The sequence below is a fragment of the Drosophila mauritiana genome, chromosome 3L, assembly GCF_004382145.1.
Source record: "Drosophila mauritiana strain mau12 chromosome 3L, ASM438214v1, whole genome shotgun sequence".
Taxonomy (NCBI): domain Eukaryota; kingdom Metazoa; phylum Arthropoda; class Insecta; order Diptera; family Drosophilidae; genus Drosophila; species Drosophila mauritiana.
The window spans coordinates 7088339-7206420 of record NC_046669.1 but is presented as its reverse complement, the minus strand read 5'-3'; the positions used below and the strand labels follow the sequence as shown (position 1 = coordinate 7206420).

General features: G+C 44.4%; 28 protein-coding genes across 40 annotated transcripts; 14 read left to right on the top strand and 14 right to left on the bottom strand.

Moving 5' to 3' along the window:
• Positions 1-10942: 10942 nt before the first annotated feature.
• Positions 10943-12697, top strand: LOC117139048 (carboxypeptidase B). The gene is made up of 3 exons (XM_033301151.1): positions 10943-11165; positions 11408-12298; positions 12366-12697. Exons 1-3 carry the CDS (start codon positions 11098-11100, stop codon positions 12661-12663), a joined length of 1257 nt encoding a protein of 418 aa, XP_033157042.1. The 5' UTR covers positions 10943-11097; the 3' UTR covers positions 12664-12697.
• A 353-nt stretch (positions 12698-13050) lies between these two features.
• On the bottom strand, positions 13051-14721 carry LOC117139047 (probable G-protein coupled receptor Mth-like 6). Its single transcript, XM_033301150.1, has 6 exons — positions 14299-14721; positions 14128-14239; positions 13906-14064; positions 13457-13835; positions 13193-13387; positions 13051-13137 (listed from the first exon to the last, which is right to left on the bottom strand). The coding sequence occupies exons 1-6, from the start codon at positions 14698-14700 to the stop codon at positions 13098-13100; spliced, it is 1287 nt and encodes a 428-aa protein (XP_033157041.1). The 5' UTR covers positions 14701-14721; the 3' UTR covers positions 13051-13097.
• A 350-nt stretch (positions 14722-15071) lies between these two features.
• Positions 15072-16598, bottom strand: LOC117140295 (carboxypeptidase B). The gene is made up of 3 exons (XM_033303132.1): positions 16517-16598; positions 15560-16456; positions 15072-15493 (listed from the first exon to the last, which is right to left on the bottom strand). The coding sequence occupies exons 1-3, from the start codon at positions 16594-16596 to the stop codon at positions 15187-15189; spliced, it is 1284 nt and encodes a 427-aa protein (XP_033159023.1). The 5' UTR covers positions 16597-16598; the 3' UTR covers positions 15072-15186.
• Positions 16599-16922: 324 nt separating this feature from the next.
• On the bottom strand, positions 16923-18418 carry LOC117141556 (carboxypeptidase B). The gene is made up of 3 exons (XM_033305063.1): positions 18317-18418; positions 17331-18233; positions 16923-17273 (listed from the first exon to the last, which is right to left on the bottom strand). The coding sequence occupies exons 1-3, from the start codon at positions 18388-18390 to the stop codon at positions 16976-16978; spliced, it is 1275 nt and encodes a 424-aa protein (XP_033160954.1). The 5' UTR covers positions 18391-18418; the 3' UTR covers positions 16923-16975.
• Positions 18419-18462: 44 nt separating this feature from the next.
• LOC117141555 (carboxypeptidase B) lies at positions 18463-20491 on the bottom strand. The gene is made up of 2 exons (XM_033305061.1): positions 19514-20491; positions 18463-18895 (listed from the first exon to the last, which is right to left on the bottom strand). The coding sequence occupies exons 1-2, from the start codon at positions 20482-20484 to the stop codon at positions 18589-18591; spliced, it is 1278 nt and encodes a 425-aa protein (XP_033160952.1). The 5' UTR covers positions 20485-20491; the 3' UTR covers positions 18463-18588.
• Positions 20492-20931: 440 nt separating this feature from the next.
• Positions 20932-25799, bottom strand: LOC117141468 (carboxypeptidase B). Its single transcript, XM_033304930.1, has 5 exons — positions 25254-25799; positions 22612-23287; positions 22036-22146; positions 21802-21956; positions 20932-21334 (listed from the first exon to the last, which is right to left on the bottom strand). The coding sequence occupies exons 1-5, from the start codon at positions 25340-25342 to the stop codon at positions 21043-21045; spliced, it is 1323 nt and encodes a 440-aa protein (XP_033160821.1). The 5' UTR covers positions 25343-25799; the 3' UTR covers positions 20932-21042.
• Positions 25800-29310: 3511 nt separating this feature from the next.
• Positions 29311-31073, top strand: LOC117139889 (carboxypeptidase B). The gene is made up of 2 exons (XM_033302568.1): positions 29311-29941; positions 30006-31073. The coding sequence occupies exons 1-2, from the start codon at positions 29402-29404 to the stop codon at positions 30975-30977; spliced, it is 1512 nt and encodes a 503-aa protein (XP_033158459.1). The 5' UTR covers positions 29311-29401; the 3' UTR covers positions 30978-31073.
• LOC117139888 (nuclear valosin-containing protein-like) lies at positions 31049-34859 on the bottom strand. 2 transcript variants are annotated; one of them, XM_033302567.1, is made up of 9 exons: positions 34630-34859; positions 34313-34436; positions 33918-34259; positions 33814-33861; positions 33417-33757; positions 32059-33351; positions 31665-31997; positions 31375-31599; positions 31049-31312 (listed from the first exon to the last, which is right to left on the bottom strand). In XM_033302567.1, the coding sequence occupies exons 1-9, from the start codon at positions 34684-34686 to the stop codon at positions 31241-31243; spliced, it is 2835 nt and encodes a 944-aa protein (XP_033158458.1). In that variant the 5' UTR covers positions 34687-34859; the 3' UTR covers positions 31049-31240. The 2 variants fall into 2 exon arrangements, with proteins under 2 accessions (XP_033158458.1, XP_033158457.1); XM_033302566.1 differs by having other exon boundaries at positions 33814-33864; positions 34630-34857.
• A 248-nt stretch (positions 34860-35107) lies between these two features.
• LOC117140350 (sphingomyelin synthase-related 1) lies at positions 35108-39823 on the top strand. Its single transcript, XM_033303201.1, has 4 exons — positions 35108-36003; positions 37495-37998; positions 38057-38223; positions 38289-39823. Exons 1-4 carry the CDS (start codon positions 35394-35396, stop codon positions 38811-38813), a joined length of 1806 nt encoding a protein of 601 aa, XP_033159092.1. The 5' UTR covers positions 35108-35393; the 3' UTR covers positions 38814-39823.
• Positions 39824-40220: 397 nt separating this feature from the next.
• Positions 40221-43601, bottom strand: LOC117140353 (akirin). Of its 3 annotated transcripts, none has more exons than XM_033303205.1 (4): positions 43254-43601; positions 41333-41698; positions 40887-41243; positions 40221-40825 (listed from the first exon to the last, which is right to left on the bottom strand). In XM_033303205.1, exons 2-4 carry the CDS (start codon positions 41568-41570, stop codon positions 40815-40817), a joined length of 606 nt encoding a protein of 201 aa, XP_033159096.1. In that variant the 5' UTR covers positions 41571-41698; positions 43254-43601; the 3' UTR covers positions 40221-40814. The 3 variants fall into 3 exon arrangements, with proteins under 3 accessions (XP_033159096.1, XP_033159097.1, XP_033159098.1); XM_033303206.1 differs by having other exon boundaries at positions 43370-43601; XM_033303207.1 differs by having other exon boundaries at positions 41333-41673; positions 43370-43601.
• Positions 43602-43843: 242 nt separating this feature from the next.
• On the top strand, positions 43844-48644 carry LOC117140351 (SH3 domain-binding glutamic acid-rich protein homolog). 3 transcript variants are annotated; one of them, XM_033303203.1, is made up of 6 exons: positions 43844-43904; positions 44001-44241; positions 45169-45594; positions 46637-46717; positions 46938-46986; positions 47040-48089. In XM_033303203.1, the coding sequence occupies exons 2-6, from the start codon at positions 44197-44199 to the stop codon at positions 47810-47812; spliced, it is 1374 nt and encodes a 457-aa protein (XP_033159094.1). In that variant the 5' UTR covers positions 43844-43904; positions 44001-44196; the 3' UTR covers positions 47813-48089. The 3 variants fall into 3 exon arrangements, with proteins under 3 accessions (XP_033159094.1, XP_033159093.1, XP_033159095.1); XM_033303202.1 differs by having other exon boundaries at positions 43872-44241; XM_033303204.1 differs by lacking the exons at positions 46938-46986; positions 47040-48089 and adding an exon at positions 48096-48644 and having other exon boundaries at positions 43879-44241.
• Positions 48582-52407, bottom strand: LOC117140348 (translocation protein SEC63 homolog). The gene is made up of 4 exons (XM_033303198.1): positions 51925-52407; positions 50508-51217; positions 49192-50440; positions 48582-49112 (listed from the first exon to the last, which is right to left on the bottom strand). The coding sequence occupies exons 1-4, from the start codon at positions 52046-52048 to the stop codon at positions 48934-48936; spliced, it is 2262 nt and encodes a 753-aa protein (XP_033159089.1). The 5' UTR covers positions 52049-52407; the 3' UTR covers positions 48582-48933.
• A 350-nt stretch (positions 52408-52757) lies between these two features.
• On the top strand, positions 52758-55582 carry LOC117140349. Of its 2 annotated transcripts, XM_033303200.1 has the most exons (7): positions 52767-53016; positions 53087-53259; positions 53335-53469; positions 53542-54080; positions 54145-54234; positions 54305-54474; positions 54552-55582. In XM_033303200.1, the coding sequence occupies exons 1-7, from the start codon at positions 52913-52915 to the stop codon at positions 55387-55389; spliced, it is 2049 nt and encodes a 682-aa protein (XP_033159091.1). In that variant the 5' UTR covers positions 52767-52912; the 3' UTR covers positions 55390-55582. The 2 variants fall into 2 exon arrangements, with proteins under 2 accessions (XP_033159090.1, XP_033159091.1); XM_033303199.1 differs by having other exon boundaries at positions 52758-53016; positions 53087-53469.
• A 296-nt stretch (positions 55583-55878) lies between these two features.
• LOC117141668 (transcriptional repressor CTCF) lies at positions 55879-59007 on the top strand. The gene is made up of 4 exons (XM_033305262.1): positions 55879-56003; positions 56125-56517; positions 56578-58538; positions 58602-59007. Exons 2-4 carry the CDS (start codon positions 56127-56129, stop codon positions 58701-58703), a joined length of 2454 nt encoding a protein of 817 aa, XP_033161153.1. The 5' UTR covers positions 55879-56003; positions 56125-56126; the 3' UTR covers positions 58704-59007.
• Positions 59008-59188: 181 nt separating this feature from the next.
• LOC117141674 (geranylgeranyl pyrophosphate synthase) lies at positions 59189-64312 on the bottom strand. 3 transcript variants are annotated; one of them, XR_004459496.1, is made up of 8 exons: positions 63942-64311; positions 63599-63753; positions 61157-61301; positions 60827-61087; positions 60658-60760; positions 60457-60584; positions 59832-60335; positions 59189-59240 (listed from the first exon to the last, which is right to left on the bottom strand). XR_004459496.1 is itself a non-coding variant. In XM_033305269.1 (7 exons), the coding sequence occupies exons 1-7, from the start codon at positions 64005-64007 to the stop codon at positions 60177-60179; spliced, it is 981 nt and encodes a 326-aa protein (XP_033161160.1). In that variant the 5' UTR covers positions 64008-64312; the 3' UTR covers positions 59189-60176. The 3 variants fall into 3 exon arrangements, 2 of the variants coding, with proteins under 2 accessions (XP_033161160.1, XP_033161159.1); XM_033305269.1 differs by having other exon boundaries at positions 59189-60335; positions 61157-61265; positions 63942-64312; XM_033305268.1 differs by having other exon boundaries at positions 59189-60335.
• A 263-nt stretch (positions 64313-64575) lies between these two features.
• On the top strand, positions 64576-65304 carry LOC117141675 (signal recognition particle 19 kDa protein). Its single transcript, XM_033305271.1, has 2 exons — positions 64576-64759; positions 64829-65304. The coding sequence occupies exons 1-2, from the start codon at positions 64695-64697 to the stop codon at positions 65244-65246; spliced, it is 483 nt and encodes a 160-aa protein (XP_033161162.1). The 5' UTR covers positions 64576-64694; the 3' UTR covers positions 65247-65304.
• A 69-nt stretch (positions 65305-65373) lies between these two features.
• On the top strand, positions 65374-66924 carry LOC117141670. Its single transcript, XM_033305265.1, has one exon. The coding sequence runs from the start codon at positions 65577-65579 to the stop codon at positions 66792-66794; it is 1218 nt and encodes a 405-aa protein (XP_033161156.1). The 5' UTR covers positions 65374-65576; the 3' UTR covers positions 66795-66924.
• A 506-nt stretch (positions 66925-67430) lies between these two features.
• On the top strand, positions 67431-70972 carry LOC117141669 (major facilitator superfamily domain-containing protein 8). Of its 2 annotated transcripts, none has more exons than XM_033305263.1 (6): positions 67431-67530; positions 68907-69182; positions 69240-69746; positions 69807-69958; positions 70022-70618; positions 70685-70972. In XM_033305263.1, exons 2-6 carry the CDS (start codon positions 68991-68993, stop codon positions 70875-70877), a joined length of 1641 nt encoding a protein of 546 aa, XP_033161154.1. In that variant the 5' UTR covers positions 67431-67530; positions 68907-68990; the 3' UTR covers positions 70878-70972. The 2 variants fall into 2 exon arrangements, with proteins under 2 accessions (XP_033161154.1, XP_033161155.1); XM_033305264.1 differs by having other exon boundaries at positions 67474-67562.
• Positions 70959-73395, bottom strand: LOC117141673 (RNA-binding protein lark). Of its 2 annotated transcripts, none has more exons than XM_033305266.1 (4): positions 73253-73395; positions 72077-72988; positions 71733-71971; positions 70959-71494 (listed from the first exon to the last, which is right to left on the bottom strand). In XM_033305266.1, exons 2-4 carry the CDS (start codon positions 72776-72778, stop codon positions 71377-71379), a joined length of 1059 nt encoding a protein of 352 aa, XP_033161157.1. In that variant the 5' UTR covers positions 72779-72988; positions 73253-73395; the 3' UTR covers positions 70959-71376. The 2 variants fall into 2 exon arrangements, with proteins under 2 accessions (XP_033161157.1, XP_033161158.1); XM_033305267.1 differs by having other exon boundaries at positions 72077-72882.
• Positions 73396-73854: 459 nt separating this feature from the next.
• On the top strand, positions 73855-77248 carry LOC117141075 (N-acetyltransferase eco). The gene is made up of 2 exons (XM_033304373.1): positions 73855-76878; positions 76941-77248. Exons 1-2 carry the CDS (start codon positions 73958-73960, stop codon positions 77143-77145), a joined length of 3126 nt encoding a protein of 1041 aa, XP_033160264.1. The 5' UTR covers positions 73855-73957; the 3' UTR covers positions 77146-77248.
• Positions 77249-77492: 244 nt separating this feature from the next.
• LOC117141079 lies at positions 77493-78478 on the top strand. The gene is made up of 3 exons (XM_033304377.1): positions 77493-77643; positions 77834-78190; positions 78263-78478. Exons 2-3 carry the CDS (start codon positions 77897-77899, stop codon positions 78452-78454), a joined length of 486 nt encoding a protein of 161 aa, XP_033160268.1. The 5' UTR covers positions 77493-77643; positions 77834-77896; the 3' UTR covers positions 78455-78478.
• Positions 78436-79201, top strand: LOC117141081. Its single transcript, XM_033304379.1, has one exon. The coding sequence runs from the start codon at positions 78461-78463 to the stop codon at positions 78632-78634; it is 174 nt and encodes a 57-aa protein (XP_033160270.1). The 5' UTR covers positions 78436-78460; the 3' UTR covers positions 78635-79201.
• LOC117141073 (structure-specific endonuclease subunit SLX4) lies at positions 79195-83189 on the bottom strand. 3 transcript variants are annotated; one of them, XM_033304370.1, is made up of 5 exons: positions 83104-83189; positions 82502-83025; positions 81511-82443; positions 81406-81450; positions 79195-81349 (listed from the first exon to the last, which is right to left on the bottom strand). In XM_033304370.1, exons 1-5 carry the CDS (start codon positions 83148-83150, stop codon positions 79449-79451), a joined length of 3450 nt encoding a protein of 1149 aa, XP_033160261.1. In that variant the 5' UTR covers positions 83151-83189; the 3' UTR covers positions 79195-79448. The 3 variants fall into 3 exon arrangements, with proteins under 3 accessions (XP_033160261.1, XP_033160262.1, XP_033160263.1); XM_033304372.1 differs by having other exon boundaries at positions 81257-81349; positions 81406-81445; XM_033304371.1 differs by lacking the exons at positions 82502-83025; positions 83104-83189 and having other exon boundaries at positions 81406-81445; positions 81511-81630.
• Positions 83056-83604, bottom strand: LOC117141080. Its single transcript, XM_033304378.1, has 2 exons — positions 83378-83604; positions 83056-83312 (listed from the first exon to the last, which is right to left on the bottom strand). The coding sequence occupies exons 1-2, from the start codon at positions 83500-83502 to the stop codon at positions 83150-83152; spliced, it is 288 nt and encodes a 95-aa protein (XP_033160269.1). The 5' UTR covers positions 83503-83604; the 3' UTR covers positions 83056-83149.
• Positions 83605-83880: 276 nt separating this feature from the next.
• LOC117141077 (major facilitator superfamily domain-containing protein 1) lies at positions 83881-86200 on the top strand. The gene has a single exon (XM_033304375.1). The coding sequence runs from the start codon at positions 84394-84396 to the stop codon at positions 85828-85830; it is 1437 nt and encodes a 478-aa protein (XP_033160266.1). The 5' UTR covers positions 83881-84393; the 3' UTR covers positions 85831-86200.
• A 255-nt stretch (positions 86201-86455) lies between these two features.
• On the bottom strand, positions 86456-89078 carry LOC117141076 (RINT1-like protein). Its single transcript, XM_033304374.1, has 5 exons — positions 88852-89078; positions 87969-88796; positions 87685-87910; positions 86838-87630; positions 86456-86761 (listed from the first exon to the last, which is right to left on the bottom strand). The coding sequence occupies exons 1-5, from the start codon at positions 88990-88992 to the stop codon at positions 86575-86577; spliced, it is 2175 nt and encodes a 724-aa protein (XP_033160265.1). The 5' UTR covers positions 88993-89078; the 3' UTR covers positions 86456-86574.
• Positions 89079-89313: 235 nt separating this feature from the next.
• Positions 89314-91590, top strand: LOC117140598 (guanine nucleotide exchange factor DBS). Its single transcript, XM_033303608.1, has 4 exons — positions 89314-89525; positions 89591-90148; positions 90206-90759; positions 90819-91590. The coding sequence occupies exons 1-4, from the start codon at positions 89393-89395 to the stop codon at positions 91503-91505; spliced, it is 1932 nt and encodes a 643-aa protein (XP_033159499.1). The 5' UTR covers positions 89314-89392; the 3' UTR covers positions 91506-91590.
• LOC117140599 (uncharacterized protein F13E9.13, mitochondrial) lies at positions 91539-92626 on the bottom strand. The gene is made up of 3 exons (XM_033303609.1): positions 92479-92626; positions 92323-92405; positions 91539-92259 (listed from the first exon to the last, which is right to left on the bottom strand). The coding sequence occupies exons 1-3, from the start codon at positions 92552-92554 to the stop codon at positions 91591-91593; spliced, it is 828 nt and encodes a 275-aa protein (XP_033159500.1). The 5' UTR covers positions 92555-92626; the 3' UTR covers positions 91539-91590.
• Positions 92627-118082: the final 25456 nt, after the last annotated feature.

Genomic DNA, 118082 nt, shown 5'->3' with positions numbered 1-118082 from the left:
GTTAAACACTTTGGCAACATTTGCTTAAAACTTTTGCCAGTCCCTGACATTTGGGTAGGATTTTTCCAGGAGGGAAAGGGATTCGCATGGCAAGCGTGTGCTTTCTAGTTGCGGTTGCTGCACACAAAAAGTCAACCGGCACACTGCAGTTGAACCAACAGCAGCGCCAGTAGCAGTTGGTATGCACTGAAAGAAATTAGTATGTATAGAAAACATAAGCAACAATACCTTGTCCGTACAACAGATTTCACAGCTTACTAAAAAGGATAAGATTAACCTAGGTAAAGAATCCATTTCGGCAAAATTCTGAACTATTTATATTATATATATTTTTTTCTCTGTGCAGCAGCAACAACAAAGGGCCAAAAGGTAAACGTGGCAAACAAAAGGCACGCCCGGAAATGGCAAAGCTGCTCGACTACAAAAACAACAGCAATGCGATCCTGGCGCAGGAGCAGGAGCAGGAGGAGGATTGAGGAGCCTTATTCAGGAGCTGGAACAGCAGACGCCACTTGGCCACTCATTGTCGGTCGCCATGGTGAATCCTCAGGTGTTTTGCGCACAGTTTACTACGTTTTTCATTTAACCAACGTTGGGTTCAGGTCGTTTGTCCTGCTTTTTCCTGGATGATGTTGCTCCTGCCGCTTGTTGTGTGCTGCTGGTTGGTGTTTGGTTTGCGGTTGCCTGTGGACGGCAAAACGACACCTCTTGCTGTCCGAGCATAATTAAAAATTCACATAAATTTAGCTTAGCGTTGACGCACACACACACACGCATTCTAATTGGGTTAATTATGTGTCGCCTGGACCTTAAAAATGTCAGCCAGTCTGTGTGTGTGTGTTGCACCTGTATTATGGCAAAGTTGTCAGCTTCAGGTGGACAGGACAGCACAGGATCTGAGTTCCAAGTACATTAACACCAAATTATGTTGTCGCATATGGGGTGAACGAAAGGGAGTTCAAAGGAGTCGGTTGTCCATGATGTGCAGGGAAAGTAAAATGGTTTAAATGTAATCCCCTGATGTTTTGCTCTTTCATGCTGACAAATTATTGGCTACTTATTCAAGCCTGACCCCTTTAAATACAAATAAGAGGGTTAATGCTGTGGCTGCTGTTCTTTTTAAGTTACTTTCACTGCATATTTAGACCATATATTTATAAAGCGTGCTTACCTATTCCTATACCATTTAAAATAACATATTCCTAGTTTTTTACAGGTGCACATGAAATTGCAAGCTTTCTCAAAATTTAATAAAACTTCTGTAGTGGGCTTACTTCTATATTTAAACCCTCTTTCGTATATTTCTTACCCCTAATGCTGATCCACTGTTTCAAGCTAAATTACACATACGCCCCGTTTGACATGCCCCGGACGGTTGTCCGTTTTTATGGCCACCTTGTTGCATAATTTAGACCACAATTTGGGCCCGGCAACGGCTTAAGTAGCCAGAAAAGTTTTTATGTGACCCCGTCTACGTGTGCGTTCCCCTAAGACCAAACGTGAACTTGGCAATAAAACAGATTTAAGTCGGGAAAATGGCATGAAAAGTGTGACAAGATGGCCCATAAAATAATGAAACATAATCATAATAGTAATAATAGGGCGAGGTCTGCTTTTAATCCCGAAGAAAGGCTCTCGACACTCGAAGAAAGCAAAAAGGCACACAAAAGTATGCAACCTATAATGGCAAATGTCAACAGCATGAGCGCTGGGGGGAAAATCGGGAAATCCGGGTGGGAAAACGAAGGGGAAGCCAGCCAAGGCAAGACAAAATTAATTACTCGACGTGGAAATGTAATTACGAAAATATTTAGCCCAAGCTCAGCGGCATGCCAAGGCAACAAAATGCCATTTGTCAAGCGGTGTCCCACCGAGCGGATTTCTTCGGGTCAGGCTCAGGGGAAATCCTTGATATCCTTGTTGTGTGAGTGTGTGTGCGCGTGTATTTGGAAGCAATACTATGCCGCATACTAAATTTAATGATTTATGAGCCGAGGCAATTAATCAAATCGAATTAATCAAAACCTCATTAAACTGTGGCGCACTGCAGCAACGCCCATTTTTAAATGCCTCAAGTATGGATTCCCATTCTATATATCACTAATTTTTGTATATTTCCCCATCCGTTTCTTCTTTGACATTTGTGCGTGCCATATGCACATTAATTCCGCACAAAGAGAACTTTTCCCGGGACGGCGTGTGGAAAAAAGTTCACTTTATGGCCCACTTATTTCAGAACGATGCGGTTTTCCTATAGCGCCAGTTCCGCGGTAATTATCCACTCACCATCCGTCCTACCAACTGGCACAATTGCCTTTCTATGTAAATCCGTTCGGACGGGAAATCAGAAATGGTAGTACTAGTACAATTGCCTTGTAAATGCCATCCAATGGCCTAGATGAGTTTTCTCTTGGGAGAAAGAATAACCATGTCTTTATAAATAATTTTAAATTGTCTTTAAAGTTAGAAACCTATATATCAGATACATTTAATAAGTGTTACTTAAAAAAAATACGCCTTGAACTAAGATCGAAAATCCGAGATCTTTTAAGGACCTTATGCTCAAAGTATGTCAACAAGCCGAGTAAATTGAATCCAAGCTACGGAAGGGATGACGATGGCGATGATGACTGCGATGGTTATGGCCATGTCTCGCTTTCAGTGTTGACAGCTCCGCTGACAAGCTGGCCATAAACACGGCCAATGCCAGAAGGGAAATCATGGCAGGAAGATTGGCGGCAAAGGACCTGCATCGAAAGGGCTTCGGTTTGGGTTGTGTGTGCTGCCGCCAGCGTAAAACCGCAAAATTTAATTCCCTTATCAGAAAGTGACAAGCGTGCGTAGTTAATGCAATTTTGCAGCGCATTTAACATGACATAGCTGCCATAAAGGATGAAGGAAACCTTTGTTATGATGCAAAACGTTGGAGCAGCATAACTGCAAACAAATATGCATCAAGCACCATATGATAAAAAATATGGTTAAAAATAATTCAGAGTTTTACGAATTTGAATTCTAAGCATACTTATAGATACATACATCTTACATACTTTTTCTAAAATCAGTTAAAATGTATACAATTTGATAACTTCTTTCTTTGTGTAATCTTAATAAAACGCACCGATCCGCATGGCATTTTCCATTATCCAGCGGAAGTTGTTTGCGTCCAGGATTCCCCTTATTCCATGCCCGCATTTCTTCCTTTTGTCTTCGGAGTGGAAAAACCGCAAATGGCGCAGCTGGAACTTGCCCACTTTTGGGCCAAATTACAATTCCGCTGATTGCATTGCCCACTCTGGCCAGGATTTTCTTTGGGCCGCGAGTGAAAAGCGCCTTCGGCTCATTCACATTTTCCACGCGTTATTCACACTTTACGCCTAGATTTTGAACGCCATGAATCCTCCAACTGTTTTGCATATTTGCGTGCCTGATCCTTGCTCCGGACTCCAAAGTCCGGACTCCATAGTCCGTAGTCCGTAGTCCGCAGTCCGTGGCTTCTGCGTCCTTAGTTTGCCGTTTTGTTGCTGTTTTTGTTTCGTTTGGTAGTTTTGCATTCATTGCGAAAGAGATAAAAATAATGAACATACCAAAGGCAAACTCGAATGGCGAAAAAAAAAATGGGGAAATGCCAACAAGCAACTCAGCACAACTGCAGATATAGCTCCTTCTGATCCGCCAACGCTAACTTCTAAGCCCCATTCCCATTTTTTTTTGTATGTGCGTGTGCAACGGAGCTGCGATTCAGCCAAGTTTTTGTTGGCTTAGATTTATGTGCACCGAATGCATAGACGTACAGTAGATACTGCGTTAAAGGAACACCAAATATAGATAAACTCCATTATTGATATCTATTATAATTTTATATTATAGTATACCTTTTAGTTATACTTTTTTCTCTTTGTTTTAGGCTTAATGATTTTTTATTTATTTATGTTTACTTTCGAAAGGTACCATTCCTGTATTTCTATACTTAAAATCGCCTTCAGTTTGAGTGAGAAATGGGCGTTTCCCTGCATTTTCCTGGGCGCCGTGCATAAGGCAAATTGCTTGTAAGTTCAACTCGTATTTTGCATTCTGCCTCACTTCCGACAGTTAAATTAAAGCCATTGTCTGAGTTGTTGTGGCCGTTAGTTAGTTAGTTTTGTGCGCCTAACGTAACAATTGCCCGGCATTTTTATCTGCAACAAACCGCTGCAGCAACAAAAACAACATTAGCCGGGAAAAACAGAAACAGGATTAGAAGCCAAAACAGTTGAAATACGACAGCGAAAACAATTTGTTAGGCCAGAAGTGTTCTGCAAGTTTTGTTCTTGACCAAGTACCTTACCACCCACCATTCCCATTTCGTAATTTGGTTTGAATTCCGGCTTTTGCGGTTTTAATTAGTCAAGCAACACGTCGAAAGAAAAAGCTGCAATCAAATGCGGAAAATCTTGTTTTAGACTCTGCATTGCGCGGAAATTACCTAGCTTAATTAAAGAAAAGCATTAAGGATTTACATATGTTCTTATATGTCAAAAAGCTATATAATAAACAAATACCTATTTTTGCTGATGCAGAAGCCATGAAGTTTTGGTTTTTTCAAACAGTTTTTTTATAATAAAAATATTTAAATTCTATAATTTCACGTAAAAAACATCTGATTTTAATTGCTACATTTGGACCTCACCGACACCCAACTGGCAGCCCACTCGATGTGGAAAAACAACAGCTGGAAAACGCATTAATTATGTGACTACGGAAAGAAGGTTAGTGCCTGGGGCCAAAGGCACCCATAGACCCACCACCACAGGCACCACCAATGGCACCACCCACCGCAGACAACCAGCAGGATGACACAGAAAGTGTGTTGAGCTGCAAATGAGGCAACAATGCGACCAAAAGCGGGGCAGGGCAAAAAAAAAAAAACAAATAGGGGAAAAAGTGGGGAAAATGCAAAGTGGAAATGCTTCGAGTGCAGGCCATGCGTGGCGCAAACAAACTCGGAAAATGCAAAACGGATGTGTAAATAATTTAGACGAGTTGCCAGCACAACCGGCGATATCAGTGTGTGTATCTTTTTAGTTTATGTATCATTAAAAAATACTTACAGCCAAACAAAGCGCGAAGAAGCAGAGCATAATGAAAGGCAGTGGGAAAAGCGGAAAATGTGCCATTTGCGAACTGCAAAGCAAACAGAATGGAGGTTCCGTCCTATAGTATATACATATATATACATACATATATAGTGGCTTCGTACTTTTCCGGAACGTGCGAGAAGTGCGATAATTATATGCATACAAAGGCACAAACATTTGTGTAGTTACTTTTTTGACATGCTGCAAATTAAACAAGAGCAAAAAAATGTAAAATAAAGAGATGGAAAGACGCTTGCCGAAGTAAATTACTTTTTGCAACAACTGCACACAATCAAATGCAAGGGGATTAAAAACCAACAAGTAACACGTAACAGCGATATCACCTTTGGATTATGCACCAAAAGACACTCAGGATTAAGATCAATTCAGTTCAGCAAGTTGGAAAACTGCAAATTTCAGTTAAAACCAAACCGATTTTCAGACAAAATCCAAAGGGATGCTGAACTATGAAGCCATGTTATTTAAATTTCCCAATCTTAATTGAATTTTTGATTTTATATCATCATTTTTACTCTCAGTGCACAAAACACTCCGTTGCGACCTGTCAGTTTGGATAAAGGATGGGGTAAGTACGCCAAAAAGAATGGAACTGGGTGCAACCTGGCAAACCTCCGGCGGCATTTGCATACCTGATGCTAAAAAACTATGTTAATGTGTGAGCTATCCGGGATTGAGGTGAGCTGGCAAGCAAGTTCCTCGCCCGAGATGGAGTACCAGCTGTGAGTCCGCCGGCGGGACAAACCGCAGACATTGAAAGTGTCGCCCGCTCCGTTCGTTTCCTTTCGTCCTGTCTGCCTGTCTATCTCTATAAATCTCTACGGATGTGTTGTTAACTGCCGTCGGGCTTCTGAATTACTCCCCCTTGCATTTTTCCGCCTCCCAGACACAAAGGGGGGCGTGGCAGGGAGGTGGCGCCTCAATTTGCACGCTTCGTTATTCAATTAGACACTTGGCACACAAACACAGCGAGTGGAGAGAAGGAGGAGAAAGGGCAAATTGGGAGGAGCAGCGACTACAAGGGACGCATAATTTTGATTGATGGCCCAATAATGGCGGTGATTTATCATATTTGCATGCTAACATTTAAGCCAACGAACGGCTGGTCTGCTCTTCTGCTCTTGAAGCCAGTTAGCGAATGTGTCTGCGAATTAGCTGCATATCATAATTAAATTTAACCCTTTCAATCTGGGAATTCAGTGCATGGAATTTAGAGAAACCCAAAGAAATTACTTTAAAAACTGTAAAAATTACGTTAATAATAATTTTCAAAAAAAAATATTAAAATCTATATACTATGTATATACATATCTTATATATCTTATAGTGCCCAAGCTAGCTATAAACTTATTTTCTTGCTGGCCACCGAAAAGTATGCTATGCATCTGAGCAGTTGACACCAATACAACTGCAGCTGTGTGCGTGTGAGTTGCACATATATACGCATGTATTCCGCTAATTGGTCTTTTGCTCTCTGCAAATGAAAGCGTTGCTCTGGCAACAGCCACGTGCTGCTGTGGCTCCTGGGCGTATACGCAATATTTGTAGTTTTTTATTGCACTTTCTCCATGTACGTGTTTGTATGTCTGTGTGTGTGAGCTTCCCCAGAGCGGCTGTATGTCTATAAAATCCGGCTTAAGCCGCTTGCTACCTGCGAAATGTATGAAATTTTTGCAGCCACTCAGCAGCCTTCACACACACACTCATATGTGTATATAGGTGTATATGTGGGGATAAAGCCAGCGACAATGCAACTTCGCACACGCAAAAGTGCACAAAGGAAAATATATATATCTTAAATAATGATTTTTATTATATTAGAGTATATATTAGAGTACAATAACAACGATGAACATAAAATTAAAATAAACTTTGAAACTACATTTTTAAACATGTTTAAAATACAGCCTAATTATATAGATTTAATATCATAGGAAGTTAATGAATTGTTTAAGCTTAATATATTTTCTAAAATAATAAAAATAATTTCACATTTATACATTACATAATACATTTTTTTTAAATTTTTTCAATCACGGTTATTTTTTGTAATGCACAAATACAAAAAAGCAAAAGTGGAACGCATTTTTGCCAGCAGGCTTAGCTGCCGTACCCGCTGCCTGTGGCTTTGCCGTCGGCTTGGAACGCTGGTAAACACTCAAATCCAATTAAATTTAATACGACTTACTTGGCTTTGTTGCAGGTGGATGTGTGGACAAAGGGACCGGGGGGAAAAACAGAACAGAACGGAACGACGTGTGCCGTTTGTTTGGCATTTGGTTGTTCTCGTTCTGGTTTTTCTTGTCGCTTTATTTCCACTCGCAGGTTGTTTTCTTTTCAGTTTTTATTTTGTGTTTCATTACTTTACTTTTTGTTGTTTTTTACCAGGTACCTGTAGAGTATATAGCTTTCAGACAGACATATTCTTCACCTGGCTTAAGGACTTAAATTAAATCCCGCAGCTGATCACTTGCCTCATACATCTAAATTATTCCAACTTTAACATAGTTATTTATTTATTGTTGTAAATAAACTACATATTTTTCATTTATGTGTTGATAGTAAAAATTGAGTAAATCTTTAGAATATATTTTCATTTATTTACATTTAATTCAAGGTAACGAGCAAGGTATAGTCGCAATACTTTCAAACCTTCTTTCCAGTTTTGTAATGATTTTGCGGAGTCTGCTTTCGTTTGGTTTACCCGAGTGCTTTTGGCTTAATTAAAGCAACATTTGCCAAATAAAATTGGCCCCTTCAAATGAGCTTAAGAGAGCTAATTGAGTTTTGTGCCCCCGACTCGGAGAATCTGGCTCTCCGGTAAGTTGAATTCGCCGCAAAACCGGCTAAAAAAAGCAGCAGCAACTCGAAAATGAGGCAATTAATATCGCCCCGACTGTCAAAGATCGAAACAATCCGGTCCGATTCGTTCAGTTTGAATGGGTTTATTCATTCCGCGACTTCCTTCCGGTTGTCGTAGGTCCCGCGGTGCCACTGGCGTTGTAAATATGCATAAGCTCCAGAAATCCCTTGGAATATTCATGGAGGTGTGTAAAGTGCCAGGAGCTGCAATCTATGTCATATGCAAAACAAACTCCTTGATAACGGTGGAGCACTCGAGGTGACAGTCTAGCATTTGCACAAAATCTATTTAACAAAGCTTGAAGAAACCATTTAATAGTTTAAATTACATCAATCGCAAAAATATGGAAAAAGTCCATATAAGCTGCAGTGTTTTGTCATAAATCTAAACTTTATTTTAGGTTATATTTAGAATTAATTTCATTTATTTAATAATTTATCCAAGACCCTTCAGACTTTCCAGGGTTCGTGATCCCACCCTTGCCGCACTTGGAGGCGCCACCTTTGGCGCTTTTTCTCGATTAAGTGACGGAAAATTAACTGGTGGATTTTCGGCCATGAAAAGTGGCAGCAGCAAGATCAGGCAGAGCAGAGCCAAAAGTCGTTTCATCTTGAGTCAAATCGAACTGGCAAGTAACTGGCAATTGAATGTCGAATCGGTCTTTTATACGAGCGATTACACTTTGCGAATACACTCGAACAAAGCACAGCTTCGGGGCCAGTTTGCGTTCTAAATTTAAGTGGAAATCGTATACAAGTTGGATTTCCGGCTGGCAATTAAGAAAATTGGCCAACACAACGCTGCTGGCTGGCAACGAGTACATAATGGATTGTAAATATTTGACACCTGCCACCCACTTAACCCCAGCCCCAATCCCAATCCCCAACCAACTCAACCCATTGATGTGGCCTTAATCCAAACGCAGAACAATGCCAACAATTTACTCAACTTAAACTGCCACCCAGCGCAAGTTCTTCGTCCAATTACTTTTTGCACGATTTGATTTTACATTTAACGATTTTTCGCACTTAATTAGAAGCCAGTGTCGATGTCAGTGGCAGGCGGAGGTGGATGTGGAGGTGGATGTGGAGTTGAAGGTATCCAGCCAAGGGGTTGCCATGATTTGATTAAATGTGAAGATGAATTTTAATTAAAATCCTCCCCCGAAGCTCCGCCACCATGGCTGGGCTCCTTCACCCTTTTGTGGCCAAGTTTTTGACACTCAACGCTTTTCCGACACTCCACCGAAAATCACCCCACTCCTAATAGAGCAATAAAAGCCGCAAGTTCATGCCAGACTTAGTCATCGTTATTTATGCAAAATGAAAATTAAAGATCTGCTGGGCAAAAGTTTTTAATGCAAATGGCAGTGGATTTAATTTCCAAACTACTTACAAGCAATTTGCCAGAAAATCCACACATCTCGACCATCTATTTCCATTAATGACTCTAAGGCTCTGTTTATCATCAATCCCAGGGACAAACAGTGAATTATTTGGCATAATTTCCCTTTAAATGGGAACAATGCCGCTTTGTCCAGGCGAAAAAAGCCAGCTGGAAGACTTTAGTTAAAGTTTTTTACCAAAAACAAAAAAAGTAAGCACAAAGGAAAACAAATACAGCCGAGCAATCACACACACACTCACTCGCACCGAATTTTTACGGGCAGTCACATACAGTCCACAAAAAGTACAAAATACGAACAGGAATCGCTACCAACAGGGCGAATACGTAATGCCCTTTATTTTCTTGATTCATCTCCTTTTAAATATGTGTTAAATATTATAAAATAATTAAATAATATGGCTTTCTTATTGTTAAGATATAGAATTCATATTTTAGATTAGAACTCGTTGTTTTTTAAGGGACAGATTATTTTTTAAATATGGTACTTCACCTACCTTTCAAAATTTAAAGTACTACCCATCATGAGTAAAAGTATTCAAGGATAGCCTAGTATTTCGACGATATATGCCAAATTTTCAGAACTTGGCTTAGAGGAAGGAGGGGTTTTGACTGTCGCCGCCAATGGGCCATTCAAAATTACGAGCCAACAGTTTCCGCAGTGTTTTTTGTCATTTCCATGCGCTCATTGTCAGTTTTAAGTAAGCAACTTCCTCGTTGTCTTTTTCATTTTTCGAACCAGCAGCCGAAAGTTTTGTGACCAAAACTCTGCCTACAAATGCAGACAAATATGGAAAAACTAATGAAATGCAATAAATTTTCAAATATATTTTGTGTGCGCGGCAGCCGAGTTTTTAGTTAGTCTGTTTTTGTTTGTATTTTTTGTTATCCCTTTTTTTGCGTGCAGGTTAGTTTTTCTTTTTGTTTTTATTCTGTGCGAACACTGTACGGACTTTCATTGTTTTAAACCGAAAACTTTTTTCTTGGTGCAGTGCACAGGGCAAACTGATAAAGCCACGTTTTGCAAACAAATTCAAATACCAAAAAAAAAATATAGATAGAGACTGCGACTGGCGCACTCCAAGAATTGACGGAGTCTAAGGCCGAAAAGGCCATATAAATCAAATGTTGATTGCGCAAAGTCAGATGAACAAATTTACGAGTCGCTCCAAAGCCGTCTAAAAATGGCAGATATCTTCGGTGAATGACGTACACCAAATTGACCCAAGTACATGTCCGCACTTAGTTGTTTATTTAAAACAATCAAAACGGTTTACTTTAAATGCGTTTTAATCATTGACTCACCTAATTTTCCAGGCATTAACGTCACAAAACACAATGTTTTAAAACCCCGCCGAGTAGTCATGAGTTAGTTAAGTGAAAAACTTTTACTACGAGCCAGTCTGTCATCCTCTTGTCAATGAGTATAAATTTTGAGAGATTTTTTTCAGAATTGCCCCATCGCTCGGCGAAGACACAACAACAAATCAAATCAAATGAAATCTAACATCGCCCATCATCTGCGCGCTGATAACTGCTCTTTGCCAATAGAGTTCTCCATTGATAAGAAGCCCAAGTGGGTGGTGGTGGGCTGTGAATGATCGCTGAGCTGGCAGTTGGCTATATAAGCCACAATCTGTGTGTGCGAGCCACATTAGAAGCCCTGGGCCCAAACGGAACGGAGCGTACTGAAAAATGTTGAAACTATTTGCTGCGGTGCTCCTGCTGGCCAGCGTGGCCTTGGCGGTGGACGACTACGAGGGGTGAGTGAGCCGGCGGAGGAGGAGTGGTTCCACAAGCAATTAGCCATTCAGTCAGTAACTTGCACCAAACCTTTTAGCTAGCTTAAATCAATTAAATCAGGGGTGCAAGCTGCTTTCTCAAGGATATTTAAAAAATAGCAAATTTAAGAGCCTGTAAAAAAAAAACTCTAAAAAAAAAGAAGTTTTAAACAACTTAAGACGAATTTGTTAGCTATTTTACTGATTCCACTTCTTATCTGCAGCTACAAGATCTACGACATCAATGCTCGCAACGCTTTTGAGAAGCAGCTGCTGCTGCGTTTGTCCGGAAATGAGGCATACGACTTCTTTGACCTGCCCCGCTCCCTGGACGCGTCCAGTCGCGTTATGGTGAAGCCCGAGGATCAGGAGGGATTCGAGCACCTGCTGGAGAAGTACGGCGTAAACTACTCGGTGATCAACGAGAATTTCGGCGAGTCGCTGCGTCAGGAGCGCGATGAGAACCAGAACCAGAGGTTGATGAACCTACGATCCGCTGAACGCAGCGTTAGCTTCAAGGCGTTCCATCGCCATGCCGAGATCAATGCCTACCTGGATGAACTGGCTGCCGCCTATCCCAGCCGTGTGTCCGTCCAGGTAGCCGGCAAGTCCTATGAGAACCGTGACATCAAGACGATCACTATCACCAATGGCGATGGCAAGACCGGCAAGAATGTTGTCTTCCTGGATGCCGGCATCCATGCTCGCGAATGGATCGCCCATGCTGGAGCTCTGTATGTGATCCATCAGCTGGTGGAGAACTTTGCTGCCAACTCGGATCTGCTGAAGAACTTTGACTGGGTTATCCTGCCGGTGGTGAATCCCGATGGCTACGAATACTCTCACACCACCACCCGTATGTGGCGCAAGACCAGGAAGCCAATCAGCAGTGCCTGCTATGGAACCGATGCCAATCGTAACTTCGATTTCCACTGGGGAGAGGTGGGTGCCTCCAGCTACTCCTGCTCCGATACCTTCAAGGGTGAGACGGCCTTCTCCGAGCCGGAGACCCAGTTGATTCGCGATATCCTGCTCAGTCTGACCGGACGTGGCAAGTTCTACCTGACCCTCCACTCCTATGGCAACTACCTCCTGTATCCTTGGGGCTGGACCTCGTAAGTGTCTTTGTTGAATACCCGCATCTAGTCCCTCATTGCTAACCCATCCCCAATCTTATTGCAGTGCTCTGCCCAGCAGCTGGCGCGACAACGATGAGGTGGCTCAGGCTGGAGCGGCTGCCATCAAGAGTGCCACTGGAACGAAGTACACCGTTGGCAGTTCCACCAACGTTCTGTACGCTGCTGCCGGCGGCAGTGATGACTATGCCTTCGGAGTGGCCAACTTCCCGGTGTCCATTACCATGGAACTGCCGGCCGGCGGTACTGGCTTCAATCCCAGCACCAGCCAGATCGAGGGCTTCGTTTCCGAGACCTGGGTGGGCATCAAGGCCATGGCCGAGAAGGTTGCCGAGAAGTACTAGGCGCGTACAATAAATGCCATTGATATTTTCTAATCGCGCAGTCTGCTTACTAATTGGGAATTCTATTCCCGTTCCTTTCATTTGCACGCTTGGCAAGATAGACGGGCGTCCCATCGGGCATGGCGCCCATATCACTCGAGCTTTGCCATTGACACAGTATTCTAATTGGGCGGGGCACTCGACTCGGGATACTACGGACTTATCGCGGTCTGCTAATTGGGTTCATCGAGTGGAACGGATCTCAAGTGGCGGTCTCGATTATCACCGTTACTCGGACATTAACTGACTTTCAGCTTTATAGTATTTTTGTTTTGAGCTAAGTACGAAACTCCAAAATGAGTCAAAACAAATGAGGCATTTGATTCACCAATATAATTTAAAATATAAATGAATACAAAATGATTTTCATTTGTTTAGAAAGATGTTTCACCTCCTTAGGCCTGCGGAGTTGGCGAAATTTCCTCAATCGGGTTTCTATTAGGAGAAATATCAGTTTTGTTTTTAAATACAATCCAATCTGTGGACTTACCCCTCCTTGAGCCATTGAATGGTGTTACGTTTAACGATAAATAACAAAAAAATCGAAATACCAAACGACGCATGAATATAGTCGGCTAACCACAAAAGCTGTGGAACAAAATCATAGGTCTGCATTATACAAAGAATCAAATCCAGACTCCAAGTAACTCCCAATAACGTAAGTATTCTCGGCCAAAACATGCCCCTATGATCGAAATGAAATATATATATGTATATAAGTTAAGTTCTGAATTTAATATACTCATGCACTTACCTCCCTAACGGCAGCACTGGACTGAATTTATAAATGACCCTCCCATTTCTCAAAATCGTCTTTACGTTCAGAACACTGATGAACGTGTTGAGAAGGCCTAAAATCAGCATCAGTCCATAGTAGAATACAACTGTGTATGGATAGTTCACAGCGTTCGATTCAATGGAATACGGAAAAATGTATGTTGCGTCGTTCTCCAAGAAATAACCAACTAAACAAATAACTACGGTCCAGATTGCAGCAGTTAACCAGACAAATAAACAATAGAACCGAAATCCGGGACCCATTGGATTACAATGATCGAAAGCTTTGTAAAAAACATGATTCATAGCCGAGAACCAAAGAAACGAGGCCGTCCAGAAGAAGTAGCTCATATAACCTGCAAATAAAAAAAAAAAAATAATAGTAATAATATATGGTTAATAAAAAGGACATTTCCAAGGACTTACCTGCTACAGAGGAGTTTAAGTTCGAAAACCAGAAGAGGCATTTCATAAACATGCAGATGAAGCAGGAGATAAAGCACTTGCCGTGTAAATTCCGAAGTCTCCTTAAGTACAGATAAACCGCAATAGTCAGTACATAGCATACACATGAAATCACACCAACTACAACACAAAAAACGAGTGATTAAAATAATTCGAGCATTGCTAAACGATAGATTTACTTACGTTCGCGCACACCTGGCATCAAGTTCTGGCATAGGATCAGCTTAAAGTTATAGATATTTTCATTACGTCCCATTCGGCTCCATTGGTGTAGTTTTATATCTAGAGTATTATTCTAGAAGCAAGGTTTAGATGTTATTACGATAAAACATGGCAAATCAACAACAAACAAACCTGTGCCAATGTATGCCAATTACTCTTAGGCTCTGCACAGGAATAATCTCTAACTTTGATATTATCCTCGACAGTTACATTTTTGATGGCATTCATTAAGATTAATGCAATAATGCTGCACTCTTCAGTGGGCGCAAATGTCTTAGTGGAACAACAATATAGGACGCAGTTGCTCCCTTTACAGAAACATGATCTTGTATGGTTTACACCTCTCGGATTTGTACAACTGAATTGTTCCGTTCCATTGACAGGAACTTGGAGTTTTCCGTGCATAAAATAGTCATCCACACTTTTTAAAACACCAATATCCACCGTTTGAATACAGTCAGACATTATCGCTTTCGACTCGTATAGAATAATTAGAAAAATAAATACATTAAATAATTTCACAGACTTCAGCATTTTGGAACGTGGTTCGATGAAACTAAGTCTCGACTGGCGGTTAATAAGATTTCTTCTTATATATATAGTTTCGACACCCACTGATTTAATTCCATACGGAACTTAATCTCGGTTTTTTTATTTCGCTGAATTCCATTTGGGTGACCCAACCACTTCAGATCGGAAACCGCTCTCCCATAAAATCTTTCATAAGCCTTTGAAAACATATGTATGTTTTTGAAAAGCCGTGAGTCTTGATTGTTATGCGAAACGGATTACAAAACGATTTATCACCCACTTAGCTTGAGTTATTATATATTTTTATTTTTTGTTTGACAAAACGAAAATAAAAATAACCCAGGAAAATTTCTCGCATCATTCTATTATTTCTATTTTTCAAAAATTACCAAAGACTTTATCGTTTAGATACCGGCGTTCTCCCGGTTTAGTTTACAATGGTCATGAAATCAATAAACTGAATAATCGAACAAATTTGTTGTTATAGTATTATGCAAGCGGATACTTTTGTATGACTTTCCGGGCCATGGCCGCAATGCCCACCCAGGTCTCCTTGACTATGCTATCTATATCCGATGCCGGGGGATCGAATCCTGTACCACCGAAGGGCAGTTCCATGGTGAAGGAAATGGGGAAGCCAGCATTGAAGGCATAATCATCGCTAGCTCCGGATGCAGCATAGTTAATGGTTGTGGTAGAGGGTCCAATCGTATAGATAGTGCCAGTGGCCTCCTGAATAGCACTTTGACCTGCTGCAGCAACCTCATGCAGATCCTCTTCTGTATCGGGAACAGCTCTGGTAAATAGAAAATTGCATAATATTTAAAAAAAATATATAAATTATTGCACTTAAGATACATACGCAGTCCAGCCCCAAGGATACAGAATAAGTGATCCATAGGAATGCAAAGTCAAATACATCTGTCCGCGATCCACATAGCTATGGATGAGATCCCCAACGACCAGAGCCTCTGGTTCTGAAAAAGGCTTGGCGCCAGCATATATGTTATCACATGGATCATCCGAGGCACCCTCCTCGTTCCAGTGGAAGTCAAAGTTACGGTTGGGATCGGTGCCAATGCAATCCGAACTGCTGGGCTTCCTGGTTTTGCGCCACATGCGAGTATCCTCCGATAACTGGGTGTACTCATAGCCATCGGGATTGACCACAGGAAGGATCACCCAATCGAAGTCCAGCAGAAGATCGGCATTATCTTCGAGATTATACACCAGCTGGTTGATCAGATAAGTAGCAGCTGCCGGTGAGATCCATTCTCGGGCATGGAAGCCACCATCCACGAGGATCACATTCTTATTGCGCCTGGCATCGCCATTGGTGATTGTGATGGTTTTCAGCCAGCGACCTTCGTAACTTCTACCCACGGTTTTCAGGAAAACCCTACGCGGATGCTCCCTTGCCAAATCCTCGATGAACTGGTTGATCTCCTCATGGTTGTAGTATCTCTCAGTGCCCAATCTTCCATTGTAGGGAAACCACTGGCGTAACATCCGGTTCGTTTCGAATTGACGGCTCAGAGTGAGACCCACATTCCGGTTGATAATATCATACTGCACATTATTCTCATCCATCAGCTGCACAAAGTTCACCTGTTCCTGAGGATGCACCATAATCTTGGCTGGATTATCACCATTAAATTCCGAGAACACCTCATAATATGACGCATTCTTGACCAGTTCGGAAAGAGTTTCTGCAAAGGCTACCGAACGAGCTTTACCAGAGACTTCATAGATTTTATAACTAAAAAAAAACATTACTTTAAATTACAATTTAAATTAAATTTTTTATTTTATATCCTACCCTTCGTATTTATTGGTTCTCTGCAGTCCTGCTGACAAGCTCAGGCAGCTTAGTGCCAGAAAGACCCACCCAACTGTCATCTTTCAAAGGCGATCCCTATCTGAGCACTAGCAATTCCAAGCTATCGAAGAAACTTTTGTTGGCGACATTCTTAATTCGTTATCGGTAAATCGCACTATGTATATGGATGGTGGTAAAATCAAGAGAATTTGTTTGGAGAGTAAGATTGCTAACCATAATAATAACGAGCTATTATCAATTTGGTTCCCAATTACGTTTTCTCTGAAAGTCAAGTGAATCTAATTCGATTTTAATTGAATACTGTTTTCCATAACAAAGAACTGAAAAATGTTTTGAATATTAGAAAATTTACGTCTCTATCATCACTGACATATCAGTGGGTATATATTGTGTTCTATAGATTAATGGTAATTTATTGGAAAAACTAAAAGACATCTTCTAATACATCTCGATCACTTTCTCGGCCATGGCACGGATGCCAATCCAGGTTTCGGTGACGAACTCATCGATGAGGGTGACTGGAGGATTGAATCCAATGCTGCCAGCACCGGTCAACTCCATGGTGATGGACACATTGAAGCCGGCATAGTAGCCATAGTCATCACTGGCTCCAGCAGCAATATACAGGACATTGGTGGAGGATCCATAGGTGTACACCGTACCAGTAGCGTTCTCAATGGCCTCAGCTCCAGTGCGGGCTACCGCATCCAGATCCTCCCATTTCTCGGGCAGATCGCTGTGAATTAGTTACTTGTTAAAGTATATAATTTAAAATACGATAGCCATGACTTACGACGTCCATCCCCAAGGATACAGCAGATAGTTGCCGTAGGAGTGGATGGTGAGGTACATAATTCCCCGATCGGCCAGTGAGTGCATCAGATCCCGCACGGTAATCGTCTCCGGTTCGGAGAAGGCCGTTGGTCCAGCATAGGTGTCCGCACATGGGTTCGAGGAGGCGCCCTCCTCGTTCCAGTGGAAGTCGAAATTCCGGTTGGGATCAGCTCCGTAACACGTCTGTCCAGCGTACGTGTATGGCTGACGGGTTTTGCGCCACATTCGAGCCAGAGTTCCGGTCTGGGTGTGCTCATAGCCATCGGCATTGACCAGTGGCAGGATGACCCAGTCGTAGTCCTTCAGCAGATGGGCGTTCTCCTCGAACTGCTCCACCAATTGATCGATGACGTAGAGGACAGCTGCTGGAGAAATCCATTCCCTAGCATGGAAACCACCATCCATGAAGATCACTTTCTTGTTAGCCTTGCCATCGCCATTGGTGATGGTGATGGTTTTCAGGACTCGCTGTTCGTAGGACCAGCCAACGGTCTTAACGAAGACTCGCCTGGGAAAACGCTTGGCCAGGTCATCGATATAGTTGATAATCTCCTCGTGCGTGTAGTAGCGCTCCGTGCTCAAGCGACCCTTTCCCGTGATGGGCGCCAAAAGGCGCTGCATCTGCCGCTGGGCAAACTCCTCGGCTATGGAGGCGCCCAGGTTGGAGTTAACCAGAGTATGTGTCATCTTCTCTCCCTCAACCAGCTGCTGGAAGTGCTCCAACTGACCGGGACTCACAATCACACGGGACGGATGACCCAACAGACGAGTCTCGCTGATGAAATCGTATCCCTGGACACTAAGTTGGTGCAACAGGTGAGCCTGGTCGGCAGTCGAGGGAATCACCTCATAGATGCGGTAACTGAAAGCGTATATTTTAAATATATAATTTTATATCTAAACCCTGGCGGATATCCTTGTTGGGTCAGTAGATCCAATACTTACCCCTCGTAATCCTGTTCGGCAGCCACAAGAGTGGCGCCCAAAAAGAGGACTAGCAAACCCAGAGAGAACTTCATCTTCGCACGAACTGAGCAACCGCGTGGATGTGCCGGGCCACTTAAATAGCTAGACACAGTCAACTGGCCACATATCTAATCGACAAATGGATCCATAAATAATAAACCACTCCAAAACTCCCGCACGAGTGACCCGCAAATCAGAGCAAATCAGAGCTGGCGCAACTCGACGCTAATGTCTCTTTATTTACAGCCCGATTACGCCGGATAGCGTCTTATCACCTCCGCGGCCATGGCCCGCACTCCCACCCAACTTTCCGTGACCAATCGTTCGATGTGGGAAACCCAGGGATCGAATCCCTGGAAACCTGCAGCCGGCAGCTCCATGGTCATGGCAACTGTGGCATTCACCACGCCCAATGCAAAGTCCGCCGTATCGCCGGATGTCGGATATAGGACGTAATATGTGCTTCCGTAGCTATATATTCCATTCGTTGAGTAGATGATCGCCTTGGCCCCCGCATCCGCTACGGACATCATGTCCTGGTAGGTATCCGGAAATTCGCTGTGGGAATTAAATAATAATAATTATTATTTTATTACATATAAGGAGTAAGTAAGAAGAGAAATATGGCTTCAGATACTAGCCAAGTTAAAAAACAATTGTTTAATTTCTAATACTTTTGATAGGCCTAAGAATATTTAGATGGTTTAATGTTATGTAAGCACAAAGAAAGAATTTGTTGATTGAGATAAGTTCGCATTAGATAGCAAATCTAAGCCACCAATAAATTATATTGTTATCAATTACAAGAAAAATCTAATTTACTATCAACAAAAGCTTACATAATATCTGGAAAATGTTGTTCGATAAAAAATCAAAATTAGATCAAAATGTATAATCAGTTATTTCAATAGAATTGACTACAATATCTATTTAATTTAAAATATTGGTAAGTGAAAATTTAAATCTAAAAATTAAGAACATACTGATAACCCAAAGGAGCAACTCATTCTTGCCATATCTTGCGATTTCTTTAATTTGGCAATCAAGTAGATAAATATTTTAGCTATCTTAAAAATTATCTGCGATCTCAGTGGTCACTTAAAAACTAATTACTTTTCTATTAAACAGATACCATCAATGATGGCCATTAAAAATTATAAATGATAACAAGCGTACCTGGTATAACCCCATGGTAACAGAAAATAGTTTCCATACGAGTGTAGTGAGAGATAAAAGTTGAGTCGTCCCTTATAATGGAGCATCACATCTCGCAGGACCTGCGACTCGGGTTGGTCAAATGGTCGCTCTCCTCGGTAAATAAGTTCGCACGGATCCGAGGAAGATCCCTCATCGCGGCCCCATTCGTAGCCAAAATTCCGATTGATATCCGTGCCAATGCAATCCGGATTGCTGGTGGGTCGACGCGATTTACGCCAGTAACGAGAATCCGTGTGTGTGTACTCATATCCATCCGCATTGACCACTGGCATAATCACCCAGTCGTAGTCCTGTAAGAGCTCCTGATTATCGCCGTAGTTGTCCAACAGCTGCTGGATGATATAAAGCGCCATCGATGGTGATATCCATTCCCGGGCATGGACCGTGCCATCAATTAGAATCACCGGCTTATTCCGCCTACCATCTCCATTTGTTATAGTCAAAACTTTAAGGGGGCGTCTCTCGTAACTCCAACCAAATTGCTTCACCTGAACACGTTTTGGAAATCTTTCAGGTAAACTATCCAGATAATCATTAATCTCTGAATGGGTATAAAATGCGGATAGTACATCAATGTGTGGCCATTGGATGAGCAGCTTCTTCCTAAGATTCTCAGCTCGTTGGGCATGCACTAAAGGAGCCAGATCCTCAATCAGAACCTTATACTCCAAGTGATAGTTTCTCAAAGTTGCAATAAACCTATTAGCTTCCTCAGGCGGAATCATCACGTTTAGTAGGCTTTCATTGCGTTTTGGCTCGTGAAAGTCCCATAAGGGATTTTCCTTGGACCACTTCCTTACAAGATTCTGCTCCTCAAATCCTTCGATCTTCAGTTCGTACAACTTGTAGTCCTTGTAATCCTGCCAAGCGAACAGCACCATAGGCTGCAGCAGCAATAGGGTTAGCAAACCCAAGAGAGGTAACGACATTATTGCCCAAAAGTCCGATGTTGACTGGGCTAAAAGACTGACTGGCGTGAGGGCTAATCGCATTAACCGTTTTTATCACTTTATTGGAGACGCTGCCGCCTGCTTACGATACCAAAAAGACGGATCGATTTTATGACCAAGTAGGTAGCTCCCCTCTTATATTCAGGGCTCGAGAGAACCCACTAGTTCCAGTTCATTTAAACTTAAATTTAAATTTATAAAACATAAATAAAATCGCGAAAATAGCTCTGTATTTTATTAGTCGTTGAATATAAGTAAAGAAAAATGAAATTTAGTTTCAAAATCAAGTCCGTGATAACTGTTGTCCAGTTTCATATATTTAATTAACATTCTTTTCATTTTTTGGCTACACTAATTTTAATTACCAGCAATCTGCAATTCATTCAGCAAATGCATATAAAATCAAGAAATATTTAAACGGAAATATTTATTCACTATTCATCTCTTTAATGCTTAACAACGAGGTCACTTATCATTTTAGTTTTAACAAACAATAAATTCAATTGCTTAAGGTCTTAGGAAATACAGTGGCGCCTCCTAGTAAAGGCTGACGTGCCGAATGAACTCGATGAAGCCGGCGAATGTCTCCTTGCAGACGTGGATGATGTCGTGGGCGGGCACATGGAACTCGTCACCGGGCAGCTCGAGCGTGTAGGACAGCGGGATTCCCAGATTGCCATAGGCGAAGTCGTCCAAGCTGCCGGAGGCCTCGTACAAAATGGAGGCGGAGGTGCCGGTGGTGTAGCGCGTTCCACGGTACCTGCCGATCTGGTTGGCGGCCCTCAGAGCCACCGAGCGCAGCGTTCCCACGGTGGGTGGCACGGTGTTTCTACACAGAGAGAAATTATAGATAATATAAAAAATTAAAAACATATAAGCAGCAGAATGAATATTTCTTTTAATCAAATGTAAAATATTTTTATTTGTTGAGTTCAAAAAATTTCAACTAACATTTATATAAACAATTAAGGAAAACCCTGCATATTTTTAAAGATTTTAATTATGACTTATTCCAGGCCTTAAAATGATAACAAAAATTTTTAAAAAATTATTAGTTTGCCTGTCATCAGCTTAAACTTTAGTATTTAACGAGCAGTGCAACAAAAATGAATTAAATGGTTGCATTGGCAGAAATATTCGCGTTTAATTGCTTTTAGCAAATAATTGAAAAGTAAATTGAATTTCTTTCGGGGCCACCCGCTGGTGGGGCCTTCAGCCACAGCCGAGGATTTTCGGACATGGTACATGCAACATGGAAATCAGGGTGGCTGCACTCCACTTTCCGCCCGTACTCACTTCGCATAGCCGTAGGGATAAAAAATGAATTTGCCAAATGAGTGAACATCCAGGCTGAGTTTCACACGGTTTCGATTGAATTCCAGATACCGCACCACCGCCGAGGTCTCCGGCTCCGAGTTGGGTGCAGTGCCCGAGTACACCTCCGAGCAGAGCTGTTGGATTTGGGAATGGAAATGATTTTGGCACGGATTACGTGGCGAAGGTCAATGTCGGGGTCAATGTGTGACTTACGTTCTGGCTGGCTCCCTGATAGTTCCAGTGGTTGCCAAAGTTGCGATTGATGTCCACGCCGGAGCAGGAATGACCCGCATAACGATGACGGTTCTTGCGCCAGAAACGATCCTGCAAAGGATTTAATATATTTATCAAATTCAATAAACAATAAACATAACGGCAATTGCTTATTATGTGAAATATGTATTTTTTAGGTTACTTATGCTCAAAATTCATGTCATCGTTTAGACTGGCAGTTTAAGAGCACGCAAGAACATTAAACATATATTTAAAATGTATTTTAAATCCCGTGACATGCAAGCACTTTTCAAATGACACTTTTCTCTAAAATAATTTATGTGTTTTCCCTCAGCTTTTCAATGGATATTTAAAGCGTATATTTTTACAAGATAAATGAGCAAGACTTGTTCAACACATGTTCGAATCTTTGATATTTCGTTGTTTAATTATATAGATTTAAGTTTTTCTTTTGCAAAAAAATACTTATATGTTGCCCTGCTGACTTGACAAATGTATCCAACTTATTTTGATTATATGCATTAGTAAATAAGTTAGTTACACCCCCTCACTTACCGTCGTGTGCGTGTATTCATAGCCATCGGGATTGACCAGAGGCACCAGGAAGATCTCCACATCCTGCAGGACTCTCGTAAAGGCGCGCAGATTGCTCAGCAGTTCGTAGGCCAAGTAGAGCACGGTCTGCGTGGTAATCCACTCCCTACCGTGGGTGGCTGCCTGGATATAGGCCACTCGACGAGGACGCACCCTACTGTTCAGAGAAATCGAGAGAGCAGCTATGTGCCGACCCTCGTTGGAACGACCCAAGGATTCATAGCGGCAGTACTGCGGATATCTGGCGGCCAAGCCGCTCATGAAACTGAGCACCTCGTGATACCGCGGATAGTGCGAGAAGAAGCCGCGTGCCTGACGACGAGCCCTACGACGTGGTCGCTCCGCCTCCTCGCACTCCTCCTGCTGGCACTCCTCGTACTCCGCATCGTAGTTATCTTCGGCGAAGGAACTGTTCGCTTGAAGGGCCGCCATAAGCTCCATGAGCGGCTGCATCTCGTAGCTGACTCCCAAACTGGAAAGACTCGCCTCGAACTGCGTCTTCCGCCTGGGACTCACAGTCAGTACGGAGGAGTTTCTGGTCAGCAGCCAAAAGTCCAGCTCCGCGTCGTTCGTCTGCAGGTCGACCATGTACTTGAAGGCATCCTCGTCTCCATGTTGCACCGTGTATTTTGTATAACTGAGATAAGGATTTTAAAATTTAATGAAATTAAATCACAAGTTTAATGTTTAATAATATCACAAGTATTTATCCAAAATTAAATTAGTTAATTTTGCCAGCAGTTTTAAAGCCATAATTTCCAGTGAGTATGTCAAGGTTGGGTTATAAATTGTTTTGCTAGATACGTGTTAATTAATTCATTGTTAAGATACGCGTTGTTTGGACAAATAAATATTAACAATCAGTTGGCAGGCGTTTAATTAATTTAACAGCAAAACATTTTCGAATTTTTTGCTAGTTGTCTTCAGCAAACCCATTTTTTGTTTGGAACTAAAAGTGTGATATGGTCATTAGTGGTTTCTAATTAACTGATACACCGGATTGCCAGATAATCATAATCTAGCGGCGGGAAATCCCGATGATTGCTCCACATGGCTCAAACTAATTGGACAACAAATTAATTTATGGCTCGCCCTCGCCTGGCGTCAAAATGAGTTGTTGATTCATAAATTTATGCAAAACGACTGCTGGCCGCTGTTTGTTGGCTCTTTGCCACCTCGCAGCGAATCGGTGGCCAATTTATCATCTCTCGAAATTCCACACACAAACACACACATTTATAAGAAAATACATAAAAATATGTGAATAGTGAAGCAACAAGACATATGTACATATTTATCTCGTTTGCATTATGCGATTTCGTGGGTGATTGTTGCATTATGATAAGCTATTATATGCCACACAAAAGCTAATCACGTGAGCCGGCCAACGGCATTCGATGATAATTTAACAAGACGCCCCAAACAGTTGGCCAAAATAAAATAGCCAGCGGGGCTCATTTTTCAAACTTAAAAGTTACGTTTTTTTTCGAAATTTTCCCAACGCCTATTTAATCAAATCAAAGCCTATTGTCCAACTTGGCCTTGTGAAAATGTTTATATCACTCTGCATGCATATCTTTATGTTTTTGAACTTGAAAACGGTTTGGAAACCAAACATCTGGCCAGTATTTAATCGGAAGTATGCTTTTCATTTCGATACGGTCTTCCAGTCGGAAGTTCTGCAACCACAAAGCCATCATTACTCATACGCCACATGGGCCAATGACAGGCGGGGATGTATGCGCGATGGGGGCGTGGCATGTTTGGCAAACAGTTTGCACTGCGATCGCTTGCCAATTGCAAATGTCTGGCAATTATCAACGGAATTGCTTAATGAATGTACATATGTATGTCTGTTGGTCATTGACCAAACGACAAAACGTTTAGCCCTGCTCATTATGATGACTTCTAATCACGGCCAATGACCATGGACTAGGCCAACAACAATAAGGAAAAAAAAATATTTAAAAACATACAGCTTTTGTTTATCCTATGATTAGATGCGCCTTTATGCTGTTTGCATATTTTAAGATGTTGAACAAAGTGCACTAGTAGCCAAAAAAAAATCAAGTTTTTCATTGTTCAACGAAAAGCACACAATTAAAATATTTCTAAAACAGAGCAATTTGTATTGGTTAAAAAAATTATAAATATTAATTTAGTGAGCTAACTATCTCAAAATAATAAGCATGAGAAATTAGATAAAATTTTGTATATTTTACTTAGTATTGTAAATTTTTGCAGATGCATATTTTGTAACCTAATGAAATAGTTTTTAGATTTGGCACTATTCTCTATAAATCAAGTAATCATTTGTTTCCTTAAGGCATTTGTTATTTGACCATTAATTTTTTAACTTATGTTCTTTAAAGCTGGACCAGTAGACCTGATCCCGGCAGTAAGGGATCATCAAAACCAACTGAAAAAGCCCTGATCATGAATGCGATGCGAAAACCAGTTAATCAGCTAGAAACAACACTCGACCACTGACCAACAAAAAACGTTTAAAATTGATGTATATTACATATTTCGGTTTTTTTTGCTACCTTTTGGTAACGTTGTAATTTAAAATTAATGCGAGTAGCCGCTGCTGATGATATTACCCTTCGTAGCCGGCGAGATTGTTGGCGATGCCGAGATCCGCCAATCCGACGAGGCATAAAGCCAAGCTGCACACGATTCCCTGCCACATTTTTACCAATTATATGTAAATTTTATATATATATATATGTATATATACTAGGCACATGCACCGAGATGCTTCCACGATCTTTGGCTAATTATGTATTAAAATATGCTGTTGCATGGACAGCCGCACTTATTTGTAAGATTTTTATTTTTGCACTTTTGTTTGGCTGTTTGTTTGTTTTATTGTTTGCACGCTGCACACTGTCGGCGATTGGGTAAGAGTTTCAGTTTTTCAAGAGCTCTTAGTTGAAGTGATTAGCTTGGGGAAAATACTATAATACTAAATGAAACTCTGTTCAGCGGACGCGATCCGTGCGTTCCATCTCCGGTCCGGCGGAAGACTGACGGGCGGTTTGTAAAGCGGCCGAGAAAGAAGACGAGATCTTGGCCAAAAAATGGTCTCGGATCCGAGAGTCGATTGTTTAGAAAAGTGAGTGTCAAGGTCGGGCTTTGCGACCAGTTTTTAAAGTTCCGAAATAAAGCGGCAAACGCGTCACGAGACGAGATTTTGGGCACGCGTCTTGACCATTATAAATACTCCGACTTTCGGCTAAGAACTTTTGTGATATTTTTGCATAATTTATTCACCGGTTCGATTCCCTTTAATCTGTACTTTTTCTTTTCTTTAATTGATTGGGAATTTTATTCGTATTTTTTGTTTTTTAGATCGAAAACTCGTTTGTCTCGAAATCACTTTTGATCACTTTGGGCCGCGCACTAACAATTTGTTCTGGCTTATTTTGTGGCTTTTGCATCCGCATATGTCGATTCGTGAATCGATTCTGAAGCCGCTGCTAGTTAATTTTCTGGTTTTTATAGACAAACTCGCTTCCTAATGTCATCATGATGATGAGTGTTCCTTAGCGCTTCGATTTGAAAGTTCAAGATGTGCTCGTGCTGGAGATGGTCCATACTATTGGAGCACTGAACTTTCGAATATTTTGGCCAAAAACGGACAAGGTCACTGGGCCCAAAATAGCCGGAAGCAATAGTGCGATGGGTTCAGTTCATTACAGTTACCATTTGGCGTCTAAATACGCATTTATTGAGTTCATTAATTCGTGAAGAGATCATCAGCATTGTGATCGCCGCCAGAAGCCAGGTCACTCAATGTCCAACTCATCGTCTGATATTTATATTTGCTTTCGGCACCATTCGTTTCGGACCGCTTTTGTGTGTAATTATAACACTTGGCCATAGCTTCGGGCACTTCCGCTTGCAGTTTTTTCGATAGGGAATTTGACAGATAAACAATCGATGAACCGCCACTCGCATATTTCCGGTGCTAAACCGATCCGAAAAACAACTTGTTTGGCTGAAATAATTTACATTTGAAATTTGGTGCGACTTCTGTGGCTTAATGGCACCACTTGGCTTAATGCCAGCCCGCTCTAGTCGGCTTCTAAATCATTTTAGTTTATTTATTAACCAAATCCAGACACCGCCACATCTTCACAGCAGCCCAAAGGGCATTCAACTTCCCCAGCAAATTAATTCACAATCTCCACGCGACGATCGCATTAGCTCAAAGGCTTATATACATATGTACATGATTATATGTTCGTATAAGGAGGTATCTATTTGGCTTTCGGTATTGTTCGACTCAAGGCATGGCCATTGTTTTTGTCGCGTTTTCGACCGAATTATTTGCATCTGAAAACCCACTGGTGATAATAGTTGCGTTTTGGCCTTAACCATGAACATGAAAACTTAAATCTTCGCTTGGGAACGGAACTGCGAGCTGCAAAGGCATAAATTCAAGTGATAGCAGTATAAACTAATTTACTTTTAAGATCAAATTCCAGCTTACTTATGCTTATTTAATAGAGTGTTTATTGTTTGCATAAGAGTGAGTAATCATCTTGTGCTCGCATAGCAATCAAAGTAATCAGAATATTGCCTCACAAACTATGCCAAATTGCACAAAGTTAAATTGCCCTGCCACATGACAAAAATCCAGCTCATTGGGGCAGGTCCAGGCAACACAACTTTGCCAGCAAATCCGTATTCGTTTGGGCATAATTGTTTGGAATTTCGTTAATTCGTAAACAGTTTTATGCTACATTACGTTTCGTCATCGCAACTCGAACAAAAGACAGGAGACAGCCGTCATTCCTGGCAAGAAAAAAAAAAACGGCACCGAATTCAACAAAGTTTGGCCCTTTATATTGGCCAACATGCTAATGACATAATGCATACTTGAAAAGGGGTTTCCCCTTTAACTTTAAGCCCCGCAGAAGGACGACCGACAACCGACTGACTTACTGACTGGGAAAGGCTTCACTTGCTCCATTCATCCATTTGGTTTTAGTCCTTGCGTGTTTATGCATAGTTCCACACTGAAAAAAACAGGAACATATTTTCAAAGAGTATTTTAAAGGGGCTACTTATGTAAATAGCCTTTTTCAGCTAAATTGGTATCTGGTTCCACAAAAATATCATTTTATTTCTAATGTAAAAAGATAAACATATAAATGTTATAAATAAATAGCTATTTCAATTACACAAATTTTCAATTAAATAACTAACTAAGTTCCTAAGCATCTAAGAATAATTTAATTTACTATAGTAAAAGGGTATACAACCGGAAAGGAAATAGCAACGTATTATGTAGACATAGCTAGACGTAAATATATGGCAGTCACTGTGTCAGGAAGTTGACTAAAAGACCGTTAAATGAAAATCAACACGAACATGCTTCCTGTATAAATCAACTGGTTGCGTTGCTCCCGCTATATGCCATACATATTTATACCAATTTATATGGATTCAGTTAAGGACTCCATGAATTTTTGTGGGTGGTCCTGCACCGAACTGCCGCGCACTTTTGACTTTTGCGTTGACATGACATTTGCCAGGACATAGGAAGCATATTACACTAGGCAACAAGTTGTCGGAAAAGAATGAGCACCTTGAGGTGGAATATTTGTCAAATATATGGAAAATATTATTGCTGCACAATATTATATTATATTATTAAAACAAAACCAACATTTTATGTAAATGAATAAAAAAAAAACAATTATAAACGTACATACTAAATATTCAAGCATTTCATATGGCAAATGTCTGATAGCGCTCTGAAACTAAAAGATTAATTTATGAATATAATTATTTTCATGCAGCTCAGTGTAATCAGCAAGCCCAGCTCCACAAATGAACTTCGCTGCAAAACGCTTAACCGGAGAAGGACAGCAACGGCTCCTCCTCCAAATCCTCGTGGCTCGTTTCCCAGGCTGCACGCCAGCAACTGGAGTCCCTGTTTATTTGCATTAGTAGGCGCCTCCTGCGCTTTTGGACGCCCACGTCGCTGCTCCACCAGCGCCCATTCCCAGCCAGTCAAGCCACCCCGTCCTCCTGTCTGACATTTAGCATATTTGCGTTTTGTGGCAGCTGCAGCCAGGCTGGGGGATTCCGATTCCGAGCTGGAATCCAAATCCAATTCCGCATTACATGCTACCGTGCCCAACTTATTAAACGTTGTCGCTGTCCCATTTACCCACTGCGAACCGCACACTCGAAGAAAAACATACAAAAAATGTACACACAAATGAGCCCAATTAGGTAGAAAGATTATTCATATTCATACTACTGATAAAAGTTAAATGTAAGTAATTAGTTACTTAATCTTGAGAAATTCTATAGCCAATAGGGGCTATTCCAATTTAACGATCTTACCAACAACTTGTATCGATTTTCTTGCAGTGCATCAGCAGGAGCAACTCAATGGGGGGAGGTGGACTTTCTGTGGGAGCACGAATTTCGCCAATCGGGAGTACAAAACCCAAGCGTCCGCTGCTCCAGGCCCGCACAATGGAGGACAAACCCAAGCAGGGCACACGGCTGGCTCTGCTCGTGGTCGAGCGGCTGCACCTGAACATCAAGTGCCAGGTGAGCGAGGCACCCAGCAGGCCTGGGTGATTCCACTTAGGTGTCACTGCCGATCGAAATCTCAGTTTTCATTTGTGCTTCTAGCATACGAAGGGTAAAAATACTTAAATTCTGAAGTGATAAATCTTTTTCTTGTTTGTTTCTCTGTTAAAATTCTATCGTTTGCTCTGCGATGGCCACCATAACCAAACGTAAAAATCAGACGGCGAAGGATCGGAGCCGTACAGATGCCGCTACGGCGCTCCGCAGGCTGGTCATCCCTCGACCGGACATCCTGCACACATATCTGGAGTACAAGCAGATCAATCAGTATCTGCAGTATCTGGAACAGCGGTATCCACACTTTGTACACGTCCACATCCTGGGCCACACGCACGAGAAGCGGGAGATCCGAGGTCTGGAGATCAACTGGATGAACTCGGAGAACGTGGAGCTCTCGCCGCAAATACGGGAGCACTTACCCCGGCTCTTCGAAATCGGCCCCAATGGACGATTCACCGTTCCGGTGATCCACGTGGGTGAGCATTGCCGGAAAACTGTCTTCATTGAGGCTGGCACACATGCCCGCGAATGGATAAGCATCTCCACGGCCCTCAATTGCATCTACCAGCTGACGGAGCGCTACACCAGGAACATCGAGGTGCTACGGAAGCTGCGCTTCATTATCGTTCCACTGGTCAATCCCGATGGCTACGAGTACTCCCGCACCAAGGTAAGAAAAAGATTTTACCAGATTTACCAATTACGACTCATCACATTTTCCAACTCCATGTTAGAATCCCAAGTGGCGCAAAAACCGCCGGCCACACAAGTCCACCAAATTTGTGGGCACTGATTGCAACCGAAACTACGACATCTTCTGGAACAGCGGGCCCAGCAAGATCAACCGTAACACATACAAGGGTGAAAGTCCGTTTTCCGAGCCGGAGACGCGGGCCATGAGGTGCATTCTCGACAGGATGAGTTCGAACCTCCTGTTCTTTTTGTCCCTGCACTCGTATGGCCAAAGTATCATGTACCCTTGGGGCTACTGCCGTGACAATCCGATTTACTGGCGTGAATTGAGCTCCCTGGCGAGTTCCGGCAAGAGTGCGATCAAGTCCTACAATGGCCGGGAGTACCGAACGGGTAGCATCAGCTGTCTGACCAAGCGAACCATTGCCGGATCCGTTGTGGACTACGTATATGGAGTGTTGAAAGTGCCGATGGCATTGGTAATGGAGCTGCCATCTCGAGAGCTCGGCTTTCAGCCGCCAGTGGAGATGATCAGTCAAATTGGCCACGAAAGTTGGTACGGTATCCGGGAGATGTGCAAGCGCTCCTTTGATCTGCGACATCAGATTGTCCGTGAAAAGGAGCCACCACTGCCGTGGCCGGCTCGTAACGAAAGCAGTAATGAGGGTGTGGCAATCGTGAATACGTCAACGCCCACGGAAGAGACCAATGCGGCTGGTGGCGATTTTGCCAAAACCACGACCAAGAAGAAGCGATCCAAGCGCACGTTTCGCTCGCAGCACGAGAACATTGTACGGCTGCAAAAGAGTTTAAAGGCACGTGAAGCCCAAGATCTGCCCGAGGGCATTCAAGCCCTGCAGCCCGGACTCTTCCCGCGGCAAATGGAGCCGCATTATCCACCGATAAAACGATCCGGACTCAGTCGTGATGGACAGGGCGGTGGAGATGGCGTGATTCTGACCAGCCGTGGCAAATCTACCATTTCTTCGCCAGTGTCGCTGGTGCTCCTATAAGTTTAGAACTTTTTTTTGTGATTAGTGTGGCAACGTGAAATTAAATGTGTAAGTCAAACTAAACTGCGATGAACCCAAATAGTTTAACTTTTATTTTGTAAGTTACTACAAAAAAATTAAAACGAACCAAAAACAAAATACATTTCTCTTCTACGCATTTCACATGGTAGGTTAAATTGTTTTTTCTGGGTAACATTTCGCAATTTACAATTAAATTGGTTCGCGATGGTGCTAAAACAACAAACTCATTATTGTTGATCGGTTTACTTATCATTTAGGGTGGGTACCCTAGGTGCAGCATATTTCAGGCGCAGTTTATCGTATATTTTGCGGTCCTATTTAGTAAATAAATACACGTTAAACAATTATAAGTAACAATGTATTGTGGCATTCTTACCTGTTCGTTAACTGAAGGCCTAAGCTGCTGCAAAGCTTCCTTGAAATGCTGGCTGCGTACGCACAGATCGTCGAGATTTGTGTCGCCATTGTTGAGAGATTGACGCAGGGAGAACATGGAGGCCTGCTTGACCAATCCTGCCAAATCTGCGCCAGTATAGCCCTCGGTTTGGGCAGCAATTTCATCGAGATCCACATCGTCGGCCAGAAGCGGACGTTTTCCGTTCTGCGATGGAAAAGAAAAAATTATTTAAACATAATTTATCGAATGAAATGTCAGCAAAATCGTACCTTTGTGGTGGCCTTCAAAATCTCGGTACGTTCGCTCTGCTCGGGGAAACCCACGTACAAAATGGTGTCCAGGCGACCCGGTCGCAGGATGGCCGGATCAATGATATCAGGTCTGTTGGTGGCCGCCAATATGTATACACCCTTGCGCTCCTCGACGCCATCCATTTCGGTCAGCAGTTGGTTAACGATACGAGTGCCCGAATTGTTACCATCGCCACCATCCGATCGCTTGGGGCACAAGGAGTCGAACTCGTCGAAGAAGATGACGCAGGGTGCAGAGTTACGGGCACGTTGGAAACAGGCACGGACAGCGCGTTCGCTCTCGCCGACATACTATACAATATATACACATGATGAGCAATGCAGGAAATATACAACATTTCAATTATCTTACCATGTTCATAAGCTCGGGGCCCTTCACCGATATGAAATTGATGCCAGCCTCATTGGCAATAGCCTTGGCCAAAAGAGTCTTGCCGCAACCCGGCGGACCGCATAGCAGAACGCCTGACGGAGCTGTCAGCCCAAGACGTTCCAGCATTTCTGGATACTTAACTGGTGCCAAGACAGCCAACTTGAGCTCTTCGCGAATTTTCTCTAGGGCACCAATGTCATCCCACGTGGTGTCTGGCACTGTTATAAAGCCCTCGCGCTTGGCCGAAGGCTGCATCACCTTAATGGCATCTACGAAATCGATGAGAGTTAGGCAGAAGTTTGGGTCGGCGAACTCCTCGGGGGGGTTGTCAAGAAAATTGGTCAGCTCGGCCAGTGTGGGTTCGTAGTACTCGTCGTTGGAGGAGGAGGAATCCACGTCCTGCTCAACGGCTTTTTTCGGCTCCTCGGGAGCGACTTCGTCCACATCCATGGCTGCGTCCGTTGGTTGCTCCGCTGATTTCTTCGGTGTTTTCTTCGGCGACTTCATCAATGATTTGCCGTTGGTCGCTTTCTTGGGGGTTTCAATATTGGGCGAGTCGCCTTCTGATTTATCCTTATCAGATGTTTCCTTGTCACCATCTGCTTTTTGTTCTGCCTCTGCATCTTTTGCAGTTTCTTCATTATCTTTTGAGTCAGCCACAGGTGTTGGTTCATCTGCGTCCTCGCTGGGCTCGTCGTCATCCAAAGTGACCGTTGTCATGTTCTTCTCACTGGCAGCGTGCAGTTCACGGAACTTCTTCATGGACCTACGCTTTACAGCCACAGAAGCTGCCCGGCTGACGAGAGCCATCAGATCAGCACCGACATATCCCGGTGTTAGCTCTGCAATCTTATCATAATTTAGCTTGGGATCGACGGACAAGCCTTCGCACTGGATGCGTAAGATTTCACGACGCTCCTTCCGCGACGGGATGTGTATGGCAATTTCGTGATCGAAGCGACCGATGCGACGTAGTCCAGGGTCCAGGACATCGGGACGCGTGGTGGCCGCTATGACGACAACTGATTGGCCAAACTCATTGGCCTTCAGGTTGTCCAAGCTGCTTATCAGCTGCGAAACAATGCGACGTTCCATATCCTTGGAGGCCCACTGACGATTTCCACCGATGGCGTCGATCTCATCGATGAAAAGCACACAAGGCGAGTAGCCAATGGCCTGATCAAAGACCTCGCGAATCCGCTCTTCCGACTCACCAGAGATGCCACCAATTAGCTCCGTGGCTGGAATTTCCATCAGAGGCATTTTAAGTTGCTGTGTCGTAAAGCAGAGATTATTTATATGTGAAATAACAATTCATTTTTAGTTATAAAACACACCCCGCTAATGGCGCGAGCAAGAAAGGTTTTGCCACAGCCTGGCGGTCCATGCAGCAATAAACCTCTCGAAGGCAATAGTCCCAATTGAAAGTAGAACTCCGGCGACTTAATATGGATCAGCATTTCACACAGCTCCTTAAGAGTGCTATCCATGCCACCAATGTCCCGGAAACTTTCCGTGGGGTGCTGCACCTCCAGATCCCTTTTGAACTTCCGGAGGCGATCGCGACTTGGGTTTTGGTGCAACTGCTGATATAAGCCAGGCACATTACGGTGATCTTTGGAACGCGGAACGGCGTCCTCTGAAAGATTTTTCGCCCTATTGCCCACAACTTGGTGCACTAAAAAAAAAGGTTTAGGTTTCATTGATTTCGCAAAAGTATTTCAAATAACTTACGCTTTTGAATGGTATCCGCACTGCCGGCGTGAATAGTATTCGGTTTAGCTACTAATGAAGAATGTCATTTAACCAAGTCATAGACTAATGGATTGGTAACCCACCTTTCTTTGAAGCCACTGCGATCTCCGGCACGTCCTGCATCAGGCGTTTCAAAGCGCTGCCCTGCACTGCTGGAGTAGGAGGAGGAGGAGCAGCAGCAGCTCCTCCATCTCCGTTGGTGGTGTTTGTATTGGAGTCATCTTCGTTCTCGTCTCCACTGGATATATCGATGGGCTCGCTGATTGGCTTGGGCGCCAGCGGCTTTCTCGGTTGACTGTACAGGCTGTTCATCATATTGTTCATTACACTATTCGTGGGTGGTGCCTCGGAATCCTCGCTAACACAATCTTCCTCGGAACTGCTTGCCTTGTCCAAGTTGTAGCTTTCCGAAATGATCGAGAATGCTGCAATAGAAATATTAGTTAAAAACAAAAACACCACTATGTTTCATGTTTACCTTGGTGCACCAGCTGTCTGAATGGTCCGAATTTGCGACGTGAATATTCCGGATACTTTTGCATCAACTCCCTGGTCATCTGCTTCACATCCAGGTAGGTTTCCCCGATGTGCTCCTCCAGATACTGAAATCGAAAGTAGAGCGCAATTAGCACACAATGCGGGTAGCCTGCGACCTAACCTTGTTTTCCCTTGCCCAAATTCGCCGCCCTGCGAAGGGTTTTTGTGTTTTTTTTTTTTTGGGCTGCTTTCATGGGAATTTACCGGCTATCGGGCAGCTGGCTAGTTTGTGGATATAAACTACTGATATGGACCCACCTTCTTTACTCGGATCGTTATAAGATGGTCGTGCAGCAGCGGCTTGGCTTTCTTCATATTATTCGAGGATTAATTCTGTCTAGACATTCGCACGAGGACAATTAAATCACTTTGCCGCTCGCAAAATGCTAACGAAGCGAAGCTGTGGCTTCGATATCTTCGCTTTGGAGGCCGTTTCCACTCTTCCACTTCTCCGCCTCGGATTCGTATTTATCGAACGTGATTTATAACAATCAAGCGGTAATTTTTAAATAATCTCTACACGGCAGACACCTCAAATTGTTTTATCTACAATAATAATATTAAGCTAATGATAAGACTTTTGACTTTTACGAGCGCAAATTTTGCCGTGAGAACACGCAGTAAATCCGGCAGTAACTGTTTTATCGATAACGTTGGCGTTGTCCAAGAACTATCGATGGCCGAAGTCAGCTGTTCGGCGTTGTTATCTCGCTCCCGCCCCCAGCATAGTTGCTCACTCCGCTCTGCTCTCTCGCTCGCTCTCTGAACGGAACAACTGAGTAGTCTGAATTTTACAAGTAACCAAACCAAAAATTAAATGTGCTTTTACATCAACAAACGCTGGACGCGCAATAAGTGAGGTGTTAATTATGCGCAGCAGCAGCAACAGCAGCCAGCAGTGAAAAAATGTTACACTCCATCTGAGTTCGGCCGCACAATTGTTTTGGATTTTGGATAAATCGCAAAATTGGAACGAATAAGAAACAGCCAGAAGAACATCGAACGGAAAAAAAGAAAGCGCGATGTGCGACGGTGAAATTGGCGATCCGGTGACTCAGCCACGTTCCGAGGGCGGTGGATTGGTCACAATGGATCAGGAGACCCGGACGCACTACCTCGAGGCGGCGTCAGATAAGCACCTGACCAATGGATCGCCAGATTCGGAGCCCGTGGATCCGCTACTCGTGGCCCAGTGGTCCATCGAGAATGTGACCAGTTGGGCCACCAGCATGGAGCACTTTTCGAGAACACTGCTCGACTGCCTGCGCCAGGAGGCCATCGACGGCGAGGTGCTGCTCTCCCTCACCGAGGATGATGTACGTGATATGCGCTACAAACTGGGCTACAAACTCACCTTCGGCGAGCTCAAGAAATTCTGGCTAGCCGTGCTCAAGCTGCAGCTACTGGTGAAGAACAGCTCTGCGGAATCCGTAATGCTGGGCATCGAGAGCCATGGGAACGGTAACTCGGTCTACATGCCACTAGCCAGCACCGGCTGCGGTCCACCGTCCTCATCCACGTGCCCCTGTCCGCAGGCCGAATGCCCCAGCTATGTGTCCGATTGCGATACCTATTTGCGCATGGGCGGACGCTATGTTCCGCCGGAATACTTTAAGACCGCCATGAGCTTAGGTGAGTGGTCCACAACCTGCCCCCCCTTCAATTACGAAGGTCAATTGTCCATTGATTGCTTCGGCGGGCTTATCGGTCGTGTGCCAATTCTCGAGAGCTTTTCGCTTTTCTCTATATAGCGCAGTTCAGGCATAAACTTTCCTTGCGATAGCCGAGAAGTAAGAGGTTTCCCCATGGGTATGACTAGTATATACATACATATATGTAGATAAGAAGCTCAGGCATATGAAACAATATATTGGCGATTTGCCCAGTTAACTTTAAAACGAAATAATGTATTACATAAACACTGTGCTGCATTTTATCAGACTTTTGCTATCATTTGCCTTAATAATAATACCAATAAGCTAGGAAAGATTTAATATTCAGTTCTTGTTCTTCAAATTCTGTTACCAGAAACAAACAAAATTAGTAAATCTATTTCTATACCTCAGCGATAGGCCAATAATAATGGTTTCAATGTCACGCATGTTATAAATGTTTAATCATACCATACGTCATTAAATCCCATTTATAGTTTCATGGGTTCATTTGCTATAAATTCTAGAGATACGTCACTCTAACTTTAATAATAGTTACTGGTCACTACTGGCGACGCGTTACTATTATTTATTTTGAGCACTTCGGAGGTTATTTGTGGAGACGTCGCTCGCATTTATTTGTGCACTCATATGCCGCTCATTCTGGCTAACTGGTTTTGTTATTTTTGTGTAACTTTGCGTGCGTTAAATTTCAAATTCCCACTTGTTTATGATACCCTTCAATCGGCTGGCTTACTGGGAAATTTTCAACAAATTTAGAGGCAAAGGAAAACATAAACACAGTAGCCAATCGCGTGTTGAATTTTAGCATATATTTATTTATCTTTTGACAAGTTCTAGCTTATTAATCAAAAAAGGAAGGTTCTGTAAAATTATGATTCGCTTGAGAAATATATTAAATATTTAAGCGATCAAAGTTCAAACGAAACAACGGGCTTATCTAGGCTAATTTGCTATCAGTGGCTTTTTATTTCGATAATGCATTTATCATTACAGACTATGCTTGTTTTTCTATTGTCATGGCCATTTCAATAGATAAGCCTACATTTTGGCAGATAAAGCTGCTGAATAATAATACTTTTGGTAGTAAATACTACACTTTTATCACTTTCGGAACGGGGTGAAACACACTACCAATAATAATACGAAAATAAAATGGTTTCCTTTTCTTTGTTAAAAGGTTTGCGCATTATATACTAAATTATTATACAAACAAAGATTATTATCAGACAAACGTTCATTTGCTCTGATATCTCGAGCTTAGTCATCATTGTGATTCAACTTTATAAATTCGCCATCTTGAGCTCAATTTAAAAACGTTTTTAGAAATTATATTTAGACAGTTTATAGAATTGCCGATTCCATAACTATTTTTTTCCGCCTGCTGAGCCAAATTAGTCACACTATGAATCCGCATGGTAACACCATATATTTTTTGTCCCATCAACAGGCTACTCGTTCGTTGTCACCTGGATAACATCGTTAACAATGGTCATTGTGCACGAGCGGGTTCCGGATATGAAACGCTATCCGCCGCTGCCGGACATCTTCCTGGACAACGTGCCGCATATTCCGTGGGCCTTCAATATGTGCGAAATAACCGGCTCACTACTGTTCACCATTTGGGTGGTCGTGCTAACCTTCCACAAGTACAGATTGGTCCTGCTGAGGCGATTCTTTGCTCTGGCGGGCACGGTTTTCCTGCTGCGCTGCGTCACCATGTTGATCACGTCGCTGAGCGTGCCGGGAACGCATCTGCAGTGCAGCCAGAAGGACTTTGCCATCGATGATCCCAATGTGGACATGGTGGGCGCCTTGATCATCCGCATGTCGCGAGCCTATCGCATCTGGAGCGGCCTGGGCATGTCCATTCAGGGAGTGAGGACCTGCGGCGATTATATGTTTAGTGGTCACACGGTGGCCTTGACCCTGCTCAACTTCTTTATCACAGAATGTGTGTTATTTATTTATATCTCCTGTGCTGCTTACTGACTTACACTCTGATCTTTCAGACACGCCGCGGAATCTGTATTTCCTGCACACGCTGACCTGGCTGCTCAACATGTTTGGCATATTCTTCATCCTGGCTGCCCACGAGCACTACTCCATCGATGTGTTTGTGGCCTTCTATATCACCTCACGTCTGTTTCTGTACTATCATACTCTAGCAAATAACAGGGTGAGCATTTAACAGCTTCGTTTTTGTTTAGGAAAGGGCTTTCTAATAATAACTTGTTTCCACAGGCTCTCATGCAAAGCGACTCCAAGAGGACGCGTGTTTGGTTTCCCATGTTCAGCTACTTCGAGAGCAGTGTCGATGGAATGGTGCCCAATGAATACGACACACTTGGCTCGCTCATCGATGGGATTATTGAGCAGATCTTCAAGGCCAAGGATCAATTGGCCATATCCGTGAAGCGCTGCTGGCTGGATGCCCCGCTGTCCGGCAGTTCATCGGCTCACATTTTTGGCGGCGAATCTGAACAGTGTTTGCGCAATGGCACAGCATCAGCCGCTTTCTTTAGTCCACACCAGTCGCTGATCGGAGGATTGGGTGGCCAGGGGAGCCAGACGCATTTGCATAGTGCCCAATCCGGGTCCGCCACACCCACCACACATGCTACATCGGCGCCGGCCAAGAGTGTGCCGACCCAGAAGAAGACCTTCAGGGATGCGAGTGTGGATCCCTTCTCGCGCACGACGTTCGCTGCGGTCCAGCAGGCAGAGAGCGCCAAGGATTCGCCGCTGAAGGAAAAGAAGCATCTCTGATTCTCACAGCCATTCGCTCTTCCACATTCGTATATCGATATCGATGTCGCTCTTCGAAAAGCAAACATGCAGAAACCAACCATACCGACTGATATTTTTATTTCGAAATTTCCATCGATCCCCTTCCTCTCACAGCTCTCCCCTGTATTATTGACAGCATTCTACCATTTGTAGTGCCTTCCGGGTCAGATCCCCCCAGATCATCCACCCACCATTTAGAAAATCGATGTGTCCCCCAAGAGCCTTTCCTTAGTTTACTTGTGGAATTTTATGAATATCGAAGTTTTTTTTTAGCCGGGAGACGCTCCACGTCGGCTTTGAATTGATTATGATGATAAGAGAGCCCTCCTCATTCCGTTCAATTGAGTTTTGAACTAAATGTATTTATTATTGAAGACTTTTTAATGCATTATTATGTAATTGTAAGCATGTGAATCAAGCGTATTTTTAGTTAACTAGTGTTAAGTTTGGAAAGTTTCTGTTGAACGCACAAACACATCAATAAATCAAAATGAATATTATTCTCAGAGTCTGGAGAAGCCACTTTAAAGGTTATTCATAATTTTATTCACTAAATGGAAAGTTTTGCACAAAAGGTATCTCTCTTTGCTCAGTCTTTTCCCCACCTTTGGTAGTTTTGCTAGATTCGCAAATTATATTGAAAAACCTGGTTAATCATTTAGCATTAGCTGGATTTGGAGCAACGAGAACCAATTGAATTTTATTAGGAAAGTACGGGTTGGTATGAAAAGAACATTGTGGATTACAAACGGATGAAATTAAGAGTTCGCTTCACAAACAGAATAAAAAGCTTTAAAAAGAAAAGACCAGCGGGCTTCTACAATTCATCATTTTATTTTTGTTTGTTTTAATATAAAAATGGCATTTCTTTACTAATTTTAAGTTTAAATTACTAATATAAAGTATGTATGATTGCGGTAATTGAAAAATATATATATATATATATCATATATTCTCGTATATATTCTTCAAGGTGTGAAAAAATAATTGTAATGAACATGAAACATCTACTTTCTGTCAAGCGTATTTTATAAGAAAGCGTTCACTTTAACTTAATGAATAACTTTTATACCTTTTTTGTTGTTTGCCTTTTCTTTTCGTTTCTTCTCATTACTCATTTTTGTATGGTGTAAAGCAAATCGAAACATTTCAGTTGTTTTTTGTGTTTACATTACTTTGCAATAATTCGCATCAAAGGAAGAAACAATTAACAAACGATACTCGAGAAAATAGGCAAAGTCAAGCGTTCGTTTCTCGCCTTAGTGAACAAGTAATATGCAAAAATAAACTATGAAAAGTGTTCTTCATGAGTTGTGAGTTATCTTTGTTGCTTCGCTTCGCTTCATAAATTACATTTTCAAAACACAATATATGTAGTTTGATACGTTTTACATCATACCTTATATGCTACATCATGTGCTTAACATTATATTTGCCAATTCTGTCGGTTTGAGTTATGTACGAAGCTACGTTTGAGGTTTCATTGAATCGTTCTCTCTACGGATGCACCCATATGTATATGTCTGCTGTGGCGGTGTGCTTATAGTTCATATAGTTCATATTAGATATTTGTCATTTTATTTAGAATTTGCGTTATTTGAAAAACATAAATTTAACAAGTTGGTTTGTTGGTTTCTCTCTTTTGTGGTTTATGCTTGCTTTTAAATAATTCAATCCTTTTGCTGCTAACCGATACAATATATATGTAAATCTAGGCATAAACTATAACTGTTTTCTTCGCGTGTATTTCAAAATATATTAAACACGATGTATGTTGTAGTTTGTTTTTTTTTTGTTTTTTCGTTTTTTGCTTTTTAGGTTTGTTTTTTGTTGGTTTGTTTTGCGTTTGCTTTAGTTTCCTTATTTGTTGTTTGTTTTAGTTTATGAGGGCTGTTGTTGTCGCGGCAGATCTACCGTCACATAAGATCGTAGTGCAATTATTAATTTCTTCTTTCTGAGGCTACAGCTGCGTACACAGCTTTACGACAGGTCTGAAATGAAAATATGATGTAATTAGCAATATAACCATGACGGGTGGTAACTTGAACTCACAGCTAGGCGCTGCCTCGTAGCGACGCTGTATCTGATCATATGTGAACTTCACAAAGGCATCGTACTGCTCGGCCAGCTTGGTGGTCAGCACGGACTCGTATCGCTCCCTCAGTTGATTCTCGCGCTCCTTTATCATGCTCTCGCAGATGAGCTGCACCTGCTTGAACGTGAACAGGGCCTTTTCGCCGTGGCGCATAAGGTTCTGTGGACTGTCCGGGCGGCGCGGACTCTCCGGACCCATCTCCGATCCGCTGGACTCCGAATCCTGCATGCGCTCCAAGGCCGACGATGTGATCGGCAGCTGTTTGCGCTTGTGCAGTCTCTTAATCTCATTGCACAAGCTCTCGGCCATTTTGTCTGTGATTCGAAAAAAGAAGGATTTATTTAGAAAATATGCTCAAAAGGGATACGAAATCCCTTTTCCAGCATCGACCCGATTTACTAACCTGGTGACATTTTGGCCAGCGACGACTCACTGAACGGACTGGGTTCGGTGCTGTCCTTGGCGAATCGGTTGCTGGGCGTGTGGGGCAGACCCGCCGAGGTGCTGGGACCGTCGCGGGATGGCGACGCTGGACCTGCATTGCTCCCGGCCTGTCCAAAAGGATTGCAGCGCCGGCGCTTCGGAGGCCGCTGGTTCATCGACTCCCAGTCTAGGGCTCGTTTCAGGGTTGCACAGGCCATCGCTATGATTGAGGTTCTACTACCCGGTGGTCTTTTGATGAATAGATGGCTTGCTTGATTGTCGGTAGCTGGTGATTATTGCCTCGATTCCGGATGATGGATGCTGCAGATGGAAGATCAAGCGTCGGCTGCAATGGGCAAACAAACAATGAATGAGTAAGGTGAAGTGAACACCTTGCTGGCAGAGAAAAGACGGACGCAAACTGGTTTCAAGGAAAAAACAGGATTCACAGGCGTGCACTCACGCACACGCAGCAGATAAAAGAAAATGGTGCAGCGATTTATGGCCGCCAGTGCTGGCAATTTGGCCTTTTTCTCGCCTTTATGCATCGTGGGCAAGAATTGAACGCTCTCTTATCTTATCGCTTATGGGGCGTGATTTTGGAAACATTTTAAAGGGGTATGATAACTACCAGATGCTTTAATGCTACAAAATCAAGGCCTTTGCTTTATGAGAGCCGAAAAAAAGGAAGTTACAAAAATTTGTTAGTAAATACTTTTTGCTGGCCAAATTTTAAATTAAAGCTAATTATTGTATAAAAATGTATTACCAATGCAAAAATTAAAATGATTTTTAACGCTATTATCTGATATTTTTCCCAGTAAGCTATAGAAAATATAAATGCCAGTAAAAAACTTTTAAATGCGAAGGTTCACGTAAGTTTAATGACTTTGATGACGTCCGTTTTAGATAAATATTCACGACAAAAGAGATGTGAAAAAATTCAAGCCAACAAAAAAATGCATTATTGTCCCCATTTTTAAGTTCGTCACGACTAAATTATATTGTTTAATAAAAATTATTAAGCAAAATTAATCATATTGTTATATTCTTATATAGTCAACGCTAATTTTTATAAGACTATCATAGTTTCCAGGACAATTAAAAGGATGTTGGCTTCCTTGGGGTTTCTAGCTTCTTTCGGCTATCGCCGACAGCTCCGATGCCCTGCAAGCAGCTGCTGTTGTCGCAGGAAAAGGGCGATACCGAATCGGAATACGAATCCAGAAACTCCAAAGAGAAGGAGAAACCAGGCAAGGAAAGCGATGAAGCGAAGTGGCGCTGCGCAATTAAAGGACGGCCGACAATAAAAATAAAAAAAACCACCACGACAAAGGCAAAATGCATAGCAATGCAGAGGGAAAATAAAGAAAACAGAGAAAAGTGTAAACTGTAACCCAATAGCAGAACAACCACCGATAAAAGAAAACTACGCAGGATAATAAAGCGTGTTCTCTCTCTTCCCCTTTCTTTCTTCTCTTCTTCTTCGTCGCTGCAGCGGCAGCTGTACCAGCTGTTTTCCGCACTAACACACGCACACTGCCCTCTAGATAAACCGCAACACGTGTGTATGCGTCTGCTGCTGTTGTTGCTGTTGCCCACATTTATTAAATATTTAAAGTCATATTCAAAACGCTTTTGGGTTTAACGTTATACTCTTTTACGTGACAAATGCCAGAGATTAGTTTAAAAAAAAGCAACTGAAATGGCAGCAGGCAAAGCGATCACACTGGTTGTCTCACTCTAGCCTGCACACGCACGAACACAAAGAAACGCACACGCACACCGTTGTGAGTTGGAATGTTGATTTCATGAAATTTTAAAAATGGTCGCATCGCATATCATTATCAGCTTTTCAGAGAAACAAAAAGTTAAACAGCTTATCCAGCCATCGCACTTACATTAATGCGTATTTGAATTTTTCCTTCCGACTGCCTTTTTGCTTTCTGCACCACTTCACACGCGCTTTATTTACTTTTTTATTGTGCCACTAGTCCGCTGGCACATACCAACTTACATTCACGTCCGTACTTCGGTTTGGGTGATTAATGTAGGTTTTCGGTTAGATATAGTTAATGTTATTGCTTGCTGGTTGTTTGAGCAGTATTCCAAAGGCCACTGAAATGCACTGTCAATAGTTGTTCGTCCTCGGCGACTCGCTAGATATAATTTACAAATTTCCGTCTCGCTTCTTAGCAAAAATGGACGACGATGCTTGCGTGACGGGACGTGAACAGAGTGACCGCATTTTGACCGTTAATATTGGTCGCCCTGCTAACGGGTGTACCAGAAAATACTTTATGGTTATACCAAATATATCATAAACTTCATATTACGCAAAAAGTGGGAAATCGTAAAACGATTAAAAAATTAGAACCTAACATGGGAGCATAATAAAATTTAAGTTGTCTTAAAAATAATTAATTTTGAAATATCACTTAACTAAAAAGTCTTTAGTATTTTAATCAGGCATAATATTTAGTATATTTGATAAGCCGGAAGGTTTTCTATAGCTGTCAATGGGTGGTCCCACCATTCAATTCAACGACAAAGTAGGAAATATTTTCCACTCTTGATATCAAATATTTTTGCACTTTTATAAGCGTCGCCAGGCAATTTTTTTATCCGCGTCTTTGCCGATTTTACAGCCAATAAAACCAACGACCTTGCCCAGTGCGTGTGCCTTCGTCACCAGTGGAAAAACATTACGTAGGGGCGCAGGACGGAAGAAAGCAGGAAAAGAAAAGATCTATAAATATTTTTAATCGCCGTGAAAGTAGCCAGCGGATTTTAGTCGCAAAATATTATTTCATTTGCGTTGCGAGGACACAGTAATCTGCGAAAATGGTTTTGAAAGTCTACGTCAGCGGCATGTCCGGCAATAAGGAGGTGAGTTTGTGGGCGTGGCGGGCTTAAAACCGAAATAGTGTCATGTTATTGGAATGTTTGGCCCTGGTATTAGCGACAAACAGATAAAAAGGAAAAGAACCAAACTAATGTGGTGACGAACGCATTGCAAATTCTATTTCTTCTGCTGCGTTTCGTCTTTGTATGTATGTACGTGAATTGGACAATGATGATGATGTAGTGTGTGGTATGTAAGTCTGTATATTTGTACAGTCAAAGAAAAACAAGTGGGTATTTTCGTGAGTGCGCTTGTGTGCGAGTGTTAGTGGTGGCAAGAAGCAGAACAAACATACATTTCATTGCCCATATAAGCTCATTCCACTGTAAACTGTAAATTGTTCATGGAAGAGAGGGATTTCCATTGATCGCAGTTGCGTGGGTCGTGTGCATGTGTGTGTGTTGCGTGTGCGTGCGTGAGGGGTGATTCACTTCCCCCCTCTCTCTCTCTTTCGCTGCCTTTGTTCAATTGGCAGTCTTCCTCTCCCAATAAGAACAAAAACATAACGGTCATTGTCCGGTTCACAATTAATATGTTTTTGTCCTGCCTATGTACACTTTAAAAAAACGTTGGGAAACACATATTCTTATCGTAAGATAAATGCTGGGGTGCAACAAACCATTTTAATTAGCTTTATCATATCGTGAGGTTCTGGCGTTGTTTGTACGTACATATGTTTATATCGGCGGGGAGTTGGCTTTGCGTGCGCTTGTGTGCGTTTGGGCTTGCCGGTAACATTTCATTAACGATTTGTCATCGCTGTAATTAACATTGTTGTTAAAGGTAGTTACACTGAACAAAACGATACATGTTAAAGGTATTTTATATACTTTAATTTGTAACTTTCTTTTGAAATTTAAATGTGCGATCAAATAAGTGCTTTCACTGACACTCGAAATCCATTTTTACAGGTGAAGAAGCGCCAGCAGCGCGTTCTCATGATCCTGGACAGCAAGAACATCAAGTACGACACCGTGGACATCACGGAGCCCGGCAAGGAATCCGAGAAGGAGCTAATGCAGAACAAATCGACGAGCAACGGCGGAACGGTCAGCGATCCAGAGCCCCGTCATCCGCTTCCTCCGCAGCTGTTCAACGATGACGAGTACTGCGGTGACTACGACGCCTTCGACATGGCCAACGAGATCGATACCCTGGAGGTGTTCCTCAAGCTGGCCCCAGCCGACACCACGGCGGTTAGTACCGCCCAAATCGAACTGAAACAGGAGAACGGCGATGCCAAGAAGGAGGAGGCGGAAGCGGAGGCGGAGGATAAGAAACCGGAGTCCGGCGATGGCGATGTGGATGTCAAGGAGGAGGCTGCGGAGAAGGCCGAGGTTTGAACTTGAGCTATTTTCACGTATTTTCCGTTAACTGTTACGACGCAACAAACGCAGCCAGCAATCATCTGCAGCAGAGCAATAGAATTAACAACAACAGCAATGTCTTGAAACTAAAGCCCTTACAGTTAACAGCAGATATAACACCCAATGTTACCTAACAACACAGACACTACCAACTTTCTACATATATCAATATTTTATGGAGCTCGTCTTCGATTTCTACGCCCATAGGGTTTGCAGAGTTGTATAGGTAATTGCAGAATATGAAGTGCAATCTACTTGAAAACCCTTTTAAATTATACATAAAAATTCACAAACTAACTTTTACGAGATTTATTTCGACCTTTTAGACTTTTTAGACCTTCATCGGTAGAGCATGAAATCGAAGATCTTCCAATTTTTAACGAATTCATTATGACGACTGCGGTTGTTAAGCTAAGTTTATGAGCGTATTTAAACGAGGGCGTTCGATTGTGTTGGCCCCCGGTGAAAAGACAATTTTAATCAAAATATTTATATTCATTAACTGACATCCAACAACTTGTATGTACCATTTATACACACCTGTAAGGACTCGGAATACTTACTCGAAGCACTTAAGCCTAAGTTGGAGTAGTGTAGAGAGCTGAAACTTATTGTGCAGCCGTTATGTTAATGCTAAAACATAAAAAAGCGCTGCCCCTGTAATAAAAGGAAATATATTTGTATTAACTAAAAAAACAATAACCGATCGCAAGCTTGTTTTTCTAACACTATGCAACACACCCAAACTCTAACACCAACACATCATTAACTCAACGGCTAGTTTAATAATGAGAATGTGACAACTAAATTTACTCAAGGCTTTTCTAATACCAAATATCTATAGTGAGATTTTCCAAAGTTGGTCTTTAGTTTTGACGAAAGAGCTCTTCACGAAAAGTACAGGAATATGGTGAATTTCCATATTCTTGAGCAATTTCGTTGCCTTAAAGATCAACTTTTTCGAAACAGTTTCGTAATGTAAAAACATTAACAATTGAGTGATTCTCCAAAGAACGAAGACGCTGACGACAAGGACAAGGAGAATTCAAAGGGCGAGGATGAAGACACAGATGAAGAAAATGCCGAGCAAAAGGTAATAGATCGATAGATCCTGCATGACCGAACCATAACTCTAGGCTTTTAGGGCTTGTAGGAGCTAACAAAGGCATGATCTCTTGCACTGTAGTAGCCCAGCCATTGTAGAGGTCTGATCTTGTAAATACAACTTCCACTTTCCTCCCAAAAAAAAAAAAAAACCACCCATCAACAACCCACAAAACATTCGCACGCATAATCCCACTACCCACAAAAAGACTGAAACCGAAGAATCTGGGGACAAGAAAACGGAGGAGGAAACTGCAGGTAAAGTAGGAAGATCGTCCCTAGACTCTAATCAAAATTTCTACCCCGTAAAGACGCTAAAGGTGAGACCCAAGAAAAGTCCGAGGAAGTGGATACCAAGGAAAAATCAGAGGATGAGAGTACCAATGATGATGTTGGAAAATCCGAGGATGTTAAAGATAATGAGGATGAAAAATCCGAGGATGTTAAAGATAATGAGGATGAAAAATCCGAGGATGTTAAAGATAAATTAGAGGGAAGTGAGACCGCAGAAACATCGGAGGATGCTAACACTACTGAGAAACCAGATGTTGAGGCCTCCAATGGTGATGGGAATACAAAATCAGAGAAAATTGAGACGCAAGAAAAGTCCGAGGAAGTTGCGGAGGAAAATGAGAGCACCAAAGTCAATGAGGATGATAAATCCGTGGATGTTGATGAAAAGAGCGTGGAAAATGTAAAAGAAGATTCCTCGGATGCGGATAGTGCTACAAAGCCAGAGGTTAAAAGTACCGAAGATGAGATTGTAGAATCGGAAGATGTGAAAGATGAATTGGATGAAAATGAGAGCACCAAAAAGGTCGAGGAAGTTGATAGTACTGAAATATCCGAGGTTGTAAGTACGGAAGGCGAAAAATCAGAAGATGTTAAAGAAAAACCTGATGAAAATGAGGCTCAAGAAAAGCCCGAAGAAGTTATAACTGCCGAAAAATCTGTAGAGGAAACCGAAGAACCAACCGAGGTGGAAAAACCTGCAGAAACGAAGACAGAAGACACGCCCGAAAATGAAGAAAGTAAACCGGCTGGCGAGAATTCCTCTTCCGAAGAAAGCGAAGAAGAAGAGTAAAAGAAAAGCTATCAAAATCAATTGAACGACAACAAAAATCGCACTGACATCCGCATTACCAACACCAATGCACAAAACACACACACACACGCACATAAAAAAACGCACATTTAGCCAAATAATACCAAAAATGTTTTGTAAATAGAAACAAGAACCCACTAATAACGAGTCTGGTGACGGGTAATGAACCCCAGTTTAGGCCTTTATGTGACTTATTTACAATTTTTACTCCTTTCCCAAAACAAACAAAAAAACTCGCTCCTGTCTACAACAACAATAAAAGAAGTTACCAGCGACCACAACAACAACAACAGCACCAGCTAGGAAGACTTCAGATTCCCAATCGGATCTCTTATTGGACAGCGAGCGGGCAGCGGCTGCGCAGTAGGCGTCGACGTCAACGCAGACAGGGGCAGCGCCAGCTTTGATTTAAATTATTTTATGATTTCTGCAAACTATTCGGGCTTGTTGCAATTCTCACTATTTTACATCAAAAATCAAATTCTAAAAGCTGTAAGCAATTCGTTTATTTTAATGCTTACCAAAAATGTAATAAAACAATAAACTTTAAAACCGTGGTCAATAACTTACTTGAATGGTTTAAATGAAAGTAATTGTGATGCTATTTATTTAAACGAATAAAATGTTAATATCTAGAAATCCAGCAAATTGTGCAATAAATTTATGTTGATTCAGCATTAAAATTGGCGAAAGTAGCAACAAGCCCGTGGGTTATTTTTTATCAGTTTATAACACAACAAAAGAGTAGTAATATCAATAGACTTTTGTATTTACGTGTCTCACTTTTAGTTCTTGTATCCAAATAATTAAATATACAGTACATTATAATTATGTTTAGTACAGTACACGGTAAAATGAAGTTATAGTTATTTACGCACTAGTTCGGGGACTTTTCCATTACAAAACTAGTAAAAATGCGAAGGAAGGGTCGCATTGGTGTGCCTCCGCCACGCGCCACGCGAAACTCATTTACTAAAAGGAAAACAAAGAGGCTTCTCTTCCGTCCCAGTGAATTAGAGAGGCGGTTGAGGTTGATTGGGGTTCGGGACGTCCATCCATCCATCCGTCCTTCCGTCGCACTGTCCATCTAGACAGTAGATTTAGTCGCTGTCCTCCTCATCGGACGTATCTGTGGTGTAGTCGCTCAGGTTCTCCTGCTGATCGGTGTGCTCCGGCTCCGATTCGCTCAGATCCCACTGAGGATGATCCGTCGGTGGTGCGGGCGCCTTTTGTACATCCAGCTTCAGCTCCTGCTGCTGATCCATACCCAAATACGAGTCTGAAACAGAGGGCACATTGTGTGAGAATCCCTTCCAATGACAATGTACTATTCAATGCAAACACTTTTAGAAACTCACCCGATCTCAGGCAAACGGTGAACGTGTAGACGCCCGGCCAGCGCGGCGCGGTGAACTTCAGCTGGATCTCCTCCTTCTCGACCAGATTGGTCACGTGATAGGGCGCCGTGAGCAGGGTGCGGGACTTGCGGTCGCATATGTAGGTCCACCAGTACTCCTGCTTCTCCTCGGGGAAGTAGGGGCAGTGGACGGTGTGCGACAGCCGAGACTTGCCCTCGAGACGCTCCCTCTTGTTAAGCTTAGCTTGCAGTCGCTCCCACTCCTCGTCATCGTCGTCGTCCAGCGAGGAGTTGTTCTTGCCCTTCTCCTCATCCTCGCTGCCACTGCCGGCAGCCGATTCCACATCGCTGCCCTCCGCATTTCCAGCCTCCGATTCGGCATCAGAGTTACCCGCCGCCGCTTGATCCTCGGATGCCGTGGTCGTAGCTGTGGCCGCAGCCTTGGCCGGCACCTTCTTCTGGTTCTTTTGGTTCTGGGCTGGTTTCTTACCTCCCTTTCCCTTGCCACCCTTACGTGGCTTGGCCCAGGCTGAAGCCTTCTTGACCGGCGCAGCGGCAGCAGTCTCATCCTCATCACCGGCAGCCTCCTCGTTGGTCTCATCCTTGATGCCCTGCTTCTCAGGCGCCTTTGTGTCACCGAACAGCGTCTTCATGTCCTTGCGCTCCAGCGTAACCGTGACCGTAACTATGGCCCCGGCGGTCACCACATTGGTGTTCTCATCGTCGATAACCTCGCAGCGAATGGAGAAGTCAATCAGCGGCATCTTGCCCAGCACTTTCATCGTGTTCTCGTACTCAAAGTCAGATAGGTTCTTCAGAAGCTGACGGCTCTCATCCGCCTTGAGCTGGGCGAATTGCTGCAGGTTCTTGACGTGCCTCTTCTTGTTCATGAAGTACAGATGGTCCTCGGTAAGGTGGGGCAGCTGCAGCAGTGGCGATTTGAACTCCCACAGGCCTTGGATAATCATCGGCGACATCTTCATGCAGTTCTCAATCGTTTCGATGCTGGGCAGGCGGGGCACACGTCGGGCATAGGCCATCATGACCAGCTGGTGGACGCAGGAGACCATTTCTTGAACCAAATACGGACACTTCTTCACCACAAACTGGCGATCGCGCTCCAGGGTTTCCGGATTGAGGGGCATCCGACTGAGATGGGCATGCAGGATGGCGCGAGCCTTGATGGAGTACATGCGGCACAGCGGATGCTCCTTGCACTTCTCATTCAGATTGGGCAGCTGCCTAATTAGCTGTATTCGAAATGGAGTGTTATTTGTAACCGAACAAGGTATAGAAATTCCAATAAAATGCACTCACCGCCGGCACCTCGTCATTGTCCGACTGCCGCTCCTGGACCTGCGAGTTGTGTCGCTTGTCAAACTCCAAACTGGCTGCCAGCACCATAAGTGCCCGCTTAAGCAGCATGTGCGGTGTCTTGTGGATAAAGTAGAAGTACATCTGAGTGGTATCGAGCAGCACCTTGTCGCCACTGAAGCGGATTGAGCGGTACCACCAAACACCCACTGCCGAGGGCATGGCCACCATGAAGACCAGGCCGTACAGACCCAAAACCCAAACGCTATTCTCCTTCTCCACAATCCACGAGGGCAGGGCGATGCCAAAGGACATGGCACCCGGACCATCTGGATTACCATATTTCTCGTAGTTCTCCTTGGCCACATCGTCGGTAAGCGCCTGGTACGCTTTGCTCAGCATCATAAAGGACTTCTCGTCACCCGTCTCCTTGTCGGGATGCAGCACCTTGGACAGCCGGTAGTAGGCCTTCTTGATCTCGGCCTGCGACGACGTCGGCGGCACATTCAGGATCTCGAAGGGATCGAAGCTGGCCATCTCGTAGTCGAACTGCGAGACGCGGTACGTGAGGAAGAGCAGCAGTGCCCACCCCAGCACAATGGTCAGCTTGATGGTCCATGACGTGAGAGCTCTGTACGGCTCGGCATTGGCCAAGATGGTCTTCTTTTTCTGGCAGTCGGCGCACTGACATTCCTCTTTAAGCTTGCTGTTATCTGCAAGTATGTGTAAGAAATTGGGTCAGTACGGGGATTATATAGGCTATTTGATAATAGGATTTGAAATTTATGATTTTCACTTAACATGGCTAATAAAATGATTTAAAATAAAAACTATCCTTACAGGTTAGCAGGTTATACGATTAAAATTAGTTGAGGTCTATGCACATTAATTTTTTTTATTTTTACCGGGAATGCCAGCGCTACAGAAATGGAAATCTCGCGAGAGGAAAATCGTGAGAGAGCATCCGATTGGTCAGTGAGCGTGTGTGCAAAGTGCACAAGCACAGCATGATCGCGATAAGTCAAAGGTAACTTGCTCTTGATCACACCTCCTCCACCGATCACAATGATAGGGGAGTTATCTCGATATTAGCGACGCATGAACGCTTGTGGAGCGCAGAGTGCGCTGTCCCAATTGGAAAATGAAGAGAGCTCGACTTGCGGTAATCGCAGCTTTCACCCATACGAAGACGATGAGCTGACGTTGTTAGAATAACTTATTGGAACGTGTCCATTTGGTTAGTTGCGGCGGCGGGAGGAGGGTGGGTTAGAGCAGGGGAGCGGGGTAATCACATGTATGTCTATGCCTCTGCCTTACTGGCACTCACTCACACACATACTCGCGCACAGCTGCAGGTGGAAAATTAAAAAAACAAGAGCGAAGAGAGTGCGATTAAAATCGGCTGGGAAGCGGCACTTACCTTCTTTCTTTTTACGTGGCCAATAGTAAATGGTGGTCGGTATCAATATTAGCGCCAAGAACGATAACACAAAGTAGTAGAACGTTCCGCCGCTCTCATCATACTGAAACTTTTGACCCGCCATCTCCGACAGCGACTATACGTATCTTGTATTTTTTGTATTTTGTGTTTTGTCTGGCACTGCCTTTTGGCTCCGTTCCTTTCCTTTCTCTGCCGCCGCTTTCCCCTGCACTTTTCCTCCGGCAGATCCAGCTGATGTTGCTGTCGCGTTGGAGTTATCGCTACAATCGTTGCGCCCCGTGGCTTTTCGATCGACACGCGGCGAGCTGCGGGATTCGAATGGGGCAGGAGCTGCTGTTGTTGCTGCTGCTGCTGCAAGATTTCGCGAGATTGGCACGCCGCGAACTTAAAAAACTCTGTATTTACACCGACGCATGAGACTGACACGTAGGGTTGTTTGGCTCGTGTTGGAGCCGATAGGCGTATCTGGAGCGGAGCCAGTTCGATTGCACGGCTATCGATAGTCGGGCGGCAGCATTCATAGTTTAGGGTTGCCAAAGCTGCCGGTACTAAGTTTAGAACCTGATATTTTAAGTCACCAAGTATTAAAAATGTTTTCAAGCAAAACTTTGGTCAGCAAGTTTTTAATAAATGTATATTTTTAAATGGATTTGCCTGTTTTTTTTTTATAATATTATATGTGCTCGCTAGGAATCCAAAGTAATTATCTGATTAGCATGAGCTCATCGTTTCGTTAGATTTTGGGTTTAGCAGCCTATTAAATTTTGCTCATCCAAAAAGGTGACGGTGGAAAACGGGGTATTAATATAAAGGTGTGACCCTTTGAGAGCTTTTCTCCTAGCTTGCCTTTTCGGTATTTCGAGTACGATCGTTCAATTAGTGTGTGCGTGCCCCTAAAAGCTGGTGATTTCCCAGCTAAACTCCATTAGCCACGCAACTGTGGCAACGAAAAGGTGAGAGCTTAGAGATGGCGGATAGCACTGGAAACCGTGAAGTTAACCGCACCGCACGTGAAGTGCAGCAAAACTTTGCCGAGTCGCTCGGCTACGCGGAAGAGATAATCTGGGATCTGTAAGTACTGCTACTGCGCATTAGAATTTTGCGTCCAGAGTGTTTGAGGTAATGCCGTAACCCCTCTCAGGTTGTCCCATGAACAACCAGACGTGCTGAGGGGCAAACTCAGTCAACTGATTCGTGATTCTCCGCCACCGGACCCTGCAAACGAAACTGAGAAAGACAAAAAAATCCGGCTGAAGCACAACGCGGATAATGAGCGCGCCCGTCAGATCATTTTCGATGCCGTTTGGGAGCAACGTGAGTTGGACTTACCGTATATATATAGTATAGTACACTTTTTCGCTGGCTTAACTGCATACAATTGTTTTCCAGGAAAGTATACCAACCGTCAATCGCTGACGGCGATCATTTACGTAATGGTGGTAGCTGACGAAACGGACGTAAATCGCGCCGAGGACTGCAGAATCTTCAGCGTGCACCCAGTCTTTCGGGCCCGTCGATGCATCAGTGAGTCATCCTGTGCATACGTATGCAATCTACAATATATTTCCCATCTAATCCATCCGATTTGATACTCAGCTGGCAGCAGTGGCACCAGCAGCGACAGTTCGAATTGCTGCAATCTGTTTATCGACGAGCTTGGTCGGGTCTACCAAAACTGGGATATGTATGTGACCACCAACGAGTTGCCTGCCGGAGTGATGGTGGCCCCAGAGAGGGGTATTTATCGCCTGGTCAGGGATCAAGTACGTCTGGATAAGTACACAACGCCGGCGGGCACGACCAACAGGAAGGTGCTGGGCTACCTGGATACTGGGTCGGCAATCGGAGGATTTTTTGCTGCCTGTGTGCCCATTGCTGCCCTGCTAACGCTGCCCGTATCCGCTCCGCTGATGGGCGCAGCGGGAGTAGTAGGTTTGGCCAGTGCTGGATACGCCGCAACGCGGTCTGGCAGCAAGCTAGTCGATCGCAGCCAACACGAGCAGTCTATCAATGTGACGGACCGCGACGCGCGTGGTCACTGGTTGGGCGTGGCTGGTGGCACTGTGGGATTGGCAGCGGCTGGGGCCACCACAGTCTTGACAACGGCCACAAATGCTGGACGCGAGGTGGGAGCGGTGAGTCGTTTACCCCCCCGGCATTCAACAATGCAACGAAAATGTTTAATATGTATGTACATAGATCACCCAACTGACTGTGAATAGCATGAACATATCCTCGATTGTGGTCTCGGGCACTGGAGTTGCCAACGGTGTGCTGGATCTGATTTTGGCAAGTCTCATTACGAAACTTAGATTAAACTTAACAGCATTAAACTTATGATCTTCTCTGCTAATCATAGAAAGCAAGCGACGGTGACGAAATTAGTGGGATGGATGTTCTGCAATTGTCCGCTTCGTTGGTGCTGCTCACGCACAGTGTCTACAACTTCAAATTGGCTTCGACCATAATTAATGAGACAAGCAATGCTAATATTGCCGACTATCGTAGAAACCTTTCTAACAGGCAGAGGTATTATTTACCTGAAGGCTGAAGGAGATACATTCTGTCGTAAACAAGAGTTTCTACTTATAACTTTCTTCCATTAGGCGAACCTTTGACAAGGCTGCCAAGGAGACCGTTCGGATGAAAGGCAGCACTCGCGGCAAACTGGACATTATACGCAACGTAAACGAAATTTCCCCACAAGAGTTTAATGATCTTTTTAAGATCAACAAAAACTTAAATCAGGAGGGCGTGCGATACTCATTCGCACCCGATGGCAAAGGATTTTTATTAAATGGCGAGGTGCAGACGACGGGTGCGGAATTGCGAGCTAGTGTACAACATAACCAAGGAGGGAATGTCCTAGGCAAAGTTAATCAGCCCATTCCCGGTAGCCATGCGGGTTCTGGTCGCCTTCAACTGGGCGGCGTAAATCAGGTTTCCCGCCTAATCGGACCGCTGCCCACATCCCATCCTCGACAGGAACCCAGTACCTATGCTGCCGGCGTGTTCGCCTTGGAGCTGAGCTCTGTGATTGTGGGCGGTGTTGTTTTCGTACTGGAGAAATACGGAAAAATCATCTTTGAGCACGTGATCAATGCTGAAAGTTTTGAGAGCCTAATCAACACCATGGCCAATCAGCTTGATCCAGAAGTCTTTGACTATATAATGCAATTGACCCGAACCTTCATGGACAGCATGCTGGAAGACCTCACCTCGGTGCTAAAGTTCTATATATCAACGGAATCCGTTCTTTACCGCATTTTGGTGTACATTGTACGGAACTTTGCGAACAGGCAATTTTCGGTTATTGCGGATCACACTGGTGAGATCATAGCAGCCGTAAGGGCGTACTTCATGTCCCTGAATCCAAATGCGTTCCCGGGTCTTCTTCAGAGGTGTCCAAATTGTATCGGCTACTTCAGCATTTGCCCCTTGTAAGTGTCTAACGAAATTGTTCGTTTTACATTGGAAAGGCAATCAGCGTGTGATAATTGTTGCCTTATTGTTTAACCACAAAGAACGTTAGTTAGTTGCGCAAATAATCAATGGTATAACTAACTTAATATGAGCACAAATTGACAACGATGAAATTGTTTTAACATTTAAATAAAGATAACCCTGTGGTAATAATTTTAATAAAAAGGAATTTTGAACAGGAATGTTTATGATTTCCTGTTTTCGAACACAGAATATGTGAATCATTTATTGTGTATCGGGGATTTTTAAATCTTTAAGAGTAATGCATAAATTTACAATCTGATGGTCTCTAAGCATTATATTGGCAATATTAATGTGTCAAATGTTTGATTATTTACTATCTTGCGAATGTAGTTTCTTTCTGTTATCAAGAATTAAAGATAGTTTATATAGAGATGACAAGACACGAAACCAATCGAACTATCGATAGCTGGCGGTACTGATGCTATATGTCGCCATCTTTTATTAGAAATGGGCAGCTGTTTCATGTGGACGCAAGTTAAATTGTAGATTTAACAACAATAACGACAACCGGCGTCCTTTTCAACATATTTTTTGTTGGCCACCAAGTGTCGGTAGGTGAATTGAATCAAGCGGGATTACAATTGGTCGCTGCGAGAAATCGATAAGCGCCCTCTTCGGGATCCCGGTCATCCGCTGTGCGTCGCCACCTAAACAAATCCAATTTGTCCATAGGAATGCCAAGGAGGACAAAAAAGGACGAGGACCCCGAGGATCTGCAGACCTTCCTCAACAATTTCCACAAGGAGATCGAAGGCAACAGCGATGAGAAGGTGGTGAACACGATTTTGGAGGCCATCAGCGCCGAGGCCATCGACTTGAATGAAAATGGTGAGGAGGCTGGTGGATCGAAACCGACGGAGGAGGCAGAGGAAGAGCAGTTGGCTGATGCAGAGGAAGCGGAGGAGGAGGAGGACGACGAGGACAAGTATTTCATAGATGACGAGGGCAACTGCTATATCAAGACTACGCCCAAGAAGCAAAAGGAGCTACAAAAGAAGCTCAAACAGGCAGCTGCCAAGCCGGGAAAAGCCACACGTTCCGTGGTCAGTACAGCCACCAACAAATGTGAGTACCCTTTGCCATATTTGTGCGTTTATTTTTATCACTTATTCGACTCTTTGTTAGCCATCAATTTGCGGCCAGCCAAATCGACTCCGAAAGCGACTCCTTCGAAGCCTCCCCCAGAACCCAAGGCAATTAGCGTTCGACCAGCCCGAGCAGCTGCAGCCAAGGCAAAGCAATCGGCGATGCCACCGCCACCGGCATCAGTGGTCAAAGTACCGGCACCCAGGGGCAGGCCGAGAAAGAACCCTGTCATACCGAAGCCTGAACCCATGGATTTGGAGCGGGAGCTAGAGGAGCTGGTAGATGAGCCCGACATCAGTTCAATGGTGACCGAATTGTCGGACTATGCCGTAGACGAAGCTGCCGTAGAGGCAGCCACATCTACGCTCACGCCAAACGAGGCGGAGGTCTACGAATTTGAGGACAATGCGACAGAGGATGAGAATGCCGACAAGAAGGACGTAGACTTTGTGCTAAGCAACAAGGAGGTGAAGCTGAAGCCAGCTTCTTCTACCAGCCAAAATTCGAATGCTTCGGGGCATAAGTACTCATGCCCACACTGTCCGTATACGGCGAGCAAGAAGTTTCTGATCACGCGACACTCACGGAGTCATGACGTCGAGCCATCCTTCAAGTGCTCCATCTGCGAGAGGTCCTTCCGATCGAACGTGGGCCTGCAAAACCACATAAACACGCACATGGGCAATAAGCCGCACAAGTGCAAGCTCTGCGAAAGCGCCTTCACCACCAGCGGCGAGCTGGTCCGTCACACTCGCTACAAGCACACCAAGGAAAAACCGCACAAGTGCACGGAGTGCACGTACGCCAGCGTGGAACTGACCAAACTGCGCCGCCACATGACCTGCCATACGGGCGAGAGACCATATCAATGTCCGCACTGCACCTACGCATCGCAGGACATGTTCAAGCTGAAGCGACACATGGTGATCCACACCGGCGAGAAGAAGTACCAATGCGACATCTGCAAGTCGCGATTCACGCAGTCCAACTCACTGAAGGCCCACAAGCTCATCCACAGCGTGGTCGACAAGCCCGTCTTTCAGTGCAACTACTGTCCGACGACTTGCGGTCGGAAGGCTGACCTGCGCGTTCACATTAAACACATGCATACCTCTGAGGTGCCGATCACATGCCGGCGCTGTGGCCAGCAGCTGCCGGATCGCTATCAATACAAGCTGCACGTTAAGTCACACGAGGGCGAGAAGTGCTACAGCTGCAAGCTGTGCAGCTACGCTTCGGTCACCCAACGCCATCTGGCCTCACACATGCTCATCCATCTGGACGAAAAGCCGTTCCACTGCGATCAGTGCCCGCAGGCCTTCCGGCAGCGTCAATTGCTGCGCCGCCATATGAATCTCGTGCACAACGAAGAGTATCAGCCACCAGAACCGCGCGAGAAACTGCACAAGTGCCCGAGTTGTCCGCGGGAGTTTACCCACAAAGGTAATCTAATGAGACACATGGAGACTCACGACGATTCGGCGAATGCTCGCGAAAAGCGGCGTCGCCTTAAGTTGGGCCGCAATGTGCGGCTGCAGAAGGATGGCACTGTCATCACGTTGATCAAGGATCAGTTTGTGGATATGGACCAGGACCAGGAGGAAAACGAAGAGGATGACAATCCAGAGAGCTATGACTTAGCTGAAATCGAGCCGGAGAACTCGGAAGCTGAAGACGCTGATGATGATGTGGAAACCATAGTCAGTGATCCGATCCGTCAGAGAATCAAGCCCGCACCTATCATTATCAACAAACAGGCCAGGCTTGCCGCCTCCGAAAAGCAGCCGATGATCATCAATCAACGCCTGCGAAGTCAACGGGGCACCAAGACGTTCCACATCAAGGAGGAGCCGGACAACTCTGACTTCACCGTGGAATGGCAAGGGGATGACGGCGAGGTAATGGTCGTAGAGCTGGTTAATGGCGACGAGGAGGTGTTGGTCAAGCACGAACCGAGCGCCAACTCCAAGATCAGTGCCAAAAACTGCTTTGGTTTCGAGGTAAGTTCGCAAAAACTTCAGCTGGCATTTGTTCCATTACTCAAAAATTTGGTTTTCATGCAGGACGACGATGATTATGAGGAGTATGGCGATGCGGAAAACGAGGTCGATGGCGCTTCCCAGGAGTTTCTGCAGCTGATGGATATGATTGAGCAGGATTCTTAGTCTCCTGAAAACAAAGCTAATGGATAAGTAATTATGACTAACTTATGTACATACCAAGCATACGATAACGTATTTGTACGTTAGTTACATTGTTTTCTATTTAAGTACACATTTAAAACAGTTAGGAAACCTATTTTTACAAGGTTATGAAATGGATTTTAAAAATGTATTCTTTCGAAATGAATGTATAATTCTGGATAAGCAGTTAACATGCCGACATGGCGACTATTTGTAAATGATCCCCGACACTTAAACTTTAGTTGACAACTTGGCATAAATATTTATTTAAATACGTTTACATATATTTCAATGTTTTCATTAGTAGTATATAGTATATGGGCAAAATGTTAGGTGCGTTTGCGTTTAGCTGCATCTGGGCGTGCACTGTAAATTCTCGGCTATTAGTTGTCGTTTCTACCGTAAAATGTTCGCATAGTTCATAGTTTTCCATTTCCACTTCAGCAATCTGGTTAATTTTCTTGTTATTTTCCGGTTTCTCTTGCCCGTTATATAATTTTGTTTCTTTCAAGTGTATAACTACAATAAAAATATATATATTTATATATATAATATATGTATATATTTTTTAGGTGGTGCAATGTGCAAAAACCTGCCGTGCAGTGCATCATTATCATTATTTCAATATATAGTTGCGTTCATTTGTGTTGATTTTATAGTGTCTGCATAAAACATTAACAATTTGTCGTTAATAGTATACGAATCGCATTTGTATAACAATTAAAATGGAACAACGTCGATAAAGGAAGTGCACATTGAGTTCCGAGTGAGTTAGATTTGATAAAATGACACTTAGAAATCGAAAATTGCTTGCAGAATCGAGTTAAGAATACGAAACACACTTAGAAATACAAGAGCTAAAAAATTGCATATCCTATAATTCAGTAATGCTCTGCGAGATTTGCTTGATCCCCACCCCCGCTTCCCATTCGTTGGGCGAAACTAAAACTGGTGAAACTAAACGAGCTAACTAACTACGTAACTTTAAAGCAAAACTAGATTAAAAGTATAAAGTAAAATGTAAAAGTAAAAGTAAAAAAACAAATTCTTGGAAAGCTGTACTATGGCTCTTTGCTAGCTCAACGATAAGCTTGGCTTATATCAATTTACTTTTGGCTTAACAATTTTCTGTAAGGCTGCTGTTGGTTTTGTTATCCATCCCATTTCATTCATTTCACTATCCAATCCAATCCAAATCCTATCCTCCTCCTATTTCCGTTCTCATCGCTCTGGTTTCGGTTGACAGTTAGGTAGGGGTTCTCTGTGGGCTTTTCGGTTTGGCAAAGGGTAACATAAATCTCAGAATATCTTCAGCTTCTGCAGGAAACGCAACAGGGGCGCACTGAGGCACGCAGGCTTCGGCTGGCTGCTGGCCTGCTGCTGTCCCGGATTGGCGGCAAAAGAGGCTCTGCCGTTCGCAATTCACGACTGCTCCCTCTTTTGCCTCTTTGGCTGCTAATTGCAATTGAGCGTGTTCTGGTTGGGGCTGCTGCGTGAGACGTTGTTGTGATTGATCTGGTTCGACTGCGTGATGCTGGCGCTATCGCTCGTCTTCCACGACAGCAGCTTGTTGAGCAGGCGGTCCATGTACGGATTGCTACCCAGACGAGCCACCTGTGTGGGTTGAGAGATTACTTTAATTTAGCACAAAACACGTAGCAAAGATGGGATGTGTGCGAATTTCTACATTTAACATCATCAAGACTTCCAAGCAACTTCGTCTTGAAGTACTAACCTCCGACCGCGCCTCCGCGTCGAGCGTCTCCAGAACCTTGCGTGTATACTGAAAGCTGCCCAGCTTTTCCAGCAAGGTGATGCAGTACTTCTTGACCTCAATGTCGTGCGTGCGCTGGCGTAATATGTCTGTGGATATAACCATAAGCCATCAGCTTAATGAGTGAAAAGCCTTTGGTTGAGGTCAAGACGTTGGACTTACGTAAAACCTGTTTATCCTGCTTCTGGGTGCGAACCGCATGGATTACCGGGAAGCCGAACTTGCCCTCCGTCAAGTCCTCGGCGAAGCTCTTGTTCTCCGTGTACTACGGCGGAATGTCATCACAGATTAACAATGACTTATGCTTATTGCCAACCATTCATACGCTCACCTCTTTCAGACTCAGATTGCAATAGTCGTCGCGTATCTGAAAGTACAGGCCCAATATAGCCGTCAACTTCGAATAGTCCTCCTTGTTGGAGCTGAACAGCTGCATCAGGCGAATGGCCAGCATGAAGAGGCCGCCGGTCTTGCGCACAGTCATCAGCTTGTAATCCGACTCGGAGGGACACGTGAAGCTGTCGCGCCAGTAGATCTCCATTCCCTGTCCTCGGTGCAGCTCCAGCAATTGTTCGGTGTACACCTTGGTGGCCTGCAAGAAACGCGGATTACTTTGAGCTCCATAGTAGAGGTGGATTCGCTGATCCGATTTCGTGCGTACCTCCGGATGATCCAGCTGCTGCACCTTCTCCAGCGCCAGAAAGAGCGCATAGTTGGCCGCATTTATGGTGCTGGCCACGCCGTAGATGGAATGCGCCACGGGCACACCTCTGCGAAGGATCGAATTGTCTTCAATATCATCAATGCTGTAAGTTAGTATCAAGAACACACATGTATATAATTTGCCGTGAGTTAATTGTGTACTTATATATTCAAGCTTAATATACTTTCAAGCATAAGAGACTACAATTTCACTACCTTACAATCAACTTTGCAAAGAAAAAATTCGAGCCAGTCATGTGAAATTAGAATAAATGCGAAAATATGTTCTTCGTTTTAAGATTCAATAGTTTACTTATCAGCAGATGTTTTTGTAGACCTATTAATTCAGAATTGCACGAAATCAACACGTACTGCATAGAAAAGTATGGGTTTTTAAATAGAATTTCACAATTCGAGCGAAGGGAGCCTCGGATTCCATGTGTCCACCAACCACATTCATATTTATAAACATACGTTGGCGCTCCCCCTGTCCACACACCCCCTCCACCTCCCCCCTCATTCCACCAAAATAATGGATGTGTAAATTTAAGCCTCGCTTAAAGGCCGCCATCGCTTCAATAACTACGATGCCCGGCGGGTAAAACGAGCTGGGCAGCCCAACATTTGCGTAATTAAAAAATGTTTGCGCTCCGCCAAAGCTGGCAAAGTCATTGGTAGGGAATATGGATGGTATGGGTCGCGGGACGGGATTGGATGGCTTGGCACGAAGGCGTGGGCGTTGAAGCGACAACGCACAAAGGGGCCGGGATATGGAGAAAGGATGGGATGAGGAATGGCATGGGATGGGGATTGGGTGCAAAGGAGGCTGGCTGGTGTTGGGGAAAATGAGGAAAATGGGCTGCGTGGCAAGAGTTGTGACAATGCCTGTCGACTGGCGACGGCCTGACTAACTGACAATGGGCATAAGTGCATGAATGACGAACGGACGGACGAGGGTCGTACGAGGAGGCACTATGGCCGCCACTGACTACGGCTGCAACTGCTGGCGTCGTTGTAAAACTAAGTTTTTTGCCAATATGAAAATGCATTACTAAAACGGAAAAAAGTAAGGAACAAGTAAGAACAAGCAGGCCACTTGGCGGAGGAATGAGACTGCTTGCTGTCAAGGAACAATGCTGGGGATTTTAAGCGGAATTAAGGCCATTCCTGAGTGTTTGTCTCCGAATGGTTAATGGCGACAGGTGGCCGGAGGCAGGACGGGATTAGCTTGAAAGCGACATGAATATTTCCATAGCTGCTGCCTGAAGATAGGCGAAAATCCCTGGTCACTTCGACTCACTTGACTGTCTTCAATTGAAAAGCGGCGCAGACACTTCAATTGGCTGAGTTCAAAGTTTAATTGCGACTGTTTTGTTGGCAAGCCATCATCTTGTTCATCGCTTTTCCTCCGAAGGCCGCCCTGGGGAAAAATCTAAATAATTTATGCAATTTCCGAATCCCCACATTGGATTGCAAAGAAATTCAATTGTAAACAGAGAAACCTGCGGGCTCATGATGAAATTTGGAAATTGATTTGAGGCCAGCGCACAACGCTCTATCCAAATAATCCACAAATGTGCGAGACTATATATATGGTCAAATCCAATTGGGCAAAGAGGAGTGCGAGAGTGAGTCACCGCCATCGAAATGATAAAGCAAAGTTCTATATAGCATATGCGCGTTATGGAAACGAAATGAGCTGATGATGATAAGAGTTTCTCCAACGAGCATATGGCAGCATTTTCATATTTTTGGAGCGTGGAGTCTCTACAATTTTCATCACTTGCCCAAAAGAACTTCACACTCGATTAGGCATTTAACTGGAATCCATCTGAACTAAAGCAAATAAACCAAATGTATACAAATACAGACTCTGCAAGTGTGAATTGAGATAAAACATGCAGGAGAAGTGGCCAAAACGGGGTGGGGGTCAAACGTTCGGGTGTTTTGGGTTGGGGGGCACAAACAAAGCGTAAACAAAGCCAAATAATGGGGAGCAGAAAAGCGAAGGAAGACAAAGGTCAAAACTAAAAAGTAAAGCACGCCAAGCATGATTAGTTGGCTGGCAATAAATCGACAGGTATTTAAATACATTCGTACATAAAACTAGCGCAGATTTTATATGGTTTCTGAAAGGCATATGTTTAGTGAGTATGTATGATGATACTTTAGTAAAATATTTTGTTTTAATATTGATATGCAAGTTAGTCAGTACATCGTTATGATAATATTTATCGCTTGAGTTAACTTTGCTAAACTTTTTCATAGAAAGAGGATAGTATCTATGCCAAAAACAAGGCATTGTCTGTAGTTTCATGCTGATTAATTGACGTGATATTAATTTGATATAGGGCTATTAATCGGACCGCAGCTGTATACTATAGTTAATTGATATACTCACAGCAAACTGGAATTGTGCAGCATCTGCACAATGTCTCCGATTTGCGCCAACTTTTCGCCCGGTATGAGCAACCAGTGATTGAAGGCCAAGGCCAACTCGGAGCGGAATTGCTTGCCAGGAATCTGTTGTATGTATGTGAAGGGCTGCAGCAGAATCTGGATAGCGTTTTTGCGTGCGTGGGCCACATGTAAATAAAGCCCAAAATGAAGTGGGTCGAAAAAGAAGGAGAACGGAAGGAAGGCCAAAATAGCTGGTTAGTTTGCTGTTGTGTCTCTCGTTCGGTCGCCACTTTCGAATGTCAAAGTTCACGGGGTCCGGAAGGATTAAGCCGTGGGATAAGTACCTCATCCTGCTCCTTTTGCGTTGATTTATCTTTGGTCTTCTGTAATATGATGTTCAGTTCTTCCATTGTTGTCGCTGTTGTTGTTGTTGCTGCTGCTGCTCCGCCGTGGCCTTGCGTGTGTGCTTTTGTTGTTTTGATTGCGCGCGGGGGGTGGTGGTGGTGGGGGGTCACTGCGGTGTGGGGCGTGCTTTTTGTTTACCGCTTGGCTTCGCGACACGCGTGACTAGAATTGCTGCTGGCCGCCGCTCTTCGACTCGTCGATTCCACTTGGTTTTTAGCGTTATCCGCACAACTCAAGGCAATTACACCACGGAAAGACCAAAAACAGACTGTTATTGAAGTTCTTCCGCGGCCTGCATATTGGAGATGGTCGCAAATCGATGTTTCTATCGATAGGGTTAGGAGGGCTTTTTGTTGAGGTATCATCGATATGGCAAGAGATGAGCAATCTGGCTTAATAGAAATTGGGGAAAAATAGCCAAAAATTAAAATTACCTCATTTTTTTATATAAATAAAATAATTTATTTTATGTACTCTTTTAGTTTAAATCGCTTATAAATAACCTCTTACTTGGTAGCCGGTAAAAGCTATACGGTCCATTATTGGCTTTCTCGCAAAATATCGATTACTGGACCTGCTGCACTTGCCATCGCTATTTCAATTGGGTTGCTTGCGTGGAAAATAGCTTTCTAGCTCACTTTTTGTTAATTACACACGAATTGCAATAAACAAACAAGGAATTCACTGCAAGAATGGCGACAGCAGCTCCCATGCTAAAACACTGGGACCCCAGCATGAAGCACAACGATATGGAGCGGTAGGGACCAGGCACTGGCCAGCAAAACACAAAGTTCGATCCCACATGTAACTCTTATTGTTAACACAGATGGATTTGCGTATATCCCGCCTACATCAATAGGAAAAAGACCCGCCAGGAGGGCCGCCGGCTGCCCAAGGAGAACTGTGTGGACAATCCCAGCTATATTGAGATCCGCGATGTGCTGTCCGTGTCCAACTTGCAGTTCCTCATGGAGAACAAGAAGTACTGTCGCGAAAACAGCAGCGAGATGGAGTTCCGTGGTCGTGTGCGCGTCCAGCTGCGTAATGTCGATGGCACTTTGTACAACAATGACTTTCCCACGCGCGAGTCCATCATGCTGCATATCGCCAGCAAGATACCGCAGCTGAAGACGCGACAGAACAAACCCGGCGACTCGTACCACCAGCAGTCGCAGCCACAGTCGAATGCATCCGGATCTGGGGGTGGTGGTGGCGGCAAGAAGGGAAAGGGCAAGCGCCGCTAATGACTTCAGTGGCAACTCGTTGTTTGGTTTCTTTTGTAATAAACGCTGTAAACAAAGATTTATGTGTGTTCTGGGCCAAGTTCAAGTGCGGGAATTCGGCCTTGGCACGCCGAAGTGTGCCAAAAAAAACAAAAAAAACCGGCACAAAGAACTCAATTAGAGAACCCAATTGGGAAATGTCTCAAGATCACACGAAGTCAGCATAAATTCCGGCGAACTGTAAGCTAGAATCAACTGTCAGTCACGAACATCTACGATTTCACCTGGTCAGCGTTATAAAATCGGTTGCGCATCGCAATTGGCCAGACAGTTTGAACTGGAGCACCCACAATGATGACGGAAAAGATACGGAAGAGCAGCCTCAGTGGCTATACGGTGCTACTTCTACTGGCTGCTATTCAGTTCCAAGCTGTTATTGTGTCCAGCACGACGACCAAACCGTCGTCGACATTGGTCACCTCCACGAAAACTAGTAGCAATGTGAATCCTCTCACGGAGTCGAAGCTCGAGAAGAATTGCAAGGCGCTGTGTGAGCATTGCGGCTGTTTGGGCTTCTACTGCGGCGAGGAGTGCCTGTGCGAGTGTAATGACGACCAATCCGATACTGAGTGCATCCGCACCATGCAAATGAATGCCAAGACGTTGAATCTACCATTCGAAATCGTCATCCAGGGACCAAGCAACAATCGCTTTGTGCGCAACGCCCAGCAGTTCGAGCAGAAGCGGGATCTGGTGGCCAGGAGCGCCACCACTTCGGTGCAGTCGCCTCGAAATCGTCGCTCAAACATAACCATCTACAAGCCCTCCGCAAAGTTGGTCATTCAACGTACGGCCAATGCCTTGGAAACGCCATCCAAGGCTTCGGAGCAAATAAGGCACAAGAGGTCCGTCGATCACCTGGAGTGGTTCAATGACTTTGCCAGTTCCCTGGTGCGTCCCTCGCCACTGGGCACTAGAGCGCAGAAGCAGCAGCGTGCATCAGCCAAGCCATCGGCATTCAAGCGTCAGGCTGAGCTGGAGGAGCCGGCTCGTCGGGAACCATGGTTCCTGGAGCAGGCTGCTTCGCGACTAACTCGCCCCGCTCCCCTTAAGAAGGATCCGTTCTCGCGTAAGAACAAGAAGAGTCCTTTGTTCCGAAAGAGCGCTAAGAGCAAGGCGTCCAAGGAGCGCAAGCTACCGGAGCGAGAGATTCGGCCACTCCGCGACGCATTGCAGGTGGTGGAGCGGATACCCAAGGTGCTTCAGGATACGGTCAGTCATCTGTCTTCCGATCCAAGCACTGGGGATGTCTTCAGCCTGAATATTAGGAACGAGGATGTGCCGCAGAAAAAGGATCGCCAGACTGAGGATCGTGTGCCACGCAGGCCTAGCGCCGCCTTCCGTGGATTCCGGCGCAATGAGATCATACCCGAAGCCGTCACCCTGGCTGCCCCAATGGACCTTGTGCCACGAGCTCCACTTCCCGGCCAGCGTCCAGGTGGACTCCTGCTGCCCTGGCTGAGGCAGCGGCGATTGATGCGTTTGCAACAGGCACAGGGAAATCTGTAGACCCCACAGACCCAATTTACTTTCACTTTTATTATTATAATCATTTGTTGTATATTTATAAGGCATTTTGGGCTCTCAAAAAAACAAATAAATTTTCACATTATAGTGTTCTGCAGTAGCAGCGAAAGTATTTAAGTAGTTCTGAGTGGATTTTTGTAACCAAAGTCCTACTTTATTTAACTCTGGAACACAGGACATCAGTTCTCACATTATAGGAAACTATGTAAACTCACAAATCTATCTGAAGTGGTAAGATCTTTATGTACCTGTAACATTATAATGGCTTTTTCAAAGATCGTTTTCAATTGAGTCATTTCTACGCAGGTAGAAGTTTGGTAGGTTAGACAGGTTTTTAGGGAACTCCATTCTTCAGTTTCCTTATTATTTCAATCGAATCTTAAAGATACATTTTTCCTGCTGATGATCTAGTATAATAATTATAATTTGAAGAAGGCGTATTGATTTTACATCGATTTACATGGATTGTTAACAAGTTACTATCTATGCTTAGGGACTATTTTGCGGTCTATCTTACAGATGACAGAGGAACTGGATTATCTTAGTAGCATACTTTCGGGCGCGAACGTTATCTGCCGAGTGCTCCTCTCTCTCCGGACAGCTCCAACGCGCTCTGTGGCGACGCGTCGTCCGATTTGTTGGCAACAGGCGCTGCCGCGTCAGTTCAGTCCGTCGCGTTCGTTCATCTCCAGTGGTCGTCGCTGTTCCGCTGCAACAGGTAGTTAAAACACCGAGCCCGATTGGTAAAAGGTGCATTACCCGCTGGAAGCCCCACAAAAGGGATGCGCGCGGTGGGGGGGTGCCCTTGAGTTCTAGATGCACCGAAAGATACATGGACGTAGATACAGATACAGATATAGCCATTGGCAGAGGGAGAAAAGCGCTTTCTTTGCGGTTGGTTAAATATTACAAAAATCGAGTGAGAGGAAGCGGGAGAGCGAGAGTGAGACAAAGAAAGAGTAATTTCAAAAAACAAAGAGTGCATGTTTTCATTTAATTTACATACTTGTGCCACAGTGTGTGAAGAAAAACAAAATACAACTAAGTAAACTGTAGAAGGCTGGCCAAATAATTGAAAATCAAAGCAAAGAGTGCAAAGGCAAAGTAGCTTACGAAAAAAAAACAAAAGGCAGCCAAAGATCAACGGTCGCTATCTCATATCTAGTATCTTGTATCTGAAAGATGTGTGTGTGTTTGTGTACTTCGAGAACGAGAATCTGGCGCTCAACTGAAAACAACCAAGTGCATCAATTGGCAATTGGTGTATTCAATCAGAAATTGATTTACAACGGAGTGATCTTCAACCAGTGACGTTTTGATTGATGTAGGAAGTAGACAAGTCTGATTGATGTAGGAAGTGGACAAGTCTGATTGATGTAGGAAGTGGACAAGTCTGATTGATGTAGGAAGTGGACAAGTCTGATTGATGTAGGAAGTGGACAAGTCTGATTGATATGGCTAATCGCTGCACTTGTTGCACTATCGAAAACTAAAGTTCGAGCTTAGTGTTTTTATTTCGTACCCTGTACTGGCGAATCATTTTCTTTGGCTCTGATAAATGAAATCATGTAATAAACTGAACCTTATCATGCAATATAAACAAAAACAACGGCATACTCACAGTGATAGTGGCTCTTACTAAAGAAAAACGCCCTACAGACAACCGCACATGGCAACGAATAACTACAAACAGCTGAATATTGCTTTATTTCGGCACCGATTGCCTTTATCTTCCGCAATTTGTGTGATAAGTTCAGCCAACTGTTTTCCATATCTTCGGTTTTTCGAAGGAGGATAATCACGCGACGGCTGGCAGATAATCCATTCCATCCATATTCATATTCATATTCAAGTAGTTGGAGGCACCGATTCGAGATATACTCTACTCTGATAAGTTTAGGATAGGATCATTATGATAAGATTCTGCATATTAATAGTTACAATACTTCATGCGGCAAAATGCTCTTATTCCTCGCTAAAATTATTACAAAAAGGATTATTCATTTTATACAATCAGAGAAAAAATGTCCAACAACTGACACATTCATTCACCAAAGCTCCATCAAAAAAAAACTCATTCGAATCCATTTACAGAATGACTCAGTGGCGGTGAAATCCAGCAAACACGTCCATCGCAGCCAACCCACCCACCAAACATCACAGCCAAGCAAACCAGTTATGGAGTTTGCCCGCCGAGTTTCCGCTCGCTTTGAAACCAAAAGACTGCCGGAGGATGTGGACGATGGCCTGGAGACGCTGGAGGAGTACAAGCAGCGCTGGCGCTCCGTCCGCATCATCTACTTCACGATGTTTCTGATGGCTTTGGGCTTCAGCATCATTCTCACAGGCATTTGGCCCTACCTCAACAAGGTGCGTACCCATTTTGGCCACGCTATTCAGCTGCTTTTCAATCCCATCTCTCTTCAGCTAGATCCGGATGCGGGCAAGGAGTTCATGGGTCTGATTGTGGCCGCCAATCCGCTGGGACAAATGATCTTCAGTCCGATCTTCGGGTGGTGGGGCAACAAGCTGGGCAAGATTCGCCTGCCACTGCTACTTTCGCTGTCTCTATTCACGCTGGCCAGCGGCATATACTCCTCGCTGGAACTGCGTCCGGACAATGTGAAGTACTGGATGCTCTCCTCGCGTTTCCTCATCGGCGTCAGCTCGGCGAATATTGCCCTGTGCCGCTCCTATTTGTCCGCTGCGACGCGAATCAGCGAACGCACCCATGCCGTTGCAATGGTTTCGCTGGCTCAGGTCCTCGGATTCATCATTGGTCCGACTCTGCAGGCGGCAGTCACACCGCTGGGAGATCAGGGACACGTCTGGCTGTGGGGCAAGATGCACTTCAACATGTACACGGCATCCGGATGGATCAATGTGCTGATGAGCATTGGAAACTTCATGATGTTCCTGCCCGGAGTGTTTGAGGTGAGTGGCCAGGTTACTTGGTTCGCTTAAAATTGGCTTTAAATTTGAACACTCCTTCAGGAGCACAAAATTGCAGCTCGCGAGGTGATGGTGATGCAGGGCGGCACATCCGAGAAGGAGACTTGGAAAGGCATCAAGCCCAGATATCTATCCGCATGGACTTTGATCGTCGCCTTCTTTGTTCTGGTATTCAACTTTGTGCTGCTGGAGACGTAAGTAATCCTCAGAATGCCTTTTTTTTTGAAGCTATATATGATTGCTTCCTCGCCTTGCAGTCTGGGCACATCCCTGACAATGGACATGTTCGCTTGGTCCAACGACGAGGCCCTATGGTACATGGGCATCATGATGACCATCGCAGCTATTGTCTCCCTGGTCACGTTCGTTTTGATTGAGCCCATGTGCAAGATTATCGCCGAGCGTTATGTGCTCATCTGGGGCGGATTCTCGCTGATGTTTCTCGGTCGCGTGCTCTTCGTGCCTTGGGGTCCGGATCCGCCAAAGTTGGCGCAGCCTTTCAATGCTAGCTGGAACCTGAGCGAAAGCGATCCCATCTTCTTGGGCTGCCCCACAACGCAGAAATGGTGCGGCGAACTGCCGGCCTTGACCCTGACGCAGTTCATCATTGGATTTGCCTTCACCTCGATAGGATATCCCATTGGGGTGACTCTCATTCAGACCATATTCTCCAAAGTTCTGGGACCTCGGCCGCAGGGCGTCTGGATGGGCTGGATGACCGGTTCGGGTTGTCTGTCCCGCGTCCTTGGTCCAGTCTTCGTGGGATCCATTTACACGCGCCTGGGCACGTTCTGGACCTTCGGCGTTACTTCGGCCATGATGCTGGTCTCCATGTTTTGGTTACAGTGCAGCAAGTAAGCTGAAATACTTTTCTTTTTTTAATGGGGTTCCCCACAATAAATAACATGTTATCTTCCCAGTCGATTACTAATCCCGCCCACATTCGAGAAGGCCACACCTGTCGAGCTGCAAGAACTGAACAAGCACAATGGTAGCAAGCTGCTAGACGACCACTCACCCGACAAGCACAATGGTACCCCACCGGAAGATCTGTCTCCCGATCAGCCCATTTTGGGCAAGCACGGCAGCCAGCACTCCATTTCACATGCGTAACGACGGCTGGCGATGGAGCATCCGTAGATCTAAGACACATCGTTGCAATACTGCCCCTTAAACTAGCTTTAAAATACAGTGTTTATTTTTGCACAGTTTCGACTGATTATGCGTTTATTGGTACTACGGATGAATGTGTAGAGGTTGCACGTCGTTGTCTAGTCTTTTAGGCGTGTTTTGCATATAGGAAGGATGCTTCGACACGTGTTTCCATCTTCTTGTTTAAGTGTACGAGTAATGGTTAGTTTGGGCTTAGTAAAATGTATGTGGTTTACCAAGGCGGCAGCCACAGTTGTGAAATTGTCGTCGGCATCAGCATGTGCTGCTGGTGTGCTTGGTGGTTATGGTAGTAGGCCGTCGCTGGCGACCAGCAGAGCAGCCAGCAGTCCCCAGGCGCCGTTCTTCGATTGCTGGTTGTGTGGTAGAAAGTGTGACCCATGGGCAGGGGCATGGGTAGTGCAACCGCTACTCAGCTGCTGCCGTGATAGTAAAACTCATCTCAGTAGGGCGCATATCTGCGACCCGGCGGCGATGGACCGCGCATTCCGCGCGACGAAATCATGCGTTCGTCGAATGCATCGCGACTAAAGTCCTCGTAACCATGTGGAGTAGGCGAGCTGGGGTGAGATAGAAAATAGCTCATTAAAAACTGATTTCAAAATAGGTTCAATGGAGATATACGTATGTTATCTACATTTTAACATTTCGTTGTATATTTTCATCATATAAACAAAGCACTTTCTTGGTCTTTATTTGCAAGTATGTAAAACTTAGTCATCTGATAAGAAATAACTTTAGTACATACATATTTGCAAAAGAAAGTGCGACATTTCAACCACTCGAAGTGTTACCTACCCGTAGCGACTCATTCCATTGCTGCTACGCGGCGGCGGAGGCGAGCGCCGGCTGAACATAGTGTCGTATCCACGAGAAACGCTGCAGGAGCGCAGGCTACCGCTTAAGGTGGGCGGTAGAGGCATGGGTTCGCGGCGAGAGATGGGCGGCGGTGGGAAGTCGCGCATTCGCGAGGTCTGATAGCGACGCTCGTACAGATCGCGTGAGTCCTCGAAGCGGCGGTCATAGTAGTCATAGTCCTGGGGGTGGGAAAACAAGTTTCAGATTAGTAGCAGCACAGAATGTGAATAATACATGGGCACAATGGATGTTTTGATCGGGGGGCAAATGGATGCTGAATTTACCCTAAAGCCATCCATGATGCGGTCACGCAGGAACGGCGGCGGCGGTGGTGGCGGCGGATACGGGTCACGACCGTACATGCGATCTCTGTAGCCGCCGGCGCTGAGGGGCGATGGCGGCTCGCGTCCGCCTCCGGCACTGCCGTAAAGTCGCGGACACTCTTTCGACCAATGCCCGGATCTTCCGCACCGATAGCACTGCTCCGGATCGCCCATGCCCGGCTTGGGGCGGACCCGACTGGTCGACACTTGAACCTTGAGCGGCTGGCCATCGACAACGCGACCGTTCAGCTCCTTAATGGCGTCCTGCACATCACCGACACAGTCCAGATGGACAAAACCATAGTTGCGCACAATGTCGCATTCGACGACGGTGCCGTATTTCTGAAACAGTTCCCGCACCTCCGGCGCCCGCGTCTTGTCCGTTAGATTTCCCACGAAGATTTTCGTGGTCGGCGTATTGGGCGCCCGCCGGCTCTTGGCCGCCTCCACCTTGATGGCGAACTCGTTCAGCGTATAACCGTTCAGATTCTGTATGGCATCGCGACCCTGCTGCTCCGTCTCCATGTGGACGAAGCCATAGTTCTTCACCACGTCGCACTCGACGACGGTACCGTACTTCTCGAACAGTGCACGCAGCTCGGTGGCCTGTGTCTTCTCGTCTAAATTCCCGATGAATAACTTGAACGTGCCGGCTCCGGGCATGGCGGCAGCGGGTTCCGCTGCGTGGTCGTCCACGGTTATATCGTTTATATCACTCTGGGTGGGGTAATCCCGGAAAATGGATATCTACGCGGCGGCGGCGGCGGCTGCGTCGAAAATATATATATATATATATATATATATGCCGATATGTTTGTATGTATGTATATACCGCGGTTGGAGGACGACGACGGCGACGAACAAACGCGATACCTCAAGAGAAGAGAGAAGACAGTGCAATTTTTTTCTATTTTAACCAATACGAGCAAAGGGTAAACATTTAGGCAGCAGCACAAGGAGCGCGATTAGCCAGTAATCTTAATAAACTCGGTTTTAATTCGCATTATTGGCGTTGGCCTAACGCATACATAAAAAAAAGATGGCGGCGGCTAGAGTTCACATTTTCTCACGGTTCTCGTTGCTTTCGTTGGCGTGGCTTTCAAATGCGGTACGGATAATGTGGAGGAGCTGACTTACCTGATCGGCAGCGGGGTTTGGCTGCAAATTAAATTTTAAATGCACAGTTCTATTCTTTCTACTTTCCGGGCCGAGCAGCAGATTTTCCCAAATCGATTTGTACCTTGTCCGCAGTGTGACTGTGTAACGTCTGGAGGAGTGTGACTGAGTCTGACTTGGATGGAAATACCAGCAAAAGTTTGTCCCGTTATATGGTCACTTTAACTCTGTACAAATATCGGTTAGTTAAAATAATGCGGAAATTTTTAAAATATATGAAAATTGGAAAAAATTATAGAAAGTTCAGCGATTATGATTGTAACTCAATAAATGGAACTTTGTCTCGGATCAAGGAAAATACTTTACAGAAATTGTAGAATGAATATGTACAAATAATTTACCGAAAACTGCTAGCTGACTTGATCTCTTCAAGGAAAAATGTTAAATGTAAAATCTGGTAGAAAAAATCATAACTAATAGAAAATATTTACATTGCAATGTATTTAATATTTTCAAACATTGCTGTAAAAACATTTAAAAACAATGTAGTGTATTTAGTATTTATAAACATTGCAGTAAAAACACAGACGATCTGTCAAGTGTTGGCAAACGACCGCAGAGAGCCCTATCGATCCAACCACCCCCAACACTAGGCAGCTACAAAAAAGCGCGAAGGAGTCACAATTTGGACAAAGTTAATGCGAAATAAAAGATTTGCGCGCGATCATGGAGACCCCGACGGGTAGTGGGCGTCCCGGTCGCATGGCCACTCCGCGCCTTTCGGAGCGCAAGCGGCAACTGTTCGGCAGTCCCAGATCCAGGCTCCGCCAGATCAACGACGACGAGGATGATGCGGACGTAGACAGTCTGGGTGTCTTGCCATTGAAGACCCATGTGGCGGCCAACAGGCAGGGCAGGAGTCTCTTTGCCGCAGGCGCCGCCAAGTCGAGCAGCAGTGCGAACAGCAGCCCGGAAACCAACAAGGAGAACAAGAAAACCCGTGGCGGAGTCATGACTGCCACGGCGGAGCAGCTGCCCCAATTGTTTACAGCCACCATGCGGCTAAATAGCAACAGCAGCAGCAACAGTCGCAACAGCAGTCCCCGCCAGCCGAGGGTCCAAAGAAAGCGAGCGGATTCTTCAATGTCGTCGCCCACCTCTTCCTCTGAAGGAACTCCTTCTTCGAGAGCCAGAACTAGCATCAGACGCAGTCCACGAACCTTCAGTGCGCAGAAGGATCCAGATTCGTCCTCCTCGCCAGAATCATTTCAGACAAGGCTAAGCAAGGTGGCAGATATGCTAATGAAGGGTCAGGATCCAAGATCGATGTTAGAAAAATCAAAAAAGAAACACAACCACAGCCTAAAGACCACTGCCCAAGTGCATACAACTAAACCGAAGAAAACGAGCCCAGCTGAAGAGTCTCAGTCGGAGGATGAGAAACCTTCTAGCAGTAAGAACTCCATGAAGAATACAGAAGTTCGTGAAACAAGGAGCTCGCAAATCATCAGTCCAAAAACCAGAAATAGCCGAAGAAACTTCACGTCGGCGGGCAAGACGCTGAAGGCCGCTGCCCATGTACATGAGAACTTGAGGTCGGATGACGAAGAAAACCGAGATATTAAAAAAGAAGCATTTAAGATAGAAAACAGCAGTAGCAGATCCAAATCCCCCGTAGAAGTTTTCAAGTCGAATGACAATAAAACAGCGAAATCTCGCAAAGGAGCCGCAGCAAAAAGGCCAGAAAGCCCAAGAAGTATGAAGATTGATGTCGAAGTGCCCGAATCAGACGAAGAACCATACGATCATAAGCCGCAAAAGCGTCAGCACCCTGAAACGTCCACCCAGGCTGCTCCTTCAGCGGACTCCGACTCTGGTTCGCCGCAGAGCAAGATGCGCAGGGTGACGCTTAGCAGCAGCATTCCCACCATGGCCTTCTATTCCCACAGTGGAGAAGCGGTCACAAAGTCAAGAAAGCGACCGTCCATATCCAAGAATTCGCTTAAACAACCTACGAAAATCTCGCCAACCTCCCGTCCACTATTGGGCATTAATAAGGGAGTTCGCCACAAAATACGCAAGCGTCACGGTTTTGCCAACCGACTGCCAGCCACCGATATGGACAACATTCTCAACTCGCTGAGCAACGAACGGCTCAAGAACCTGATCACCACCAAGCGTGAAGAGCGCGCCAAAGTGGAAGAAGTCCACCAGATTCTCCGTAATGCCAAGGACCCGATCAAAATGGCCAAACCATTGAGTGTGATTGAAGCCGACGATGCTAACAACAATAACAATCTGCCAGCAACCGCATGGCAAGAAACATCCGCCGACTTCTCCGATCTTAGTGATGTTGAAGACATTGATCCCATCATCGAGGTGGAGCCTATCATACCGATAATTCGCCACGAGCCGGTTCAGAAATCCCCAACCGCCGAGCCAGCGGATCTAAGCAAGCGAAAGTTCTTCAAATCAGGCCGCCGTAGTAGCACCTGCATGGAGGTGAGAATCACGGACAACATCCGGGCCAGCGTCAGCCAGGGCAAGATTGAACTCGTCCAAACGATACGCCGAAAGCCGCGGCAAGTGCGCGTCAAGTCGGCCACGATATTTTCCGCCGAGCAGGCCACTGTGGATGCGATCCTGAAGAATCTGGACGATACGGTGGTTGATGAGATTGTAGAAGCCAATCCGGTGGTACAGGCAACGCCCATGGATGCGGAGGAGACGAGCATGGAAACGGAGCCCCTACCGGATATAATTGAGTATGCACCAGAAGCGAACGATGTGGAAATTGATCCCTTTGCTGAGTTCCGTCAACGTTTGCCATACCAAACCGACGATCCCAATGTCGTGGAGCAGCAGCAAATCTTGCTGGAGTTTCTCATTAGCAACAACATTTGCACCGAAAGGAACTTTGAGATCTTTATTGCCAATCCTGATAACTACAAGGACGAGGCCAATCAAATTGTGGACAATTTATACATGGTGGTAAACAGCGAGGAGGCTGCGCAGCTTGCTCAGATGGAAACAGTGGAAAATACAGCGGTGGCCATTGCACCACAACAGGATGCGCCAGCCGTAGAGGAAGTTCAGCCAAAGCTTTTCCCCATATTCACTCAACGCCTGCAGCCCGTTGTACAGAAATCGTTGCGTCGTCGGCCGGACACATCGATGAGATTGCTAACGGCGGCGGGAGGATCAAATCAGTACCAGATCGATGCTGGTCAAAAGGCCTTCGGAGCACGGCAGTGTCAGCAGTGCGGACTGGTGTACACCGTGCACGAACCGGAGGAGGAGCTGCTGCATCGCGAGTACCACAATTCCATCCATGTGCTGCGCTTCAAGGGCTGGATCGACGAGGACATTGTGTCCGTTTATCCGGAGTGGGCCAGCGACGGCCGCATCATACGGATCAACGAACGCGCTCCGGCAGCTCGGCTCGACAGGCTGCGGGATCTCATCGGTGTGGTGGACAAAGAGCTGGGCTACTCCTCGTACATTGTGCCAAAGATCTTTGTGGCCTTCATAGCAGTGCGCAAGCAGCAGATCGTGGGTTTCTGCCTGGTGCAGCCCCTCTCGCAGGCCCATCGTTTCATCCAGGTCGATGGCACGGACTACTTCAGCGAGGAGAGCTACCCGGCCAGGTAAGACATACCCAACTGCACACCTCTTCCCTTGTCAACGGCTAAAATGTACCTTCTTTCAGCTGCGGCGTCTCACGGATCTGGGTTTCTCCGCTGCAGCGGCGCAGCGGGATCGCTAGCAAGCTGCTTCGAGTCGTCCAGTGCCACACGGTGCTCGGTCAGGAGATTGCTAGGGAGTGCATCGCCTTCAGCACGCCCACTGACGATGGTAGGGCTCTGGCGCGCCAGTTCACCGGGTTGGATAACTTCCTTACCTACGACCAGTGATCGGGGAAATCTATTGAAGCTATTGAATAGCTGGATTGTTTTTGAGTTGGGATTGCTTCGAAACCTGTAATAGTTAATAAAAATAATAATAATTTGTTTACAATGGTGGCTTAAGATGCCTGTTTTTGCGCAATGATATTATTGTTTATATTGTTTATCATACTTGTCGGGCTTTTAAACATGTAAATTTGGTGTTATTGTGACAAAGGTCATAAATATTGTTTAATATACTTAAATTCTAATAAATAACGTTATGCCTAAATTTATGCAGTAAAAAATGTACACAACCTGCACTTGCGATCGATGAATGGTTATCGATCGCTTGCAACCATGCGGCGAGTCCACTTAGTGCCATCACTAGCTCACTGAGCCTGGCTTTTGGGCGTTGTTTTCGTAGCTGCAAAGTGGCTGAAATTAATAACTTTCAAGAGCAGAAGTGCGTAACACACCTGAATGAGACTTGTGCCAATCTCAGTGACCACCAATCGCGCGCAAATGGTAAGTACAATCCGCATTTAAGCTGCAAAGTGGGGAGCTGCAGGTGCTGCTAGTTAGTTTACTTTGGTGACGCCACGCCCAATGTGACAAATTGGAATCGGTGGCAATTCGTTTCGGGGTGCAAGTGGCATGCAGCGTGGTGGTTGAACCGCTTTCTCATTGCGAACGCATTTCTTCTCCTGCCCTCCAGACCATTGAGCATTGTGCAGCAGGCTATTGAGGCTCTGGCAAGTAACCACACCCCTGAAAGACTATGTCCACAATCGAAGAGGAACGCAAGGCGTACGAAAAGAATCCCTACTTCACCGGCCACATCTACGGCAACTTCTCGCCGTTTTATGTGACCATTGCCATCTGCACGGTTGTCCTGGGCACGATCATAATACTGAACATTATCTTGGGCTGCTGCTCCAAGCATCGCAAGTACTGGCAGGACAGGCACACGGGCAATCGCTGGCTGGTCTCCATTTGGTCTGCCACGCCCCACAATCAGCCGCCATTGGACTTCACTGAGCTGAAGGACGCCTCATACTTTCAGCGCTTCCATGTGAGTTTTCGGTTTTTTGGCCAGAGCCCAAAACATCGTAGCTTATTGTTTGGAAACTATTACTTCTTCTAGCCCACAACCCATCAGCAAGTGTTCCCCGACGACGTTGTCATCGGCGTTGACGACTTGGAGCCCGTGCACTCGGCGCACCATCATCATCACCAGCAGCACCAGCGTCCACCACGCCCAGAGGGTCGCACTCTGCACCAGCAACGCCAGCGCGAGGAATACGTGGAGTTGCAGAAGCGCGAGAGCGACATCTAAGTAGCAATGGCTCTTTACTTCCTTTATCCCGCCGTGGCCGCCGTCGCCCTGTTTATCGTGGGCGTTATTATTGTCATGCTGCGCTACGGACCGCGTTTGTGCGGTTTGCGCCACCATGCGCTTCCCGATGACGAGGACCTGCGGGGAAAGACGTACGAGCATGAGATTAGCTATGCCTAATCTTGTTCAGGGGTGTCCCATTAATCCTATTCAACCAATATGCCTTTTCAACTTTCAGTAGCGATATTGTTGGTGATTTCTTGGACAGCCCTGCCTTTAATTTACATACTTATACATGCCGGCAATGCTACGAATTGCTTCTTATATATCTCTCCCCCCGAAACTAATCCTAGCTGCTGTAAGAGCCCACTAACCCGTCTGCACCCACCAACCATATCAGTTTTGCATGCAGTACAAATAGCTTCATTAGCAACTAGTTTCGTTCGAGCCGTTTCCATTCCATTAATCGCAATCTGACAATGTGCCTTCCACGTAGAGACTCGTGAGAAAATTATACCGTCCAAGTGTCTTTTTAGCGCCGTAAGATCGAATTGTATTTTTACATTTAATACCCATTTCGGGTAGTCTGTCCACAGATGCTGCATTTAATGTTGTCCAATATTCTACTCGTATGAACATATCAGTGTCTTGTATCTACTACAAACTCTATACATTTGTATTCGTCCATTAGTTTTGTAATATTGTACTTTGAAGTTGCATTAAATAAATCTACGGTCCCAAAAATAATATTGTGTTATTTATTCATAGATGCTAGTGGTTAGCTTGAAATGGCAAATAGGAATGGTTAACAATGCTTCAAACAAAAGTGTTGAATGTATTTGAGTTTTATAAATTTTGCATACAATAAATTTAGATCGCAAATGCCAAATAACAATATCTTATTCAATAATACAATATAAGGTAAATACTAGAAAATAATTCAATGCATTCGAAGTGAGGTATAAGTACAAAGAAATTCCATAACTTTTAGAATCTACTTCCTTTTAGAAGGCTTTTTTGTGTGCCTTCGCACATGACGCTCCGCTTGCTTGCCGGGAGCACCCAGTTCATAGCGAAAGATAATGCAACGCCGATCGAAGAAGGTCTTTAGATCCTTTGGATCGTATCGATGCCCCATGTGCTTCAATTGTAAGTAGACCGCCTGCAAATCAATGGGTTCGTACGTGAGCACACTCTCGTGAAGTTGGGGATTGGCGCAGATGAGATTGTGCCAGGCGATGTGCAGTGGCACCAGCGGCAGTGGCGTCTTCTTGGTAACGTTCGTTTGCATGACGAAGGTCTCGAAGTCATCGCAAAGACTCGGGGGAAGGGATTGGGAGAAGCGCAGCAGTTCCTCGCCCGTGGCATCGTTAAACCTGAAATCCTTTTTTGGCCCAGTTGCCGTCAAAGTTTTAGTGGTTAACTTTGCTAATTGCGAATGTGGCCGCTCCATAATCACTGGAGTTGACTTGGAACGCACTATTGGCTCAGATCTGGCTGGTAAATCCTGAACAGCAGCCGTCTTCATTATGGGATGCGTTTGATTGTAGATGAATTCGAGCATTTTCACCGCCTGCTTGCGTTTCAGTGGCTTAATGCCGTACTTGTAGAGCTGCTGGAGGATCTCCGATTCCGAGAGGGTGGCGAAATCTGGCTTAGGTGTGTGGCAAACACGCACAGAGTAGACATTACCGTCAACATCTACTTGCTGCGGTTCAATCGGAGTTTGGTTGCCTGGAGCTCTTGCCTCCGATATGGCTGTGGTTTTAATCTCTCCCTTCAACAAAAGATCCAATCCTCGAGGCATGTTACTTGTTTCGCCAGCACTGGAGGCGGCTTCCTTTTTGCTTTGGAAAACCATCTGATCGAATTCGTCGAAGTCATCATCAGAATTTTGTGCGGGTTTGCTTATTTTCGACAAGAGCTCGTTAAATTTGTGGCTGCTCCTGCGTGCCAATGGCTTTGCTGGGGCATCCAAAAACGAAGCTTCTGCCCAGTTGATTTCATTGTCCGATGACTTCTCTTTGCCGTCGGGACTCTGCAGTTCAGATAGACTAAAGGGTTGAGACGGAGCAGCATCTAGTATTCCGAACTCGGCACGCTCCTTGCTAAGAGCACTCTTGTTGGGTGAATGTGAACCTTGTGATCCATTGCCATCCGTGGAAAAGGCCATTAAGAAGGCATCCAGATCCTCCTCAGTTTGGAACTGTGGGATAGCTCGCTTTTTCGATACCGGAGATGCAAAGCAACTGTCAGAGCTATCGTCCCCGATATCCAAATCCTTTACGGTCTTATTGCCCTTCCAAATGGAGTAATTGATTTCCTCGTCGGAGAGCAGAATTGCGTCGTTTTCATCATCGCTGTTCTGAGTTAAATCCACACTTGCGTCCGACTGTTTGTAAGGAGAAGCTGCTGGCGAGACCATCTTCTCGACTGATGAGTTCATTTTCCAGTTTAGCGGACTTTTGAATCTGAGATCCGTTGATAGACTAACGCTCCTTCGAAGCGAGTTCCTCGAAAAATTCAATTCATTAAAGCTTGAACTGCCTTCGGTGTCATTTGGAGTGGTTAATATGCCGAGCTGATGCGACGATTGCTCGGAACTCTTAAAATCTCTTTCCATGCTTAAGGAAAATTCAATTTTATCCTCCTCTTCTGCTGCTGCATTCCACACAGGGAATGTTTCCACCTTGGCATACTTTGCGAACAATTCCTTGGAGATGGGACAGCTTACCTCTTGGGAAGTAAAATCTAGAATTGTATCACCATTTAGGTTGTCTACATTGGAATCTGTTTCCGATGATGCAATTAAGTTTGGGGTTCTAGGCTTCGATTCATTAAATTCCACCATTTCGAACTCTTGTGTTAGGTCTATGAAGTCATCAATTGGTTTGTCTGGAAATTAAGATATGAATGAGATTTTGGTCGTGCACCTTTCCTTACTTACTCACCATCAAAAGAAATCATCTCCTGCGTAGCGTTGGAAACAGTCTTTACTGAAAGCAAATTGAAATACTCTTAAGAGGTGTGCTGTCTATATGAATGGTGATTCTCACCTTCGTCGCTGGAAAACACCTCATACGTGGTTATCTGAGATGGTTCATCATTGCTGGACACAACTTCTATTTCCGCGACCGAAGATGATCGTTCGCTTATGCTGACATTCTTGTAAACCTTCATTGAAAGATTCCTAACGTCTTCGGGTTCGTTGGAGATAGCACTCGTTACTATATCCGGCTCATCTTCGGAGTCCGCAAAGAGATCCGGAGAGGTGCAGCGGGTTGACTGGGCGGGAACGGTTAAGCTGGCCTTTGAGGTTGTGGGCTGCTGGTTTTCCTTGTCTTCCATTGTCATTTTTGGACGCTTATCCGGCGGCTCCTTAGATGGACTGCTACCAGTCGACGAGGTTTCTGCCTCCACAATATTTATCACTACAGAATCATCTTCGATCATGTTTTCTGCCACCAGTTTTTCCAAATCATCCAGTTCCTGCATCACCTCCTCTTCCAACTTCTGTGGATCACCGAAGTGTCGTTCTAACTCAGCGTAGACAAGTTCATGTTGTTGCCTCAATTGGCGGTATTTTTGGGTCTCACGCTCTGGCGAAAAATCCCTTCCCTGTATCGCAGCCCAATTTTTTAAAAGATGGTGTGCCGGCGTGCGACTAACTTCAAACAAGTCGGTTACGTAGTATGATCCTAAGTCATCTATGGGCCCTTCGCTTGGTTCTCGAAGGATGCGAGATTCAGCCTCAGCTCTGAGTTCCTTCAACGCTGCGGTGATCACAGTATATGGTGGCAGATAACAGTCTTCTTCCTTTGGGTCCTTGCCGTGCACTTTTTGGCCCAGCAATGCAGATACTTTCTCCTCGAGCTTCTTCTGTTGCACCTCCGGATTTCTTAAAGTTAGGGCAGTAAACCTATTGGCCCACTTGCCACGTCTACCTCCTTTGCTGGCCACTACGGGCAGGACCGCCAGAGATTTATAATCTAAATGGGGATAAACGAAAGTCCAGTCGTACTGTCTTAACTTAATTTGATTACTTACCTTCCTTGGCGGCTGTGCGGAAGCCATACTTCTGAAGTTTATGACGTATTCTCTCCGTGGACTTATCTTCATCATCCATTAGGTCAACCACTGCATCGTCATCGTCGTGCAAGCGCAGGCGTCCATGCTTCTCACTCTCCGACTTGGACAGCGCCAGCGCCATTTCAATGTCATCCGGGCTGAAGTTGTCCGCCATACAATGCTGGGCGGTCACCTCTGCGAAGATCTGCTCGTTGCGCAGGAAGTTGCTGATGCTGGGCTGCTGTTTGCTCTTTCCGCGTCCGCGACGCGCGCCACTCGACGATGGCCCCGTGCTGGCCTTGAGCTTGGGTGCCTTTTTGGGCTTGGGCCCAGGTTTTTCGAACACATTGCTGGCACGTATTGGTTTGATTTTGGGGGCAGGAGGATCGGGCTGAACAGGAATGTCGGCGAGACATGACGGAACTTCTTCAGCACTTTCGGGTGTGGCGAAGAAGTTGGACAACGATAATGTATCTGCGGCTGCTTTGGTGCTTCGCGTCGAACTTCGGATGAAAGGAAAACAAAGTGTCCAGTTAGATAATGACATTCATTTTATTGGCCTTTATTTCAATTAAAATTACCGAGGCTGCAGGTTTTTGAAGTTGGCCCGCCGCGTCTTGCGATCCATTATTTGTTCCTCTGCTCCTCGCTCTCCTTGATGGCGTCTTTGATGAACTGCGAAGTCCTTGGTGCGCCGAACTCAAAGAGTCCTTTCCTATCGCGCTCCTGTTCGGTTTGGGCCACCGCCTGGGACAGCTTTTCGTTGGCAATGCGCTGGATGGGAGTCAGGCTAAAAACGAGGCGGTGGCAAGCATTAAAACCACATTTATACGTTAAATTCGAAGATCTACTCACCTCCAAATGCCGAAGAGCGCAGTTCCGGCGGCCAAGAGGGCATAGGCAAATCGATTGCGATACGTGTAGGATGGTGTGCCGTAGGTGCGTCTGGGCTTCCGCTTGGTGGTGTCGATGGGATCCATTGCTGCAAGGGGCGCTGAATTATATAATTAAATACATTTTACCCGGCAAAAAGTATGAAAACATGCTTCAACTCGGCGTTGCTGGATTAGGGTTGTCAGGCCATATTAAAACAAATCAAAACAAGATGCAAGAGATTTCTGCGTCGTTGAGTTGTACTTAAATAGTTTCTCAATTAATCATTATCTGGTTTAATTAATATAATCAAGCGTAAAAATTCTATTTCATAAATAATCATGGCTTACTAAAATTTGCATTTCAATTGAGAAAACTTTCGATTATAATGGAGAGCAAAGCAGGAATACCATTCATATTTGTGATCGTTATCGCCTGCCAGCTGTTTGAATGCACCTGTAGCTGCGTCGACAACCCTGCTCTACAGCGAGTTGGCAGCCCCGCCATTGTATATGCGTAATTAACGCTAATTAGGCAGAGAAAACAATTTAGTTTCATTCGATCAGCAATAAAGTGCGGTTGCACACGTCACCGAACATTTGTTGCCCAACACCGCACTGCGAACTTCGGCTGCAAGTGGAGTGGAAAAACTGCTGATAACCGATGAACCCAGCTTCAACTAACTAGCCCACACAGCCAACAACAACAATAGTTGTTAGACAAAGGGTACTAGTACAGTAAACAAAAACAAAAGCAGCGAGATAAGCAAAGACAAAGCAGAAGAGTTCAACTCGCTCGCTCGTTCGCAGAAATTGATACAAATATTTTGCAGAAACGGCAATAACGAAAAGAGCAAAACGAAAGCGAAAAAAAAAACAACTGCGGCAGGAAATCAGAAAGCCGATTAATCATATCACATAGTTTTGCATACGCCCATTCTCCGGGAATCGGCCCCCCCTCCAACTGGTCAGTGCGGATTGTGCCAGCGTTGAGTGGAGATGGCGCGCGAGGACGAGGAACGCATCGTGGACAATGAGGAGGTGTCGCAACAGACGGAGGAGGACCAAGTGATCAGTCGGGACGGTCGGCGTGACAATGAACTGAGCCTTCCGTCCGGCGGCTGCTGCATGCCCTCGAGCGCGAGCCACCGGTTCATGGCTCTGGTGTTTATGTGCCTGCTGGGATTCGGCTCGTATTTCTGTTACGATGCACCCGGCGCCCTGCAGAACTTTTTCAAGCGAGATCTTCACCTGACCTCCTCCCAGTTCACGCTCATCTACTCGATTTACTCGTGGCCCAATGTCGTCCTGTGCTTCGTGGGCGGTTTCCTGATCGATCGACTGTTTGGCATTCGACTGGGCACGATTATCTACATGATGATCCTGCTGGTGGGTCAGCTGATCTTTGCCTGCGGCGGCATACTGGACGCCTTCTGGATGATGATCCTGGGACGGTTCATCTTCGGCATTGGCGCCGAATCACTGGCCGTGGCCCAGAACAGCTATGCGGTGCTCTGGTTTAAGGGCAAGGAACTGAACATGGTATTCGGCCTGCAGCTGTCGGTTGCCCGATTCGGCAGCACCGTCAACTTCTGGGTGATGCAGCCCATCTATAAGTATGTGAGCAATTTTTACAAGGGACATACCGCTCTGGGCGTCGTCTTACTGCTGGCTACACTCACCTGTGTGATGTCGATGACCTGTGCCCTCATCCTCGGCTGGATGGACAAGAGGGCCGAGCGGATTTTGCAGCGTAACAACAACCCGGCTGGACAGATACCGAAACTCACCGATGTCTTCTCGTTCAAAGCACCCTTTTGGATGGTATCCATCATTTGCGTCGCCTACTATGTGGCCATCTTTCCATTCATTGCCCTCGGACAGAATTTCTTTGTTGATCGCTTCGGGCTTTCGCCTGCTGAGGCCAACACCGTGGACTCCCTGGTGTATCTAATTGCAGCCGTATCGTCTCCGGTCTTTGGTTTCATCATCGACAAACTGGGCAGGAATGTGACCTGGGTGTTCACAGCGACACTGACCACCATTGGAGCCCATGCCCTGCTTACGTTCACCCAGCTGACACCCTATGTGGGCATGATCATCATGGGACTGTCGTATTCCATGCTGGCCGCTAGCCTGTGGCCTCTGGTGGCTCTCATCATTCCGGAATACCAATTGGGCACGGCCTACGGCTTCTGCCAATCGATACAGAATCTTGGCTTGGCGGTCATCACTATCGTGGCTGGAATCATCGTGGATAACAGCGGCGGCGAGCACATGTGGCTGCAGTTGTTCTTCATGGGCTGGCTGACCATTGCTCTGATCTCCACCGGCGTCATCTGGGCCTACAACAACAAGCACCGCGGTAATCTCAACATGACACCCCAGCAACGGGCACAGTTCGTCAGCGCCGAGAATTATCAGAACTTTGAATAGAAAGGGGGGATACAAAGGAGCGAACGGCACCCGCAGATCGGATTATTATCGGTTATTTAGTGTAGACATAAAAGTTACTCTCTGCGGGCAATGCGCCTTGGTCCGTTCCGCGATGTGATGATGATGTGTGATGTGCGTCTGGAGTCGCAAATTGGTATTTACTAACTGCAATTGTTTGTCATCCGACGATAGGGATATACAATACGCCCTGATCAGCCATGAATCAGTATTGATATGCGATTCGAGCCCGATCAGGCCGGTTTATATGCTATTTTACGCTATGTATTTTTAGAGCAATTTATTATTATTAAAGTTACCGCATGTTTTTGTGTCAACGTTTTACAAATTAAACCAAACATTGAGACCCCAACTCCAACTAAATGTTTAATTATCACAAAGAACATTCAAGACTTGTGCGCCCAGGGCAACGAATTGCTATTTAATTGTAAATATGTACTCGAAATTATATCTCATTCATACAACTTGGTCGTTTGTTACTAGCATTCGCACGAGTTCGAAACTGTGTCCTGGTTAAATACAAATTAGTTGAATCTCCGACATGATAACTTTGTTTATACACATGCCTTTCTTTAAATAAAATGAATGTAAATTACGATAAACATCGTTTAACTTTCATTTTGGGTGTTAATGATTTTATTTTGCAAAAAAACGGTGTCTGAACGTTGTATATCGTTTCAAAAGTTCCTAAGGCCCAATTAACTAGCTTAAATTAATTTCCATCGCCTAAAACATCTTTATGTCCGTCCTCCGCTCCAGAACCTCAATGCACTGCTTGCTGTCCATGCTGAGCACATGCAGTTCCCTCAGCGGCTTCGTCTTCTCCTCCACCGATTGATTACCACGCAGCGCTTCCAGCAGCAACAAAGCTGTTCCTCGTGCCGCCGCCAGCAGCTTGCAGGCGTCGTGTGTTCTGGCGAATCGAATGGGAGTGAAAGGTGTCAGATTTATGTTTATTTTGCACCATAGCATATGCAGAGATGACTCACCGCTTGAAGAGCAGCTCGGGACGACGTGTATACTGTCCAAAGAGCGCGAATAAATTGCGTGTCATGTCATAATTGAATTGCGCTGCTCCCGCAGCTGAGAACTTCGTGTTCATGACCATGCTCTCGAGCATGAAGTCATCGATTTGATGGGCTATCAAACGGAGCGTTTGGGCGAACAGATTGGCGGAGAGTTCCCGTTCCAGATTGTGTAGCAGCGTGACCAGCACCTGGAACATTTCGCCACCACTGGGCGAAAGGATGAACGGCTCCCGGCTGTTTTGTTCGGGCATAGTTGGCCACGCATCACGGCGATAGCTCATCGATTTCGCTTTCATCTCATTGGTTGCCTTGGTGGCCAGATTCCGCATTAGTTGTCTGGCCCAGTGCTCCAACTCAGCGACGGCATGCTCGAACACTGAATTAATCTCCGTGGCATTTGGACCGGCAAGTGCCGCATGCAGGTGCAGATAGTGCACGTTTTCGCCCCATTCACGGAGCACCATTACCAAATAGTTGATGGCATTCAGTATGGGAATGCTTGGCAACGCTCCGCTGCTGTGCAGTTGCACCAGGCGTTGTCGGAAGCTATCGATCAGCTCCAGTTGCAGGTGCAGGAACTGCAGCTGGTGGCCCGGTTGAATCAGCCCATAGTAACGATCCTTAATAGCGTCCAGCAGTCGCATGAACTGATCCGCACACTTGGGGATTTTCAAATCGTTCTCGAATGTGTTGGGATCGATTAGCTGGAATGGTGTCTCCGCCTGCAGAATGTCATCCATTTTTTCCGCACAAACTAGGTAAGCACATTATTAAATAACAGCAATCGAGGGCAGCGACCTTATCTCACATCGTTCTTCCAGTGAAATCCAGCGTAGCAAATACATCGGTTGAGTGATGACAGAAATCGCGCTGGGAAAACTAGCCGGATACCCAAATGTTTCCCGTAACTCGGATTCAAAGGCCAGCGTCTCATCAAGCAGATGGGCAAATAGTATCTCGTCCTGGGCAATCTGTTCTATGTCCACCGCCAACTTTTCAATGGCTAACTGCACCAGACCTCGAATAAACTCCAGCTAAAAGAGGATCACAATTAGAATCTTGAGTGTTCTAGTAAGAAACCGATACACTTACCCTGAGATTGTAGTCCAGCTTACCCGCTTTAATGGCAGCTGGCTGAAATGTTTTGCCCACAAAGAAATGCGTCTCCTTGCCCCAGTTGAGAATTTGCGTGTAGAACCACTCGGGCTTGTCTAATCTATTGGTTTGCCTGGTGCCTGTGAAGTGAAATTGGAAACGTTGGCGATACGGCGCCAATAGGAGCTGCACCACCCGGTTGATGGGCTGGCACACGATGCTGGGCGTGATGCTGTGCAGTGGCGCCCGCTCTTCGGCTGGAGATTTGATGAGGAACATGTACTCCGCTAGCAGTTGCGCCTTGGCAGTGTCTCGTGAGGACGAATAGTTAAGGGCCTGCTGTTCTAGATGCGCCCAGCGCATGCTCTTCAGTACAGCCTCGAATTCGCTGGACAGCCGCTTGAGGAGCAGCTTGTGCCAGTAGATGGCAGTGCGTTCGGCAAAGGATTTCAGCGACTGTGCCTGCACAGCATGCAGGCGACCCACTACGCTGTGCTCGCAGTCGTTGCCCTCGTAGAGGGTTAGGTAGATATTAACCAGTTTGTCCTCGTCCTTGCCATTGATGGCATTGCCCAGGGCAGCGCTTATCTCCTGAATGTCCTGCACCAGGAGCAGATACTGTTGCAAACGCTGCAGTTGTCGCACCTTGTCCAAATCCTCCGCCACTCCCTCAAGCACGGGCTGGCATTCCTTAAGCTTCCTTTTCAGCTTGTCCTCGAAGTGAGCCAGCTTTTCCAGCTCGAAGTCGATGCTCTCGCAAACCTGTTGCTGGCATTGGAAGGCGGTTTTGAAGCAGGACACGTTCTGGGGATCCTCGTAGTCAAGCTTTTGAATTATATGGATCAAAATCGTGATCTAGATAGATAGATAATCGTCCTACCGTTTGGGACAAAATTTGGAGGTGCTCTTTGTAGTGGCTAACGAGGTGACTGGCCCGGTGCAGCTGGCTGGCATCCTTTCCGATCTCCTCGTTTAGTCGCGCCACTATGCGCAACTCCATTTCGCTGAGTTCTGCATGCATTTCGGTGCAGTAATAGCTAAAACAACATTTAAATTAAAAGCTAAACGGGCCACGAACCACGTATAAAAAATAAATAGTTGAGCTAGTGTGACCATGTCGCAAAACAATAGGCACGACGAGTGCAACTAATTCGCGGGCACAAAAGTTTTAAATGAAATTAATTTGATATTGCAATAACTGGCTGTCAAGATAAATAGGAAGCTACAAAAATGGATAAGATAATATTATATTGTGCTAAACTTTTTCTTACTCTTCAATCTCCCCTCGCCGATGCGGTCTCACAGTTGCTAGTGTGGCTGCCACTCACAAACGGTAACACTGCAGAAGCGGCATTGTTCAAATTGAACAGGTGTGGCGTCGTTTTCTTTTTAGATCTTCTTTCCAGAAAGTCGGTTGGAAAATGTTTACGCCCAGGCAGAAAGGATACGGGAATGGCTTCATTTCCTCGCCACAAACACCTCTCAGCTTCAGCCGGGAACTGCGGCAGGTGCTGCAGGAGCGGAATCTTCTAACCGCCAAGTCGCGCAAGAAAGGTGAGCAGCATACAAAGGCGTCGCCAGGTGTTCAACAACTAATGGTGAATATTCGCTTCGTGCAGTTTGCTCCATGCTGGACAGCAACAATAGCAGTCCCATAGGCTCACCCAATCCGGAAGCAGGAAAACGATTGGGTTTCCGGCGACAGGCCATCCAGGAGATCATCTCGTCGGAGAAATCGTATCTGGAGCAGCTGGAGCTGCTGATGAACTTTTTTGTGCGTCCCTTGAAGGAACAGGCTATCATCGATTGCTCCAATCACACTCTGCTCTTCGGTCAAATCGAGATGATTCACAATCTGAACGGAGAATTTCTGCGCGAACTGGAGGCGAACATGGAGAATGTTGCGCACGCATTCCTGAAAATGGCTCCTTTCTTCAAGCTGTACTCGGTGTACGCCTTTGACTACCGCGGAGCTTTGTTCATCATTCAGGATTTGATCAGCAAGAATCCGGTGTTCCGAAAGTTTCTGGAGCAGACTGAGAGTCGTCCGGAGGTGCAACGCAAGCTAAACTCACTGATGATTGTGCCCATCCAGCGGGTACCGCGGTATAAGCTTCTTCTGGAGCAGGTTCTGCTCTACACGAGTCCCGCAGATGCTGACTATAAGTTGTTGAAAGGTATGATCTTCAAGTAAAGGTAATCAGGTGTCTTATAAATGTGTTTATCCTCTTTAGAATCCGTCAAGGAGATCGAGGCCACCGCCAGTCACATAAACACCTGTGTGGAGGAGCAGGAAATTACCCAGTATCTGATTCATTTGCAGAACTCCTTGGTGAATCGCACACCGAACATTGTGAAGCCCTCGCGACGGGTAATCAAGGAGGGCGTACTGCAGAAGATCACTCACAAGGGCACGGAAATCAAGCGCTATTGTGTTCTCATGTCCGACATCTTCATGTACTGCAAGATGATCAAGGAACGTGCGCCCAACACCGTTGTGGAAAACTCACTCGAGTGTTGCTGCATTTTTCCGTTGAAAAAGTGCAAAGTGTACGAAATGCTGCCGGGCAACTTTAAGCTAACTTGCCAAAGTGATGGCATAATCTTCGGTAGCGGCGATGTTCAACTGTCGCGCACTTGGGTGGGCTTCATTCGCGATGCCATTGATCTGCACGTTCAGTGCCGAAAGACACTGCGAAAGGACTCGAGCAAAAGAACGCCCATACGCAAGAAGGACATGAAGAAGTTCGGCGCTGATTATGTACTGAGTCCCAATAAGCGCAAATGCGTGAGTACCAAATAGTAACATTTACAAGATAAACACTCATTTTTTTAAAAACACTATAGGAATATGAGACGGTTTTCCGCAATAAGAATCGCAGCACGGATTCCGAAGAAGAGACTGAGGACAGTGCTTGCTTTTCTCGAAAGCGAAAAGTGGCCAGTGGAATTTTGAGGACTCCAAATTCCAATCCAATGGCAAAGGCCTCCTCCACCTCCTCACTTCCCATGAAACGTGTTGCACCACCACCACCAGCTCCTCCACCGCCACCGGCAGTTCAGATGCGCCACCAGCCGGGTAGACCAGGAGAGTACGCCAGCAAGGAGAATCGCATCTCAAAGTTGTACAAAAAGATTGCTGCCGGGGACAAGGTAGCCAATGTGCGCGGCATCCTCAAACGCAGCAATGTACCGGCGCCCAACAATGATCACGATCCAAGCTACGGCTTTGCCAGTCGCTACTCCGACTCGAAATCATATTTCAGGGCCCACAATGTGGACAACACCATACCAACATTTGTGAAGCGAGAGGATCTATTCAACGGGGACAACATGTTCCCCGTGCATTTGAAGAGTCATGAGGAGATCTGCACGCCGCCGCAGAAAAAGCGCGTCAAGTTCGACGACACCTTGGATGCAGTGTCTCCGGTTTTGGTCGAGAAGCCCTTTGCTTTCTCCAGCGAGTCGTCTTCCGCCCTAAAACCCACCTCTTTGCGTGAGCGAATTTATGATTTCTTTGCAAATCTATTCTAGAACTAGATGACATCAAACTGAATCGTATACATATATCATCGTTTACAACATTTATACACATCAATAAATCCATTAACAATTGTAATCATTTCGAGTGCCGCAGTTGGCAAATCTTTTGCATGAATTCATCCACAGCTGGTTCACTGATCTCCTCCAGCCAGTTGCCATTTCGCTTAAAATGCGACCCAATTATCACTGCGTGCGCATCTTTGTAGTAACTGTCGATATTATCCCTGGTCACTCCAGAGCCAATTATCAGGGGAACCTTCACCCTGCCGGATAGCTGCTGCAGATCTTCTGGACTAGCTGCATGACCCGTCGCTGTTCCCGTGATTATGATACCATCGGTCATGAAGAACTCTGCCGCATGAGCCGTTTCCAAGAGACTAACATCGGCGGTTATGGCATGTGAGCTGTGCTTCTTCTTCAGATCCGTGAAGATCAGCACATCCTCGGCATCGATGAGCTTCCGGTAGCGCAGCAAATCGCCTGCACAGGCATCCGTGAAGCCCTCATCCGCCACGTGGCCAAAGACGAATCCCTCGGCGCGAATAAACTGCAGCTGACTGGCTTTGGCAATGGCCAGTGCTTGTTTATTGCCGCAGGCGAGCACTTGGACACCACACGGAATCTCCTGGGGGACCACATCGCGCACCGCCCGTGCCAGCCGAGTCATGCAGGCGACTATCTCGGCGCCAAGAAGACGCTCCGGCACATAGGGAATGTCGTGCATGTTCTCTATGAGCACAGCATCCTGCAAAAGGACTTGCAGTCAGTTTAAACAGAATGGAATATTACTTATGTATGTACATCCTACCAGTTGGTGTTTCTTGTACAGATTCGCCTCGTAGATGGCCTTCTCAATCGTCTGTTTCCAGTTGCCGGCGTATCGTGGTGTTCCTGGTGTTGTGGTTCCCGGATTAGTAGCAATCGGATTTGGTGGTTACTGAGGCTCTGGTGTAGCCTCTCTCACCTGGCAGCGCATCCACGTGTATCATGCCGATTACTTTGCATGTCTGCTGGTTGAATACCTTCAGGAATCGTTGCATATTTGATTTTAAAGCGAAGCAAATGGTAGGAAAACCAAAGTAGTTTGCCGGCAAACAGCTGATAAGCGAACCAGGGATGGATGACATTTGTTTATGTTTTTTTTTTGGTAAATTAATTAACTACAAAGTAAATTATAATTTTACAAAATTTATTAAAATTGTTTCGTAAATATTTATATAAAAAAGTTTCTTAAATATTTATTTTATTTACTCAAAATTAATTTAAAAATCTTTTATTTATTAGATCGAAAACAATAACATCACGAAGTGGCACTTTAAATAAGTGGCGAGTGCCAGCGAAAACAATTATGACACTTTGGTGGAACAATGAGGACCGCTATCGGCAGCAAGGAAACCGGAAGTGGACTGAAAGCAGCCGGGAAAGAGGCACTGCGAATAGTAACTGGGGAAATCCGCCTACAAAGTCTCGCCGAATGAAAGGCTTCTTCATTTGGACGGTGGCACAGCTTCTGTTTTGTTCCTGTCGCCACTCAATTACATTGTTTCAGGCGCCAGGAGCCCGTCGTCCTTGAGTTTGATTTGGTTTGCAGTGGGTGGGGTTGGGCTGGAATGGGATGGGTATGTGATGGTGTGGGTGTGGTATATGGGATGTGCTGGCTGGGCCCAGCGGAAACGTACTATGTGCGCGACAGAATTTCAATTATCAAAGCGTGCGTACTTCTCCACCTTCGATTTGCATAGCCCATACCCTGTAACCCGCACCCACTAGTCGCCATTTGTTTGTTTGCTCGTCATTGTTTTCCTCGCCATCGATGTTCCGCGATGTCCTTTGTGCCAGCAACAATTGCGCTTTGTCCTGTTTGCAATATGTAAAAACGATTGTTGTAAATGGACTCCACTGCTGCGGTTGCGATTGATCGAGTTCCCATAAGAATGTGCAATCTAATTGAATTTTGTTTGGCACCTGATTGGCCAGCAAGGTCGAGCAAAGTTCAACACGGCAAACAATCAGGATATGCCAGCTTAATTGATATGGAAAAGAAATATTTTTGCTGCCTTGCTGAAATACATTTGGATTTTTTCTATCCCAAGTACTGGCTTGCTGATTAAATCGACTTTCGTTTCGCTCGGCAAAGGACCTGTGCAAATATCCTGGGCCAAGTGGAAACTCTTTACCTGTTTGGCAAACAGTATAAATAATTTATAATCTGAGCCGAGTGTCCTTTCGCACTTCCAGCCCACTTCCGCCGCACCAGTTCCCATTTCCCCAGCTGGTCCGCAGGATCTGTGTCCTTTGGCGTCGCCTCACACACATGAGTGTGTGTGTGTGTGTGTGTGTGTGTGTGTACCCACTTTGTTCGGCTTGTAGTTGCAACAAGTTGTTTCCGTGTTTGCCTTTTGTGCCCCCGCCCTTGATTATGCGAGCTGCTAACAACCTTCATCTGTATGTTTGTCTGCACCGCACGGCATGGCAAACAGAAAACATAATGTCCAGGATATCCTCCCATCACGAACCCCCAGCAGGACCCTTCTTTTTCTAATTAGCTTGCGGAGCGGAGTGCATGCTAAAAGCACTATAGGAAAATCAAAACAAGGATTTATTATCTATTAAGGTTTGAAAAATATGCAGTTAAGTTAAAAGCATATTTTAAATTGGAAGTATTAAGTTTTAATCTAACAATTTGGAATTAACTTTTGATGATGGCCTGTTTCAGTGTAACATATAGTACTTCTACTTATATTTTCTTCAGTGCCGAGTTGAATGCCAACTTTATGCTGACGAGGCCAAAGAACCAATTACTGACCAACTGATGGAAGTTTTGCCAAAAGGGAGAGCTTCTCGAATTCGCACTAATTAAGCAGCCCGCCTGCAAGTGCATAAAATATATAACGCATTGTGCAATAACAAAAGGCTCTTCAAAAGTCAAAAACAAGCCATGTAGATAGCCATGTGGACGTGGCCGAAAACAATTGAATTATTTAGCAGGCAGCAGGGTAAACTTTTTATAGTCTCTAATTGAAAAGTTGCCGTCAGTTGTGGATTGCCAGCGTTCCTTCACCTGCATTCAGCCTGCTCCCAGTACTCCGAATCTTTCCCTCAACTGTCAACTGCAGAAGATTGGGCGAAACAGTTGGGTAGCAAGGTAGCCCATTTTCCTGACCGCAAAAACTTGCCGACATTCATTTGACAGGAGACAGTCGTCGTCCTGGCGAAACTAGAACCCCCTAAAAAAAGAAGGAAAACTCCAGTCGGTAGTCGGCCTAACGAGTTTTCCATTAATCTCCGCGTAAATTACATTTTCACACCTAATGCCGCTCAACGTGGCCGAAGCTCTTTATCATTGTCGAATCAGCGGCGACTATTTTACAAATTAGCATTTCAAATATTTGGGCCACATTGCGACGTTGATTTTCCGAGCTGTCGCAGGACGAAGGACTCGATGGGCGCGTGAGAGAATTTGATAAATTTGCCATTTTATTTGGCATTTGAGCGTTTTTCATTAGCCAGTGTAAATGCAATTAGTCAATAAATCGAGTGAATATTACCAATATTCATGCGAGCCACGTCGGCCGGCCAAATGCTGAAGGGCAAGGACATCGGCGCGACGTTCCTGCGAAATGTGCGTGCTGCCGCTATCGGTGGCCATAACTCCTGGACGCCAGCGGCAGCGCATCGATCATCATTGGCCAGCCAAGTGAGGGTGGCGGTAATATGGCCAACACGCAACCAGGCTGCACTGCAAATTGCCAAATGAGCGAAAACATGGCCGAAATGTGTGTGCACAGGGGCGGCTTGTAAGCGGCCAAAACTGCAAATCGATGGGTGGGTCTATCCTCTTGGCCAAAATGGGCACAGCAAGAAGTGCTGGATTTATTGGAACATCTTGTTAAGTTTACATAGCAAAGCACACATGTTTTCAATTTAAAGCCATATTTATACAAATTAAAATCAAAAAGTAGCTGGTCAAATTCATAGAAAAGCTAAGTGCTTTTGCAACTGGCAACAAAGGTTTAGTTTCCGGAACTTCTAACTTTTTAATCATATTATAAACTAAGCAATTTGCATTATTTTGTAAATTTATTAAAATGCATCAGTAAATATTAACTTTTGGCGACACCTTTAAGACTTGAAACTTCAGCCGCGTTATAGCCATATTTTTCCAGACTGAATGTCTTGCATCTTCGCAGTTTAACCCACTTTATGGCTCTTTCCATAATGAGCAGTGCTAAATTTTCACCATTTCTCAGCGGTTGGTGCTTACCAGGCACTTCGTTTAATGTTGACTGCTTTACAGCCCCCGCAATATTCCACTAAATGATTTAGGTGACAAAAAGTTTGCAGACGCCAAAGAGCTGAGCAAAAAAAAAAAAAACAAGAGACAACTTTTTACTTGGTTGTTTTGGCTGTGAAAATATAAATATGCCACAACGCGCAAGGAGGAGAGTGCAAATGATGCTATAAACTGAAATTGCAAGCGCTGCACGAACAATTAAAGGCGAACAACACGTATACGCCACGTGTGCACAATTCGCTGCAGCTGCTCAGGGAGCAAATAAATTACTCAATGCGCCATTTCAACTGACAGGCAGTCCAGCCAGTCGGGCCAACCAAATAGGCCATAATACGAACAACGTCGAATTTTCAAGAGAACTTTAATTAAACTAAGCCACAGCCGGCGAGAGTAAGCGACGTTTTCGTGACCTCAGGTGGCAAATATACCTTGGCGCACCCAGTCACACCAGTCGACCAAAAAAAAGGAAGAAGAATAAACCCGATGAGCAGACAGCTGGATTCGGGGAGTGGCCACTGCTCCAGACATGGCTAGTTGGACTATTGGACTCGCTTTATCTTGGTCAGCCAAAAACAAATTGTCGCACCTTGAACTGCCCGCAAAAGTATGCTATGCTTTTTCATTTCACTTTTATTTATTGGATTTCGCCGCAGAACGAAGCGAGACTACAGATACAGATACTGTATCTGAAGAGACAAAACCAACTAGAACATGGCACACATACATTATAACTCCCTGAATTACGGAAAGAAGAACTTAATGTACCAGCTGCGTTTGGTTTTTCCTGCGTGTCCTTTAGCTTTTAAGCCGGACTTCATGGATAGTCATCAGTGGGCAGGGATAATTAGTGAAAGTGATTTGTGTCGGTGGTTGAGTTGATCGTTCTGCAAATCAGTGGCACTTCAAGAGCATTTTCCCTTCCATTTAATTTGCATTCCCTGCCCGACAGTCGACGACTCCTTTTCCAACATCCTTAAGCCTCGCTTCATCCTGGTCTTAAAAGGCAAGCAGGTATTAAAATGGAGTTGCCATGCAGCCGGCTTTTGTCTTTTCCAGACGACTAATGAAGCTGGGCAAATGCATTCTGCTGAAATTCCTAAAGGATATAATTTGCATTCCATTCAAGTGGGTCGGGTATTTGAGGCATTTGCTTGGCTATTTGGATTTTTAATCAAGCAACATTCTGTTTGCCTTGCTTTGCAATATAATTCCAGCCACTGTGTGTGGCGGCTTTTCTATAAACAAAACATGCAGTTTTTTTATTCCGAATTTAATGAATTAATTCTGTAAGCTCTACGGATTTCGAAGCCAAGTTAGCTAACCCTTTAAATAATTACATACTTTACTGTGTTGGCATTTTAATTATTTTAATTTAATCTAGGCTTTATATGTAAACTAATTACACTATATATAAAAGCCAAACTAAAAGCGGGTTAAGCCTAAAATTAAAGCGCTTGAAGGTGTGCAATCCCCACCGCCTGCCTGTGTATGTGTATGTGTGTGTATTCGGGGCAACCAATCAAAGTTCAAAAGTTCACATCATTGACAGCGAACAACTTTGGCTGCTTTGGCCCAACTCAAATTAAGAAAAGATAGCTGGCAAGCAGGAGAGACGCACAAAACTTTTATCATTTTCACAGTCCAAGAGAGCAACGAGCATAGTTAGTTACGAAGTACACACTTGCCACCCCAAGCACCCGCAGTCCTGCGACAAGGACTCTTGCTCACCTCCTCGATATTGTCGCATATTTAAGTTGCTTAATTCCGTTGCCAATGGCATCCGTATTCTTTTTATGCCCTTCCAAGCCAACAATCAATCACAGCCTGGCTGACGTCTGTTGACTCCCGGCCAACAATGCATGATGCAAAAATGCGTCGCATTCGCACCTCCATTCCATGGAGCAAAGGCCCACAGGACCGAACAGGACCCACAAATGCCAAAGCCCCAAGCCAATCAGGCGGAAGATATGGGTGCGACTGCAGATCTGTGGGCACGGAAAATGCCTTCGATGCCCGGACGCACACACACACACTGCCGCCCAGTGCTGCCCTTCCGCCATCCGCCTTCCGCCACCTCGGTGGATGAATCTGCGTTCTGCGTTCTCCGTTCCTGAGCGCCGTGTACGTGGAGGCATGAAATTGGGTCGCCTGGCGAAAGGCGGGGTTCTGGGTCATCGTCGTGGCGGAGCGTTCCGCACGGATTCGGTCTCGGATTCGGGCGGCCGCAGATGGAAAAGGAAAATGCCAACCATGAGTCTAAGATTGCGGAACTAAATTCCTAAATAACATGGAAATCTATTTGGGTATTTAAGAGGAATGTGTAGCCCTTGCAGATGCAATTTCGCAATTGACAATTTTTGGTTGCTATCGGTATACACTTAAAAAAAAATCATGTAAAAAAAATGAATTTTTAAAGAAAAAATTTAAGATCCAAGCTTTTCAAAATGCATATCTTCTTTTTTACAAAATGTTACTTTTTAAAATATATTACTGATTTTTGTAAATAAACAATCAATAAAGTTGATCAATCTAGAAATTTTATTCAGTTTAATTGAATTTAGCTTTATGAATTTATTACATTTTATTAAGTTTAATTGAATTTAGCTTTATGAATTTATTACATGTTTAATAATCTGAGAATTGTTTATTAACAGAAAATGATTTCCTATGAAATTTATTAGAAATATGTTTGCTGAACTTTCTCTGTGTGTAATCCTTAGTGGCAGGATGCGAGTGGTTCGGTTCGGATTGTGGCGTTTGCTGGGTGGTGAGTGGCCACGGAAGGAAGCCAACGCGCGCTAAGCGCCGTCGCTTGATGGAGCTCATCATAATTTTTGGGGCGCCATGGTGGAAAGCAAAAAGGAAACAAAACAAATCGAAGTGGAGCGGACAAGAGCAACATGTTGAAGAGCGCGCGACAAAAGAGAGAACGGTGTGAGCGAGAGAGTGCGAGAGCGAAAGCTTTGACGCAGCTTTTCGAGTTTTCGGCACTAACCTTCATCTTGAACTTCACGGAGAGGGGAGCCATATGCTTGTTCGCGTGTGTGTGAGTGGGTGGGTGGTTCGGTTGGTTGTATGCTCCATTTCTAGGCCAAGTCTCGACCCCCTTTTACCATCCTTGGCCGTAAAAACATATGCAACAGGAGGGAATTCATTCATGACCAACCCACACCACTAAGCAGCGGATAATCGTAGTAACAGACGGAGCTTTGGTAGAGCAAGTTTCGTATTACCCAAGGATGTGCCATTATGTTATAGTTCTATAATAAATACTTGTTACAATCTTCTTGAAAGTGAAATGCATATCATATTCACAATATGTTTATTAAAAGACTAATAATTACCTTTTATAATGGTGAAAAATATTGTTATCAGAACTTTAAAGTTAAATTTGAATAAATTCATTATTAAGTTTTTTAAATAATAATTAAGTACACTTAAACATTTTACAAATATTTCTTAGATAACATTTTTCATGCGACCATATTAAAAATTCTTTGATTTACCATATGCTAGAGAAAACACAATAGTAATTTAAATTCGTAACTTGACACAAACTTATTCTATATATTTTGAATTTATTAAATAAAATATGTCAAAAATTTGAAATTCAAATGTTCCTAACGGTAGAACTCCCTGTTGAGCTTTGTTGAAGAGAGTCGGGATGTTGGGGAAAACTGAAGACTGAGCTTTCCACACACACTCTCGCTCTCTGCGGCTCTCGCGCTCTCACACACACCATTGCCAGCTCTTATCAAAGGACAACGGCTGGCTGGAAGCCAAGCCAGCCAGCAGGACTCGCATTGAGGATAGCACAGGAGCAGAAGCAGGAGCAGGAGCAGCAGCAATAGTGCGATGGATGCACGGCTTATAAGGTGAAGCCCGAAACTGGAGCAGCTCAGTTCGCTGTGGGCAGGCGTCGCAGAAGGTAGTAGCTCTATCCACCCAGCGGCACCAGAGGAAGTCCAGTCGGCAGCCGAGGGACCAGGAGTCAATCGAATCAAACAAAAAAAAGGAAAAGAAAAAGAAAGATCCTAGAGCAAACCGACGGCGGTGTGAAAGTGAGTGCGCGAGTGACAAATGATATGAAACGTAACGAAACGAATAAGCCAAGCAAAGCAAACTGCTCGTCCCTAAACTAAAACAAATTGAATTGAATTAAATTGGGAGAGAGGTGGAGCTGCAGCAGCAATTAAAAGCAAATTGCTTGCAGCTAAACGACGAAGGATAAAAGGGGCCAACCGACGGGAGCCGCCCGTTTATGTCACGCTGCATTTGCACATAATTGCAAACTGTTGCGCGGCCTGCAGTTTCGCCTTTTATTGCCAGGCAATAAAATAAAAATCCATTTGCCCGAAACCATTACACTCCCCTTAAAAAAAACCCACGACAACTGTTGCACACTGGATACACCACATAGGACTTAGGACGGACACACGGACACACTGAACGCCGTCCTACACCACACTGCACTTGGGGGCCACAGGACATAACCATTTATTTTACGATCTCAGCCTTGGTCATGCCCCATTAAATATGCTTCTGAATGTTTTGTTCAATTTGAAACGGAAAGCGAGAAACGAGAAACGAAAACCGAAAAACGACATGCGAAATACCGAAAACGAAAAGTGCACAACCAAAAATTATGCTAAAATAAATATTACAAAAGAGAGCGAAGTAGACTAACACAAAAAAAAAAGTAAAAAAAATCCTGAAAGCAGCAGCAATTTGCATCAGAAATTCCGAGTTCTGGTCAAAACGGAGCAGCGTGTCAATTTATGCAGCCATAAAAGTTGAAGGCGAACTCGAGAGCAACCGAAAAGGAAAAGGATTCCCATTCACCAGGTGAGTCCTTGAAACAGTTTGCACTATTCACTGGAAATGGTTAATAAATCGACAGTCTGCCAGCGACATTCGCAGTGCAATTAATGATAACAACCAAAGCATTCATGGCCCTTTAATTATTCATGCCAGTCTTCATTATTGATTTAATCCTTGTAAATTCCACACACGACTAACATATGTACATATGTGCGATATAGTAGTAACTATATGTGTTATTAACACCTGAGGGTCCTTTGCGATTGCGAATGTCCGGCTGAAAGTTGATTCACGGCTTAATAACATCAGACGGAGAAGGTGATATAAAATCCGTTTTATTATTGCAATAAAGTATTCACGCACTTTTTGCAAATCAATATTTATGTTCGCACTCAGTCGGCGAACGATGCATTTGTTGTTAGGATAAATCCCGGAAAAGTCGAAACGGCGCACATGGCGTATACGTAATGCGTATTTTCTTTAATCATGGCAAACAAATATTGACGCAAAGCCAGCGAGCTGGCCGTAATATTTTGATGATGTGGATGCCTCGGGCGCATTTAATGACCACCGCTTCCTTATCGCACCAAACTATTATGGCCACGTACACGAGTATTACGCGTATTAAATGGAATATGTCGTCTAATTTGCTGCCGTATATCATTTAACCGCGCTGCCTGCGAAATGTGCAGCTGTTGTTTTTATGGTCGGTTGCCTTGGATGTGCTGCATGGTCTAGTTGGGTATGTAGAATAACAAGTGTCTGTCAAGCAAAAACGTAAACAAAAACAGCAACAGGCCGATGGTTCGCTACATCCGCAGTTAATTAAAACTCAACTTCAATTTGGCAACTGGCTAATTAAATTTATGCAAAATCCGTGTCAATAGCATACACGCAGCTGTAGCGGAATGCAAATTTCAAATCAAATTAAGCAAGTAATTCCACGGTGGCCCACCTGGCGTATGAGTGCTGCGGCTCAAGTGGTGCCATCTGCTTGGCTTTGCTCCATTTCTAAGGCAAACAATTAGGAGGCAAGTTAAAGCAGAAGGACTGTGAATGGGGCAGGTTCATTTGGATACCCTGAAAGGTGATTAATTTTCCTGTCTTACAAATATATCCCTCAATCAGCTCTAAAAATAATCGTGAATCTTTTACCCACAAACACCAACAATTGATTCCAAATATAAGCTTCACTTACCCGCAATGGATGTGACCTTTGATAAGTTAGGGTATTGATAAAAGGAAAAGGATGTGACCTTTGATAAGTTAGGGTATTGATAAAAGGCGGCACGGTGAACAAACGAAAAGTGTGGCACCGTGCTTTCATGTCAACTTTGTTAATTAAATGAAGCACTTAACATCGGGGGACACATTTCACCCTTTTTGAGCTGCGTTTTGTTTTCCCTGTTTATTTCTTCTTTTTCGCTGACTACATAATTCGGTGTACCAGTTCCATTTTAATGACTGTCCAGTTCCGTACTTCTTATCATAATTTCCATTTTGACTTCCGTTCGCCTTGCTGCCACTTCTGTGCTTTATTGCTCGCCCATTCCAAAGATTTTTCGAAATATTGTCCTTAGACTGAATGTGGGCAACTTCAAAGGATTCCGTGGGCCACTGTGACTTTTGCCTTTTTCCGCTGCTGTTTTGCATAAAGGTTACAAACAAGTTGTTTTTCAATTTCATTCTTCCGACGCTAATTGCAAGAAAAATGTTTAGTTTCGATGAGAGCACAACTTTGGCTACTAACTACTTTATTATTTGCAATTTATTGCTGTGGCACAATCTGTGCTATTTTTTCGGGCTATTTCCATTGTTTTTGACATTCCCTGTTTGTTTGCCAGCTGCAATTGTTGTGGTTTCTGTGGTAAGTTTGTTAGGGAATGGCTTAAGGGCAGTGAACAAAAAAACAAATGCACCCTGTTTGCAGCGCAAACCACAACTTTATTGCATTCAAATTTGTATTTCCAACAAGTTTTATTTGGTTTAAATTGAATAAGAACGAAGCGAAAACAAATAAAAAACCAAATATATGCAATATGGGCAATCGTAAAAATGTGAAAACAAAAGAGTTTTGTAATTCTTGAAAAATTTCTTTTGTTCGTAGGCATAATTGTCTGCATTTTGAGTTCTTAGTCTAGATAATCTTCAAATATGGTTTATTTTTATGCTGTACATAAAATATGGAAATAAATGTAGGGTTGGTGTTGGAAGTGTAAAACTTAATCCTTTAAGGTCCTGGCATTAGTAATAGGATCTAATTTGGCTTAGTTAAATTTGGAAACTACCTACATGTCCTTTTTGTGCCGAGCTTCTCTGTAAGGTTGCCATGTCAATGAGCTCACTTAGATTCAGTATTCCATTCATATTGCTCTAATATGCGACAACAAGTATCCATCATTAGCTTGATATTCTCATATCGAGTTTCCACCTCCTCCCGCTTTCAATTTCCGAATGACCTCTGCCAGAAATGTCGCAAAATATTGTCGCCTGCTGTGTTCCCAAATATTTGTGTTATGTCGCCGACGATGAGCGTCAAATCAGAATTCGATATGTTCAACAGCCAAAAGACGGTTGGCTATGTGCTAAAAGCAAATGGAATTCGCCGACGAATCGAATCGAAAATACCCTCGTCACAGCAGACGACATTACATCAAAGAGTCCTTGAAGGAGTTATTAGCATGCCCACTGAGTTATGAAGGGTATGCCAAAAATGGGCAATTAACCTTATCAAGACGCTGTGTGCTAGTAAAACAAGGAATGCCAGCGAAGATGTGTCCTCAACATCGTTAAGATTTCGCAGTGAGGAAAAGCGACACGGCGAAATGAAAGGAAGAAACAAATAAAACAGGACGAAACCGAAACCCGTAGCCTAAAATATACGCCATTAGACAGACGGAATGCCAAAGCAAAGGCAAAAAAAAAGTAAAAATAAAAACAAGGAGTGGGCGAAGGGTCCTTCAACGGGGTGGCAAAGGCAAAAAGCAATTTCAAATATTTTCGTTACCTGCTTGTAGAAATTTTTACGTTTTTCTGATTACGGAGCAAAGCTTTCGTTGCCTCTTTTTTATTGTTGTTGTGTAATTGTGCGCACCAAAAAAGGAGGAAAAGGGGGAAAAGTGGAGGAGTCTACCAAAAGACGACGGTGAAATGGGTTAAGGGAACTGGCAAGTTGTGGAGCAGGAGAACCTGAAACAGCTGGGTGGGTGGCAGCACTTAAGGTCCGACTCCAAGGCTTCATTCTAGACATTTGAAATGCAAAGAAGCATTGCATACTTTTCCACATCCAGCGAAACAGCAAGGAGGCAAAAAAAAACACTGCATTTTATAGCCAAATGCAGCTCAACGAACATTCGGGCCCAGAATGGCAGCGAATGTTCCTTTCGAGGACCGGATTTGTCAACCAGCCAACAGGACGAAGAGGCTTGCTTATTAACCATAGCATACTTAGCAGCTGAAATGGAAATGCTGGCCAAAGTATGCTGAAGATGTCAAGAGTTGTCGTGGCAGAACTTCAGATATAATTGAGATTTGTTTTAGTATTTGTGCAGTGCTCAGAGAAATTTGCGTACTACATACACACGTGAATTAGGTTGAAGAAGCAAGTTTTCAGTCATCAAAGGATTGAAGGAAAAGTTGGCTAGAACTTTTCTAAGGATTAAAGAGCTTTGCAAAAAATATTCAAGACTTTGCTGTAGCTGGGAAATCCAGAATGAGTGATCAAGTTAAGCTGACTAAGGCATTTATTAAAGTGTTAAAAAAAGCTGTCATAATTGAAATGTATGCAACTTATTTTAATTTAATTTCGGTCAAAATTCAAAGCATACTTTTAAACACTTTTGAAAATGACTAGTGTTCTTTTCGAAATATCTATATATTCTTTTCGAATATATTTCCAATTTAAATGGAGTTCCATCCGCATGTCTGACTTCTGTTTATATTTAGCTCTGTGGCTTAATAGCTTCATGTTCATGCAAAACCGGAATTATCCTGCGGAAAAGCTGCTCGCCTACTGCTCTTTTGCGACTATAAATAGATTCAGCTCCAGCTTCAACTGTTGCGCAGTAACCGCCGACTAAAAATAGCAACCAGCTGTGCTCCATCGCCGAGCGGCATAAAATCCAATAAATTCAGCTGCGGACAAAGCCGAATTACTCGACACGTCCTGCGTCCTCCACAAATGTCGACGTGTTTTAGTGTAAGCACACACACACACACACACATACCGCTTCGCTTTAGCACTCGAATACATATTTGTTTAGCTGTTGGATGTTTATCAGCTTGTCGCATGATTGATTTATATGCCCTCTGGATTATTAATGGGCGGGGCCAAGTCAATTGAAACGACTCCACAGGACTCGGCTCATTCATTATTGATACCCTGCATGAAAGTGACACACACGCGCACCGCCACAAATACAAAAAAAGAAAACCATCGGAATTGGACATCCATTTGCTTTATTATCATATTCAAATGCTGTCCATTCAATTATTTGGAATATCTGAAGTTTGCAAAGTTTAAAGTTGAAAGAGCAGCAAACTTATAAAAAGGATAGTTGCAATAAAAGCTTAATAATGGGATGCACTACGCTTTTGTTTCAACAAACATACTAATGATATTACCCTGTTAAATGGAAGTACTGGCATTGTTATGTTTCTCTACCATCAGGACACACACACAAAAAGTGGGCTAAAAAACAAAGGGGTGGGGGGGAATGGTAGGTAGCTCCTCGCTTAATTGCTACTCCTCTGGGAGCAGGAGCAAGCATCGCCCGGTTAACTTTGTTTGCTCAAGCAGAGCTGGGAAATGGAAAATGCCACGGAGGCAGTGGGCAGATCATGAAAGCGGGACAAAGTGAAAATTTCCTTTTGTTTCTGCTAGCAGTTTTTACCTACCACCCCCAAATCACCCCGTCTCCCAAAAATAAAGAAAAACTTTCAGCCCAGCAGATGGGGAAAAACACACGCATATGACAATTCTCTGGAGGACCTTAGGAAACCTGGTGGGCGCAGCTGACTGTTTTATGGCTCAATCATAATTTTTCACACTGTTAATGTGCAAATGCGCCGCCAGACAAAAAGTGCCGAGGGGGGAGGGGAACGGCACTTGGAAACGCGGCAAACACTCAGACAGAACAAACACACACACCAACGAGCAAGTAAGTGTGTGCATGTGTGTGTGGAAAAGTTTTTCAAGTGTTAAATGAGATAACGTAAACATTGTGAGGTTCTCTCTTCACAGGACGTGAATTCCAGGACAATGGCTGGCAGTTCTCATCTCTTTGCAACACGCTGACAGACTGACAGCTTACCTCCCCGCCCCTCCGCCCACTTCAAGGTCATAATAATTATTAAAAATAGCTCGCGCTTCTCGAAAGTTCTTAGGCAAAATGAGCATTTTTATGACCTCCAGCCTGCCAGCTGCAAAAAGTTATAATTTATTGTTCAAGTGGCGTTTTGATTGCGCCTCTTACTTCCCCACTTCTTTTTTTTCGCTGTGTGTGGCATGTATCTGCAAATATTTGTGAGCCTCCTTTGACATTCGCAGGCGCAACACTTTCGGTCCTCCAAGTTAATTGAGTTTCAACAAGTGGCCATGTCCTTGCGTCCTTGGGCGGCTGGAAAGTGCACAAATCGCTGTGGATTAAGCTCTTCAAGTGGTCGGAGCCTAATGAATTGCCCTGGCATGCAATCGGTTTCACTTGGTTAATGAAGTGCTCGTCTGCTCGTGGATTTGATTGCAACTCGTTGCAATCTGAATGGATCAGGTAGGCAGCTCAGTTTGCTCAAGGCAGACTGACATAGTTGCATCGCTTTCTATTTGCCGATTACTATTTGCTGACTATGCTAATAGCAAATATCGACGGCAAAGGAGTAGTACACTGGGCAAAATAAGCGATGACTATGTACAATTATTTATAAGTTATGAAACATGAAATCTAATTCTTTCTTATGTTATCATTTAATCTTAAATATTAAATACATTTATTGTACAAAAACCTTGACTTGCTGGAAACAACATATTACTTTTATTATTTTACCCTTTTATTGCACTCGTATTTTTTACGATTTTCACACAGCAAAATGAATTATTTCGTTGCGTGATGGATATTCTGTTGCCTCGGATGCCTCTGAATTCCGTATTCATATGTGTTTGGTTACAACAGGATATATGCGAGTATATACGTCAGAACGCAGCCCCCATGCAACGCCAAATGTCAATTTCAATTTATTGAATATGTAAAGAGATCAGGCGCTGAACACAGAAATAAATGGGCGTCAGAATGAGAATTGAAAACGATGCCAGCTGCGAGGACCTCGACTGCGTTCTGGTTGTCAGCCTCGTTGGCTGCTTATTAGTTTAAATTGTAAACAGGAAGTGTTGCGGCACCGGATATAAGGCCAAGACGCTTTTAGGCCAAGGAAAAGCCAGGCAAGGAAACGAAACGAAAGGCATGGAGGGCATGGGTGGCATTTTGATATTTAGATGGAGCACCAAAGAAGCGACTGGCGACTTGCGACTGGATTCAACTTGCCTTTCGCCTGTCAGCGGCAGGCGAGGAATAAACTTTTAAGCGAATGACAACGGCGGAAGCACTGCGCCAAGAGATGCCTCTTCACTTGGCCTTGGCTGCCTGCCCACTCTCCACGCGCCACTTCCTCATCCACGCCCACTCTTTGCCATCCTCTTTGTTTGCCGTTTGTTGCAACTGTCGAGCATTTAGTTAACTCTTGGCGGTGTCCTTGTCGTTCTCAGTCAGTCGGTCGTCAGTCAGTCAGTCAGTCAGCCAGTCAGTCAGTTGGAGGAAGTCTTGAGTAGTCAGTTAGCCACGCCGGCGGCTTAAGGCTCAATGGGGTCTTTAATTCGCTCCTGGAGCAGCTGGCACTACCAACTTCGCCGCTGGCCAATCCCCCTGCTATATTCAGCATGCTCCTGCATTTTGCATGAGCTGTTCATTGTTGTTGCTGATGTTATGGTGATAGTGTTCGTGTATGAGGATGTACACGAATAAAAAGGCTAAAAAATAAGTTTTATTAAGTCCAAGTAAGCCAGGTGCTTTACAACTTTAACTATATGCTAAATTATAAACTTAACTTTTAAATTCTTCTTTTAAAAAGAGTTCGTAACAAATGAAAAATCCTAGCCTGCAATGGATGAGTGTGTTTTCTCTCACTGCACTTGCTTTCTCCATTTTGGCAAAGTAAAACGCACAAACGTTTCCATTCATTTCGAATAGCTACCGATTCCAGGCCAACGGGGCGGATGGATAATATACGAGCAGTCGGAAATCAACGGGTGGGGGGGAACAAACACGTCTGCCGGGGGAATTAAAACCAACAAGACAACAGAAATTAATTTAAAAATCCTCGAGAGAAGGAGCACCAAATCGCTTAATTATATTAGCAAACATTAAGTTTAAAGCTTAAGTGGGTGGCAGCAGATTTGTTCGCTGGGGCTCAAAGTCAAGCTTCCGCCTGTTTCATTCGCTTTCATGGCGAATTGACAAAAGAAAATTGTTGCTATAACAATGACAGAGCACCCAATCCCCCCTCGCTCCTGCTCAAAGGACGCGCCTTTGGGCCTATTGTCTCGCTTTTATTCGTCACAATCCAAGCGCAACAATGCGACATTTTAGGCATTTATGGTGTTCCAAAGTTGTTGCCAAAGCCCGATGATATAGACGTTGTACCCCGACATCCCTCTCACCATTCCATGGTAATTGAAGTTGTTTTTGCCGTGGGAAAGCTACAAGGTCCTGGCCATCGGGCCGATATCAATCATATTTATGCAGTTACACGTACGACAGGACAGGCACCTTCCGTCCCCCCCCCTGCACACCCCCCAACAGCCAGTTTGCGTGATTTATGCGTCCCATTCCTGGAAAATCCTGTGAATCCCCCCTGTCCCAATCCCTGTGGTAGTCTCCTGCTTATTTTATTTCTTTTCTTGCCAAGCTGATAACCAAATTTTGAACAACATAAAAGTTGCTTTTGTCAGTTGACAAACAATGCGCATAATGCATGAGCAAAAGGCCCCCAATCCCCCAATCCCCCAATACATGCTACCAATCTCGACCTCGGGCCACACCTACTGGCCAAAATTTGAATGCTTCTGTTGGCACGAACATGTCGGGGAATAATGGACAGCTTACATGCGCATTAAGCTGCTTTCAATAACGTTGGCCCAAGTACAAGTTTGATTGGAAAACTCTCGATTGCGATGGCGATTGCGATTGCGATGGTCAAATGCTGTCCAGAAACTGGAGCAGCAGCCATTGTCCATCAATTTGTTGTTATAATAATTTGGCCATTTCTGTTGCTGTTCGCCGCGGCGATCCTTGGCAAATCAATTTGCAGGCGCAGGACAATGGAATGCCATTCAAAAAAGGCAAACAAATTGGGCATTGTTTATTCACGAGTCCTTTAAGAGGGCATTGTCATTTAAATTGTCATTAATTTTTTTAATAACATTCTATATATGTTATTAACTTGCTCAAATACTTTGTAGCAATTATTTTCCACTCGTCTAGACTGTGGTTCGCAAATAAATCTTTTCTTTGGACCTAATGGTATCATTTTCTGTATCATAACTTTCTTGGCCGACTTAATCTGACTTTCTCTGCTCGTTTATAGCTGAAATTCGGTTTACTTGTGAGGTTTTGGCATATATACATATGTATAGTATGGCCTGCATATTTATGTGCTATATGTTGGTCACGCTCAGCACTCCATAAAGGTTAAAACTTTATAACTGACAAAAGCAAGCGCCAGACAAATGGCCAACTTTTTTTTTTTACCTCCATTTCATTTTTTTTCCTTTGTCCTCGATTTTGGCCTGGTGGCTGAGGGGGGGCCAAAAGGACTAAAGGACCAACACGAAGACAGTTTAATGGGCTTTGACAACAAAAACATAAAAATTTAACTGACATAGACGAGCTACGACAGCGTCGCTAGAAGGAGATAAACACACATAATATTTATTTATTTTCCCTCGATTGTGTTTGTTTGTGTAGCAGAATTGTGCTTTGGTAATTTGTAAATCTGAATGTGGAATGCGGGAGATTGCTCATTTTAGCAGGCATATTTCGCAAATGGTTGTCCATTAAAGAGCATGTGTTTTTCGAGATGTTTGTGCGGCGCACTTGATATGGTTGGTTTTCAAAATAAAAATACCTTAAAAAAAAGTTTCATAATATACATTAAATAGATACAAATTTCTTTTGCATATCACTTATTTGCATTTTATCGAAAAGATACAGTATCGAGATCTTTAGATTAGCAATAATTAAGGTAGTTTAAAAGTAATGGCAAATATCCTATCCTATAGAATATCCTATGGAATCACTTCCAGACCGTTTAAGCCATTATCGTAAAGCAGCTTCCGCATAAACGAGTCGCGAGTTCTGCTGCGTCCTTGGCTGTCTGCCTGCCAGTCTGTTGCTTACCATTTTTTTGATAGAGCCTGTCTGTCAGTCGTCCTTTCGCTGAACCATCCTGCCCCCGCGCCGCCCCCGCCCCTCTGCCCGCTCCTCCGTTGCCTTTGTCCTTTTCATTTTCTCTGTTTGTCTAGGCAGCCATTTTGAGTGTTGTTTTTGTTTCTGGCGTTGCCACCGCATTTCTAATTGAATTGCTTGCTACGTAAACGTTGGCATTGCCATTGCCGGTGCCGGTGCTCCTGACACGAACAGGCTGCCACCAGGATCTCCAGGACCTGCTGCACGGCACACAGACATAAAGGCAGCAACATACACACACAACGGGGCACACAGCGACACCCGCTCACGGCCATAATCGAATTAGATAAGTTAATAACTTGATAAAAAGTTACAGCGTGCTGGTGCTATTTGGCTGCCTGAATTTGCCTTTGTTGGGCGACCGTTTGTCATTCATTGTTTGTCAGTTGTCGCTGTCAATAAACGGTACGAAATGAAGTTGCCAAACAAAATTTGTTTCACAAAAAATCGGTCGAAACAAACATTGAATTTGCAAGTTTTCACGTTGCCGACGGGTTGGTCCAGACGGATTTGGTATGGACAGTCTGAGGGCTTAAATAAATATGCGTAATATTAATAGAACTTCTAAAAAAAGGTATATTTTTGGTAAATATAAAGAAATCTGTTACAAGGGATTAGGTTACCCCGTATAAATAAAAGAGGCAAATTTTATATAAAACCTTTTGGGCTTTGGGCTTCAAAACATCAACAAGGAAATAATCATGCAACAAACCAAGAACCAACAAACAAACAAACAAGCTGAAAGAGAAATCAGAAGGGAAAATGGTGGCGGGAATTATTCCCTGAATTATTAGCCTCGTTATGGCAGGGGCGTGGCATAATTTACGAGCCATCACCCTCAATTCGGCAGGACCGCAATGTCCTTATCGATTTTGTTGCCGAATTTATGCATGATAATATCCATACATATGGCTTTAAGCGACGTGATGAGGCTGGCCAAAAACTTCAGACAACCGCCGAGTGTTGGCCGCTTTAAGCCAAAAGCCCTTGATCAGGTTGTGGCCAGGAAACGGGCCACTGCCACTAGACTGACACTAATCAGTTCAAAGCACATTGACCCAATTTTGCACAGAGGGGGGGAAGAACCACGACAACGCTTTGAGCGCATCAAATGTAAACACAACGGCTGAAAGGGGAGACACGGCTATGTAGATGGCCATTGAGGACAGGAATGGCCGTGGGCCAACGGTGCGTATGCGTATGCAGGCCACAAAAGCCGTCAAGGCGAACCACTCGGCCATATGGACTGGACCATGGCCACGTCTGTATTGACAGCTCTCCAGTGCTCCAGCTCACCAGTTGTCCGACCCGGTGCATTTTAATGAGCTTATTATGCCCATAATAGCTAGCCGGCGAAGGGCAGCAGAAGCGGTGGAGCCAAAGGAGCGAGCTAAGCAAACATATTTAGCCGGTTGGGCGATAAATTAAACAGCAAGGAACCAGCTCCACTGGGCAGCTCAAACTGGGGCACATAATAATAATGATATGTGCATAGGTGGACTCCGCCCGCGGGAACTCCACAGCTAAGTTTCCCTAAGTCCCTATTGGGGTTACAGTAGAAGAAATAAGTTGGCTAAAACCGAAATGCTAATAAGGTTGGGAATTTGCTTTTATTGCTATCAGACTTGAATCACTAATGATGCCTTTAATGTTATGTAGATAGATGCTAGTGTTTTAATATATTTTTTTAAGTGTATTTTCCTGGTTAAAGTCCAGCCGGTAGCTCCTGGCAAAACAATAAGCTCACCTGCCCTGTCTGACTGCCAAAGCTCCAGGGCGTTTTCTGAGCTCATTAAAGTCACGTCGTCAACAAGCAAAGCTCAGTTAAAGGTGTTGCTAGTATTCAATTCCTGAAATATTCATAAAAGTGCTAGAAATGATTATTATTAAATTCAGCAGAATTAAACACGAACGCATTGCGGAATGGCCGTGAATCGCAGTTTGCTGGCCAGACAAAAGTAATATTTATGGTATGTATTGTACATAAAAATGGCTGTGAAGTGCGTGGGTGAAAGTAGGCCAAGTTTTTAATAAACACCCGACACGCAAAAGTTTTTTGGCACGCACTCACACATACATACACACTCGCACATTCATCGCAACTAACACACTTACAAAGGAATATTTATATGATTACTCTGACGAACAAGTTTAGAGAGCAACAAAAGAACTTGGCGAAGAATAGAGTGGCAATTTGGGGGCAGTGGGCGTAACCTGCACATGTGCCCTAAATACACAGAACCAAAAGTATTGTAGATTTTGTTTAAGGAAAAAATTGTATAGCTAAAAGCTGACTAAATTATGATGTTCTTTCGCAGAAGATATGGTTTTCTACTCCATATAGATCTTAAGCTAATTTTCCATGCTACTTATTGCTGTTGGTTAAAAGTGGGCACGTCGCGTTGCCTTATTAAATTAGTTAGCGCACTCAACTCAAGCTCGAAAGCAGCTGAAACGGAAGTCGAGCATATACAAGTTTTTCAATTTCCTATGGCAAGAGTGTGAGTGAGTGTATGAGTGTGTGTGTGTGTGCTCGTTTGAGTAACGTGTGATACCACACCGTTTTAGTGGCATTTACCAAACAGAGGAGAACTTAACATGGGGCCAAGCCCCTGCGATAACCGCTGTTTTTGCTGCCAGGTCAACTAGTCGGGCTTATCCTGTCCCGCTTTTGGCTTAGCTAAATCCAAAAAAAGAAGGAAAATAAAAGCAGGAAACCCCAAGCTGCCAGTTTGACCAGCTCACCTGGGCTCCGCCCCTCCATTTTCAGGCAGCACAAGCACAAGCGAACACATATTTTATCTCATTTATTTCTGGTAATTTACTTTGATTCATCGATTTTGTAATGTATATACGTGATATGGACGAAAGGAGAGCTGAGGAAACACGCTTTTATTACACTAACTGTGGGTAGTATGGCGTTTTTACGATGTTTGTTATTCGCTGGGGAGAGTCGTGTTTACACCAAAATGGTCTTAAAGTTTCCGAGCTGGCAAACGAGGTTGTAAAAGTTTTTAAGTTTAAACTCCTTGAAATGGGCTAAATTAAAGGCGCAAAGGACTCTTGTTCAACAACTTCAGAGTTAAAGAATTAAATGAATATATATCAGATATAGCCACTTTTGAATGTTTTCATTTTTGGTGCTTTATTTAGGGTATTAAAAAACACATCCTCAATTGCCTTTAGTCTCTCTAATATATCAATTGGTTGTTGTTTTTCGTTTGGCCTGGGCAATGCATCAAAATGTTTCAATCCTCCAGTTGTTGTGTGTGTGTGTATCTCATGTGTCGAAATCTGATTGAGTTATTGAGCGAAAATTCCCCTTAGCTTCCAGATATTTTCGTTGTGCACATCCCAATCGTAATAATAATCGTATCTTTTTATGCGGCAGATAGAAGTTCGGAGTCCATAAAAAGCCAGCTGTGGATTAGGTTATATTCGAAGGTCTGTGAAAGGCTTTAACGCGATTTGTGCACATTAATCATACGCCATGATGCACAGTATTGAAACCAATAACAGCGACTTATACAAACATTATTCCTAGGGCATGTTGGGCATTTTGGTGAAAAAACTTATGACGGTCATTTTGGTAAAAGTGTGGCAGACAATGAAATCGAATTTCATCAAATTAGCAGAGAGCAGACTTGAACAAGGACACAACTCTGGATGCTCGAATCAACGGACGCCATTAACAAAAACAAATACGAAGAACTTTGCTAAAGGTAAAAAACAATCGATTGAGCTGGCATGGACAACATCTTTCCCAGAGGGCGATTCATTGACAATTTGCCAGGCAGGACGACTCTCAAGTTTTTGGCACCTGATTGGGGTGTTTGGCATGGACGTGTGTGGGTGGACCCTATGCCTGTCGCTTTATTGTTTGCAATTTGTTTCTAGCTGCCCACAAAACAAAACTTTATTTTTATGGCTAAGCCGGAGGCAACGACGACACGCCCCATTTTTGTCCACCCAAAGGGCTAAAAATAAACGAAACGTGCCGCTCTATTTATAGCCAGCAGCATATAGCGACTATAACACTTGGTGGCAGCAACTAATACCGATTGCCATAACCGAGAAATCGTGGATGAATGCCATTGACATTTAAGCTGCCACAAAATTGGTTTTCTGCGGCAGCAACTCCTTGGCTTCTGCCACACCTCATCCATGCTTCTTTTTTTTGGCCTGGTCATGTGTTCTTCTTTTATTTTCTCTGTGTGGCTTATCGAGCGCATTTACATAACGAAAAATGAAATTTTCAAATTATAACAAATTGAATTTCCCCAAAGCGTAGCAAACAGAAAATCGAAATGGAAATGGTAGAAAAAGCCGGCTAAAGAGGATAACCAACAATCGAAGAGCTCTAAATATTGACATATGCCATAGGCCTGCAAAGGGAAAAAAAGTAAAACAGGTGGAGCACAAAATGTCTAAGGGGATTTACCAGAGGATTTGATTGGCAAAGGAAATTGACCGGGCATAGTTACCTTTATTTTATAAAATATTTTAATTTGTTATAAATGAAAGCAGCTTGCTACAAATAAAGTGGCCCCATTCGAAAACTAAGGTGCTGCAATTTCAATCTGTGCTCCAGTTCAATGAATCCTCAAGCGCTCGCTGTCTGCAACTGCGAACCAGTTCCAATCGGATGCACTCCGCATCCTTGTATCCTTGTAGTCCAATCAGTCACCCGCCTACGTGTTCGATTCGACGAATTCAACATGTTGTGGCGCCGCCTTGGCATCGCATTTGCGGCACATTGTGTTGTCTTTTGATCGGCGGACGCCATTTCTTAGCCGTCTGTTCGACAGGCGCAACTTCAACTGGGCGAGTCGAGTCCTCGTTTGCCTTCTTTTTTTGTTGTATTTATGCGTTGATGTTTTACGTGCCCGAAATGCCAATATCCTGGCCATCCGAAAGGTATGTGCGAATACTGACGATCCGTATGTGCGACGATTGTACGTGCAAAGTTTATATTGTGTAAATGCTGGCTGGTAAAGTGAAAAGGCTAAAGTGAGAGGCAACTTGGTTAGATGTTGCCAAAAATTGTATGTATGACCCTGGAAAAAGGGGTTAGCATGGCAAATGAATTTATGTGGTTTTTGCCGGGCTTCTACTCGGGTTACATTCATATTTGGTATTCGAATCCATTCGTCAAATGCAGAAAGTGAATTTAGCGCTTTTTGTGGCTTTCTTTTTTTTATTTTCCTTTTCGTTTTCGATTTTATTTCTCATTTTGCGATTTCGGTTTTTTTTATTTTGGTTCTCCGGTTTCGCTGCCGGTTTTCACTGTTATTAAAGCGTGGCAAAATATTGACGCAACCATTAACAAAAGCTTTTAGTGCAAATACAGCTGGCAGTGGCACATGGCCATCGGCGATGCCATCGTCCAGTCGTCCAGTGAAAGTCCAGCGAGAGTCCAGTTAAAAGGGCGGTCGTCACTTTGACAGTCCTGTCGTTTTGTAGCCCCGCTTTGTATGCCGCGCTGCGTTGCACATTTCCATTTGCATTGTCCTGCCTCGTGCCTCATACCCCCTCCCCCCTCCTCATCATCCAGGGCCAAGTGAGCTGGTCAACGGGCTATCTATTTTTGCTGCCCTGCAGGTCCGCTGTCCTGCTGAGCACTTTCAGCCGTTCCAAATTCGCTTCGGCATGTGCAATTGCCTGGGACAACGGCCACATCCCGAGCTGCAGCAGCAACATCGAAGCATGCAACAGCAAAAGCAACAGCAACACACATTGTTGTCCTGCATTTGTGTTTTGTGTCATGCCGGCTCTGCCTGTGGCATTGATTTGACTTTTCAGTTGCCAATGGAAAACGTTTCTCGCCAAGGACAAAACGCCAGCTTTAAATCCGAACTCTGACAGTATTGTGATGGGGTATATGAAAAGGATATTCAGCACAGCTCAGCTCAGCTCGCCCATAAATATTCACAGCAGATGCTTGATTTGATTTGCGAAAGGAAATTAATTACACTGACTTATTTTGATCATCGGGCTTCTCTAAGTCCTTGAGCCAATTTCCTTCAATTATGTAGTTAAAAGTGTTAAGATGCAACTTAAATTTGATTTAAAGAGAAAACTGCATAAAATAAATTCCACATTTGATTTTGTGGCCTCCGGGGTAAAGAAAAATCAAATAAATATATTGGTGCTTGAATAATTCAATTACAATTTGATTAAGATTGCATTAGGCATTTATAATTGAAAATAAACAATATTTTTATATATATTTGTTCTTTATGTACATATATATTAAAGCTTTATTATAATTCATAGTGGAAATTTTCGCAGAAAACAAACTGGCTACTTAATTATTTATAGTTTTAAAGTCTAAATTATAATGGATATGAAATCCATTTGCAGATTGAATTTCCATTTCTTTTCATTTCATTTGCGCTCAGATTGGATTTTGAAAATGGGAATGAATTAATTTCAAGAATATTTGAAATATTAAATTTTCCCCAATTGCTTTAAATGTATAAGAGAAATGTAGAAATATAGAGTGCATTTGAGCTATTCGCCGCTTTTAATTCCACCAAATTCCAATCTCGACAATCCTCCAATCACATTCCGTCAACCTTTCCGCTGCCAAGGCAATCAAACACGGATTTTGGCTGCCCTTCGAGGAGCACCCTCAATCTGAAACAGGCAAACACAATTAATGGGATAAAAAACGAACTCGAACTGGGAGTCGCGCACTCTAATTTACTTTATTTTTGGACACGAATGGCGGACCAAGTTAAGTGCGTGGCCTCAGCAAAACGGAAACGGATACTCATGCAACCGAAAGCGGAAATGTTACGCCGACGACAGCGAATAAGACGGTGTGTGTATGTGTGTGTCTGTGTGTGTGTGTGCGAGTAGGGACGCTGGGCAAAAAAGGACGAAAATAAGAGGCACCCAGAACGGATCCACAGACACACAGGGTCGAGTCGTGTCGAGCGAAGCATTTCTAGCATTAAATTTATGTACATGTCATTGGGGGCGTATACGTAACGTGCCCGACGGGTATCACGGTATTTTTGGCCCGTCCGTCCATAAAGTGTTGCGAATTCCTTACCTGCACAGTGCCTTTGTCGGCGCCATTTGATGGCCGGGCTTAAAAAAATATTTGCTGCCGCACCGCGTCTTAAATCCACACAAATTAAGCCCTAAATTAGAAAGCCATCACTTGAAGTAATTGCCGGGCCGATTTTTATGCTTTATATCTTGGTTTTTATCTTTGCAGTCGCAGCATTAGCGGACGTGCCCCGCATGCCAACATGATGTAGTAGACTCGCTAGTCCCCAGCAAGGACAACTCAACTCAACTCAATACACTGACTGTTGCTCTGATGATGCCCCATTTCTCGTGCCATCGAATTGTTTGCGCCAACGGTGGGTGTTTAAAATTTCATTTTTACTATACGGGTTTTTATTTCGCATTTAATGGGCTTCCTAGGTCTTTTTCTTCTGCTTTTTTTTGTGAGCCTGGCAACAAACCCTCAAACAGTAAAGTTGTTGGGCTGCCCACATGAAACTTTAATTTATTTTTGCATAATTTTCAAGGTGTGTGTGTGTGGGAAAATGTTCATTAAACACCCGCAGGAATGTGTCTCTCTGCTGCGCCGAAATGTTTTTGTTTTAAATTGAGGTAGCCGCCGCATGGGTGCGATGGTTCCCGGACTTCGATGTCCTTGTCCCTGTTGGGACACGAGTGGGATGCCGGTCCGGGTGACAGTGACACCAATTATGCATAATTTTGTTGGCAGTCACGGGACGAGAGAGGGGGCAAAACAACCATAACGAATGCCAACTTTATTAATCATGCATAACGCTAGCCTATGAGGATAATAAACAGCGGAGTTATCGTTATTATAATGATTGCTGGTAATGGACAGGAAAATGAGGTAGTCCGGAATTATCTCATTAGTAGGGTTGAATTAAAAGATTATTGTTG

What these genes read in the sequence shown, in the direction of transcription:
- LOC117141674 (XM_033305268.1), bottom strand. Translation starts at nt 64,007, where the DNA reads ATGGAAGAACTGAACATCATATTACAGAAGACCAAAGATAAATCAACG. An exon ending in CGCAAAAGGAGCAGGATGAG is followed by an intron (nt 63,754 to 63,941) that starts GTACTTATCCCA and finishes AACGCTATCCAG; the next exon opens with ATTCTGCTGCAGCCCTTCAC. An exon ending in CTGCACAATTCCAGTTTGCT is followed by an intron (nt 61,302 to 63,598) that starts GTGAGTATATCA and finishes ACTAACTTACAG; the next exon opens with CATTGATGATATTGAAGACA.
- LOC117141077 (XM_033304375.1), top strand. Translation starts at nt 84,394, where the DNA reads ATGGCGCGCGAGGACGAGGAACGCATCGTGGACAATGAGGAGGTGTCG.
- LOC117141555 (XM_033305061.1), bottom strand. Translation starts at nt 20,484, where the DNA reads ATGTCGTTACCTCTCTTGGGTTTGCTAACCCTATTGCTGCTGCAGCCT. An exon ending in TTACCATGGGGTTATACCAG is followed by an intron (nt 18,896 to 19,513) that starts GTACGCTTGTTA and finishes TAATTCCCACAG; the next exon opens with CGAATTTCCGGATACCTACC.
- LOC117140598 (XM_033303608.1), top strand. Translation starts at nt 89,393, where the DNA reads ATGTTTACGCCCAGGCAGAAAGGATACGGGAATGGCTTCATTTCCTCG. An exon ending in CGCCAAGTCGCGCAAGAAAG is followed by an intron (nt 89,526 to 89,590) that starts GTGAGCAGCATA and finishes CGCTTCGTGCAG; the next exon opens with TTTGCTCCATGCTGGACAGC. An exon ending in GTCCCAATAAGCGCAAATGC is followed by an intron (nt 90,760 to 90,818) that starts GTGAGTACCAAA and finishes AAAACACTATAG; the next exon opens with GAATATGAGACGGTTTTCCG.
- LOC117141468 (XM_033304930.1), bottom strand. Translation starts at nt 25,342, where the DNA reads ATGTGGCAGGGAATCGTGTGCAGCTTGGCTTTATGCCTCGTCGGATTG. An exon ending in AATCTCGCCGGCTACGAAGG is followed by an intron (nt 23,288 to 25,253) that starts GTAATATCATCA and finishes TCCTTATCTCAG; the next exon opens with TTATACAAAATACACGGTGC. An exon ending in ATCAGGGAGCCAGCCAGAAC is followed by an intron (nt 21,957 to 22,035) that starts GTAAGTCACACA and finishes CAAATCCAACAG; the next exon opens with CTCTGCTCGGAGGTGTACTC.
- LOC117140349 (XM_033303199.1), top strand. Translation starts at nt 52,913, where the DNA reads ATGGCGGATAGCACTGGAAACCGTGAAGTTAACCGCACCGCACGTGAA. An exon ending in CTGGACGCGAGGTGGGAGCG is followed by an intron (nt 54,081 to 54,144) that starts GTGAGTCGTTTA and finishes GTATGTACATAG; the next exon opens with ATCACCCAACTGACTGTGAA. An exon ending in GTGTGCTGGATCTGATTTTG is followed by an intron (nt 54,235 to 54,304) that starts GCAAGTCTCATT and finishes TGCTAATCATAG; the next exon opens with AAAGCAAGCGACGGTGACGA.
- LOC117140351 (XM_033303203.1), top strand. Translation starts at nt 44,197, where the DNA reads ATGGTTTTGAAAGTCTACGTCAGCGGCATGTCCGGCAATAAGGAG. An exon ending in GCATGTCCGGCAATAAGGAG is followed by an intron (nt 44,242 to 45,168) that starts GTGAGTTTGTGG and finishes CCATTTTTACAG; the next exon opens with GTGAAGAAGCGCCAGCAGCG. An exon ending in AGGCTGCGGAGAAGGCCGAG is followed by an intron (nt 45,595 to 46,636) that starts GTTTGAACTTGA and finishes GATTCTCCAAAG; the next exon opens with AACGAAGACGCTGACGACAA.
- LOC117141669 (XM_033305263.1), top strand. Translation starts at nt 68,991, where the DNA reads ATGGAGTTTGCCCGCCGAGTTTCCGCTCGCTTTGAAACCAAAAGACTG. An exon ending in TTTGGCCCTACCTCAACAAG is followed by an intron (nt 69,183 to 69,239) that starts GTGCGTACCCAT and finishes ATCTCTCTTCAG; the next exon opens with CTAGATCCGGATGCGGGCAA. An exon ending in AACTTTGTGCTGCTGGAGAC is followed by an intron (nt 69,959 to 70,021) that starts GTAAGTAATCCT and finishes CTCGCCTTGCAG; the next exon opens with TCTGGGCACATCCCTGACAA.
- LOC117141081 (XM_033304379.1), top strand. Translation starts at nt 78,461, where the DNA reads ATGGCTCTTTACTTCCTTTATCCCGCCGTGGCCGCCGTCGCCCTGTTT.
- LOC117140295 (XM_033303132.1), bottom strand. Translation starts at nt 16,596, where the DNA reads ATGACAGTTGGGTGGGTCTTTCTGGCACTAAGCTGCCTGAGCTTGTCA. An exon ending in AGAACCAATAAATACGAAGG is followed by an intron (nt 16,457 to 16,516) that starts GTAGGATATAAA and finishes GTTTTTTTTTAG; the next exon opens with TTATAAAATCTATGAAGTCT. An exon ending in TATCCTTGGGGCTGGACTGC is followed by an intron (nt 15,494 to 15,559) that starts GTATGTATCTTA and finishes TCTATTTACCAG; the next exon opens with AGCTGTTCCCGATACAGAAG.
- LOC117141079 (XM_033304377.1), top strand. Translation starts at nt 77,897, where the DNA reads ATGTCCACAATCGAAGAGGAACGCAAGGCGTACGAAAAGAATCCCTAC. An exon ending in CATACTTTCAGCGCTTCCAT is followed by an intron (nt 78,191 to 78,262) that starts GTGAGTTTTCGG and finishes TACTTCTTCTAG; the next exon opens with CCCACAACCCATCAGCAAGT.
- LOC117139048 (XM_033301151.1), top strand. Translation starts at nt 11,098, where the DNA reads ATGTTGAAACTATTTGCTGCGGTGCTCCTGCTGGCCAGCGTGGCCTTG. An exon ending in GCGGTGGACGACTACGAGGG is followed by an intron (nt 11,166 to 11,407) that starts GTGAGTGAGCCG and finishes TCTTATCTGCAG; the next exon opens with CTACAAGATCTACGACATCA. An exon ending in TATCCTTGGGGCTGGACCTC is followed by an intron (nt 12,299 to 12,365) that starts GTAAGTGTCTTT and finishes ATCTTATTGCAG; the next exon opens with TGCTCTGCCCAGCAGCTGGC.
- LOC117141080 (XM_033304378.1), bottom strand. Translation starts at nt 83,502, where the DNA reads ATGGATCCCATCGACACCACCAAGCGGAAGCCCAGACGCACCTACGGC. An exon ending in GCGCTCTTCGGCATTTGGAG is followed by an intron (nt 83,313 to 83,377) that starts GTGAGTAGATCT and finishes CCTCGTTTTTAG; the next exon opens with CCTGACTCCCATCCAGCGCA.
- LOC117141556 (XM_033305063.1), bottom strand. Translation starts at nt 18,390, where the DNA reads ATGAAGTTCTCTCTGGGTTTGCTAGTCCTCTTTTTGGGCGCCACTCTT. An exon ending in GCCGAACAGGATTACGAGGG is followed by an intron (nt 18,234 to 18,316) that starts GTAAGTATTGGA and finishes ATACGCTTTCAG; the next exon opens with TTACCGCATCTATGAGGTGA. An exon ending in TATCCTTGGGGATGGACGTC is followed by an intron (nt 17,274 to 17,330) that starts GTAAGTCATGGC and finishes ACTAATTCACAG; the next exon opens with CGATCTGCCCGAGAAATGGG.
- LOC117141073 (XM_033304370.1), bottom strand. Translation starts at nt 83,150, where the DNA reads ATGGATCGCAAGACGCGGCGGGCCAACTTCAAAAACCTGCAGCCTCG. An exon ending in CCGCACAGCCGCCAAGGAAG is followed by an intron (nt 82,444 to 82,501) that starts GTAAGTAATCAA and finishes ATCCCCATTTAG; the next exon opens with ATTATAAATCTCTGGCGGTC. An exon ending in GGAGATGATTTCTTTTGATG is followed by an intron (nt 81,350 to 81,405) that starts GTGAGTAAGTAA and finishes CTTAATTTCCAG; the next exon opens with ACAAACCAATTGATGACTTC.
- LOC117139888 (XM_033302566.1), bottom strand. Translation starts at nt 34,686, where the DNA reads ATGAAGAAAGCCAAGCCGCTGCTGCACGACCATCTTATAACGATCCGA. An exon ending in TAACGATCCGAGTAAAGAAG is followed by an intron (nt 34,437 to 34,629) that starts GTGGGTCCATAT and finishes TTTCGATTTCAG; the next exon opens with TATCTGGAGGAGCACATCGG. An exon ending in CGCAGTGGCTTCAAAGAAAG is followed by an intron (nt 33,865 to 33,917) that starts GTGGGTTACCAA and finishes ATTCTTCATTAG; the next exon opens with TAGCTAAACCGAATACTATT.
- LOC117141668 (XM_033305262.1), top strand. Translation starts at nt 56,127, where the DNA reads ATGCCAAGGAGGACAAAAAAGGACGAGGACCCCGAGGATCTGCAGACC. An exon ending in CAGTACAGCCACCAACAAAT is followed by an intron (nt 56,518 to 56,577) that starts GTGAGTACCCTT and finishes ACTCTTTGTTAG; the next exon opens with CCATCAATTTGCGGCCAGCC. An exon ending in AAAACTGCTTTGGTTTCGAG is followed by an intron (nt 58,539 to 58,601) that starts GTAAGTTCGCAA and finishes GTTTTCATGCAG; the next exon opens with GACGACGATGATTATGAGGA.
- LOC117139047 (XM_033301150.1), bottom strand. Translation starts at nt 14,700, where the DNA reads ATGCTGAAGTCTGTGAAATTATTTAATGTATTTATTTTTCTAATTATT. An exon ending in GATGCCAGGTGTGCGCGAAC is followed by an intron (nt 14,065 to 14,127) that starts GTAAGTAAATCT and finishes TTTGTGTTGTAG; the next exon opens with TTGGTGTGATTTCATGTGTA. An exon ending in CTTAAACTCCTCTGTAGCAG is followed by an intron (nt 13,836 to 13,905) that starts GTAAGTCCTTGG and finishes TTTTATTTGCAG; the next exon opens with GTTATATGAGCTACTTCTTC.
- LOC117141675 (XM_033305271.1), top strand. Translation starts at nt 64,695, where the DNA reads ATGGCGACAGCAGCTCCCATGCTAAAACACTGGGACCCCAGCATGAAG. An exon ending in AAGCACAACGATATGGAGCG is followed by an intron (nt 64,760 to 64,828) that starts GTAGGGACCAGG and finishes TTGTTAACACAG; the next exon opens with ATGGATTTGCGTATATCCCG.
- LOC117140353 (XM_033303205.1), bottom strand. Translation starts at nt 41,570, where the DNA reads ATGGCCTGTGCAACCCTGAAACGAGCCCTAGACTGGGAGTCGATGAAC. An exon ending in GCTGGCCAAAATGTCACCAG is followed by an intron (nt 41,244 to 41,332) that starts GTTAGTAAATCG and finishes TTCGAATCACAG; the next exon opens with ACAAAATGGCCGAGAGCTTG.
- LOC117141075 (XM_033304373.1), top strand. Translation starts at nt 73,958, where the DNA reads ATGGAGACCCCGACGGGTAGTGGGCGTCCCGGTCGCATGGCCACTCCG. An exon ending in GAGGAGAGCTACCCGGCCAG is followed by an intron (nt 76,879 to 76,940) that starts GTAAGACATACC and finishes ACCTTCTTTCAG; the next exon opens with CTGCGGCGTCTCACGGATCT.
- LOC117141670 (XM_033305265.1), top strand. Translation starts at nt 65,577, where the DNA reads ATGATGACGGAAAAGATACGGAAGAGCAGCCTCAGTGGCTATACGGTG.
- LOC117141076 (XM_033304374.1), bottom strand. Translation starts at nt 88,992, where the DNA reads ATGCATGCAGAACTCAGCGAAATGGAGTTGCGCATAGTGGCGCGACTA. An exon ending in TCCAAATTTTGTCCCAAACG is followed by an intron (nt 88,797 to 88,851) that starts GTAGGACGATTA and finishes ATAATTCAAAAG; the next exon opens with CTTGACTACGAGGATCCCCA. An exon ending in GATTTCACTGGAAGAACGAT is followed by an intron (nt 87,631 to 87,684) that starts GTGAGATAAGGT and finishes GTGCTTACCTAG; the next exon opens with TTTGTGCGGAAAAAATGGAT.
- LOC117140350 (XM_033303201.1), top strand. Translation starts at nt 35,394, where the DNA reads ATGTGCGACGGTGAAATTGGCGATCCGGTGACTCAGCCACGTTCCGAG. An exon ending in TAAGACCGCCATGAGCTTAG is followed by an intron (nt 36,004 to 37,494) that starts GTGAGTGGTCCA and finishes TCCCATCAACAG; the next exon opens with GCTACTCGTTCGTTGTCACC. An exon ending in CAACTTCTTTATCACAGAAT is followed by an intron (nt 37,999 to 38,056) that starts GTGTGTTATTTA and finishes CTGATCTTTCAG; the next exon opens with ACACGCCGCGGAATCTGTAT.
- LOC117140348 (XM_033303198.1), bottom strand. Translation starts at nt 52,048, where the DNA reads ATGGCGGGTCAAAAGTTTCAGTATGATGAGAGCGGCGGAACGTTCTAC. An exon ending in ACAATGACGAGGTGCCGGCG is followed by an intron (nt 50,441 to 50,507) that starts GTGAGTGCATTT and finishes TTTCGAATACAG; the next exon opens with CTAATTAGGCAGCTGCCCAA. An exon ending in CACCGTTTGCCTGAGATCGG is followed by an intron (nt 49,113 to 49,191) that starts GTGAGTTTCTAA and finishes CCTCTGTTTCAG; the next exon opens with ACTCGTATTTGGGTATGGAT.
- LOC117141673 (XM_033305266.1), bottom strand. Translation starts at nt 72,778, where the DNA reads ATGCCCGGAGCCGGCACGTTCAAGTTATTCATCGGGAATTTAGACGAG. An exon ending in GCATCATGGATGGCTTTAGG is followed by an intron (nt 71,972 to 72,076) that starts GTAAATTCAGCA and finishes TCCCACCCCCAG; the next exon opens with GACTATGACTACTATGACCG. An exon ending in AATGGAATGAGTCGCTACGG is followed by an intron (nt 71,495 to 71,732) that starts GTAGGTAACACT and finishes ATCTCACCCCAG; the next exon opens with CTCGCCTACTCCACATGGTT.
- LOC117139889 (XM_033302568.1), top strand. Translation starts at nt 29,402, where the DNA reads ATGGCCACCATAACCAAACGTAAAAATCAGACGGCGAAGGATCGGAGC. An exon ending in ACGAGTACTCCCGCACCAAG is followed by an intron (nt 29,942 to 30,005) that starts GTAAGAAAAAGA and finishes ACTCCATGTTAG; the next exon opens with AATCCCAAGTGGCGCAAAAA.
- LOC117140599 (XM_033303609.1), bottom strand. Translation starts at nt 92,554, where the DNA reads ATGCAACGATTCCTGAAGGTATTCAACCAGCAGACATGCAAAGTAATC. An exon ending in ACACGTGGATGCGCTGCCAG is followed by an intron (nt 92,406 to 92,478) that starts GTGAGAGAGGCT and finishes CCACAACACCAG; the next exon opens with GAACACCACGATACGCCGGC. An exon ending in TGTACAAGAAACACCAACTG is followed by an intron (nt 92,260 to 92,322) that starts GTAGGATGTACA and finishes GTCCTTTTGCAG; the next exon opens with GATGCTGTGCTCATAGAGAA.